We start from the raw sequence: 118,022 nt of genomic DNA, 5'->3' as shown, positions 1-118,022 counted from the left end.
CTTTATTTAATTTGATCATAAAACCTCCACTTTATTTTCACCACCACTGCTTTTTATTGTCTTTTTTTTTTTTAATGAATAAACTTAAACCTCCTCGATCAAGTCATATCTTCATTTATATATTACTATCTTATTTCATCCTTTGTCATTTCTCCTCGAGTTTCAAAGGGTTGTTTTACTTGTGTGCACAAATAACAAAGGTTTGTAGAAAATCACTTCTATCCAACTTATGGATATCTTTTTGTTTATGAAACATAAACTCTATTACAGAGTAACTTTTTTTTTATTTTTTAGGTACCAAACCGTATACATACAAATTATGAACGAGACAATCATGCACTTTTAAACCAAAAAAAAAAAAATAGTCAATTATGTTTAAAAATTGTTTAAGAGGATTTATTTTTTGTTGATGAAAAAACACTTAGTGAGGATATCTTTAAACGACTATTGACGAATAAAGAAGTCTCTAAATTCAACTCAACTCAACTCAACTTAATTCAATCTTATCCTAATTAAATAGGGTCAGTTACACAGATCATTTTTCATTGTTCAATTCTATTCAAATTTCAAAATTTTTGTTATGCATATCTTGACCCACTTCTTCTAGAGTCATTTTAGGTTATCTTGTTCTTTTAGCTCCTTCAATTTGAATCAAATTATTCCTCTATAAAGAAGTCATGGTAAAGCGATCGATATTTGATATGATATATATCGGTCTCAAATAATATGGATTTGCCCATGGTATTCTTTTAAAAATTGGATTTTTTTTTTAACCTTTTTACCCTTGGTCTGTATGGATCCACCAATATGGGATTGGCCAGCTAGGAATCGGTATTGGCTCCTACCAATACAGATTGGCCAATCCAACCGACCTAATAGAATCAATTAATTCATGACTAGAGCATTCGAAAGCCTTCGTTCACAAGTTTATGTCACCTCAAACGACTTTCTCGATCTCTACTTGATGGTGTTTCCTATGCCCTCTCACAGGGCACAGTGAGATGTCGTTTCCCCCCCCCCCCCCAGTTAGATACCCAGACGTGCTCACCCATTGGCCCAGACGCTTGTGTAGAGATCATGTATCCAAGTAAAGATCTCTTGCCTTTTAATATATATCAACATTATTCCTAAATTAGCTATAATTTATTCATTCCTTTATTTTATATTTTCTAATTTTACCATTCATGCAATTCAGCATCCCCATTTCAACCACACTAAATTTGTTTATATGTTGTTTTTCACTCCCCAATGCTCAGCTTTTATGACCAATGTCATGCCACATCTCATTCATATTAGGCATAGTGGTTTCGGAATAAAATTTGACGTCGAGTGGGGAAGGATGTGAGGCCTATTTTCCAAGTGCCATATATGCATGCATGCATACATGCTTGCCACATGGATCATACTTCATAGGATGGACCTGTCACCAAAGCTTAACCCATGCCAGCATGCAATGTAATCTCATTAATTTTGTAACATAAAAACTAAGAATGACCACTTTGATGATTAATGATTTACATATTTGACTTAATTCTTCATAGTCATATAATTAATGCATGGATAATGACTCATTAAGGTACTAAGACAATTTAATAATAGCTACAAACATAATAAACCTTTCAATTCACATTAGATAGATGCTTTTACCATTTAAAAAAAAAAATAATAATAACATCTACCCTCCAAGTTCAGCTCTTCGATCATACAAATCAATAGTATCGGTGTTATCAGAGGATTAAATGATCCAAAAATCAGTGGTATTAGGGCTGCAACAGGATCGGGTTGGATCGGGCTTTATAAAACCCTAGCTCAACCCTGAGTCCTCTTAGCTGGGCCCAGTCCCAACCCAACCCTAACTCAGGGCCTGAAAAATCCAACTCTGACCCACCCTTAAGGTCGGGCCGGGTTGACCCTGATTGGCCCTAATCATGGGGAGGGGGAAAGGAGATGCATGTGCTGAAATGGACCGAGAAGAAAAGTATCAATTTTATGTAAAAATTTTATTTTTTTTTTTGGTAAAATTTTTTTTATGTAAAATAACACTATAATAAAATGTATTATATCACTTATTTTTTATATTATATAACAAAATGTGGGTGACATTTAAAGTTTAGAATATATAAATTATAATAATATAACTTAAAACAAGATCGAACCGAGCCGAACCAGACTCAGGCTGAGACCTCAACTTAGGCGAACAGGGCCTGGGCAGCCCTGACCCACCCTTGCCCGCAGCAAAAAAGAAAGTCACCATCACACATGAATGGCACACAGCAAAAAAATAGTCACCACCACACATGAACAAAAAAATAAAAAGTAGGTCTTGTTGATGTACGTAATCATAAAATAGAAAACCTAACCAGTTATGATGTAGCCCAACGAGTTCAGATCTGCTACCCACATGGGGACAGGTGGGGACAGATTTGAACCCTCTATGGGCTATGGGACCTGCCTCTAGGGTGTGGGACCCATGCCTCATGGAAGGGTCAAATCAATCCCCACCCGTCCCCATGTGGGTCTGATCCAGATTCGTAGCTACCCAACATAGTAGTTAGGCCTTGAATGTGATGTGGTTCAAAGTTCAAACTGACCTAAGCAGGTTCCATATGATGTCTTAGGTGACAAAGGTATCAAAACATAATTCTTGTTGTTTTGTGGAAAGACATAATTCTTGCTGTTTTTCTGGAAGGCATGTAGTTCATCTTAATTGCTGTTCTATCTCCTCGAATTTTCCAGATTTAATTCAAGGTTTGCCTTAAAAACAAATTGAAAATCGAAGTGGCAATCTGCATGTCTTTGTTTTCCCTTTTCTTTTTCTTTTTCTCGAATTCATTTATAAAGAAACCACGAGAAAGGCCATGCTAGTACATTAGGGGTTTAAAAACTCAATATCAAGATTTAGATCTGTTTCAAATCGGATTGGAACAGGATCGTCTTGGATGAGTCCAGATCAGTCCAAAAACAATATATTTCGGGTGTCTAGGGTTTTCCGTGCAAAATCAACTTGAATTGGATGGGGGATCGGGATCGGGATCGACCAGATCTGCTCCGATTTTTAAAACCCTAAGTATTTCTACATTTGAATTGATACCTCTTTTGTTCTTCTTAAGGATCTTTCTAAATCTTTTATTTTTCTGATAAAGAGATGACTATTCATTAGCACTTGACGGGTACACGTACAACTGAAGGATTACAAATGTCCAACTAAAGTGAAATTTGATTAAACTGTCGTACACTGCATTGACAGGACCTTTTTGACTAAAAATCCACTACAACATTGAATTCCCTCGAAATAAAATCAAACTTTAAAGAGAACAGGTGGGCTAGGTGTTCAAACAAAACCATTCACCACCTTTACCCATTAGGGGTGGTTTGCCTTTGGCCCACTCGGTTGCCAACCCTTCTTCTAGAACCTCAAGTTTGATTCTTCTTTGTATCATGGATCGAAAGTCTTGAGACTCCTGACATAAAGGAGGTAGATCACAAGGGTTCCAATCATATCATCTTTATTTACCAAGAAAAAAAATCATCTCATCTTTGAATAACTTTTGGGGACCTCTAAAATTCTAATGGAACTTTTTCTAACTGTTTAAATTGGCGTGAGTCTTTCCTTATGATGGCCATCAATGATAGGGATTTTTATTTTTTTTGGGGATTATAAATCTTTCTTTACTGATTCTTCAGTAATTTTGACCATCAATGATATATAGGGGTTTATTTTTATTGAATTTTAAGTCTTTCTTATTGATTCTTTTATAATTTTTTTCCATGTAGGTTTTTTTTTTGTTATTGAATTATGAGTGTCTTTATTGATTATTCAACATTTTTTTTTTTTTCGGTTGAGAAGCAAATTCATTAAAAAAATAATAATAATAAACAAGCCATCATCCAAGTTAACGACTAACGTAGGATGCATAGACCAAATATCTTTATGTGGCAGATAGAATCGAAGGGATCCTATTCAAATATCAAATTTGGGTCAGAATAGAGTTCATCAATTGGCAAAAATTAAGCATTGAAAATTGAGGACTACAGAAGATTCATAGACTACAAAAAATGTATGTACAAAGACAATAAGGTAAATAATTGAATTTGAAACTGATATTTAACACATATTCAATTTACATAAGATTTTAGTATATCCAGTGATCAGAATTTGCCACATCATCCTTTTATGTGACATGTGGGTGGGTCTTGGTGCAATGGTTAAGGTTGCTCCATTGTGACCAAGTGATCACGGGTTCGAGTCTGAAAACAGTCTTTTAGCGAAAGTAGGGATAAGGTTGCATGCATTATGATCCTCCCCAGACTTCTCAGTGGCAGGAGCCTCATGCACTGGGTACACCTTTTTTCTATCCTTTCATGTGACACAATTAGGTATGCAGACTAGATTAGATAATTATTTTCCTTCTCTCCCATTCCTTCACCTTATTAATAAGAGAAGGCATGGATTATGATGTCAGTCATTAGAAAAGATGATTATCAAGCACAGACATCATTACAATAAATTAATCTTATATGGTCTCAACTCTGTTTTTCAATATATTTATATATAAATATATGGTCTCTACTCTTAAACCCTATGACATCACCTCTAACATGAAAAAATAAAGAGTTTCCATCCAATGAAATAGTATCTTAACCGTCTGGTTCCACATGTCAATGCCTTATAGGCTTGCTATTTGAATTATGGATGATGATGTCGTAGAGTAAGACCAAATCTACAAATACTTTTTGGTCGTTTTAATTAGTTTAATCAGTTCATAGGATCACAATGTCTTTCTTGTTGAATCCTTTGGGTGTATTATTGGTGGTTGTGTGATCACATTTCTGCTTATATTAGATGACTTATTTGTGTTGAAGAGGTGTTTTTTTCCCTCCCGAAGGCTCAGCGTTGGCTCAATTGTTGTCGGGGGTAAAAAGGAAAGGGAGGTGAAATCAGTTCAAAAAAAGAAATAAGAAAATTTTCTTCCATCAAATTGGAACATTCGTCGCATCATCCTAGGGTTCATAAACTCCTATAAGGTTTCAGTATATTCCCGAAACACCTTCCTGATACCCCGTGTGCATCTGAACCCGTCGTGATGAATGGATTCCCCCTCAGTCCAAAAAGAAATTGAAACTTTTGTGATCTTAGTTGTGTAACTACTCTGAACTCTTATTAAATATAATAAGAGAAAAAGATCCTCAAATGCCAATTTGAAGATTCCTTCTCATGCTCTTTTCACATTTTGACAAGCATACCGACCTCTCTCTCTCTCTCTCTCCTTCCTCTCTCTCTTCTAGTATCAAATGGGTCCCCTGTATACAAAACCATCTTCTACGGCCTATTGGTGTCATGTCCCATGTTGGCGTATGTACCGGGAAACCTTGGACATATAGTTAAGCTTTGCATATCTTTATTTTCCATCTTAACTCCAAGAAACTTGATTGCAATACATAATAAAAGGAAAATGATGGCCATGCCGCCGGTGCCATGTGCCCTCTCATACTCTCTCCCTCCTCTATTATCTATGAGCCCCTTATATACGAACCATGAGGCACCCCATGCTCTCATTTGCTTAGCATGGGAGATTTTATTCCATGCAGGCAGCATAACGATGCCAATGTATGATTCTAGCATATGGATCCTTCTCCCTACTAGGGTTGTAAACGGATCAAATTCGGCTCTAATAGTACTATATCCGCATCTGCATCCGATTAGCTATCGGACGGATTCAGATAGTACATGCTAAACGGATACGGACACGGATACACATCGGATATTTTATCCATATACATGTAAATATAGCTTTTCGGATAGCTATAGCCTATCCATATCCGTATCCGTTTAGCTTTTGGACGATTTCAGATAGTGCTAAACGAATACAGACACGAATACGAAAACGGATTTTGACTATTCATTTACACCCCTACTCCTTATACTTTAATAATGAGATTTAGAATGTTTTGAAATCAATTATACAGTCATGTTAGACAATGGTTACAAAACTTTTCATTTTATTCTTTATTTAATTTCACTTCATTTCTCTTCCCTTTATTTCCCTTGCACGCAGCCATATGGAGCTATCATATTTACCTTAGAAAATAAATTTAGATTTGATTGAATTACAATTTTTTTTTGGGTACAGGTCTGACTTATTTTTTATGGTAAACATACAAGGCTGACTTGATGGTCACAAAATCTCTCATCACACATACTATTTTTAACATAAGATCAGGTGACTTCACAAAAAAAAATGATGCATAGTCACATATTTTTATCAATTTATTATCAAAAGGAATAAATAGTGATGGATCCGATTTTTTGTCAAGTGATTTGTAATTTATCAATATTTTGGGGATTAAATTTTACATAATTTTAAAATTTTACTTATAAAGTTCGATCAGACTGAAACTGGACATGTAAGTAGGAGACTGTAAGGCTAAATAGTTTAACCTATCCAAATGGACTGATAAGAACAAAGGCTCAATGGAAAGATGTATCATTGGCAAAGAATCTTCTATTAGGTCTCCAAAAATCACATGGCTACAAACCTATGGTTAATGATGAAATTTGACCTAACACCATATAGCCTTACCACTTGCTCTTCAAGGTGTTAAGATAATTTGGTCAAAGTATTAGATTTCATAAAATCCAAATTTGCCTAGTTTTTGAGTCGGTACAAGCAAAAATATTGTTGTAGGACCCTAAATGTTCTGCCAAAGATCAATTTCTTAAAGGGGTTGTGAGTTCTCTGCCACTGCTTTTAAAGGTATCAAACTCAACTTTTATTGGTCAAAGTATGAGATTCATCTATAATATAATCACCGGCCTAATTTTAGTAGGAACTTGATTGAATATGATAGGACTAGCTCTGTAATGCTTTTAACAAAAGGAGGGTGTAACCAATGCTTTGATGGTCTCAAACAAATTTGTGGTCAAATTATGAGGTTTAACATTCATTATAGATTAAGGTTGAAATAAAATAATCTTTCAACCCTTGAGCAGACATCAGTGAGTTTTTTTTTTTTTTTTTTTTTTTTTAATATGGGTTTAGGGAGTATAAGGCTGTATTCTTGGAATGCATTCTAGTTCGATTTTGCATTGTTGGACGATAAAAACAATTATGTTTATTGGATCCAGATCCTCTACTGCGGAGTTGTCCGGTAGGTTCGTGCTGCCAAGACACGATGAGGCACACAATGACCTCCTTACCCCTGCCCGAGCGCCTTGCCTGAGTGGGGGTAAGGTGATCCTTGCATGCCTCACCGTGTCTTGACAGCACAGTCTTGCCGGGCAGCTCGGCAAAAGCGGATCCAAATTGATGTTTATCATCCAAGAATGAGAAATCGACATAGAATGCATTCCAAGAATGCATACCAAACACTGCCTAAGATAGGATTGTTGAATGCTTTATCAAAATTTTGCTTGAATTGTAGAAATGATATAAAAATTAAAATTAAGTAGTAATGAATTTTGGAATCATTTTAAACAATTTTATAATTATTTTAGAAATAATATCCCTTGCATGGAGAATGAATCCAAGCAAAATTTTTTATATATTAGGGATAATATAAAATTTTTTGGAATAATATAAAAATATAGAAAAAGGATTATATCAACATCAACCCATTGAACCACATTAGAAGTAGTATACTTATTTTTTTCCTTCACCAAAAAAAAATCCTTAGAGTTAATTTGTAATGTTAAAACATAAAATATTAAAATGAAAATAAATCAAAAAATGATTTTACTTCTCCTATTTTATTTCTACAATATTTGGGCATACAAACAGTGGACCTTGCTATAAATTTTATATACTTTCTTTTTACTTCAAATGAAATAAATTCTATAATTAAAAATTTAATGTTGTATTTTATCATTTCTATGCATCTTATGCCAAAAGAAATAAGTTTCTATTAGTTTTACTTCTGCAAATAATCTCTAGTCTCGACACATGTCTTTTTTAGACTTTAAAACATTATTTGGGTTATAGAAGATAACAATAACTCACATTTTTCATATCAGAACTTTGAACTCAAATCTTGTTGGCATTTCCCCAGGGATTACCTAACAATTCTTATATAAGAAAGAGAGAGAGAGAGACAAATGTTACTAGCAATGAGGGAGTGCCTAACAAATTAATGGATATCGCCCATTATATATTGGCATGTCTCATGCCAAGTCAATAGGCACACGAGAGGGAATGCCTAACAATTCTTATATGAGGTTATATATGGACAAGAAAGAGGAAAATTGTCAAACAATATCAGGAAGAGAGAGAAAGAGGACGCAAAGAAGACCCACGAGGGAGCCGAGGGACCTATCTACTTATTAGTACTATTATATATCCAGAAGTGTTGGGGGTAGAAAACTAGAAATCGACCCTCGTCCCTCTATACGTGTATAGCACTCCTATTGGGTGGTGGCCGACCATTGAGCTGAAAACTCATTCCGAAAAAACCCACGTGGTCAAAGAAGGGATAAGATTGTCAAATAATGTCAAGGACAGAACAAAGGATGAAAAGACGTGTATTACTTGGATTATGTATATCAATTTGGCCCACATTAATTTAATGGACTTTTCTTCAGCTTCAAAATACAATTCCAGCCTTCTCATTGGTTAAAAAATTGAGAAGCCTACAAGAAATGAGAGTCCTAAAGTTAATAAACAAATATGACAAAACTAATTGAATAACCGAAAATAAAGGGAGAGAAGAGGTTCATGAATGGAAGATTCGTTACTATCAAATTCCAAATATCACTGTTGGGGGTCGATACAATACATTCGAGACTCTATTGTTAGATCATACATGTTATGCCCTAGACACATAAGATACTGATCCAATGATCCTTCATGCAGAACATTGCCTTCCATCTCTCCCCATTGTAAAGATTCCAATGTAGTGGTTTTTAGTGGAGACTCAAATTATAATCTATAAACATCGGATACAGTGAGGAGAATCTGATCCATTTAATTAGAATATTTCAGTAGCGGTGAAAACAACCTCGAGATACTAAAAATCCAATGGTCCTTATAGCAGGGTGTACGGATTTGACTCTACACCATAGGTTCCAACTGAAAAAACGGAGATAAAATAGTGACCGCTATTCCCCTCGTATATAGCTGAAAACGCGTCTATTTGAAAGGTGAGGATCAAAATCACTTCGACGGAAACAGATTTCATAAGAAAGAGAGACAGAGACGTTAGCAACGAAGCAAATAAGGAGAGAGGCTGAAACACCGAGATCTCGCGAAGCATCTCTCCGTCTTTAACCGAATGTAGAACAGACATTCAAATTTACATATTGTCATTTAGTGATCGAGAGATTTTAAGAAATCTTCGGTCTCGTGTTTCAGTCTGAACTGTTCAAATGTCCACTTTTTGGTTGATTTTCTGTACGTGAGAAAAATTCTGATTTTTTAACGCTTTCGGATGATATTCATATTGATTCCATAATGGAGTATCTCTCATCTTTAATTCTTTCATTTATGAAATTTCCTTCCTTCAGGAAAAAGAAAAGCATGCAAATCTTTTTTTCGGCTTCTCGTTAGATCAAACCTCTGTTTCGAGTTGAGAAAGAGAGAGAAGCGTAGAGGTAGTATTTGAGGATGGCATTAAAGATGTTGGTTTGTATGCATAGAGGGTCACGGAACATGAGCGTGGAGAAGTCTCAGGTGTGGCAACCCTGTAATAAGAAGAGATCGTGAAGTCTGTCAGGGAGGGGGAGGGGTTGGAACTAAGAATTTTGAGGAAGGAAGGAAGAAAGGGAGAGTGGGGTGGGGAAGTGGAAGGTTTTGAGAGAGAGAGAGTAAAAGATTTGAAGATGACTTCTCGCGCTAGTGGTGGCGCCACCAGCGGCAGCCGAACGCGTGTTGGGAGGTATGAATTGGGTCGGACACTCGGAGAGGGCACGTTTGCGAAGGTGAAGTTCGCTAGAAATGTGGAGACCGGAAAGAATGTTGCCATTAAGATCCTCGACAAAGAGAAGGTTCTCATGCATAAGATGATCGGTCAGGTAATCATCTTCGTCGTCTTCTCTGTTTCGTTCGTATTTTCTTTATATAGGAGGATTTTGATCTTTCTTCATTCTTGTATTTTTATTTTACATTTGATAAGCATGAGGACCTAGTTCGTTTGATTTGATTGATTTTTTTCTAATTTACGTTCTTAATTTTTTACATTAATTTATGGTATGGTTTATTCTTGCAGTTTTCAATTGCTAGAAACTGAAGCTTTTTTTAATCTTTCTTGTCGTCGCTACTTATTCTTATTATTTATGTATATTAGATCAACTGCCTTCTATTTCTTTTAGATTTGGCTCATATAGAACAGTGATGCAGTATGTAGGGGGAAAAACCATGTTTTTAGTGCACTATTGATCAGAACCTTGCCGGTTTTGGGTTCAATATAGCATCTGAATCCCTTTTGATAAAGAATTGTTTTTGTGAAACGAAAGGAAAATAAGTGCACATTTGCGTTTTCCGAAAGGGGTTTCCCCCGTTCGATTTTTCTTATTTATTTGGGTTACTTCGTTAAAAAGTCCACTAATTTGAGATTGCTTGTCCAGATATTTTTATTTTCAGAGATTAATATAATTTGGTGTGCTGTAGTGTAACGTCTGTAGAATTTCATCGTTCTTCTGTATTTGATATCCTTTATCAATTATCAGATATGGACCTTAAATCTGCAGATTAAACATAACCAGTACTAATGGTTGTCCTTTGCAGATCAAACGTGAAATCTCAACCATGAAATTGATCAGACATCCAAATGTCATTCGCATGTATGAGGTAGATTTTCTACAACCCTTAAGCCTTAATTCGAGATTAGTTCCACTGGACATACATGTTGTACTCAACAGGGCTATGGCTTTTCTGTTGTTATACTTTCACCTCGCCCTTGCTTCGCAATTCATATTTTTAGTAAGTTTCTGAATAAACAAGTTTGGTTTATGTGCAGTTACTCAAAGTGGCTACTTTTGTTGTAGGTGATGGCTAGCAAGACCAAGATATACATTGTACTGGAATTTGTGAATGGTGGTGAACTGTTTGACAAAATTGTAAGATGTTTTCTGCATTAATTTTGTTTGTCTTCTTAACAATCAACTAAATTCATGATATGAGATCAGGAATAAAGTGTATAATTAAATTCTTTTTCTCCTGTTCCCCTCCAACTGTCCTTTGTGCCAGGCTAGCAGTGAGAGGATGAAGGAAGATGATGCAAGAAAGTACTTTCAGCATCTTATCAATGCTGTGGATTATTGTCATAGCAGAGGTGTTTTTCACAGGGACTTGAAGGTTAGAAAATTTTGGCCTTTAGGCATTAGTTTGCATCTATTCCCCACCCCCCTCCGTGCCTCCAACGCTATCTGTAAAACCCACATGACAAACGATTGGGTTGTGGCATATTTAATTGGACAAAATTAAAAACCTTCTGAGATGGGTTTTCTTCTTTAGCCGGAGAATCTGTTGCTGGATGCAAGTGGAAATCTCAAAGTATCAGATTTTGGATTAAGTGCATTACCTCAGCAAGTTCGGGTGAGTATGATTATACCCTCTCTCGTGGTTTGGATATTAATTACTATGTTCGTTGATTTTGTGAGATAATAAAACGATAGCGAATATATCTAAAATGTTTGTTGTCTAGCCCCCTCTATCTGATCTCCTTCCCATATTTAAAAATAACAGAATAAAATAGTGAACACATAACACATAATTATTTGTAGAAAACATCAACATTAAACTTCTTAAGCCTTTTTCATTTCAGGAAGATGGGTTACTTCACACAACATGTGGGACACCAAATTATGTTGCTCCAGAGGTATATTAGTTCTGACTACTTTCTGGATCCCTGATGACAAACCACTTGTTTACTTTTTTAAACCCCTCCCCCCCCCCCCCCCCACCCCTTTTTTTGTCTCAGTTTGGGTTCTCCTTTTCTCTAGGTGATCAACAATAAAGGATATGATGGAGCAAAGGCAGATCTCTGGTCATGTGGGGTCATTCTTTTTGTCCTTATGGCGGGTTATTTGCCATTTGAAGATTCCAATCTTGTAACACTGTATAAAAAGGTGAGTTTTCCAACCTATCAATGTTATGTTTTATCCACTAAATTCTAGATATCTGCTATTTATTTAAAACCGTGATTTATTAATTGCAGCTTTAGAGTAGGGTGGAAATAACATTAAAATGAAAAGGAAGAAGAACGAAGGGGAAATTGATGAATTTTTTATGTAAATTAATCCCGTACCATAAAAATCCAGGAAGAGACTAATTTTTAATAGGATCATAGAACAGGGGAACAAACCAAAATTGGGAGAAATTTGATAACTGAAAACAGACAGCTCAGAATGGTCCCAAACTTCAATTGATTACCTTGTTCTATCAGCAGATTCAGCCTGCAAAGTTTGAACTAAATTTGATAATAGAATGATGTGTTTCAGAGGAATCCTAGTGTTACTGGGATTCCTGGTAGCATGTCTAGATTTCTAAGAAGCAATCAGAATTTTTCAGAACTAAAAACAGAACTTCAGAAAGTTTAATAATTATAAGTAGAAATAGCAGAAAATTGATGTTAATCTTGAAACAGAATGATAGATAGATAGAAGAGATAAACAGGCCACGAATCCACCTAAGCCCCCACTTGGAATCCACCAAGCATATTACTGAATCCACAACAGCAACTACTAAATCCATGGCAGCCAGCCATAGGCCACTATATCTATATATAGAATTCATAAACCGACTCTCTAGCAGTCTTTAGGAATCTTAAAGCGACTTGAAATTCAAACTACTACTTGCAATAGTCAAAACAGACTAGTATTTGGCACTCTTACTCAAACTAGAACTATAAAAACAGAACATAGACCTAGAATGTAATCTGGAATCAAATTCCTAATGGCGTTAGGGCTTGACTTAGCTAACTTCTAACATAAAAAAATACTTTAAGCTATTCCTGGTTTTGACTAATCTCGTAGTCCTAGCTTCTACCTATATAATAGGCCCATTAAAGTAACCGATTATAATGAAAACCCATTGGACCAAAGGCCCAGCACATATGTAACCCACCCAAGGCTTATTTCCATTTAACTAAGCCCCTTCCTATGATTTTCCTTCATCAATATGATTCTCAAAATGGAAGGAAAAAGAAATAGTATGCTGACATGAAATTTTAGGTTAAATGAATAACATATACAAGTTAAAATAAAATATGTAGTTTAAGTACATGTTATCATGCCACTTTAACATGGATTGGGTACAAATGTTTGTATTATATTATGTCACCTGCTTTGGCTCCAAATAGCCAACCAGGTTGCAATAGTTTCATTGATATTCAGTATTCCTTTGAGCATTAACTAGATTGATAAAGATTACATTTTTTAGTCAATACGAAATAATGTTTATCTTGAACCTGATCGATAAATATTGCATTTTCTTAATCAATAAGACATAATGTCCCTCTTGAACTTGCAGGCAAACCTTCAAATGCATTATGTTGTGTGTTTTTCATATATGTAACTGGATAGATATCGAAGTGTGTGTTTTATAACTGAATAAAGATAAGTTTTATTTATGAGGAACCTTCATGGTTGCAGATCTATAAGGCTGAATTTACTTGTCCTTCATGGTTCTCCACAAGTGCAAAAAAACTTATCAAAAGGATCCTCGACCCAAATCCTGTAACGGTATGCCTTTTTTCATCCCAATTCATTTGACATTACTATCCGTTCAGCTTGTTCATGAATAATAATTAGGGCAAGTTTACTTTTCTTGAGTTACTGCCATATTAATTTCATCTCTTATTGCTTTCTAAAACTATTTCAATTTTTTTATGGCTTACAACAGAGAATAACAATTTCTGAGGTGATAGAGAGCCAATGGTTTAAGAAAGGATACAAGCCACCTGTTTTTGAATCACCAGATGTTAGCCTTGATGATGTGGATGCTGCTTTCAATGAACAGGTAATTAACGTATATATTTTTGCCTATTATTTTGAGGAGATATATGTCGGCAAGACTCTAAAACAACAGTTTCAGTGAAAATATTTTTACACTTTGTTCTTTTGGGGTTCAGGATTCTGGGAATCTTGTTGTGGAGAGGCGAGAAGAAAAGCCAGTCACAATGAACGCTTTTGAGCTCATTTCAACATCTCAGGGTCTCAATCTCGGTACTCTATTTGAAAAGCAGATGGTATGATATTGCAACTACTCCATGCTTCCTTCGAGTTAAACATGAGAAATGTTTTTTTTCTTTAGATAAGTAATTAAAGTTGAGAAATTTACAATCCCTTATTGGATATATTTCAATAAAATCTCAACCATTTGAATAACCTTAATATATGTGTCATGGATTTTGTGATTTCCATCATCCTATGCTCTGTAAAAAAAATTTACAAGATAAAACATTTAAGTTTTGAGGAGTTCCAAATGGAAATTTCTTGAATAATTTTATTTATTAACACAAGTAATTGCACGTGTTTCTTTGTTGCACAAGTAATTGCAGGTGTTTTAGATTTTAGATTTTAAATTCTAAAATCTAGTATTCAAGTTGGCAGCATATTTACATAGAGTAGGAGAGGTTTCATTGATGACTATTTGGGTCGAAATTGGGTCTCACTGATCAACAGATTAATCTTCTTGGTCAACATTCACAGGGCGATGTGCTACAGAACCTTTGAAGATGTAATGGGGTGCTTTTTAAAATCGGATCTTCCTATTTTTGTATGGAAGTTTCGACTCAATCTCCATCCCACTATAGTTTTGTGTCCTACATACCTACCCAAACTATGTAGCATAGTGTACAATTAAAGAAATAGAAGCATCCAGTAGTATTAAGAAGCTTATAGTGACTGAGTCTAACAATGTTGACATGGCTACCTCACATGTTTGTCAGCATCGATGCAACATTATTTTAATATACTTAAAAGTACATCATTCTATCCTCTTTGGGTCTTACATGGTTTCTGGTTTTTTCTTAGCTACTGCCTGAAAGCAGCTAATTTTTTCTGTGGTTATCAGCAGCTTGTTAAAAGGGAAACGCGATTTACATCTAAATGCCCTGCCAATGAGATTATATCAAAAATTGAGGAAGCTGCCACACCCTTGGGTTTTGAAGTGAAGAAGAAAAACTACAAGGTGCAATACTCTCTCTCTCTCTCTCTCTCTCTCTCTGTGTGTGTGTGTGTTTGTGCACACATGTATGCAAATGCATTCATGTTTTTACTGTTGCTCTTCACTACCTCTCCGTCCGAAGTTGTGAAGATTTTACCCACATGGAAGAAACAGCTGAATTAGATTCTTTTGGTAGTGTTTCTTTTAACCATAAAAAAAAAAAAAGCCCTTGTTTCAGTTGCTACTGGATACTGTAAGTTATTGCAAAGATTGGACTCTGGTAATGAATATCTACCAGGATTCACTAGTGTCATGTGCTTGAGTCAATTATGGGGATGAGTAGAAATAGTGTGGAGGTTGATTTGAACATTTTTCCAGTTTTAGAGTTCACTTTACCATTCTGGCTCTCATGATGGAACTCTTTTTGTTCTTTATTTCAGATGAAGCTTCAGGGATCAAAAACTGGACGGAAAGGCCAGTTGTCCATTGCAACAGAGGTACTTCTCTTTCCATTTAATCATCATGTACCTAGAATCATTCCCTGATTGGAAATAAATGGTGCAGTTGAGTGACCCTTTGAAACCTGGTTTCTGGATCTAAAATTTTCATTTCCTTTCATTTCTGTTCCTTCAGATTTTTGAGGTTGCCCCCTCCTTACATATGGTTGAACTTCGCAAGTCTGGAGGAGATACCCTGGAGTTTCACAATGTATGTATCACAATCTCACATGGTGGAAAAAGTAACACCAGTTGATATGCTTCAACATGATCCTATTAAATATGCAAGTTATTTGTCACTTGAGATTTGCTTGAAATAGTACTCAAGAAAGTGGTGGAAGGGGGAAGAAAGCGTCGTGCTGTATTTGAAAGCTAGCAGTACAATAGTGCGTACAGGGGCCAGGCCTAAGCCTAAGATTTGTTAAATTTTAGAAAGGCCAAATCATAAGCCTGGACAAATGTAATCAAATGCTGGCCCTTATGACTTCATGTAGTGGCCATGCACACCCTACTTGGCACTATGAAGTTTGCTAATGTGGCAATTTCTTTTACCCCCTCTATCACTGTAGTGTTATGACATCATTTCTATACTAGGAATACTATTTATTGGTTTTCACTATAAATATTAAGTTGAATTTGTAATTCTAATAATTGTTTCACTTTTTTGCAGTTTTACAATAACATAACAACTGGTTTGAAAGATATCGTGTGGAAAGCAGGAGAGGAAGTGAAGTCATAATTTTGATGGTCAGTAAGCAGGAACAATTGGAAGTATAGAACAAGAAAACATGTATATTTTATTTTGGGCAAATGGTGGATGTAGAAGAGTCCTTTTTCCCAAGAGGATTGTGGGTATGGACTATTGCAAATGTGCAGATGTCTGGCCCCATCCTAGGAACATGAATGATGAACCTAATGGGTTCACTATGACTGTATCTTCTTATTAGGCTTATTTCCATTGATGTCTACTGTAGGAGATGATATATAACCTAAGCTGAATGAACACTCAAGGCCTATCTTGGAGAGCAACTTTAAACAAGACCATGAACCCAATGATCATAACCTTCTTAGCAGTCAGATGATTTCAACAGTCCAGATGATTTGCATCTCGATGTTGAATCAGCTTTCAGCATGACTCAGCATGGCAAGTCTCCTTGATGGGAGAAGTCATAGGTACTAGGAAGATTGAGAATTTGAAAATCAGATGGCCAGCATTGCCAAATTGAGTCAGCTTTCAGCCTAAAACATCTCCTTGGTTGGAAAAGAGGTGGGTCTTGCATTAACATGCATGTTTGCAGTAGGTACTGCTGTATTAGATTGAGAAGATGCAGCATGTTCTTCTGTATAACTATTTGCATTTATTTTTTCCCCCTAGTTATTTTCTATCCAGTTTTTCCCACAGCAATTATTCAAAAGCCAGTGATTCACTTTGCAACTCAGCCAATGACCTGGTATCTGTTGAACATGAATGTTTGGCTTCGAAGATTTCAAAAGGACAACTCCTGGATCAACTCAAATTTGGGTTCACTTAGAATTGCCCCCTTCGAACCTCTTGACCGTTTTCCCCTCAATATAATTCCTCTAGCTTACTAGGTTTCTCATTTGTGATGTTATCCATCCCCTAAAATATTTCTTCTTCTGTGCAGGTGTCACTAAGTGTTCGATATAGGTCATTGTAAATTAATCAAACAGTACTAGGGTGTATCCCATGGTAATTTTCTGTAAACTAATGCAAAGTCAACTGACACAGTTGATTAATGAGATCAATCTCTTGTTATTAATCAATAGCTTCCAATAATAGATGAAGGAATACTTGTGAGAGTGAAACAATACCAGATGACTCAATTCAACCAATTCCATCTGATTCTCGCAGATTCAAATGGGAATCAAGGGAGACTGATTCTGTACCGATTCCGAGTTAATGAATCCTTCCTTGCTTGTGAGGTACACAGCATTAATATTGAAACCAGTTTGATTTTGCAAAATGAGATGTGAAAACCAAATATCAGCAGTAATGCAATCTTCAAGTCAAAACAGGGAGAGCTGGGATTTTTGTGTGACTCATTTTGCCTATATTTCTCCTGATATGAAGCCGGAAGAACATTCCCTGGAAATCGGTTAGAAATAATGATCTGAGGAAACCAGCTGCTTACTTCGTAAGGTATGACAGTGTATGTGGTTTGCTTAACCATGAGTGTCTTAGTTAATTTTGGGATGAAAAGAATGTAGTTTTAGAAAAAGACTATTTTCCAAACATCCGCTACAGCCCCACGCTGAGTTGTAGGCAAAACCTGAAACTTATGCGTAAAAGGCCTTGTTAAAAAGATCAGATCCTTGCTATTTTAAGTTGGATGAAAACTATACATGGTAAGAGGTAGTAAACCCAAGAAGCTTTTGCAGTTTCATGGTCCTCTTGAGGAATTTGAAAGAACTGTGACAATAAATCTCAAGCGGAATGGTTACAGGGTCCTCTACAACTAGGTGGTCTCATTATAGGATAAATTGAGTCTTTCAATGTAGCACCCAAATCTGATGGAGGAACTATGACTGCAGATGGAGAATAAGCTCGGGTTGCACAACTTGAAGAAACAAATAACTAAGATCCAGTAAATCTAGAGTTTTATGTATATGCCAAAACCCAGATTAGATATGTGTTACATTATGTCTTTATCAAAAAAAAATGTGTTACATCATGTAGCTCAACTAGTAGTGCTTAATAATCACATCAATCATGGAGACTTCATACGAGCAGTAGTTGTAACTCATGATACTTATCCATCATGGGATTGGAGGAGTATTGTAAAAGGTAGAAGTAGGACTCTGCTCCAACGGGGAATTGTTATGGGTGATTGGCAATGGCAGAATGGTTAAAATTTGGAAAGACTGGGCACCTTCATCGGAGGGATATCGCCGGCCAATATCTACAGTCTCAAAACCCAGTTAATAGTATAGAGATTTGGGACTGCTATTTACATTCCATGAAGTGGAGGCGATTCTTAAGTCCCAACTAAATACTGAAGAATGCTAAGATTCACCTGTGCCACTCTAGTCACCCTTATTCCAAAGTTGGCTTGGAAGATCTTGTAGTACTCAAAATTTCCATAAAAAATCTAGTCCTTTCTATGGAATTCATGCTTAAACGCCATTGCAATCCAGGTAAATCTGAAGCAGAGAAACATTATAGCTTCTGACTTTTACCCTAAAGCGCAGCAAGCATATATTAACTCATGTATCACTATGAGATCAACATCAAATCTGGGGGGTTCATTTTTATGAGAGTCATTAAATGGGAATGCTTGGCCAAACAAAGCGAGAACAGCATCAGTTTCACCGTTTAGCATATGGATCGCAATAGTTAATAGAAATGTGGAGGAGGTGTTGTCTTTCATATCGAATCAATCTGCTGCCCAATGCAAGGTTTAAAGTATTGGTATCGGGTATCGTATCGGTTAGACGATTTTAAGAGACATATCATATCGTATTAGAGATACCTATCAATTGGTATAGAAACGTATGGAAATGATCAAAATACACATAAAAATACATTTTTGGACACAAAACAATATAAACAAGCAATATATATCATATATTATGCATATACACTAAGAATTGTGAATAATGTATAACCAGACAAATACAGCATTTTGAAATTATTATAAAAGATGAGATTTCTTACATGTTGTAATCGTCTATAGCTATGAAGAGTATTGGATGATGCAAAGGATGATGTTGTAGCACTCCTGGATTCATTTTTTAGTCCAAAAGTGTGAAAATCAATATTAAATGCAAGATTTTAGTCTCTTGGTTGAGGGTTTTCCTTCATTTTTCTATTATAATAGGAGTTGTTTCGAGTCTGTGAATGAAAATGGTTTTTTTATAGAATGTATCGATACGTATCAGTATGTATCGAGCCGTATCGGCCAATACGAATCGATACGAATTAAATCACCTATAGAACCTTTTACTGGACGTATCGATATATATCGTTACATATCGATCATAACGACCCGTATCGATCGATACATTTCAATACAATCCAAGACAGTTCATTTAACCAAAAAAAAAAAGAGACACATCAATATGTATCGTATCAGCTGATACATACCCATACTTTAAACCATGGCCCAATGTTCAAAGCCATTAAGCACTCCCACTGTCCCACTAATACTCCAATTAAGAGTACTACATCTATCCTCTCAGATGTTGTGTTCTTAGATAAACAGGAGATAATGGGGCTAGGATGCATCATTCTAAATGATCAAAGACAGCTTGTGTATGGTGACAAACCATCTCTTGTCCATTTCAGTAATAGTTGGTAAGGCCTTAGCAATTAGGCTAGAACTCAAGATAGCTCGGAAGAAAGGATTTCATCGATTAATGATAAAATCTGATTACTAGACTCTAAATCACTTTTTAAATGATGAAAACATTCAACCACAAATAGAAATCTCAATCATTCTCAAGGACATGAGCAAATCGTCTAAACTACCCTCCCTTTCTATTTTGCCCCTGAATCTCCATGGTCCGCCAACCAGCGAACCCCTCTCCTAAATAAATAACCACATCAGTAATGAATTGACAAGTTAACATAAACAGCAATTTGTTGTTATGGATGATAATAAAAAGTTATTCATGGTCATAGACTGTTTTCTTTTCCTGCGTTTTGATAAGTAGACATGAGAATAGTGAAAGACAACATGGAAAAGAATGGACGATTGCTATTCTATTGTGTTCGAGCTGTTACAGGTATATTTTGACATTGAATCATTACAGAAATTATGAATAAATATCCCTCATTTACAATAATACACCACCATCTGAAATGTAACAATATATACAGCATAGCATACAAGAATGAATCATCAGCAGGAGGTCAAATCCCCAGTCGGGTATCTAAGTGCACCAACACAAGAATCTCCACATACCAGATAAGCTTTGCTGATCCTAGCAGCGAGGTAGCACCCATACTTAGGTAAAACATATTTGGATGCCACCAAGAAGCACATTACATGATTGAGGCATCGTCAGTTTGCCTGGTTCATAGTTCAACTCCTGCTCCAGCCAATGCAGCTGCCATTGACGCAGATGCCTCCTCAAGAGTTCGCTTCTTCTGCACTGTTTTGAAGGCCTCAATTAAATCTCCAACTTCCCAATCAATAAAATCCTCCGCACCAATACCACACTCTAGTCTCACATTAACCTGGCCAAACAAGAGAATTGAGAAGGTATCAACATACCTCATTAGGATGGCAAAGGGACAGAAATACCAAACAAACCTCCTATTAATTGATGAAACCATTAGTAAAACCCCAGACCAAAAATTATGTCACCTCCACTACTTATTCGATTTGGTCATGTCCAACAAGGACAATAACTGAACCAGTTGGGAGGAAGGTAGAACTTTGAGGGGAAGGCAGAAGAGAACATGGCCCAAGGTAGAGAAAATCTTTGTTAGTCATGGTAGAAGACATGGGGTGGAGGCATCCATAGAGCCAGACAGACCAACTAGGTTTAGACAAGGGTAAGGCATCTTGAGGGGATTTTTTTTCCCCCTCTTTATTTTTAATGAAGTCGTGGTTATGTAGACCATAATAGGAATCCTTCCTATCATGGGTCTCTCTCTGCCTCTCGGCTCTCTCTCTTTCTCCCGATGTCTATCTCTCCCTTATCTCATCTACTTCTATTTTATTTTTCTATTTTGGTCTCCTAGTTGAGTTGTAATTCTAGGACTCTTTTTCTTTTGTATTTTCCTAGTCTGAATAGGAAAAGCCTATTGTACTGATATCTACAATATAAATAAGAGTTGAGAGGGGGAGCCAGCCATCAGTTATCATTCTCTCTGGCTGTCTCCCCACTCCGTTTTCTCTGCTGGTGTTCTCCTCTGATTTTGTTACACTAACAATACGTTCTAGTCATTAAAGTATGAAAACAAAAGCAAGCCTTCCAACTGGCCAAAGGGCAGGCAGCCAGCCAACCAAGAACAATGTGTTAGCTTTGGCAAATGGTTGGACAGCTATGTTAATGGAAGGGGACTTTGTTAAGCTTTTCATTGGCTTCAGACTCATGTTAGGGGGCCATGGTGTTATGTGTATCTCATTAGGATTAGGAAGGTTAGGGCACTCACAGTGCAAGGTCATTTTTCCTTCTCTTGGAGGATGAGTACTGCCAATTCAATTGTAGATGAATTGCTTAGATGACGACCTTTGAAATGATACCAAGAATATCCAAAAAATTGGGAAAGACAGTGGACTCAGAAAATCCTTTGTATCAGTGTATCACACGTATCACATCAACCCAGCAGCTAAAGATGTCTTTTCCTTCCCATAGGATTTAATGTTTAAAACAAACACAAAAGAATAAGTCATTGTAAAGTGTACAAACCGGGGCATAGCTTTTGAATGTTACTTGGGGTATTCAAGTACTTAATTAGGTTTTAAATGTCCAAAATGGGCAGGATGATTAAGTAGAAAATCAGTGTTTGCAAAAACTATGATCCCCCAACTTTTAGTTCAAACTGTAGGATCCAACAAAAGCATGACATTGAAACTGTGAATAGTAAAATTCTATCTTCAGAAAATCTGGAGTACAATTCAAATGTTACGTTATAGACACAGCATCATCTAGGAAAATGAGATAATTTTAATGTCAATGGAACACTCCTACAAATTTTATGCTTTCACAGAAAATTATTTTTTGGAATGATAGAAAAATAATAATCCAGGATTGTAAGGGGGAGAGTGGGGGGGGTGGAGGAGAGGAAGGAAAAGAGACCCAAAGAAAAGGTAATCAGTAAACTGCCCAGAATCTCTACCAAAAACTACCCATAGGCAATAATTATTTGGCCCATTATTAGTTTATTACTATACTCAACTTCTACAATATTAATGTGGATGCATTCCCATTGTTCCTGGTATTCTAAGTAATGAGATCCTACATTGCTGGGAACAACCGGAAAACAGAGTGCATCCAGGGAGCATTCACAAACTGCCCCTTTACACCCACTAGTGTTCTAAAACTTGAGTCATCCACTGACCTGTTATCAAGACTGATGGTGGGTTAACAGGTCAACTGTATATTCTAAGCTTTAAACACAATGTGCTAATAAGTTCATACATACTAAAACGAAGGAAGAATTTAAAACAAGATTAGCTATACTGCAATGGTAAAACATGGATTTATAAAAATCCTTCAGTAGAGGATAGGTGTTTGAGTCTTGAATAATTGCATATTAGTCATGTCATTTATTGGCAATAGGAATATACATAATTACATACAATAGAAGAATGACTGGGTGGTCGGTGGATAACAGTTCAAGCACTCATGTTAAACAATAATTTGACTTGAAACTGGCTTGTCTTGAATCAAAAGTAGATTTTAAGTGTTGATTCACCATTTTTTTTATTTTGGGAGGCGGGGTGACAACTCCACGGTGTTGGATTTTATGACATAAGATGTGTGTCCATGAAACCCAATTTGATTTGATTAAATTAATTATTTGCAATTAATGATTAAAGCTTGTTATGATTATCATTTTATGTGCAACAGCCCAAATGTTACCGTTTACTAGTTCACAACTATCGACAGATTGGGCAGTCTGTTCTACGGTTACCACATTATATATTTCCCCAATGGGGATGGGCATGGAAATATAGATGGGAACACACATGTGTGTTGAACGTTGATCTGTTGAGATTCCTGAATGGTTCACTTCAAGTTGAGTTTGGCAACAGGAATATCTGGTAGTTATTTTTCCCTTACCTAAGAGGCACTTACCATTGCATTTGTGCGTTGTGCGTTTGTAGTGTACCAAAGGTTGATGCCTACCGACAGGTCTAGCTATATATCGGTTTGCTCAGCGTATAGAGTGTAGATGTGAATGGGGGTGACGCTCAATATGATTTCCACTGCCTTTTTAGGGAGAACATCCAAATGAGTAAGTCGTCTGACAGTGATTAGTCAAAATCCAAGGCCCGGTACATGTTTTGTTAATTGTTTGCAAATGGATTTTATTTTATTATTATATTGATAAATATTATTTGAAAAATGTTTGAATAACCTCTATAGTGGTGATTTAATTCCATGCTTGCAAGGTCCATCGTGGATGTTGGTTGTGGGGGGGGGGGGAACCATAATAAAAGTTTTCTATCATTGGGGGTTTCAAGTTACATTATTGTATGATTGTCCTTTTGTGCAATTAAGGATAATTTAATGACTACCCTTTAGGATTACAGCACTTGGGATGATTGTGTGCATTAGATTGTAATCTCCTAACATTGGCTTTTGTTTAAGAAGGCTAATGCAGAAACCCTAATTGCACAACATAATAGAACATTGTATTTGCATTTGGAGAGTAGAGAGAGTCTCTTCATCCTCAAGCTTGGGTTACGGCCATGGGAGAAGGAGCAATCGACGGGGATCATCTCCAAGTGCTGTATTCTTTTGGAGGAGTGATGAGTTCTAGATAACCTTCTCTCTCTTTTGTTTGATTTCATTGGTTGTGTTCATCGATATTCTTCGCTGGAAATTTTTTATTGGATATGTTAATGGCAAATCGCTTCCGCCACCACCATCACACTGGTTCAATGAACCAAGGACCCAGGTCATCAACATTGATGGCAACTTAGTATCTCGAAAGATGGGAAAAATAAGAGAGACATTGTCTTAAAAAATAAAAATGTAAAAAAGATGGAAGAAGAAAGATTAAAAAAAAAAAAAACTCATTACTGCAAGGAAAAGGGGGCAACAAGAGCACACCTGCACAGCTATAGATGGCCCAGCATCACCAACATGATTTCCACTATCATCAACTAAAGCCCGCACCTGACAAGCCATAGTCAAATTAGTGAACTAAAAGGTAGACAGTAAAATCAAAGCAAAGAACAAACTGCCGCATCTCCTTCATCTGAGGAACAGTTGCAATGGATTTTGTCTTAATAGAAGAGAACAGATATACAACAATGTCACGGACAAACCATTCCAAAAGCTTCACCACAAACTACCACATCCCCCCTTTTGAGGGTGCCATTCTGCACAACAAATGTTGCTACAGGTCCCTTTGATTTGTGAAGGCCTGCTTCAATGACAGTTCCCTTGGCATTTCTATGAGGATTGGCCTTCAATTCTTGCAACTTTAGAAAACAAAACCACAGAAAGAGTTAGACAGCATAGGACTCAGAAAATGGGAAAGAGACAATGCATCAAGTTCTTAAAAATATTCACACAACAAAAATCTTATGAGGCTTTGAAGTTTGAACCTGTTTTATGCTTACAGATTCTGAGAAAAATGCTTTTTAGTTGGTCACCCACTGCCACATGGAGGGGATGATGTGATGACAGACATCCATTAAAAAGGGAACACTCATTCCTTTTAGCTCAATACTGAACCTTTTCAGAATTTGGTAAATTTAAATTGTTTAGTATGGCAATAAAAATGGAAAAGAAGGCTTTGCAGTGCCACTATCACGCTTTAGAGCTAAATAAAAAATTTACCATGCGAGTAAGGGGCAATGCAGCCAAAACATGGAGGATATCCAGGCTGCTAGACAGAGGATTCCTTAGTCACCCAGATTTCAACGATAGCTTGTAGGTGACTCACCTAGTAAAACTGCAAAACCTGCCCCGTAACATTTCTGTCTAAATTCTTTGCTAAGTGACTGACCTACTGAATCCATCCAACAAGCGTCTGTATATAAAAATGAACAGCAAAAGTGATATCATGTTCATCCATTGTCAGAAAATTCATGACAGTCATGAAAAATTAAAAGGATGAGCAGATTGCAATAGAGAGACCAAATTCATACCACCGAAGAGACAGGCAAGGCGGCATGTCCAAAAATATAAACCCAACATTGTTCACAACCTAAAAAATGGATAATCAAAAAAGACAAAAGGTTGTCCGCACCTCTGCAAGAAGCATGACAGTTTCCAGTAAGTCATCTACATTCTCCCCTTTTAGAGCACTGATCTGATTGAGAAGACGAATTCAGGATCAACACTCCACAGAAGTTACAATTGTGTCTGAAAAATGCTTATCATTAGCCAAATAAGAACCTGAACCATTGGGATATCACCACCCCAATCTTCTGGCATTAGACAAATTGCAAAAAGTTCTTGCATAACTTTTTCTGGATTTGCTCCATCCCTATCTATCTGAAACAAAAGAACAACTAAGATAAGATATTTGAGTCAGCAGGTTTGGAAGGAGATATAAACAAACATCACTAAATATATGAATGTACCTTATTTATGGCTATCACAATTGGCACTCCAGCTGCTTTTGCATGAGCTATCGCCTCATTTGTTTGAGGATGGACCCCATCATCAGCAGCCACCATAATGATGGCAATGTCTGTTACCCTTGCCCCACGTGCTCTCATTGCACCAAATGCCTACATGGGTGGATGTAATACAGTCAGCATCTCAATTCAGGACAAGAAGAACTCTAGAAAATATATCCCTGTGCAAAACTACTTTGATGATTGGAAGTTCAGGAAGTATCAAGAAAAGGGGGAAAGCAGCAATGCAACAACAAAGAACCCTTAAGCCCACAAAAGGAAAAGGCAATACAAAGGATTACCTCATGCCCAGGTGTATCAAGGAAAACACATGGCTGAAGCTTGCCATCAACAGGAACAAGCACCTTATATGCACCAATTCCTTGTGTTATTCCACCTGCTTCAGAGCCTACTATAATTAATCAAAGCAGTTCCTCATCATGCTGGGAAATAGAGCATGTTTTCAGAAAAATGGTCAATCTACAGAACTACTACACCAAAGTACAATCGTATTCTAGCAAAGAAATAGACTTGGGTCATATGTCAGCAACAAAATCTACCATTTTCTTTTAAGTGAGGTTTTAGAGAAGAAAAAATGGTTGCTGATAATCTTATATTCCAAAGAAAAGTTGATAGATAAAAAAGATTCCATCAACTGATGAGATTGGTTGTTGTTCTAGCTCATAGCAACAAATAAGGACTTCATTTCCAGAGGTTTGACCATGTCAAAACACCTCATCATATTCACTTGTCAAACAAATACTGAAAAATTACCAAGACAATACCTTAAGTTTTCTTACATATATTGTTTAAATCACTAATGTTTGCTGTTCTATACCATTTTAGATAAATTTCAAAAACATAAGCATATCATTATTCGCACAGTTACATGAACAATATTTTCAAAGAAACAACGTCCATTATTATATTAATAAACATTAAAACCATGTTTCCATTTCACTTTGTTTTTCACTGTAAGTGCATAGGAATACAAATGTATATCCATTACTGAAATTGAATACAAGTGCAAATATGATTAAGTTTCAAAATACCTTGCTCTTTCGAATATAATCCAAAAGGATCGTCTGCCAAGTGAAAAGCATAAGCACATATTAGCAACCAGCCTTGATGTCAAGAAATGTAATATTCTCTGTTCAAATCAGAGTTTGGATATGAATAAAATTCTCATCAAATCAAAATGAGGAAATTTTTCTAAGTTTTACCTTTCCATGATCTAAATGACCCATGATAGTAAGAACTGGCGGGCTATCTTCTAGCTTGTCCAAGTCTTCCTCATCAAGAATTTCGTTCTTTTTTGCCCTTTCTTCTACTCTAATAGGGGCAGCATCTATAACATCTACATCATACTCTCTACAAATCATCTTAACTATGTCATTGTCCAGAGTCTGAACCCCATCAGGCTTAATGCCTTTTGAGTATAGATATCCAAAAATCTCACCTTCACTTATGGCCAAGTTGTACGCTAGGTCCTCCGTCAACATGCCTTCCTCTTCCACCTCTAAAATTTCTACTCTTACAGGAGCTGCTTCCTTAGGTGCCTGAAGCCTAGCTGCCTTTCGACTTGCTTTACTCCATTTCCTTCCTTTCCTTGCTGTGGGAGCACCAGAAATAAGTCCATTAAGCTCCAAAGTCTCCTCATCATGAATCCCTTCATCATCAACCAAACATCTTCGTATTCCTCCAGCTGCACCAGTTTTCCCTGATGCAGGCTTCTTTGCCGGTTTTGGAGGAGCTAGAACTGCTTGAGCAATCAGTGGATCAACCACTGGTTTCTTGGATGCAAATTTGTCAATTAAGATTGTCATTCATTCCCTAGGTTTTGATCCAGTCTCAGCAACATCAGTAGTCGGAGGCTTTGGTGTTACACCCCCATTCCTGAACCACGGGGAATGCAATCGGAACGTACCAATACGCTCCCAAACCGCCAAGATCGCAGATGCAGTAAATAGGATTAACTCATACACACGACCATAGAAGATTAAAACAGATTAAAATAATAATATCGTAGTCTCGAATCTACGTGATAACTTATATAATGTTGTTTAAGCAATCCTCCCAAGACAAATCATTCCAATCAGACTTATGTAATACCTACTATATAAATAATACATCTATCATGAAAGGAATCAAAAGAATACACCTATAATTCAAAATGAATAATCAAGTGCATCAAAAGATGGCCACCGGCCATAAGTCACTGTCCCGCCAAGGAACACACATCGCAAGAACACTGGTCCATGCTCCACGATCTCCGGAGCCCACCAATCAACGTAACCAGCCTCGGGAGTCTCGTACTGGCCACTCTGCTCGAATGTACCGCATCAACTAAAAATATGTTTCCTCGAGGAGTGAGCTCCAATCGAGCCCAATGAGTGGCTAAGCCACACAAACATACACAATAATAATAATGAATGGGGTTGATCGCAAACCGTACATGATGGACGGATACCAAGGTGTCCCATACCACCAAGGTAGACCGTACATCACATACAATTTACAATCATGCTACATGAATGAATGATGATGTATAGTTTTATTGTTATCCACCTAACACACAACTAAGTCGTATAGTACTATAGCAACACCTTAGGTAGCATCCCCGACATCGGTACCATAAACGGATGGTATACCGGCGATGACAAACCCGAGTCGCGCCGAAGCCTCGCCAGATCGGTCTCCACCAAGAGATATACGCAAACCCCCAAGTCAAATCCCGTCCGGCGTTCGCCCAAAATACGGTTGGCGCCCAAACTTCCCGGGTGGGTATACCCGAATAACGGTCGGAACCCACGGATTTGACCGACACCTAACCCCCTGTCGGTAAGGGTCATAGTACTGGGTAAACATTTATCCTAGCCAGCATTCACCTATTGTATGAGTGAGGTACGCATGTGCATAAGCCAGAGGCCGAGTCCATAGATACCGAAATACGGTCGGCCGGCTATCCTCTCGCCCCTCTAGCCCATACGCGTATACAAGTACGAGATGTGAATACCGAAGGTAGTCGGTCGGTCACCATCCCGTTTCCACCTAATGCAATGGACAACTCTAATGCAATTTCAAGTACGGTAATCTCAAGCCCAGCACCCACCGGCACTTGATCCCGCTCCGAGCCCTAGATCTACATGCCATGAGTGAGTCCATATTATGGAATCCCGTGTCCAAGACCAACCGGCACCCGAGTCCCATAACTAAATCCAATACCATTCGCACCATAGTGCAATAAAATAAATAATATCGCAAGACAAGAATGTAAAGTCCTATCAACATCTAAACATTTATATCGTCCTATATCTTACTAATAATTATATATTATAGCACACATGCATGAATGACATTCGCAAGACACGACACACAAACATTCCATAAATTAAGACGTTTGCTTAACTCACTCACCTTGATTCTCGTCAATCGTCGACGGAGCTCTTCAAATCGGCGTTCGATGCCAAGTACACTGTCCCACGTGACTAATATGCCCCCGAGCCGGGTCAGTCAACCTAAAGAGAGTGTACAACGTGGGGAGAGATTAGTGCCTTAGGGCTAGAAGAGTTGGGCCCCATAAGTTATCAAACAAGGCTAAAATAGGGGACCGGCACATACAAGAAGGCTATATCATGTGCTGTCCATGTGCTCCTGTCCCCTCTCGGACTTTCCCACCGGCAGATCTAGGTTCTCGGGACTGGCACTTGCATGTGCTGTCCATGTGCCTGTCCCTCTCGGACCTCCCACCGGCAGATCTTTCTCAGGGACTGGCACTTGCATGTGCCTGTCCATGTGCCTGTCCATGGGCTGTCCCTCTCGGACTTCCCACCTAAGATCTACTTTCTCGTGGACGAGCACTTGCATGTGCCTGTCCATGTGCCGATCTTCTTGCTCATGCCATTCCGAGAATGGTTTTGCAGCCCCAAAGTCTTGGGCTAAAATGGGGTATTCTTAGGGGTTTTTAGGGGTCTCTTTGGCCATGAGAACAACTCCAACCAAGGTGCCATAGCATACACCCAACATGGGTTTGTAAACCCCATGATCGATTAGGTTTTCTTCCATTAAAATACATATGGAAAGAAAACCCATAGGTTTGGGTATTGGGGTTTTGAAAGGGTCTTTAATCAATGTTATTTAACACCCCTCAAACCCACACATCTACGGTCTTCCATGAGGGTTGGTAAAACCCATAAATGGAGGTAAATCCCCAACTTAGGGTTCATAAATGGAGAAGGGTGAATGGGTTTAAGGTAGGGTTAGGTGCTTCATAGTTAAGCATCAAGGATTTGCCATTAATGGCTCTTCTAATTGAGTAGATGGAGCACTCAAGGTGTGCTCAACCGATTCAAACCTTAGGTAATAGAATTAGGGAAAGAGAGAGAGAGAGAGAGAGATAGAGAATGCTCACCAATGTAGGAGAGCAAGCTTGGGTTCCACCTCTCTCCTTTCTTCTTCTTCTTTCTTCTCCTTCTTCCTTCTTCTTCTTCTTCTTTCTTTCCTTCTCTCCTTTCCTCTCCACGATTTAGGTTTTCTATTGTGAGGTGAATAGTGGATTGACCCCTATTTACCTCACTTTAGTCTTAAGTCATGTTTGGTTGTCTTAGGTCTTTAGGTCCATTTTAAGTTATTGGGCCCATTATACTACTAGGCCCATAATATGATTAGAAGGGACATCAGGTCCTAAGCCCATTCTAGTATTTATACTCATGAGTTATTAGGATATTAACTTACTCCCAATCATCTGTAAGTGGGAACGGGTACACCGGGCGAGGGCCGGGCGGATCCTCGGAATGAGGAAATTCTAAGAATGCACCCTCGAAGACAAACTTTCCCCTGTCTCTGTCGATGTACCTATCCTCAACGACTTCTCCAGAGTCACGGTCAACAATCTTGTGGGATGGCTTGAGTATCATGGCCCACAGTTCACGAGAGTACTCCGTTCCCGGTTCTACATAAAAGGTTCAAACCAGATCGGTGGTCAGACCGGGTTTTAAACCGGGTTTTGGGCACGGATTTAACATTTGGAGCCACACCCACATCTCTCAAGATTACAGGTTTCTCAGTTGCATCAGGAGTTACTGAAGGCTTTGCCTGTAACCTTGGTTGAACTTTAGCAGGTGGCTGACAAGCTGAGTAGATCTCAAAGGAGCAAGTGAATTAGCTTCCTCTTTCTCTCCTGACTTGTACCTTAGATCAATTGTAGGAAACTCAGTGGTCATAGGAGATTCCTTAACCACCTTCTGTACAGTTGCAACTGGGTTTCCTTTCCGCCACACACTCTTCGACATCTTAGACTTTTGAGTTGCTGTTAAATTTACTGGCTTACTCACTCTTGAGTTTGTGTTCGTCCTGGATGTTGGTTTCCCATCAAACCCATTTTCTTTGCCATTATCAGATTTTTTTGGTGGACTAATGGTTTCAAGTTTCTCTGTCTTCTCCAACACCTCTCCAAGAAACTCAATTACACTATTTCTCTCATCATCTAAATCTCTACTGGGTTTTGCCGGTGCCCGGGGTATTGAATTATCTAAATTAATACCTAGAAGGGATTCAGCCTTGGGCAGAGCTTTTAAACCAGGCTTGGGAGCAGGCTTGAGGATGAGATCAGCATCCTCATCTTTACTCCCTCTATAATGGATTCCATGTAAACCGAATTCCCCAAATCTGCAACTAAATCAGTAGCGACCATACATTTGCATATAGAAACACAAGTCCATCCCTGCCCACCAGCAGAATTAACAATATTAGATCTCTTAACTACCGAAATTCTCCTTATCAACAAGGGAGAAACTTCAAAATGAGTGTATGAACTCACTCTCACGCCTCCCAAACTTGTCAGGGAAACCAGAGATGTCATGGTTTCTATAGAGAACCCAGGAGGAGCACCAACCCAAGCAAACAATGTCCTCTAAAATATACTCCAATGCAGTCTCCCACACATCTAATCTCAAAAGAAGACTAATTCGGCTAAGTAAATGTTTCAATCAACAGGTCTTCTCCCACCCAATTTGATAGATAATGCTGTTAAGCTTCCTAGAAACCCTAGCTTTTGATTCTCCGCCGGGAGCAACAGAAAGATCAAAATTGAGGCGTAAATAAAATGTAATGATACCGAGAGAGAGAGAGAAGGAAACTTTTTCTCGATATACAGGTCTTACCTACATAGATTTTTTGGTTTTGGTTTTCTTCAATCTATGGATAATTAATGAAAAAAATGGAGAGATCACCGATTAGTGAGCAGGGAGAGAGAAAGATGATGGGCGGATCGGTGAATCGCTTTGAATTTGACAGACATCGGCAATGATCGATCTCAATTGAAAGGTTTGATATGATTGATTCGCGCCTAAAAGGCTAAAACCCTAGAATCATTGTGCCTTTTTATCTGACGGCCGTTTCTAAGGTTCTTATGATCGATTTTGGCCATTTTTATCACCGATTCCGTCTTTTAAATGGGCTTGACAGCCCAAGAATTTAACTTGTCCTTTCCGGTCATAATTTTTGGCCAAACAAATCTTCACATGCGGTACTTACCAGAAGAAAATAAAAAAAATCTTCACATGCGGTGAACGGTTTTAGCAATCAGTATCGATCTTGACCAATACAATCTGGATCGGCTCATATCGGTATAATTTGATGATTTTATCCCTAAATTTCAATAAAAATTGATTTTATTTATATTTTTACCTTGGTCAGTACTTTTAGATCGATATTTTATCGATCTCTACCGTTATTGATAGGAATCAACTGATACAGTCAATCTATCGATATTGATACGAATCAACTGATACAGTCAATCTTATTCTGATTCCTTGAACCATGGAGGTGATCATTGAAGATGTCACCTTTTTTTTTTTTTTTGTGAAATGAAAATAGTATTAAACTAGACAAAAAAAATATCTAAAGATTGTTTGTTTATGAACCAAGTTTTCCTTCAGTCACAGTGAATAAGAATCCATTCGTCGCAACTAAAGGATGGATGTGAGTGGTTACTGAGGGAATATTTTGAGAACATACTAAAACCTTATATGAGTTTTGTGAACTATAGCAAAGTGGTTGAACCTTCACCCAACAGTGAAGGAAAACTATCATTTATAAAAGGGGGAGGAAAAAAAACTCCCATGAGTTTCTCTCACCTCTCCATATGTAAAAGCACCTCTACGACTCTACCCCCAGTTTTGAGGAGAAGAGAGATAAACACATGGGAGTACTGGGTAGGCGGTAAGCCACACTCCAAGGCAGAAAATTGCTTCCCTGTATAAAAACATCATGAGATTTCTCATAAAAGCACCATGAAGAGATCATCTTTATTATAGGTAAGGGTTACAAAAAATGAGACAAAATATATTGAATAGATTGAAATTGACAAGACTTTTGTTGAAACTTGAATGTGTCTCACAACCCAAGGGATCTGGGAGAGTGGTGATCATCAATGATCTTTTTATAGGTTTGATATTGGTTTAGGTTTTTAAAAATGGTTAGAAGATCCAAACCAATCAATAAAATCAATCGTTTAGATCAAATTGGAAGAATCAATAAATAGTCCAATATGTTTGTACTTTATTTTTTTAAACAAAAAAATTAAATTGCACGCCTCCTTATATATCACTATTCACATGAGGATGTGATATGTCATAAATGTCTCTCCTTGTATTGTGAGATTCTAAAATGGGTTCTTTCATTTTCCTCAAATATTGGGGGAGGTGGTCATTTCACATGTGGGGCTCAGGTGGGACTCACCTGTGAAATGAATACCTTACCCCTGTCTTTGTTGTCGTTTAGCGGTGCTGCACAGGGGCAGCCTCCGCCACGGCTGGATAAGATCTTCTTCCATTCAATAGGACAACACCACTGAATCACAAAACCTCTCCCAAGATTGCTCCCTAGTCGTCCATTTTATCCACCAAGACTAAAAACTCCTCCTGGTTCTGAACTTCTGGTGACGCGCGCTGCGCACCACGCGCTACGCGTATTTTAGGAGCTAGTAGAATCTAATTCGTTCACCGGTATAGAGAGCAAAGGGGCGGAGAGCGAAAGAAATTGATTTCTCGTTTCGAGGAGGGAGAGAGACAGCGAGAGAGAGAGGAGAAATGAAGGAGGAAGTAATAAGCTCAGGGGGAACGGTGGATCCCTTACCTTTCGCTAGATCTTCTTCGCCTCCACCGACGCGTGCGGCGAGGTACTGTTTCTAATCATCTCCGTTCGACATTTTATTGTTATGTTTTGATTTATGTACTCTTGAGTTTACAGTTGTTTGGGTAGGCTCAATAGTGTAAGATATTAATCTGTTTTATTATGTTTTCTGCAATAAACCATGCAATTTGATCAATTAGGTGCTAAATTTCAAAATTTGTCTGCTATTTTGATGGCTTCTGTGAGCATTTCTAGAGTCTTTGTTTTTGCAGTTCGAATTGTTCAGTTAGATGGAGGTTTTCCGAATTTAGCTTTCAAAGTTACTTCTTTTTTAGGTCGATTAGGAAGGAATCACGTGATTGTTATTGGTTTTATCTGAACATTAAGTTCGAATCAATAATTTTTTTGTGAGTGATCGAGCTTATGATTGTAATGAACGTTTGAATGTGTTGATTTTTTCTCTAATTTTTTTTTTTTGCTCCTACTGACTAACCAGTTGGTGGGAAGTGGTTAAGGTAGCCTCTTTTCCTCTTTCTACTTCCATCTCTTCAAATTGTTGAGGCTGTGGATTAAGATTAAGACAAGGAGGGGGACACAGTCCCTTGAATCTTGCGGTAGACCTCATTCATAGAGGGAATCTTTTCACTAGCTAATATTTGACTCTTGACAAACTGAAGGTCTGAGTCTAATCCAGTTAAAAATTTTGCAACCAAGAATTCTGCATGTTGAGATTTAAGAACTTCAATATCTGTAGAAAGAGGTTGGTACACATTGAGTTTAATAGATGTAATATGAACATTGAAGTTATCCGTAAGAGGCTTAGAATCAGCCATAATGCTGTAGATAGTAGAATTATTTCACGAAGAATAAACTAGATGCAAATAGTCACCAGAGGCACCATCAATAACAACAACGAGCAATAGGAGCAGTAACCAGAGGCATGGGGCTCAAACACAGCAGCCAAAGTGATGTAGTCCTAGGTAGGAGAAATCCCACTAGGAACCAGGGGACTAGGGTTACCGAACAAGGCTGGCCGAATGGGACAGATTAGGCTAATTAGGGCAGAATTAGGGTTAGGATTAGGGTTTCGAGCTAGGGTTTTATTTGGTAATGATGTGCAGGTTTTTAGGAGTCCATTGGTGTAGGTTTGGATTGATTTTGATGAAGTTGGAAATCTAGGATTTCAGGTTAGAGGCCTTGTGAAAATGGAGTGTTTTCAGGATCTAGGGTTTAGGGGTGGATTTTGGGAAAGGGGTTTTAGGGTTTTAATATGCAGGTTTAGGAGGCCTTAATGACATAAAAAGGTTAGGGTTTGGAGGTGTTTTAAAATTCTGCAGTTGGGCAGAATTGGGTTGCAGGTTTAATGGAGAATTAGGGTTGATGGGAGAAGGGACTGTAGATCAGGTCTATGTAAAAGAAAACTAAAGTAAAGTAGGTTCAACTCACTGTAATGGCAGCAGCTTGAATGATTTGAAAGGACCTCCCGATCTTCACAATACAAGGAGTCGCAGGAGTCCACCTACCCTTCACCACCTTGAGATCCACAAGGATGTAAGAGCTCGCAGAGGAGCAGAGGCAGCAGCACGAGGGCAGCAAACACAGCTTGAAAGCAGGAACTTTTTATTGCAGAAAATAGTGGGGGAGCCTGCCCACGATCACTAGTATTTATAGTTTTAAAAAAGGGCCAAAAGGCCTTACAGATATTCAGATCTGGATTAGGAATCCCAGATCTGAGTCCTAGTTACAATCCTAGTCACAATATAACTCTACCCTCTTAAAATCGTGGAGGGGAGACTAAAACAAAGTTTAAACAAAAAGATATAAAAGATGCTCTAAGAGCCAATAGAAATAAAACAAAAAACAGCCAATAGGAAAGAGTCACTTAAATTGGACCAGTGGTTGGACCCATAGTTGTCACGGCGTCACGGCGATCCAAGTCTGTGGAGGGGTGTCACGTTGATATATCGACATGTCGCCCACCATGGCGTTGCCATGGCGAGCATGTCGACCATGTTTTATTTTTTATTTTCTCTATTTTTAATGTGTTAATAGATGTATACTCAAGCCATGTTTTATTTTTTCTCTATTGTTTCTCAAGTTTTAAGAAGAAAATTCAGAAATCGAAGAGGGAAAGAAGAAATCGAAAGAAATCGAAGAGGGAAAGAAGAAATCTAAAGAAATTGAAGAGGGAAAGAAGAAATCGAAGAGGGAAGAAGAAATCGAAGACAAGAAGAAGAAATCGAAGAGGGAAAGAGAGATAGGAAGAAGAAATCAAAGAGGGTCGCCATGGCGTAGGTCGCCATGCAGCCCTCTCCAGCACCAGGACGCCATGGCAATGCCATGACAACTATGGTTGGACCGGTTCAATCTAAGAGCTAAAAAAAAAACTAAGCATAGAAAAAAAGAGAAAGGCTCTAACACAAAACAGCCAAGTCAAGGCTTCTTCTTCTTTCTAATGCTTGGACCTGCATCAGCTCTCCCCGGCTTAGAAACATTCAATGAATGGGTGAATGCCATATAGCGATCATACAATTCCGGATCAAGCTTCTTGAAGTCATCGGCATGGATCCAAGTACTGTCCTGGCGTGGGCGACCTTTCCATTTGACAAGGAAAGAGTGGTAACCGGCGCCTTGTCGAGTTGTCTTGTGCATGTCGTCCAGAACCTCCTCAATTACATCTTCATTAGGTGGCTTCAATTGGGGCAGCCGCAACATGTGCTCCGAATCACCATCATCTGAATGATGCCCCGTGTACAAGTGTAGATCAGCCACGTTGAAAACATTGCTGATGCCCATATCAGCAGGCAACTTTAGAACATAAGCATTGGGCCCAATACGTTTCAGCACCTTGTATGGACCCATCTTCTTTGGATGGAGTTTACTGTTGACACCCGGTTGGTGTCTCTCTGGATTCACCCGTACCATGACCATGTCTCCAGGCTTGAACTCGACGAACCGGCGATGCTTGTCAGCAGTGGACTTGTAGTGATCAATACTGAGTGCTATCTTGTGGCGAACAACAGCGTGCACTTCGGTGATATGGTGGAGGAATTCATCCGCTTCTACACTTACCTGAGCTTGAGGGGGTAAGGGAATGAGATCAATAGGGCGGCGGGGTCGTATCCCAAGGAGAATCTCGAAAAGGGTACGACCGGTGGTCCTGTTCACGGAACTGTTGTATGCGAACTTAGCAATGTCAAGGATAGAGAGCCATGTCTTCTCATAGTCTCGGACCAAACACCGCAGCAAATTACCAAGGCTCCTGTTTACTACTTCTGTTTGCCCATCAGTCTGGGGGTGGAATGCGGTAGAGAACAAAAGCTTGGTGTTTGTCTTTAGCCATAGAGTCTTCCAAAAGTAACTCATAAACTTCACGTCACGATCAGAAACGATGGTACTGGGTAACCCATGGATGCGAACAATCCCCTTGAAAAACAGCTTGGCAATGTGGGAAGCATCAAGTGTTCTTTGACAGGGGATAAAGTGAGTCATCTTGGTGAATCTGTCAACCACCACCATGATGGAGTCAAATCTTTCTTTGGTAGGGGGTAGTCCAAGTACGAAATCCATACTGAGATCAACCCAGGGCTGGTGAGGGATCGACAGTGGTGAATAGAGACCCGTATTTTGTTTGGTACCTTTAGCTAGTTGGCAAACTCGACATCTCCGGATTACATGCTCTACATCTTTGGCCAAGTGAGGCCAATAGTTCCGATCAGTCACCTGCAAGATGGTTTTATCTTTCCCGAAGTGTCCTCCTAAGCCTCCTCCATGTAACTCCCTGATAATATGGTGTCGTAAGGACGAGTCGGAAATACAAAGCCGGGTACCTAAGAACAGGTAACCATCATGTAATGAATACTTAGGGTGCTGTCCACCCTGCTTCAAATCAGCATATAGGACTTGAAAGTCCTTGTCACTAGCATACTCTTCTTTGATTTGCTCGATGCTAAGTGCATGGGCTGAAAAAGTGTTCAAAGTTAGGACTTTTCTACTCAGTGCATCAGCCACTGTGTTCTCCTTTCCTGACTTGTATTGGAGGGCAAAATTGAAATCCTGTAGATATGCAACCCATTTAGCATGCCTGGTGCTAATGGACTTCTGTGAGTGGAGGTGCTTGAGTGCCTCATGATCAGTGTACAGGACGAATTCTTTGCCAATAAGATAGTGTCTCCAATGTCGCAAGACCTAAACAACAACATAAAGCTCTATGTCATAGGTAGAGTACCGAGTCTTGGCATCATTAAGTTTTTCGCTGTAGAAGGCAATGGGATGCCCATTCTGCATGAGAACTCCGCCTAGACCAACATGGGAAGCATCAGTAGCAACTTCGAAAATATGGTCAAAATTGGGCAGGCGTAGCACTGGAGCTTCAGTCATCTTCTTCTTAATCACCTGGAAGGCTTTGTGAGCTGCTGCTGTCCATTCGAACTGGCCCTTGTTCTGCTTGGTGCATTTGGTTATGTGTGCCTAACCCACTTGATGTAGTCCTAGGTAGGAGAAATCCCACTAGGAACCAGGGGAACAGGGTTACCTAACAAGGCTGGCCGAATGGGACAGATTAGGCTAATTAGGGCAGAATTAGGGTTAGGATTAGGGTTTCGAGCTAGGGTTTTATTTGGTAATGATGTGCAGGTTTTTAGGAGTCTATTGGTGTAGGTTAGGCTAATTAGGGCAGAATTAGGGTTAGGATTAGGGTTTCGAGCTAGGGTTTTATTTGGTAATGATTTGCAGGTTTTTAGGAGTCTATTGGTGTAGGTTTGGATTGATTTTGATGAAGTTGGAAATCTAGGGTTTCAGGTTAGAGGCCTTGTGAAAATGGAGTGTTTTCAGGATCTAGGGTTTAGGGGTGGATTTTGGGAAAGGGGTTTATAGGGTTTTAATATGCAGGTTTAGGAGGCCTTAATGACATAAAAAGGTTAGGGTTCGGAGGTGTTTTAAAATTCTGCAATTGGGCAGAATCGGGTTGCAGGTTTAATGGCGAATTAGGGTTGATGGGAGAAGGGACTGTAGATCAGGTCTATGTAAAAGAAAACTGAAGTAAAGCAGGTTCAACTCACTGTAATGGCAGCAGCTTGAATGATTTGAAAGGACCTCCCGATCTTCACAATACAAGGAGTCGCAGGAGTCCACCTACCCTTCATCACCTTGAGATCCACAAGGATGTAAGAGCTCGCAGAGGAGCACGAGGGCAGCATTAGCAAACACAGCTTGAAAGCAGGAGATTTTTATTGCAGAAAATAGTGGGGGAGCCTGCCCACGATCACTAGTATTTATAGTTTTAAAAAAGGGCCAAAAGGCCTTACAGATATTCAGATCTGGATTAGGAATCCCAGATCTGAGTCCTAGTTACAATCCTAGTCACAATATAACTCTACCCTCTTAAAATCGTGGAGGGGAGACTAAAACAAAGTTTAAACAAAAAAATATAAAAGATGCTCTAAGAACCAATAGAAATAAAACAAAAAACAGCCAATAGGAAAGAGTCACTTAAATTGGACTAGTGGTTGGACCGTTCAATCTAAGAGCTCAAAAAAAACTAAGTATAGAAAAAAAGAGAACGGCTCCAACACAAAACAGCCAAGTCAAGGCTTCTTCTTCTTTCTAATGCTTGGACCTGCATCACAAAGATCCCAACAACAGAAAATCGCAGAGGGGGTTGAAACCCTTAAACCGCAGATGCCAAACCATTGAAACCTTTTAAGGGAGAAGACCGCCGTGTAAGGCCCTCCAATCTTGAATTGGAAGGAGGTCCGTCCCATCTTCTCTTGCTGCGGTTGTTAGCGGATAGTAATCCTAACTGGGGGCAAGTTAGCCTGGAGTTCTCGCCCTTTCGTTCGACAATCCCTGGGATTGTAGTTCAATCGGTTAGAGCATCACCCTGTCAAGGCGGAAGCTGCAGGTTCGAGTCCCGTCAGTCTCATCAGTCCCGACCTAGTATCCGAGACCTTGTTGATCCTATCTTTCTGAGGCAACTAGTCTCGGAAGAAGGCATAGCATATCTTAGGTCATCACAGAATCAGCAAATGGCCAGGCCAGCTTGACTTCATGATTCAAACCAGATAAAAATTTAAACCACTTGAAATTCTGCACATTTAATCTTCAACTACTCCAAATCAATAGTAAGGGGCTGCTAGACATTTAGTTCCTCCCACATGCCTTTAAATGTACTATAGTATTCACCAACCGATTTCTGATTTGTCTTATTACTTGATATTAAAGATCTTCACTCAGAGTTCATAAACTGGGCACATTTTTCATCTTGAGAGAAGCTCCCCTTCAAATCATCCTGAACACCTTCAGTTGTGGTATGAAACATAACGTTACAACAGTGGATGGATTCATGTTATTGCATAACTAGACTAATAATGTATCATTCTCACATTTCTAATCATCATTGTCATTAGAGTCATGAGATGAAGGTGTTGAAGTTAAGTACTTCAATTGCCCTTGGTATTAATATAAACTTTCACAACTTGAGCCCACAATAAAATTAAAAGCACCAATTAGCTTGATAGCAGTAATTTGGACATTAACAGAGTCCACAGAGGGTTATGAATTACCCAATAGATCAGAATAGAGATAGTTGCAGCACCACAACAAATCACAATAACGGAAAAAGAGCACAACCACAGATCAAGGATATAATTGAGAGAATAACCAGATCTCAATCGCAGGCCACAGAGAAAACAAAAGGTACAGATTGAGAATGTTCGAACAGTAGCACTATTAATTATCAATATCAATTAAAAATAAGAAGAATCAACACTAGAAACCACTGCTCAGAATTAGTCCAGATCGCAGAAGATCTCCAAATCGTAGGGACTCAACATCTTAAAAAACTTCTTAAGTAAACCGCCAGGCTGGAGTGCTATGATGATGCTGAAATTTGCTCACATATACTGCTTGATATAGAGAACAAGTGTGTAAAATATCAAGGAGATCTGAGAAGGGAAAGTAGGGTTCTTGAAATAACCTTCTCGGACAAGGATTCTTGACAATTAAACCAAGAAATAGCATGAATTCATCAGATCATAACAGAGGCTTGATTGAACATTGATAATCATCCACACATGTTCACAGCAAAGAGGGCTCCTCCACACCAGTGTTTAAAAATTTGGAATAGGTAGAAATCGGCTAAAAAGCACACTAACCCTAGTTTACGTACGGGATCAGTCTGATCCGGATCGGTCGGAATTGGGATCAGCCTGAATCGGCTGATCCAATCTGATTTTTCGAACCCTGCTCCACGCACAGAAAATCTTTTGTTTTAGTATTTCATTGAACAAAATAAAACATCACAAACAAAAATAAGCAGCAGAAATTGCTGCAGACTGCCAGAATCACTTTAAGGACTCTCAAAACAGAAAGAATGGTATGCAATCAGTCAATCACTGATTAACCTGCTCTGATACCATATGACAAGTTCAGAACAAGAAAACCAGATCCTGCATAGAGAAGCAGAAGAAGAGAGAATATAGGAGAGAAGGAAAAACAGATTGATTTGGGTGTAATATGCCCTCTCTCTCTTTCTCACAGACACGTACCCCCCAATCCCACACCCACACATATGCATGCGCTCTCAGGGGCTCGTCTCCATACTCACATACTTCTGCTCACGTGGCCGCCCACCATTATGCATAAAAGGCAAGTCTGCGTTGTTGTGTCTAACCCTGAAAACAATTTTTTGTCATTACATCATATAGCTCCCCTGTAAAAATGTGGAAATCCACCATCTTTTTTTGATACTTGGTATCCACCATTTGATGAACCTCACCTCAGACAGATTATGATTGGATTTGATTACCATGGCAATCCAATCTTTCATATTCTCTCAAATAGCCTGGAAAATGATGATTACTAGTTTCTCATTTCATTTTTGGGTTTTTGTGTGTGTGTGTGTGTGTGGGGGGGGGGGGAGGTGTGTGTGGTTTGGCGCCTAACATGATGGATAGTTCCTTTGTTGAATCAGGTTGGTATTTTGGCTGATCTGATCAGTTGAGCTTCCTTTTAGGTCCAAGTTGTTCAGCTTCAATATGGGCTGAGGCCATCCATGATAAGTGGAAATTATATTGAAAATATCACCTTCTAGTCTGTTGGTGTCATTTGTCGTGGTATATTGGCAGAACTTCTGACTTTCAATCTCTAAGCAATTACTGAAGGTCACCACCGTGTACGTATTTCAAAAGGCAAAGCTGGTACAAATGGGAAAAAAAAACAATGTTGGCATTTTGTTGTATGAATATTTCATGAGTCCTTGCAATGGAATGCTGGATATAGCTTAATTTAGTAGTCATGATGTAGGGAACTGAAGGGTCCATTTAATGAATGAGTTGACTTGTTATTGTGATAAGAAGAGGGGGAAAATCCAGAGGAAGGTTCTGAAAAGGAGAAATTTCTGATATCTGTTTTAGTATAATTGGTGAGGAAAAGTTGAATAAGATAATGAAGTGGATATGCATGAATTTCATAACTTTTACTATGACAGATGGTTTAGACCAGGGATATTCTACTGTTTTTCCGGATAAATAGGGATTTCCTAATTTTTTTTTGTTGGTAAATTGGGACGTTCTTGGTAATTTGGCTTTAAACTTAAGATTGGAGAAGTGGTTTTGGGAAATCACCATGTCTATTCACACTTTCTTTTCCCCGAAAATATTTGAAAGAGGTTCAATTCGGAAAGTATTTGATCCACAGAATATTCCTGTTATTTGAAATTTCTTAAATGATTTGGATGTTGATAATGTTTTCTGTGTCTTACCTGCTTCTTTTACCAGTTCTGCAGGAGCATCCTCACCTGCTGTTCCGGTAAATATTGGCAGTATTGATTGGTTGGGCAATGGCCCGGGTTCAAAAGCGGGTTCTCTATCTTGTGTTGGTTCACATCCTCCATGGAATTCCCTGAGCACAAGTGCTGGTGGTTCTAATCTTGGGTCCTCACAACCTTCATGCCGACCATGGGAAAGGGGGGATTTGCTAAGGCGTCTATCTACATTCAAGCCTTCAAATTGGTTTGGAAAACCAAAGGTTTGGACTTTGTTGGTTTTCCATCAATACTTTAAGTTCAGAATTATATGCTGGTATTACATGCTTCACTTCTGCCTTTCTGTAATTCCTTGCAGTTTGTTTTTCTGTTCCCTGTAACTCTTTGCAGGTTGCGAGTTCATTGGCCTGTGCCAGTAGAGGCTGGATAAATGTGGATGCCAATAAGATTGAATGTGAGTCATGTGGAGCAAGCTTGAATTTTGCTTTGTCGGCATCCTGGACACCCTCTGAAGGTATGTATCCAAAGTGAGTTTGTGATATTTTCTGGCTATTCACTCTTTGAAGGCTTTTTCTGTGTCCGTTTTATTCCAAAGATCTCTTGTTTCATTTCCAGTTCAGTGCCATGGGATGAAATCTAATTATTGTAATGGCAGTACTGTTTTTGCAGTTAATTGTTTTTCAGCAACACACATAGAGTTACATAGGTAATCTAGATTGTTATCTTGGACACAAAAACTTGTTCTGCAAGTGTCTAAAATGTGAGGAGAGGTTTCAGAACTTTTCCTCGGGTAATGTCTTGGGGTCTCACACTTTAATTGTTCCTGGTTAATGCTTCAATACTCTGGCAAGGAGGCTAGGGTCTACAGCAACAGCATCTCTGTGATGAGAGGTATTGAGTAAACTGAATGACCTAAAAGAAAAAAAAAATCATGTTTAGGCTTTGTAGATCTGGGAAACACTACTGCTGCAGGACTTCTTCATTTTTATCCTCTTCTTTGTTCTGTATTTTGTTGTAGTCTTCAATATTCTTTACAGAAAAAAAATTCGTTAAATAATTTAAATGGTTATAATGGTGGTGCAGCTTTACTTATATTGACTGTTTTTCAACAACTTCTTCTGCTGAGGGTTAGTCGGATTGGCATGAGACTGAAACTCCTGCCTAGTTTAGCCACTAGGGCTCTGTATTTGTCTCATGGAAGCTTCGGTGGCACCCCGTAAAGGGCCCAACCTCCTCTAGTCAGGGAAAATTTGCTTCAGTGATTCAAAAGCAACTCTCTCTCTCTCTCTCTCTTGCTATTTTATCTAGAAACTCCTCATTGTGGAGGTTGAAAATTCACGGTTTGAGTTGAACTACTCTCTCTTAATCTTGTTAAATCATTAGTCAAATATATTATGGACATATATTTGAGGTAGGGCCTGCAATTTGATATGTGATTGTTTTAGAGTTTGCCGATCAGATTCCCAAAACAAGCAAGAGGATGAAAGTATGAAACAACACACAATTTGATCCATAAGTTGACTGAGTGTGGCCAAAGCAAGACGGTCATCTTATAAAGATAGCCGTCTAACTTTTTATTAGAATAGTATATGTATTATTATTCAAATTAAAATAATTAACTATCACTAAGATAATAGTGAAAAATAATAAAATAATGGCGCTTCTATACCGGCAATGATAGTTGACAATGGCATCAGCTTTCCAGCATTATTTGCAGGCTAAATATTTGAACTCTCTCTCTCCTGCCTTGGAGACTATTATGTAATTTTGTTTTTTGGGATACTTTACGGTTATGTAATTGGAAATGTTTAATAATAGCTGCTCTAGAAAACCTTAGAAAAAAATTTGGAATTGGCAGTAAATGTTTGATATCTTTATTTCCTGAAATAGTGTTACTTTCCATGGTACTTCAACTGATTAATGTTTACGATGCTAATAAATAAATTAACTTGTGACCCCTTTGGTGTTACCTGCCTGCATGAACCCCTTTGTCTTAGACTGAACTGATTTTCAGAATTTTTGATGAATAAATGAACAAAACTAGAAAGAAGATAGCAGAGGGTACTAAGAGAATGTTGATAACAAAATACTCTGTTTGTTGTTTGAGAAACATAATGAATGCTTTAGGTAGTGATTGACAGTAGGAAGTTTTTCATTTTGATAATTTTGGCATGCTAAATGATTTATCCTGAATGCCTTGTTGATTTTTGTAAGCCATGTGGTGCCTTTGTTTTAATGATCTAATAGATTCTATTAAGCAAAAATCACCTTGAGATCTCATTTCCTTTCCTCTTTGTTGTGGAGTATTAATTTTGATATTAGTGGCACCAGGTTGTTGAACACTAACATTTGTCAGTTCTCATTTGTTTTGCTTGAAGTTGATGCTGCTGGTGAAACCTTTGCCAAGCAGCTTGATACTGGGCACAAGCTCAGTTGTCCTTGGAGAGGAAATAGCTGTGCAGAATGTTTGGCGCAGTTCCCTCCAACTCCTGCAACAGCGCTAGTTGGTGGTTATAAGGACCGATGTGATGGACTCCTGCAGTTTCTCTCTCTTCCTGTTGTAACTTCATCCGTAATTGATCAGATGCGGGTATCACGAGGCCCCGAGATTGATCGTTTTCTTTCCCAGTTGCAATCTTTTACAGCTGGAGAATTGGGTTTTAAAGCGGAGAGCATTATAGGAGCGGAATCCTCACGAGAAGAGGCCTTGTGGGAATATTCTCATGTAAGATAATTATAAACAATTACTTTTGCCGTGAAGCGCTGAATTAACTCATTGTGTTGAGGTGTGCAGGCTTTGTGGCTGTTGGTGGCTTGGCTTGCCATGCCTGCTTGCCCTAACCTTGCCACCTAATTTTTGGTGTCTGTGTGGGTTCTATATGCCATCCATTTATGATTTGACTGCGCTTGGCATAGAATACTGGAGCTAAGATTCTTGTACTGTCTAGTAGGCTGCGGGATTCTCCAGTTTAAACTTGACATTTTGGTTGGATGGAATGTGTTTATAAAATTTATTTACATGTTACATCTTATTAAACAGGTTTACCACATATCAACAAACGAAGCGATTATTTTCTTGACCAACCTTTGTTCTAGGTTTATTCAAATAGTTTACAGCATGCTAGACAAATTTTTATCTTCACAAGTCTTCTAATTTTATTATTTTATGTTATTGAATATGATTATTACATGTAAGTCATGTTGAAAATTAAAGAAGAGGCCTTTTACTATAGGCTGATGTTTGTAGGCAATTTTGTATGTCATGTTTACAGAACCTCCTGATAATAATTGGATGGTTTGGTCATGCCTGTCGTGCATATTTAGTAATAGGGCGATATGCGGCCTATGGTCTGGGCATGTAGCTGTTGCTTGAATCAGCTTATTCAGAATCTGTGGAATATATGCTTATTGCCTTCCTTGATTGTGTTGATGCTCAGTTGTGTTCTTGTCAACTAACTGTACTTCCATCTAATCTTTCTGACAGGCACAGAAGTTGATTAGTCTCTGTGGATGGGAGCCTAGATGGCTTCCAAATGTGCAAGACTGTGAAGAACATTCTGCTCAATCAACTAGAAATGGATGTTCTTTTGGCCCCACCAGGGACCAAACTTATCCTTCACAGGATCCTGGACCAAGCAAGAATGGGGTTTCTGCTTCGGCTAAAAAAGACACTAGAAAGAAAAATTTGTCTGTGCCGGAGTCTCAATGTGAATCTAGGTCACCTTTGTTAGACTGTAGCTTATGTGGTGCTACTGTCAGAATCTTGGATTTCATAACTCTATCTCGCCCTGCCCGTTTTTCTCCAGGCAATATTGAAATTCCTGAAACAAGCAAAAAAATGGCATTGACACGAGGAGTAAGTGCAGCCAGTGGAATTAACGGATGGTTTGCTGCTGATAGTGTGGAGAAAGAACAGACTGAGGGCCGAGATGAAGCAGCTACAACAGATGAAGGAAAATCACTGTCAAATGCTGGTGTGGATTTGAATCTTACCATGGCTGGAGGATTGCCATCTACGCAGTTGGTCTTTGCATCAATGCCTGAACGATTTCAAGTAGCAGATATAGGAAGGGATCTAATGATTGGACAACCTTCAGGTAGTGAAGTTGGTGATCGTGCAGCTTCGTATGAATCACGTGGCCCAAGTACTCGGAAACGGAGCTTGGAGGAAGGTGGGAGCACAGTTGACAGGCCACATTTAAGGGTGCAACGGGCTGATAGTATAGAGGGAACTGTCATAGACCGCGACGGTGATGAAGTTAATGATAGCATACAGTATTCAGCTGGGCCTTCAAAGCGTGCACGGGACTTGGACATCTTTGATATGTACCATTCATCATATGGGAAGCGTTCATCTGGTGCTGGTCCTAGTCATTCAATGGGGTTTGACATAGATGCTGATGCCAACAGAATTGATGCACTGCAACGATTTAATGATTACGTTATTGGTCGCACGTCTACTAAAGACTCAGCACGTGCATCCTCTGTTGTTGCAATGGATACAATTTGTCATAGTGCAGATGAAGATTCTATGGAAAGTGTTGAAAATTATCCTGGTGATGTTGATGATGTTCCATCCCCTACTATATACAAGAATCTAGACATGAATGATGCATCAGAGTTGAACTATAGCAATCAAGCGCAACAAAGCGCTTGTTTCCAACCAGCTGCTGAAAGAGTTGCTGGAGAAATGGGTGGAAGTAGCACAAACGATGGTGAAGAGATATTGAACACAGAAACTGTGACTGCTCATGCTAGGGATGGGTTTAGCTTTGGTATAAGTGGAGGAAGTGTTGGTATGGGTGCTAGTCATGAAGCTGAAATTCATGGGACTGATGTTTCTGTGCATAGATCAGACAGCATTGTTGGTGATGCTGAACCAATAGCTGAAGTCACTGAAAATCAGGGCCAATCAGGTGAATCTGCTCCAGATCCTGGGCTAATGGATGAGTTTTTTCCTAGAGAAATGGAGAGGGAGGATCCTCGCGGGGACAGTCAAGAGATGATGTCTCGGTCTTTGGGAAGGGCAGATAGCAGCTCAAAAATTGATGGTTCAGCCAAGGCTGAATCTGTTGAAAGTGGTGAGAAGATTAGTCAAAGTCACGTGTTGGCGCAAGAGACCAGTGCTCATCCTTCTCTTTCTTGCAATGCTGTTGTATATTCTGGTTTTGATGCATCTAAGGGAGAAGTGACTCGGGCTGGGAAGGCATCGCTAGTGGATGAGTGCACATACCTTGAATCGGAATATGTTGCTGCAAATGGGATAGGTGAGTGAAGTAATGATAACCTCTCTTTTCTTTAGATTTTTAGCTTTTGTGCTTTCGTTTAATTTTAAGTAGTTAATTTTCGTATTCTTGAGGCCTTCTCTCAACTTTATTAATTAATTATAAAGGGTGACATTTGTGGACCTAATAACATCTTTGGGACTTCCTCAATTGGTGGAAATTTGTATCTTGTTTAATTTCCTACAACTGTGATAGGATAGACATTTATAGCAGAGCTCTTTGAAGGAATACTCTTTCAAAGTTATGTATCGATAAATGCTTCTCCTTCAAAATGTTATCAAATCTCGAAGTCCAATGCTCCTGATGGGTTTCTAGAATCCTAAGGATGTGTTTGGTTGCGTAAACCAAGTGGTGGTTGCGTTGATATTGGTGAGGAATCCATTAGTGGTGCACCAGTTGATCCATTGTCCTGACAGGTTAACTGTTTGGTTACCCTGAGTCTGTTAACTGAATCTTCCTGAAAAACTGTTTGGTTACTCTGAGTCTGTCAATTGGATTCAACTTGAATCCGTGTGAACAACTGTTTGGTTTCCCTGAGTCTGTCAATTGGATTCAGCTTCAATCCGTATGAAAAACTGTTTGGTTCAGATAGATCATGTTAACACATTGGCTACTATATGGCTAGAACATGAAACAATTATGAAGAAATTTGCATGCAACTAATGTTTAAACTTGAATTAAAATGGCAGTTAATAGAGTTCCTATCCAATAACTATCATTGTCATCCATTACGTTAATAAGATATAATTAGTTCATATATACTATAAGAAATGGTCACAATCTTTTGGAGCTAAAGGAGTTTGGGCCTTGGTGGATTCGAACCACCATCCCCTTGGAACATGCTCATGTTCCAAGTGCTCTACCAATTTGAGCTAAAGACCCATCAAGTAGACAAGAATAACCAGTTTTTTCCCACATTCAATTAGTATAAAAAACCTTAGTTTGTAGATCATATTAGTTTTCACTCCTTACAGCTGCAAAAGACAAAGGCCTAATCTTAATTGAATGATCATTGCTGAAAAACAAACCTTTGACTAATCAATAAACATGATAATAGTGAACGCCTGCACTGTATACAACTCACAAAGTTATTAAAATCCTAATGATAAAAGGTTCTCATCCAGTGTTCTGAGAGCTTTAGGTAGGCTCAATGAAACATCATGTTGGGAGAGAAGGTTTTCCAATTATATTAAGTAGTTGTCCACTAAAAACAAGGAAAACTATCAACATCCTCTGCTTTTTAAAATTTTTTGTCTTCAGACTTCAAACGTAACAATCATACCATTATCTAGTCTTCTACAAACAGCAAAATTTCATTAGTTTCTCAAGAAAATTAAACATATTCTCGGTGCTAGATTGTGACTGGAATGGAACCATTAAATGTTGGGTTTTCCAAAGCATCTGAGTGCACAAATACTCACCTCACAGCCATCATTGGAAAGAGAATATGTAAGATCATTAAGTGAAAGCCTACATTGATCCCATTCAGTTTTCTTGTTGAAAAGCTTTACACCAACATCTGCACATCCTTTCTAAGGGCTTTTCATAGAAGTCAGAATCTTGATGATGTTTGCATAATGAAGCAACAACATTCTAAAAAAGAAGCAACTCTTTTAAGTCTTCAACATGAGTAGTGTAAGTAGGTCAGTAGCTAAAACATGAATATAGAACAGAACCTTGTATTTAGAATCATGGCAACTATACAGTAGCCCCATGGTAAGAAGAAGATAAGCTTCTAAAAAGCTTGAATTAAAGTAGGGGACAGTAACAAATGCAGTAAGTTCATTGGGGCAATCAAGTTAGTCATCAAGAAGGAGGTCATATGCCACTTGGCATATCTTTACAGTTGGGTTCTTCTACACTACATAATGAGAAACAATAGAGACGTAAATGAGGGAACATGTATAAGACAGTCACGTATGGATTTATCCTAGAAAGATCACTCAAAAATTATAAACTAAAATGATCCAAATATCACCCAAAAGCAAATAATTATATTTTCTAACACTCTACCCCTCCATTACCTAACAAGTTCCCTATATTTATGCAATCCAAACTCCATTTTGAACTATGGAGAGGAACAAACTTACACATTTCTCCACAAAGAAAAGGTAAATTTTGAAGGTTTTGAGAAGATACAGTAGCTCTAAAGTTATACCCAAGAAGCCTTAGAAACAAAGACCCAACAAAATTGCTTGGAGAACAACACATTCTTCTCCCAGCCTACAAAGTTATTCCCTTAACTAACATTCCCTTGCAAATCAAATATGGTTTTACACACCCAAAACCAAGAAATTGGGAAGGCCAGCCTTCTACCCTCTTATTAATACCTAATTTGTAGTGAAGTGATCCAAAGAATCAAAAGCAAGAAGCTTAACCACTTCTCTTGTCTCTCTACCCTTCCTTCCTAGTCCCTCTAGATTTGGCCCACAACTTGGTGTTTTATCCAATTTAGGCCTCCTATCCTATCTTTTCTGCTACTCTCTCTCTCTCTCCACCTGGTACTATTCCATTTTCCAATTCACCTTACCAGCTAGAAAATCAAGCTCACCACTCTACTATTTTCCTTTCATCATCAACCTTCCTATTCATTACCAACGTGCTCTCAAGAAAACCATTTTAAGCCTAACCAAGAACTGAATGCAAAGAAAGTATGGAGCTATTCTCTATCCTGTCTCTCCAAATTTCTCTCACATTCTTTTCTTACTAGGAAGAAAAAAAAAGGAACTCACTGTAAGGTGGCAGAGGATGAAATAAATAAGTTAATTTGCTGATCTTGGTACTGTAGAGAGGGGAATTTGAAATAGAGGGGGTGGAATTATTTGTAGCAGTATCAGAACATGAGTCTGGCGTACTTCATGGGAGCATTGGAGTAAAAATTATACTTCTTGGCTGCATTAGGTGGAGCAGAGAGAATCAGAGACAGAGATTATGCAGTGGTCAAGTATCGAACTTGAGAATTTCTTCCCAAGAATACCTCAGGCATTGCTACCTCATTAAAAAAGATCTCATAGATTGCACAGCTACCTCATTAGAGATTGGATAAAATCTTCATCATAGATTGCACATATCAGATCAGATGTACCACTAGAAGAAGGAAAAAAATTTGAGAACAATCAGAACCAAACACGTACAATCCAAATTTAAAAAAAAAAAAAAGAACCCCTAACCTGCAATTTGCAATAACCCACAAGAATGGTCGGCGACTTTGCAATAACCCATTAGCAATGGCTTCCATTTGTCATTTGGGTAGCTCAGCAACGCTTCCGAAAGCAACATAAACCACAGAAGAATTTGGCTTTGAGTTCAACCATTCGATATAATCCTTTGAGCCCTTAAATAGCTCCAAAGGATTTAAAAGCGCAAGGGTTTGATGGGAGGAAGAAGGAAGGAAGATCTTGACAGGAGAGAGATGGAAGCCTAGTCAGCTCAATAGAATAAGAGGGATCACTTCTGTTGGCAATTAGATCACTATAGCCATTGAAATAGTAGTAGTAGATGTCAAGCAAAGTTGCTGGTTGAATCCATAGAAGAGCTGAAGGGACATGTAGGTTGCGTGCAATCTTCATCATAGATTGCACATATCAGATGTACCAATAAAAGAAGGAAAAAAAATTGAGAACAATCAGAACCAAACACGTACAATCCAAATTTTAAAAAAAAAATAAAAAATCCTAACCTGCAATTTCCACATTCAAAACTCAGAACCTGCTAGGGTTAAACCCTAGGTTTACAAAACCAAAGATAGAGAAGGCGAGAGAGAGAGATAGATAGATAGCGAGCAATAGATAGACAGAGAGAGATACAGAGATGGAGGTAGATAATGAGAGAGACAGAGAGCGATAACAAGAGTGAGAGAGAGAGAGAGATAGATAGCGAGCAATAGATAGACAGATAGAGATACAGAGATGGAGGTAGATAATGAGAGAGACAGAGAGCGATAACAAGAGTGAGAGAGAGATAGAGAGAGAGTGATCTTACCTTCGCAGGAGACGAACCAGTCGAGGGTTGAGAGGTCTTCCCTTCGAAGGAGACAAACCAGTTGAGGGTTGGAGAGGTCTTCCCTTCGCAGGAGACGAACCAATCGAGGGTTGAGAGGTCTTCCCTTCGAAGGAGACAAACTAGACGAGGGTTGGAGAGGTCTTCCCTTTGCACGAGGCGAACCAGTCGAGGGTTGAGAGGTAGTGCCTGATAGTTTGTTGAATCATTGTAGATTCACAAACAAAAAAGGTATTTATAGTAGGATTAGATTTTCGTGAATCAAATATGGTGGACCCAAAATAGATGCACATTTACGTAGAAAAAGGGGAATCACCCAGATTTATGAATCGGAATCCGTTCACCAAAAATTTAAACCAAACAGTTTTTTAAATTCAGATTCATGTATCCACTGATACACCACCAGTTGGTTCGCCGAACCAAACACGTCCTAAGGGATTAGATTCGGAAACTCCTTTGGCCCTAAACCGTTCAATTTTTTTGACATGTAGTCCTCTCATCCAGAATTCCTCTCATTGTTTGGGATGCCTGGGATAAGCCTGTGGGTGCTCACTGCTCCCCTCTTATTGCCTTCTCTACAAAGCTTTGGAATGTCAACATTGTCCTCAAACATTGGAACTCTTCTTCCTTTAGGAATATCTCCTCCCTTGTTTCAGATTGTCGTGCCAAGCTTTCTGATATCCAGTCCCATCTCCAATCTGACTTCCTCAATGCTTCTTTGACCACTGAGGAACATTCTGTTTCTTCCGAGCTTCTTATTTTGATTGCCCAAGAAGAGAGTTTCTTCCGTCAGACATCCAGTGTCGAAGAGGTTGAATCTTTGAGACTTTAATACTGCCTACTTCCACAGGTCCTTGAAAGGTAGAACCAATAGTAACTCCATTTTTAAACTCTTGGCTAGTGATGGTTCTTCCATCTCCTCAGTTGAGGAAATCAAATCTAAATCTGTCAACTTCTTCAACATCTTCACTCTCTCCTCTTCCATCCCCTTTGTCATCCCTGATGCTCTTCTTAACAAAACCATTCCTCCCTCCATTCTATCCCCTATGAGGAGTTCTCTCTGCTGTCTTCTCTCACAAAGCTAACCGGCCGGATGATTTTAGAATCGGTTTCTTCATCTCTTGTTGGGACATTATCAAACCGGATCTTGTCAAGGCCATCCGGAGTTTCTTCTTTAATCACTGTCAGGTTAAAGGGACCAATCAGACCTTTCTTTCCTTCATTCCCAAGAAGGAAGGTGCCTCCTCTTTGACTAACTTTCACCCATTTCCCTTTGCAACATTCTGTACAAGTTTATTGCAAAATCCTTCCTAATTGTCTCAAGTTGATGCTTGGTTCCCTTGTTAGTGCCAATCAATCGGCTTTCATTTCTGGTAGAAGTATTTTTGATATTTTTCTTCTCTACAATGAGCTTGTCAGAGGATTTGACAGAAAATCTCATCCACCTACAGCCCTTATGAAGATTGATATCCTCAAAGCTTTTGACTCCTTGTCCTCGGATTTCATTGTCGGTGTTTAATATAAAATGTCTTTCCTCTTGCCTTTGTCATTTGGATCTACCATTGCATCTCCTCCCCCCGTTTCTCGGTTCTTATCAATGGTAGTCCCGCTGTTTCTTTGCCTCCTCTAGTGGTATTCACCAAGGTTGCCCCCTCTCCCCTTACATCTTCACCTTGGCCCTTGAAGTCCTTTCCAGAAGTCTCTGATCTAATATGGACCTCCATCTCATTTCTCCTATGCCCAAATGCAAGGCCCTTAAGATCTCCCATCTTGCCTTTGCTGATGACCTCATGATCTTCTCTAGAGCCGATATCCCCTCCATAGAGAGTAGCCTGCTTGTTCCTCTTTCAAAGCATGTTTGGTCTCCGTGTTAACCCCTCCAAGTCCCTCCTATATCTTGCAGGGGTTTTTGAGACTATTATGTCTTGTCTGAAAGAGAAGACTGGGTTCTTTTTGGGTAGTCTTCCAGTTTAGTATTTGGGCTTACCTTTGATCCCTTCCAGATTGACTGCTCACGATTGTTCCCCTATTCTGGATCTCTTGCGCAAGAGGCTCCAGGTTTGGATGGGTAAGTTGCTTTTCTACGCCGGCTGTCTTGAGTTGATCTGATCTGGGCTTCAGTAATCTTATATTTACTGGTCCAACATTTTTGGTCTTCCGAAGTCTATCATTTTGAAACTAGAGTCCCTTTTGTGTGCTTTTCTCTGGAAGAGGTGTCAATCTTCCTGGTTCTTTTGCTTGATCAGTTGGTCCTCAGTTTGCCTTCCCAAGGATGAAGGGGGGGGGGGGCACTTGGCTTGAGAAAAATCAAAGATGTCAACATTGCTTGCATCCTTAAGCTTTTTTGGAAGATTGCAGCTAAGAGGAAGAGTATTTGGGTTGATTGGGTCTATCCCAGCCTCCTCTGTAATGACTCCATTTGGACTGTCATCCCCCCACCATGGATGCATCCTGGGTTTGGAGAAAGATCTTGCAGCTCAATCCTCTTATGCTAGGAGTTATTGCTTTCCAGATTGATGGTGCCTCCACAAGGTTCTTGTTAGACCTTTGGCACCAGCTCGGGGTCCTTCACATGGCTGGGGATAGAGCTATCTACAGCTACGGTTTCAACAGGTTGAACATGATTTCTGATATCATTCAGCATGATGAGTGGCCCCCTCCACCCTCCCCTCCATGCCTGGCGTTTGGGATGTTCGTCCGAGTATCCCCAGGAGGCCTCCTGGCGGTGGTGATATGGTTATGGGTACTGCATCCTCTTCGGGTCTGTTTAGTGCCGAGTTTGGTTGGGATCTTATCAAAGTTTGTGGCTCTTTTGAAGTCTTGCGCAATCTGGTTTGGTTCAAGAGGCACATCCCTCGCCACAGCTTCACTGTTTGGAGGGTCTTCTCCCGCTGCCTCCCGACCTAAGCCTTTCTGATACAGCGTCGGATCCCTGCCTCTCCAAGTTGTTGCCTTTGTTGGAATGCTACCAAAGATGTGGATCACCTCTTCTTCGACTGCAGATTCTCTTCCTCTGTTTGGAAAGGTATCCTCTCCAAGTGCTGGCCTCTAGAAGAAGAATCCTCTCCTTTGGAAGAGAATTAATGTAGACCAGTCACAAGAGGATTGCAAACTTCAGGTCCAGCAACAGTAAATACTTTGATTGGTTCTTAGATTTGTAGAAAATTTCAGAACAATAAAATAAAAAACAAGAAATCAAAGGAGGGAAGAGGAAGATAGGATAATCTCTCTCAGACTCGGGTCTCTCATCCGTGGCTTCTCACCAATGGCATCTCAGCATACTCTCTCAAAAAGCAAAGCATAAAGCTATATATATTTTTTTCTGAGTCTCATTAATCAAATTCGCATACAAGGCTGTAACCCCTTACAGACTTATATAGCAGACTGAAAAATAAACTCAAAACACTGAAAATGAAACGCCTAACCCAATTCTTAATTAATAAGGTAACATAAACCAACTAGGAAACCAAAATAATGAAAGAAACTGACACAATACAGGACTCTAACTAGACTAAGTGAATCCCGTTTTCCTACTTTCTACTCATATTTTAGGCCCATTAAAGTGGCCTATTAGATCAAAGGCCCAACATATACATAACCCAACCCAAAGCTTATTTCCAATAAAATAAGCCCTTTAGGTGACTTATCTGCATCAAGAATGGATTTGGATGGATATGTCCTTTACAGGCAAATCTTGTTGTGATGTAGTAGTTGAGCTTGCTTTTAGAGTCGCAATCTACCACATCTGGTTTCATCGCAACCTCCACAGATGGTCTCCCAAGTCTAGATCCTTTCAGCAGATTTGGGAATCCATTATTTTTTAGTCAAGCCAAGATTGGTGCTGCCCTCTCCCGGTGTGCAGACACCCGTAGAAATAGGTGTGTTATTAATTCTTGGGGCCTTTCCCCTCTATTCTACATGCTAATGCCTCCACCCTTGTGAAGGCAGAGCTTTGTGATTGTACTTCCCTTGTTTTCTCCTCCCCCTCTCTTGGGGAGTCCCTGTTGTATTCTTTCTCTTTGGTAAATTCTTTTTTTTACCTCCCCCGCAAAAAGGTTTCAGTAACTCCGTTGAAAACCAGAATCTCAGTGGAGAAAAAAAAAACAGATTCTAGAAAATGTAATAACTTGAAATAAGAAACACCGATGGATGCAGAACTCTGGTCAAAGGTCTGATTTATAGAGGGAAACAAAGTTTGGTTCTGATTCAATGGTCTGATCTGAAGTTATGATAATATCCTACTAGAGATAGGATACTAAAATAGGGTTCCAGAACAGAATATCGACCTCAGCTTATGATAGAATCAAAACAGTACTAACGGGATGTTCAAACAGCAATGAAATCAAGTATTAACAGTAAAATATTAAGCTGAAACAGAAATAAAAATAAATAAAAAACTAAAACTGAAAATAAGAATCAGATATTCAGATCTAAGAATTCCAGCAAGTCATTTAACAGTAGGACTCTATCACAACAGCAGCAAGATCAGATTTTGCAACCACAGGATTGTTTAGAATGAAGTCCAATGACTAAATCTGAAGTTTGATTAAAAAAACTTGAGTTTTAAACAATGAGAAACAGAATTTTCCAGCAACTAGAACATGAAGAATAGCTGAACAGAAAAACCAAACATTACTAACCTAAATCAGTGATAAAGAATGGAGGAATAAAAGAGAGATATGAACCAAGCATCCCACCTGGAACTAAGCTAACATCCCATTAGCCAACCTTAGCGTCTCTCCAAGGGTTGTTGCATGCCACAATAGAGCAATCTGAATCCCACAGAACATAGAGGCAGCAAAAGCCAATTATATTCAATAGCAAAATCGTATGGAGCTCTATGGTTTTTACATCAATATATTGAAACTAAATGTGTACTTACAATAGAAAAGGAAAGTGTACTTGAATACGAAAGAAAGCAATAGGAAACTCTATCCATAAAAGGAATAGATGTCCCTGATAACTAAAAGTCTAAAACTTTATCTGAACTAATAATAATAGGGTCCCACATAATTAAAACTCTATCCAAAGCTCTGTCCTATCCTTAACAACCAAGTAAATAACAAGTACATAATTAAATAAAACAACTCAAACTATACTAATAAAGTAGTTCCTGTATTCCTACCTTCTACCTATATTTTAGGCCCATTAAAGTGGCCTATTACAAGAAAACCCATTGGACTAAAAACCCAACTCAAGGCTTGTTTCCACTAAAATAAGAGTCATTCTATTTTTTATCTGCATCAGCTTCACTAGCTGAATTAACAAATGATGGTAACAGAATCTGATAAGTTGAAGAATTTAGATGCAGGATAGATTACGATAATCTCAAACTGTGTGAGCTGCCTAATGAAACAACCAGATTCTTGTGTATGTCATTGAGATAAGGTGGTATCAACAAATGTGGGAGGATATTAATCTTGATTACTGTACAAAGAGACAGGTTTTCATGGAGCCTGGTCCTGCAATCCACCAAGAACATTTCTTCCCTCGGGCGTAAAACTGCAGATTGTGTGAACACAGAAATCCAGTCTATTGATGTCCAAACTCAACCATACTGATAACTGAAGATCAAGCTCAGTTGGGTCCAATACACCAAGCAACTTGGATGGGAAAGTTGTGTTAAGAAAATTTGAGTATTTGCTAAAGTTGTAGTCATGATCTACCAAAAAGTTTATCAAAACTTATTAAGTAGTTGATGTAGGACGATAGGGCTTGAAGAGGAGGAAGATCCAGCCACAAATGGCCAGGCCTGCCCCTATCGAGCCAGCCCCTTTTTGGCCTTCATATGGGCCAGCAATGGGGGCAAGCGTGGCCTGCATTATAGGTCTGATGGATGGACTTTTAGGCCCAACTAATGGGCCTTGATTGGGGCCATTGAGTGACCCTTTAATGACTTGTGTGGGAAGGCCTCCTTAAGAAGATTTTATTTTGATCTTTGTTTCCATTTTAAGAGTTATTTAGTTTCTATTTGATGTAATCAGAATTAGGAAGCAATCTAGGTTAGTTTCCATTCTTATTTGAATTGTATTTGGTATGAGAGATTTTTCTCCACGCAATGCAGGGTTTGCTTTCAGTTTTATCAATAAAAGAGGGGCTGTCCACTCAAGACACCCACGATTTGAGTTTTGAGAACGCTTGGCTTTGCCTTGTGTGCTGTGGGATACAGATGGTGTGAGACCAAGGTCAGTGAGAGACTGACCAAGGCCATAGGAGAGAGGCTTTGGTCGTAGCATATCCCTATTCTTCCTTCCCCTTTCTCTTATATCCTTTCTTCTTTTTCCCTTCTATTTTATTGTTCTTCTTCTCCTACATTCCCTGCAATTCCAGTAAGGATCGATTCAGACCTGTTCTTGGAGATTAAGTTGCTGCCCACTTGTGCAACTGAAGAGGAGTATTGATACAAAAAAGGGGAGATCGATTGGGGGACTCAATCTTGTTCTCCAAACTCTGCAGCTGCAGAAATTGGGAGTTTCTCTTGCTGTTATTTTTTCTCCTTCAGAGCTACTGTTCAGACCAGCAGATCATGGTGAATTTTTGATAAGTTGCAACATTTTCTCAAAGTCTTCCTTCGACCTGAGTTGCATCTCCATCCAAAGTCCAGGTCGGCATTAGCATATTTACTCCCAATTATTTGTTGAGAGGTGGTAGCTGTTGGTGAAGTCTTCTTATCAACTTAAGAGTCCCTATTGGCTCTACTTTCTGACTTGCAGTCTTTGTGAAAGAGGGTTATCAATTAAAGAATCCAAGGAGGGTTTTACTTCATATTTTCGTGGACTATCACTATTGGTTTCTGTTGGATCACTCCCTCTATCGAGACAAGTGTCCTGCCTTCCCTAATCTCTTTCTTTCCTGGACATAATCAGTTACTATGTTAGATGTTCAGAGTTCAGACAGGACACTTAGTTGTCTGAAGTTAGTCACTCTTTAAATCAAGGTTAAGCTCCATACGATACTCTGTTTTAGGATGTTATTCATTATATTTAGACACTGCCAGATCACAGCATCCAGTCATTGGATCTCTGTGATATTTATAGGTCGGATTCATCTTTCTACTTGCCACCTTCGAGCATAAATTCTGTTGGATTTAACCCACAGATCTTGGGATCTGTAAAATCTCCTAAAAAATAGTATCTAGACTTGCTATTCACCGATTTAACTCATAAGTCCAGATCCCACTGTTGGATGTCCTAGAAATTTTGAGCTTTTGTTCCTCCACTTGAGTATTACTCTTGACCAGAATTTTGTTTAAATTTGACTAGTGGATTTTGAGTTCCAAATCTGTTATTAAATCTGGAATACATGTTCCCTTCGATCCTTCTTGCTATTTGGGAACCTGTAACCTGTTAAAAGGGTAAATCCTGCTCCACCAATTAAGCAAAATTAATTATTAAAATTTTAGGAAGAAATTATTCAAAACTTGGAAGCAGCCTCTCCTGCATGACAGGGGGTAAGGCTGCGTACATTTGCCCCTCCCAGACCCTGCAGTAGCAGGAGCCTCGTGCACTGGGTTGCTCTTTTAATTATTAGAATTGTTAGGAAAAAATTTGCTGAAATAGTAACTCAACAGAAAGGACTGATAACTCATATGCGTAACGGTAGTACTCCCACATCTACATGACAACTTGTATTGAGAATAGAATATCACAGCTTGGAGTGGGACATCAGTTGGCTTCGATGGGTTGATCTGCCATGGATTTGAAACTGGTAATTTCCAAACCTTGGTACAATGGTACGGGTAGATATGGTTCTGTCATGCTGGCTTCTCTGGTCAATAAGACCACTATGACCTCTAAGAATATTGTTTATAGCTTATTTAGTTCTAATTTTTTTCCCTTTCCTTTCCTTCGTTTCTCTTGCTTACAAATTGTGAAAATTGTGACTTGTTTAGGGCCTCCAAATGGGGAAAGCAACTATGAAGAAGCAGTAGTGTTTGATCCAATTAAGCATCATAATCGTTTCTGCCCTTGGGTGAATGGAAATGTAGCTGCTGCCGGCTGTTCTAGTGATGATTCCAGTTCTATTGTTGGTGCTATTGCCCTTTGTGGGTGGCAGCTGACTTTAGATGCCATGGATGCCTTTCAATCGCTCGGCCATGTCCCAATCCAAACAGTGCAGTCAGAATCTGCAGCATCTTTGTACAAGGTTGTTGGACTTTCTCCTCAAATATATGTTGTTGATTTCTTGATATTCTTCCTTCTTTTTTGGGTAAATTACACTTGAGGTACCTCACTTTCTGGGTATATAAGTTCAAGGTTCCTAAAGTCTAAAAGTTTACATTTGGGGTGCCCTAAGAACAATCGGTGTTGGTATATGTTAACAGATAATAAAGAAATTATCAAAATTCCCTACGTTTCTTAATCATAAAAAATCCAATTGGAAAGATATGGTTCAACAACACTTTTTTTTTCATATTTTTTTAACTTTTGGTTTGGATCACTGAAATAATATTTTAAATCATGGCAAACATTATGGTATACTCTGATACTCTGATTTAAGATCATGCCATCAGTAGCTTAAAATATTCCAATTGGAATGGTAAGGTTCAGGCATAATGTTTTAACATTTTTAAATGTTTGCTTTGGATCATGATTGTTCAATTTGCATTTTAAATCATGGCAAACATGATCATACAATTTGATCTAAAGATCTTACCAACAGAAAATTCTATTATTTTTCAAATGGTAGGATACAATGCAACCATTATATTTTGGCATTTTTAAACTTTTGATTTGCATCATGACCATTCATCTAGCATTTTAAATCATTGTAAACACAATTGTAATGTCCGATCTATGATTGGATCATTAAAAGCATTATTGAACATTATCCTTCCAATCGGAATCTTTTTCATGCTATAGATGGTATGATCTTTAATCAGACTGTACCATGATGTTTGCCATGATTTAAAATGTTATAAGAATTGGCCATGATCCAAATCAAAGGTTAAAAAATGTAAAAATTTGATGTTGAACCATATCTTTCCAATTAGATTTTTTATGACATTAGAGCTGATTGAAGGCAAGGATCCATGTAGCCGACCCCATTTAGTTAGGATAAGGCTGAGTTGTTGTATGCATTGTATCGTATAGAATCTTAGGGCAACGTTAGGAACCTTAAATGTAGATACCTAGAACATGATTTACCTCAGGTGTAATTTACCTTTCTTATTTTTTTCCCTCAGCAGAAACAAAATGTATAATACATTTAATAAGTTGAATGCAATTCCAAATGATATGACATTAGACGTATATTCATTTCTTAATATTCTTTCTTTCTTTTCATATCTTTGAATTTCTTATTCTTGTAATTTTCTCTGTTTCTCTTTCTTAAGGAATTTATGCCATTATTTATTTTTCTGAACCTCGCATCTATGGAAGCAGCCGTAGAAAGTTGGCTTGTGATGTGCAATGTGCTTCTGTTTCTGCAAATCTGTTGGTTTTGGAAATAAGTCAGACATATATGATATATTGTTTCAGAAACCAGAACTTGGCTAAGTTAGATACAATTTGAACCCCATGCAAAAGTCCCATGTATGTTGAACTATCCAATTTCTCTTGGGCTTAGCTATGTTTATTAGGTTGGGGGCTGGAGAACGTTTCACCTAAAAGGTTCCTATCTACCTTTAAAAAACAACAGATCAAATTCCTCTAAAGCCCATTGTCCGAATGATGGTTTCTGGTTGCAGCTAGGATGTTTACCCATGCTTGGCTGTTAACTTCCATTCAAGAGATAGATCTGCATTAGTTGGATTACTTGAGGAATCTGGATACGAAAGATCAGATCAGTAAGTTCACCTGCTTTGTTTGCATTTGATGCTTCCTGCCCTGCTTCTTCTCTTTCCGAAGCCCCTCTTCCAAACGAAATAAGTCATAATGAGCATAGTTGTCATGGCGTCTAGGCAACCCAAGGCGTTGGAGGGGTTCCAGAAGCAAGGCGACCAAGGTGTCCAACTCGAGCCTTGACAACTATGATAATGAGATTAAAAAACGATGCTTCTTTGGCCATGTGGAACATGGATTAGCATCGTCATTCCTACATAAGTGATCCGCCATCCATGATTGGAAGAAGTGCTATATGAGTACTGCTTTCCACGTCAACACAGACACACACACACAACCTTTCAAAATTTGTACTGCCGTTTAATTGAATGTCATGAACTCATGATATTTCAACTTTTTTCGTTTAAATTTTAGCTGCTATTACATTGACCTTTTGAAGTAAATAGAAGCAAAATAGAGGGTTTTATTTTTTGTTATGTGGCAAAATCCTTTTGAACCAAAACTTGATGCATGAATAGAGGGTGTGAATTAACTTGTGGTTTTTGACTTTTCGTGGTTGCTACCTAAACAGCCTCATGGAAGATTTTGGACCCATCTGATCAATCTTTGCTGGACAATCAATCTACTTTGCTGCTCTATTATTATTATTTATGGGCACTGTACCTTGTTCTAGTTATGTAGGACCACTTAAGTTCTGTATATCATATTCCTTTTGTGGCTTCTAGCTAGGCAGCGATATGGTTGCTTTGTGAACTTGTCCAGTCAGGGTTGGAGCAATGATTTTTTCTTTTCCTTTTTATTTATTTATTTTTTGGGGTGGGGGTTGGTAGGGGGGGGGGGGGGAGGGTGTGGAGCAGTCTCTCAAGTCTCAACAGCTTAATTGGTGTTCTATATGCACTCTGGTTCATGGGTTAGCCGTTGACCCATGTAATCTGTTTGTGGGAGACTGACCTAGCAAAGCTTGGGTAGGTTACCTATTTCTGTATAAAATTCTTGACATGTTATACATGCTGTCTTCTACCCATATGATAGTCATATGTATTTTGTTTGTCAGAAATAGAGCTTTGACAAATGGTCGCAAATAAAATATTTTGATGACATTTTTGAACAGTATTTGGTGGCTGATAATACAAGGGGATAAGTCTACATGGACTGCTATGTGATTGATGTGGTTTACAAAATTTTGATATCTAGCTAATCAAAATGGTCTTCTGCACATGCATGCACACACATAGTTATGCAAACACATATGTAGAGCCTCAATGGAGTGCTATGCAGCTGAGGTCAAAGAGAGAGTATAACAGTTTGATAACTGCTGTCATACTTTCGTACAGGGAACTGATCCTTTATGTATTTGTATACATGGATCACCTATTTAAGCCACATGAGGCTTCTGTGTCCAGTACTTCAATTCAACCATTGGATGGATACCCTGTGGATTTTAACCCTATATGTGAAATTTCATGGCCCACTATGTTATTGACTATCTGTCTTTCCTCAAATTTTGGGCCACTAAGTCAATTGGCATTGTTGGCTTTCCAGCTGTTTCTTGCCATTCTCGACGCTAAAATAGCTATGTGGAGAAATGTCAGCCACATGCATAGATGTCATGACAAATACTAGGGTCCCTGCTTTGTTGGGATTTATAAATAATTTGGATGCTTACCATATCACTGTATTTTCCTCCATACACCTTTGTTCTAGTCTTCGTAAATGTCTCATGTTAGATAACATCTCCCGATGTTATTTCCAAGTTCATTAACAAAAGTTTCCTCTTACAGGATGATCACCAAACTACTGGTCAAAAGCTCGTGGCATGCCGCTCAGTAAGCAAGGGCCACGGACATCACTAAGATTGGATCTCCAGAAAAAAGGTATTCCAGCTTTCAGTTGGTCAAAATTGATTGGTTCATTATTTAATGAATCAACAGTTTGAACTTTGAAATAAGATTTACTTCCTACTTAACATATATTTCCTAAAAAAATTGTCAAAGATGGACCATATTACAGAACATTCACCTAGAGCATGGCACTTACAGATAAATGGATAATTCCTCTATTTACCATGCACATATATCGTAGTGTTTTCTCTGATACCACTTCTGCTGAGAGAACGAGAGTTTCTGGATGGTGTGTTAGACAAAAAAGGTTTGAATGGAGAAATTAAATAGAAGTTGGTACTCATATCTGTGTTCTTGATAGTATTTATCAGTAGTGCCAGAAGGTGATGGTTCTAAAAGTCTGTTCAAACCTACTTTAAGTCAGAGCCGACTTGCTTCAACTTCCACTTATGTCAGGATCAACATAATATTCACTTAAGGACAAAAAGATAGAAAATTCAGACTTTGGTCAACTGCAGTACACTTCTGTGATTCTGTCCATTGTATAAAGCCTCGATACGTATCGACCTTAACGGGAAGATACATGTCGAGATTGAGCCTTTTGACAAGGTGCCATGCGATATGGTTTGAAAATAAAAAAAAGGGGTCTCAGGTCATATTGAGCTGTATTGACTGCGACATGTTGAGACTGGTCGATACACCCTGAGATGCCTAAGCAGCAGCTGCCACTGCTACCGGCCAGCAGCAGCAGCATATAGTGTTGGAAGGGATTGCCAACATAAGTTGCATGTTGGCAGGGCCCTCCAACCCTACAGAAGTAAGCTCTCAATCCTACTTAGCTAACACCAATAAAGAAATAATTAAATAAACTTCAAATTACAAAGTATCCTAGACAGCCCTACTGAACCATAAATCCAGGTTTGGACTTGGTCCGCCTTGTACCGGGTGTCCAAACTGAGCCAAGATGGTGCAACCATGGATGTGTACCTGCATCATGCCTTATGATTTGGTAGACATGTCTACATCATCATCTAATCATGGTTGAAATTTCTGACCAATTTGACATTCCCTTGTATCATTACAGAGGTTGGGAAGATGAGCTTAATGGTTAAATAGGAATTCTTGAAAAATCAAGTTGGAATGCCTTTCTTTTTTTTTTTTTTTTGGGTGGGGGGGTCCCAATCTATCAGACAATGTGAGCCTGCCTATATTTTGAGGGCTAAATGGTCGAAAAGTGGGAGGTGTGATGCCCAGCTTTTAGGATAATGGTGTGATTGCAGATTTTTTCCGTTGTCTTATTAGATATTAAACTTTTTAAATATATCATCTGGCTTTATGAGATGAATTTCACTTGCTATTTAGTCTTTTGCAGCTGTTTCTGTTATCTTGCTATGATCCATGATTCACAACCAGGATCCTAATTCATTTTTTCCCCCTTTCAAATGTTAACAGGAATTGAAATTCATATTTTGTGGTGCAAGCGAAGTAGTCAGGTTCCGCAGTGGGATGGCATTTGCTATTGCAGATTCCTCCAGCAGCGAAAAATAGAAGCCTGTTATATTAAATTTAGAAGCTACAAAAATTTTGGATGCTTTTCAACCAACCTTTAATTTAGAATGGAATGCAGAGTTCTTTTGGTTTCTCTATTTTCCCCCTATCTTTTAAGGTTGGTGATCGTACTGCATTTTTTGCAGCCAATAATAATGTAGAGCTGTTGTGATTATAATTAGTGGTTGGCAACAGGTGGTGGTGGTGGTTAAAGCTTCATAAATTTTTACTTTGCCATATATGATGTATGACAAAAGAATAAAAAAACATTGCAAGTCATCCATCCACTGCCAGAATCTAATTTTGGTGCTTGGATACGTAGAGCAGCTTCACCCTTTTGAAGAGGTACTCAGGTCGTTCTTTTGAGAAGACAATGTATTGGTGATGGGTTTGCTGACTACAGTGACTTACTGTTTCCTCTGATCTGGGCATACTATTTAATCTTGACCCTGCATTCTTCTGGTGTTGATTTCACTGGTCTATCATAAGTTGTTGCCTGAAGAGCTTTAGCTGTAAATAAACTATAACTTTGTTTTGATATTTTCTAGATAAGTCTAGTGGAGTTTGTTTTCATTACCAGATCCTTCCCTTGGCCAAGGATGTACTGTAATTCCATATTTATACTTCATAGGTTTTATTGGTAGTTCTCTTTTCTTGACTTTCTCTTTTTTTCTTTTTCTTTTTTTTTCTTTTTTTTTTTTTTTTTTTTGGGTTGGTGGTCTTTGTTGGGTTGTGTGGTAGCCTAACTACGCTCTCCCAGCTTCTGTAGTTGATCTTTAGAAGCTATGCCTTTAGTCTTGTGTACTTGGCAATTTAAGCTTAAGGTTGAAATAGCAAGGCGTGTGAATGGCAAAAATAACAGTGGTGAATAGTCGTCCTCAATATAGTGGGTGTATTCTATTCAATAAAAAATGCTTTAGAAAGTAGAGTAGCTTTAGCCTTTAGAAGAGTTACGCAGGTCATACATGATTCTCATCTTAGGTTTCGAATTATAATCATAAGCTGAACCAAACATGACCTGAGTTAGACAACAACAACAATGGAAACAAATTAAGAAATCAGGAAGAAAAATGATGCCAAAGAGGAGTTAACTTCCAATCAGAAAGTGAGAATGGACACTGTCAAAATACCTAGCACAGGATTAAATGAATTCAAACACATTGTTAGAGAGAAGAAAAGGTGCAGAGAAAGAACGAAGTTATATTGTCACTACATTCTGTCTGGGGCGTATCAGAATTACACCTCTATGGGCGTATTTAGAACTTGATTTCTTTTAATTTTTTCATTGTCTTATTCTCAAGAGTTCTTTAAGTAAGGGGTATAAATGAAATTTACAATAATTTGAAAGTTACATGTCATTATTTTATTATCAAAAAAATGTTGTTGTTATGTACATTTTTCGAGTATACATGTGAAACAACAATATTTACCCTCATTAGTAAAATTGTATGTTGTATTAAAAGGGTAAAAAAATATGGTTACAAATTATTTGACACCTTGAGGGGTGTCACTAAGAAAATCCTTTCTATAAAGGCCAATGTAGTTGTTCAAAATAACTACAATGTGGCAATGGTGATGGGGCCAAAATTTTAGGGACAAGTAGACCCCACATCTTCCTACATGCACAACTATTGATATATGGACTATAGAAAGGGCATATGTCGAAACACGACAGCCGGTATATAATTGATTTGGAGAAAAATTCTCTGTGGGAGAGTGTACCGCCCATGCCAAACACAGAGAGAGCGCAAAATGACCTCCCCATGAAATAAAAAATCTTCACATGTGCTCTAGTGCTCTCATTGGCCCCTTTGCTAGTGAAGGAGCCACGTAGCTTGGCATCGATTCCCCTCCCTTGTATCTTATTTAAGAGAAGGGATTTGCTACCAAGTTGTGTGGCCCTAATGCCAGCTAGGGGCCAATGGGAGCACATGCACGGGTATCCAAGGGTAGGGGTAAGGTGATGATCATTTCATTGTGTCATTTGAGAGGGTGCCGAGCAATGTTCTTTTTCCCTTCTTATAAATGGGTGGGGTATTTCTACCAAGTCATGTGGCCCCTCCACCAGCGAGAGGCCCAATGAAAGCATGGATTGGGAATCAATGGAAAATAATCTTCTCCAATTCCCTAAGAGTGTGCAATACGGTAGTGCCAAGTGGAGATGTTGATACTTGGTAGCTCGGACATCCAACGATGTTGAGCTTGAGAAGAAGAAAAAAATTGGACCGTTGGATGTCCAAGCTGCCAAGTGTCGACATCTCCACCTAGCATTACTACACTGCGCACCGTTGGATGTCTGAGCTGCCAAGTATCGACATTTTCACCTAGCATTGTCACATTGCACAGTCTTAAGAATTGGAGAGGATTAACATCCTAAAATCCGAAATCAATAGGGATAGGTTTTTCCTATTTCATTGGAGGTGTGGGGTGTCATTTCACCACCCCTCAGTGTCTGGATGCAGGCACCACGCAACCTACCTGATAGAGCACCTGGCAGAGATTTTTTCGAAAAATTTCACCTCTCAAAAAAGTATTTCATTCCGAGAGATTCTCTGTATTTTTGCCTTTCAACCAAACAGAGCAGAAAATATTCCAACTACAAAACCCCCGCCGCCGCGTTGTTACCCAATTCTGCCAAAAATTAATTAAAAGCGAGGTAAAATTGGAATACTCAATGGTCGACCGAGTCAGTAATCGATGAGCGAGCTCAGTCAACAAAATCAACATAGCTAAGCCTACGATGGGCATACACTAGGTGGGTCTTCTAATACCACTCGTTCAACGACCGGTACTTTCTCCTCTCTCTCTCTCTCTGTATCGTCTCTACCAGTAGCTGCCATTCTGGTTGGGTTGCCAATAACGCTGCTTGTTCAAATTTCCTCACTACTTTCGTGTACTTGTTTGATTTAACAGTACTACATCAGAGATGCTGGTTTCTAGGTTCATTTCTCGGTTTTCGAGAAACAGCTTGAAACGCTGCCGAAGCCTCGTCTGTGGTCAACCAGGGCAGTTGCCGTTTCTCTCCAATTGTAGTTATTCTATTCCTTCTACTGATAGGGTAAGTGTCCAACACGCCCCAATCTTATGGAATTTTGTGTATTTGCGATTGAAATTGGATTCGCATTGGTTAATTATTTTGTCTTGGATGTGGATGAAGAATGGCTAGGGTTGACGATTTTTGGGGGGTCTCTGATGCTGCCGAGTTTAGTTTTTTAACTCGTACATTATGGTATATCGCTGATATGATTTTTTTAAAAAAAAATATACATTTAAGATTGGATTTTTATTCAAATTTTGATGTTTTGATGGGCTAAACGGTGGATGGATTTGGAATGGACGTGTTTTTGAATTTTTTCTCCTAATCTTTTTGCTAACCTTTTCGGATTTTTGTACTAAAGGTTGTAATTTGTCTTGTAGTTGGTAAAGTCAAGTTTTCATTTTGTAGGTTACAAAGAACCGGCATTTTCTTATCAGGGAATATTTTCATCTCTAGCCATGAAAGTCTTCGTGTGTTTTGCTTGGTTGGAGTATTCTTTATTGTATCATGGTGACGACCTATATAAAAAACGTGTTAGATCGCTTTGTGTTGCGGCTGTTGCCTACAAAGATAATTACTCATTCATGGATAGTGAAGGGTGATTTGGGTGCGGAAAGGGGGTAATTTTTTTAATCAAAACTAAACACTTGAAGTGAATTGGGAGGGGGGGGGGGTGTAGATAGGATGAACCTCTAGGTTCAGAATTTACACCCTCTATAGGATCTCAAGAAAAACCTTAACATAATTTAGGTCAACAATATGTTAATAGATTATCAAAATAGATAAACCCCATAATACAACAATGTTTTAATGGCCAGATTTGAGTAACCTGTCAAAACAGTACAAATTTGAAATCCTTAATCCAAAAGTGAGCGATTTCTTGTATCCACAGATCAAGGGATCAGATCAGCATAAAAGGCTGGTCGAAGGACCCTTCTAGCAGGCCCTTTAACATCCCAAAAGATGAGGGCAATCTACTAGCCAGTTTCCCTTATATCTCAAATATCTATTTCAGCAAATAGAGCCCAAAAACAGGGGTCCCGCCAATTCCTAGTTGGTGGTCCTTTTTGTGATTTAAACCTCAATGTTCACAGCACATAACCAGCAATAACAGTAGAATAAAACCCCTTCCAAATCTCCGTATCTAACAACTTCCAACCAGCTTGAAGAGATAACAACAGAAACTAGTACTTACTGGTTGAGAAAACAGAATATGGAGAAGGGGATATAACTTTTGAATTTCCACCAACAGGTCTAGATCACAATATCTCTAATCCTTGAGTTTCTCATTCTTCACTGAGTCTCACAGCAGCAAAAAGCAACAACCAATTCTTCAGACATAAAAAAAATAGCCAAATAGCCTTACAAGATGTTTATTTAAAATAGGGAGTTCCTATCTAAGTAAGAGACTTTTCTAACCCAACTTACTTAGCCAATAGGAAACATAAAAAAAAGAACAATTAAACGTAAATCCTCTACACTATGTAAAGGAGTTAGACTTAAATAAAACCCAAAAAGCCGTACCCAGTGCACAAGGCTCCCGCGTTTAGCAGGGTCTGGGGAGTTAGACTTAAATAAAACCAATTAAAAAGAAAGCCTTATAAAGTAAATCCTGTATAGCTATCTCCTACACATAAATTTAAGCCTATTAAAGTGGCCCATTACAAAGAAAACCCATTGGACTAAAGGCTCAACACATATACAACTCAATTCAATGCTTATTTCTATTAAAATTAACCCATTTAGGTGATTTTTTTGCAGCAGTGAATTTTGCTAAAACAGAAAATTGATACTAAAGAATTATTGGTTAAGTGGCGTGGCTCTACCTAGTTGCTGTATTTTTGGGATACAGCCTTTGCAGGGGGGGGGGGAGCGGGGGGCTGATATGGTATGGGTGACTGGGGAATAAAAGTACATGTGGTTGGAGTATATCCTCAAACATATATGTTGGAAGGGGGGTGTTGATATGTATCTAAGGGAAAAATCAGGTTAAAAGCTTAAAAGGCAAGTTGTGGGTACTGGGTAGTTTGTTTAAATTTGAGAAGTAGTTGAGGCTTTGAGGCTGTTTGAGAAGTCTTAAGTTAGAATTTTATAGTAGGGTACATAATTTGTTGAGGGATCAAGATTTTAAGTTGGGAAAACATGGGTTTTAACTGTTGAGTTGCAGTTGAGAAATGAGAATAAGTGAGAACAATAGAGTAGGCTTCATGTATGAGGAAGGATTTTGAACAGCTGAGATGTTGAGGCAGAATCTGGAAGCAAAATCAGAGAAGCCAGTGGAGTAAATCTAATGAATGGGGTTGAAAATAAATGAAAGTTATAGATAAGGGTTGACGACTAATCAGCATGCAGTGTCAAATGTCAGATCTTGTGGCGGAATTTAGAAGTAAAAATCATAAAATTTAGTTGGATGATTATAATCACTAGTGTTTGAATTGATAATCCTTGAGAATTTCAAGGTTCTCTTCTGAATTTCTTGTCCTTCTGTATTGAAGTTCATCGATGGAAATTCCTTTTCTCATAATGAAACTAATTTTTTCTTGTTTTGGGTAGCACTAACAGAACCTATTATTAAAAAAAGAGCATCCCAGAGCACGAGGCTCTCGCTACTGCAGGGTCTGGGAGGGGAAAATCTACGCAACCTTACCCCTGCTTCGCTGAGAGGCTCACCCACTTTTCCTATTAATAATGGAGGAAATCATATAAGCACGGTCATCCTTTTCCTCCAGTATTGAGAATCTTATTAGAAACCAATTGGAAAAATCAAACTAGTTAATCGAATTATTAACTCAAAGATTCTTGGTTGCATCAATGTCCCAGCCCCTATTAAAAACAAAGATAATTAAAATAACCCTACTAAACCAATTGAGGACTGACCTGTAAAAATTACAAAATTCCACTGCTGGATATATCAAGAAATTACTAAACAATAATTCTAAAGCAGCTGCTTCTCATGAAAACAACCCCTAGATGATTTCTTGTGGTTTTCTGAACCCATAAACAATCCCAAATGAGCCCCACCTAAGAGTCAACTGGGACAAGATTTGCGTGGTTGTATCCTGCGTTAACTGTTTCATTGATACTGAATTGTCCCACTTCATAGATGGTATAATGAATCTCATCAAATCTTCTCTTAATTGAGTACTGATTGTGTGGCACTCATGAACCCTATCCAAGTAGAAAAAGGATTGTCAGAACTCAGAACAGCTAAGGACTTGGTATTCCAGGATTTGTTCCTCGGTTATCTTTTCGTGCCAAAACATGATATTGATTTTATTTCGGCTTCTGGGTTCAGCATTGTAATTATTGGGTTTTATATTAAATTATGTTTTTCTCGTATTACCATTTACGAATTTAATCATCTTGTGCTATTATTAATAGGATGTTCAGTTAGTAGTAAGTCCAATTTTGTAAATTTTCAGTTTTGAGTGAAATGAATTGTTTTAGTTCACTTGGGAATTAATTTTTTGAGTCCTGGTTTAATTTTGGGTTGGTGCTATGTTTCGAGTCTGTCATAGGGTTTTGGGTGAGGAGAGAAGGTGAAGGGTATCTCACTTCCTATTTGTGGAGCACCATTGCCTTTTCGAACTTGGAAGCCAATGCAGATATGGTTTGAAATTTGATCATGTATGTTTTGTCAGCAACATAGAGAGTCTTCAACAACAGTGGATCATGTATTTTGGTTAGGCATGGGTTTCAATGTTGCTTGTTGGATTCATGCTGGAATGTTTTACTGTTGGAGGAGTGTTGGGCCATTGTATTATGAATAGAATTTCCTTTTGTTACAACTGGCGGGTGTGTTGGCTTCAAAGTGTTGTATTAATGTATCGAGTTGAAAGATCTCTTAATCTCTGAAGTGTTTGACCAGATGAATATTTTAGTTGCTTACCAATGGGAAGCATTGCTGTCCGGAGAAAAAGTTTCATTTTCAGAACAGTTCCATTATTGGGTTAAAGTTTTGCCTTGTAGAGGTGCACACTTTTTAGATGGCAAAAGTTTTCTACATCTGCCACTAGCTATAACACTGCTGCATCATTACTTATGTTTCAGCATTTCTACTCACATGTTGATGACGCATATGCAATTGTTCCTGTGGATAGTAGGTTTGGGGTTACGGAGAAACTAATCGTTTGGATTCGCATGCCATCCATGGCGTCGGGTATCAAGTTCATAATGAGAGGAGCTCCATTATTGAGGTCAGTCTTGTTTCTTAGATCCCCCCCAATTGGTTGTTGATGTATTGTTCCAGTGCTGTATACTTCATCTTGTCAATGAAGAGTGTGTTAATGGCAGTCGCTTTTGCAGCCATTGCAGGTCACTCTATGTAGTGTAACATGTGGCTGCTATGTGGTGTGTTGGTATTGTTGATGCACTATGCAAGTTACAAAGCACCCTTAACTGAACATGTGTAAACACCACATGTTGAGTGGTGCTATGGCTACTACAGAACTATCGCTAGCACTTGTTAGTAACAAGTTTGTACTGTCTTATGCTTTACCGCACTTATTCTTGTGTGTTTGTTTGTGCATATGCTTGTATTCTTGGGTGTGTATGAGTTCATGTGCAAAAAACAGTATTGAATTTTCAGTATTGAATGTGAAATTAAAGAATCCTAACAGATTAACAATAGTAGAAAGGAAGCATGCAGAGTCTGGGAGTCAAGAAACCCTCATCTGTCTTTCTTGTTCCTATTTAGTTTCTCGTTGTTGCCCCAACCCTTATTTTTCAATGGAATACAAATGTATTTATTGTACTGTAACTGCATTCTATAAAGTCATATCCCAGAGCGTGTTGTGTTTACAGTGGGGAAGTACTTACCATTGATGAATTCTATAAGATAGTAATCAACCAGATTGGCTATTTTAATCACCTAATATAAATATATATATATATCTTAGGAGGAACAGAAACTTGCATCGAGAAACCTACAAAGCCATCCATCTGGCTCTCATTTATGCTCTTGCCATAACATATATTATGCAAAAATTTTCCCAATGTTTAATTTCTAGTTCCATCATAGTTCGGATTATGAAAATAGGATGGTTGGAGCATGAAACTGCTGGGCCCAAATCGTTTGGCCTCTTCTCCAGTTTTAATAATAAAGATGTGGGAATATACCTAAGATGCTATTGCCCATAACAATGATTTATGTAATTTGCTTGAATAATCTGTATGTCCAAAGTTAATGTTCAGTAACTTATCTATCTAATATCACCATGGATGGAAGCACGCTGTTCCAAGGTCAGGCCCCTTATTGATTGTTGGTCACAAGCTGAATAGAGTGACTTCAGCCCTGGGGTTACCGTTGAGTACTTGTCTATTTGAGTCGCAATTATAATTGAATTATGAGATTTCAACTGTTTGCTACTATTGGTTCACTGGGATTTTATAAAGATGTATAACTTTTATTCTCACATCTTTCCTTTATACATGTTAGTGAGATACATGATTTGGTTTATGTCAGGAACAGGTGGATCCATTTTCCCTTGTTGCAGAAGAACTGTCGATTCTTGCAAATAGGTTGCGGGCGATGGTCATTGCAGAGGTATTGGGTCTATCCTTTGCAAACTGCAAAATTATTGATCTTATTTTGGACATATCTCTTGGATTGGAAAAAAGAAAAATGTAATTAAAAATTAGACTTGATTTCTTGCAGGTTCCTAAGCTTGCTTCGGCTACCGAGTACTTCTTTAAAATGGGGGTGGAAGGAAAGAGATTCCGTCCCACGGTAAGAGCAAATAATGCTGATAAATTAACTTGGTGAACCATTTCCTGTCCTGGAGGTGGTTTGGATTAGCTTGTTTCTTGTGCTCTTTTCTCTCTTTTTTTTTTTTTTTTTTAAAGTTAGATTCACTGATTGTGTTATAGGGGCTACTCTGCCTTATCTCCTAACCAAGTATCCCAGTAATTTCTTAAGCAAATAGTTTCTTCAGTTATTTCTCTCTCTCTCTCTCTCTCTCTTTCTGAAGAGAGATGAAAAGATCTCTCCCCATGCCAACCCTCCAAAAAAAAAAAAAAAAAAATCTTGAAGGTTCTAACATTCTTATGTATAAAGAAAGAGTTTCCCAATAGAAAAAAAAAAAGCAAAGTTGGGGGAGGGGGAGGCTTCAAGTTTATAAAGCTAACAGAAGGTCAATGGAAAAAGAGGTCTGGAGAAAGATGTTGGCCAATTTGATCACAGAGGATATCTAATCTGTTTCTAAACCCTTTTCCTTTTTGGTCTGAAGTCTGTTTCCTTGTGGTGTGTGTGTATCTAATTGGGTAGTAGAAGAAAGCCATTCAACTTTAAGTGATCTATTTTGCACGTACACCTAATGAGTGCACGGATGAGGCATCATTTACCCTTCTAAAGCTATTGGTGCATAAAACGATTGATGATTGTTACCTTAATACCTTTTGTTTTCACTTAAATTGTTTGAGAATGTAGTATACTTGGGATGAACAGATCACTGTTAGGTTCCTGGGCTAGTGCAGAATTGATTGGATAATGTGATGCTTAACACAGATGTCTTGGGTACATAATTTGTGAGAGTAAACTTTATTGACAGAATAAGTAGAGTATTGGCAGCAAGTGTTATTTTTGGGTGCTGGAATGAATTGTAGGTTTCTTTGAGAAAGGTGTTTTTCACACATTTTCGTGGTGTATGTGGCCTTGATGTTGAGTTATTACCTAACACAAATCTCATTTGGGCAAATTTTTTGCTATGAACTCATAACCGCTATAACATAAAAGGGTTTCTTGATGACATCGTGGATGGTGTTGCTTAGATTGGCTAAAACCATTCATCCAACCCTTCTTCATCCTTCCATCCAATGAAACCTTCCTGTTATTAACTTGCTATGCTAGTTCTATAAAGGAAGGTTAGGCCATGGGTGGCTCAGTGCTGAACTATCAGTAGTGCCTTTTCCACTGATGGCATTCTGTTTTGATTGTTGTACTTTTTATTGTTTTTCTTGTGTATTCTCTCCTACCTGGCAAGCCCATGCTTTTGATTGAATAAATTTGTTACGCAATGCAAAAAGGTTCCTTGTACTCCACTTAAAGAGTCTTCTTTGCTGTAATAGTGGTTCAGATATGTGATTGAATGGCTAGTGTAAGAGCTAAGTTCCATTAATCAAGCGTAGAATTGAAGAGTTGTTGTCAACAATTTTGATCTATCAAAAAGAAAAATTGTTTTCAATTTTTTCCCTCCAGAACTTGGAAACAAGGATAACATTGCTTACAGCATCACACATTTTCAGCTATGTATTTTAGTTAATATATGATTATCTTGTCCTTTTTCTTGTATGGAATTAATGACTTGATTTCTGCAGGTTCTATTATTGATGGCAACAGCATTGAATATGCCCATACCAAAACCAGCTTCAGATGGTGTTATTGACACATTATCAGATGAGCTTCGTAAACGACAGCAGTGTATTGCGGAGATCACTGAGATGATACATGTAAGTGCTTTAGAATTATTCTATGTCTGTCACATACTTTCTTGGATATTCACAAGTGTGAGTGTGTATACAAAATTTAATAGCATCAATTGTTGCATCATTGTTAGGTTCATTATTATTATTTTTATTATCATTATCATTATCATTATTATATTTTATTGATTTTCTTTTTTATTTTTACTGTCATTAGTCCTATTATTTTCTAACTGTAGCATGATGTTTGTGTTCGCAAGAGTCTAATGAACTTGTTTCATCCCTTATTATAGGCAGCTAGCCTTCTCCATGATGATGTCTTGGATGATGCAGAGACAAGGCGTGGTATTGGTTCATTGAATGTTGTGATGGGAAATAAGGTATTTTCCCCTCTTTTCCCTGTCTCTCTCCCTCTCACTCTCCTATGCTATAGCATGCTTGCTTGCTAGTGGTTAATTTCTGCATAGACATGCTAAATATATTATATGTTCATTCTTTTCCAATAAGTAATCTCTAAGGGTGAGTAAGAGATTATTCATCAGCCATCATTGTGTTTCTTTTCACTTATTACATCTGTTTCCGAATCTAATTTCCAGTTTTCTACTTCTTTTCTTCAAATCAATTGTAGTGGGCATTTTATCTTTGATTTTGTTTTAGGTTCCAAAAACCTTACTTTGTATGTTGAAACTGGTTCCCCCCCCCCCCCTACAAGTGTTTTGTAACTTTGAGTTGTTTCTATCTATCTCATACAGATAGCAGTATTAGCTGGTGATTTCCTACTTTCCAGAGCTTGTGTTGCACTTGCTTCACTGAAAAACACTGAGGTATATATATTTTGTTAGAAGTTTCATCCTTTAATTCAATAATTGACTTTATTTGTAGATCTAATAGTGTTCCTTTCTCCTTGTTAATTTGGACCGCATCCCAAAATTTGCATCTATTATGTGATGCTAACCGTCTAAAATGTATATTTTCAGCTTCTTGTTTTGGTTATCAACCACAAAATATGAAAAAACATTTGGATGGAGGACATCATTACTTTCAATAGTTTTGAGGTACTATGGATGTCATTGGGATGGGCCCGAAAACATTGCAAGTTTTCAGTCTCAGACTTGGCTTGTGCCCATTAGAGCATCATGGGACTTGGGCTGGCCTGTAAAATTATATGTGCTATTAATTTGAGATGGCATGGTGAGCCTATATCTAAATAAGCTAGGCATAAGTTGTAATTTCTGTGTATAATGCGTATATAATTATATAAGTATATTGTGTTCTAGATGTGCAAATAGTCTGGGTTGAAGTTATTCAAAGAGCACCTTGTTGGTTTAGAAGGTCAATGGGACCGCCTTGAAGCTGGGCTGGTTCAACCTCGGTCCAACCTAGCCCAACCCAACCCAACTCAAGTTTTTTTAATGTATAAATATATTTTCTAGATATACAAGTAGTCTGGGTTAAAGTTATTCAAACCCAAATCCCACCTTGTTGGTTTTGAAGGTCAATGGGACAAACGTCAGGCTGGGCTCTTGTTAAACCTTGGCCCAGCCCAACCCAACTCAAGTTTTTCTTTTTGGATAGGTAGACCCCAAGGATAGTTGAACTCACAACTTCTTAATTATGAGGTTTTTGGTCTTTGCCGACTAAGCTACCCCCTTGGGACTAAACCCAACTCAAGTTAGATCCGTAATATGGATCTATCCTGCATTTCACCCCAAGGTTCCAGGTTTCGGTTTCTGTTTCGGCCAAAACCAAAAATTTGGTCAAAACTTAACTAAGGTGTCTAGGAGACGCCTTGACAACTATGGTAAATACAGCAACAATACTTTTTCATCAATTTTAAAGAATTTGCAAACTAAAACAGAAAATTTCCCCTCTGTTTCTATGAATTTTCTGTAATTTAAAAAAAAATTGAAATCCATAAAATAAAATTATTAATTTTCAGATAGGGAAAAACTGACTTGGTGGGGCAGTAGATCGGCCAACAGTGTCCAACATATGTAAAATTGACCTCCAAACACTAAGTATTAACCCTATTTTTTTTTACAATTTTGTTGCAAAAATACTTTTTTTTTTCCCAAAAACATTTAAAAATATTTTAAAAACAGAACATGAATTTTGTCTCCATAAAGTCATATATCGGGCTACAGTGTATAACATATAAAAAATTGAATGTCAACAACCTAATAGTTATCCTTTATTTTCGCGAAAATTAGTATTTGGGAAAAGTTATATACTTGCAACTTTGAATCTTGCACAAATCTTGCAACAACACAGTAAATCGTCGCTTCCACTGCGTTCCTTTACTGCCCAAGCACTGGTCCCTACCTTGTACAACAGTGATTTGGCCAAGAAAGCAAGAAAACAGAGTTTTCCAAGGAGCTGTGGTGAAACCAGGTGAAAGTCACGAACTGGGTCGAAATTTCAACCAATTTCGTACGAAACCTGGTATTTATAGTGAAGGTGTTGAATAGTTTGACCGAAATAGCGGTATAACTGTTCATAAGACTGAGATTTCGGCATTTGAAATCTGTAGGTATCGCAGGCTGTTTCGTTTTGACAGCCTGGGAGACCAAAATGTTTCGGAAATTTTGCAAAACTGTGTACCATGCTTCCCCTCATATGGGTCTATCCTGCACATTCTCCATCCCACTGCCCTTGCAGAAAGAAATATATCCATTCAAGTGGTGGCAGATTCGTTAGAGGATCTCTGGTTCATTGGATCAGTTTATTAATGGTTTCTGAAGCTATTAGATACCATTATCATTTTCGCTGAGTATCATACTTACCAAGTTTTGTGATTATGTAATTGCTCGAAGCTTCAACCCTTTCCTCAGACGTTTTTTTGGTTTGCTCTAGCTGGTTATTATTCTCGTTGTCTTCTACTTACAGGTAGTGTCATTACTAGCAACAGTTGTTGAACATCTTGTTACAGGGGAAACCATGCAAATGTCTACTACCCGTGAGCAACGTTGTAGGTAGGGAATTTCATGGCATCAAGCATCTATTATTTGTAACATGTACTATGCTCTCCACTATTGAAAGGATTTGTTTTCAATCTTTTATTGTTTTTTGCCTTTTTTCTTTTAAACACTAATGGATAGCACATGCACATGAATTCGTTAGTGCTGTATCAGCTCACGTGGCTGGCAAAGATTTTAGTACCACTATCACATGTAAACATTCTGTTTCTGCCACCTACTATCATGTCTGACACAACAAAAATATACATTTGAATGGGATATCGAAAGAACAAAGGAGCTGTAAATTGGAGATTGGAGATTGGAGATTGGAGATTGGTGAGTTTAGGGTTGCCATATATTAACAGTAGATTGGTTCAACAGTTTTCAAAGATGGAGGTGATACTTAAACCAAGTGATGCATGTCAGGGAGGACTTCTGTGAATCTAAATGGTGGACCATCGGTATCAAGTTCAGAATTTTGTAGTGTATGATGAATTATTTCTGATGCTAATGTTTTGTAATAGCAAAAGGATGGGAATGTGGGGCCCTGTGCAGGTACCACAGACAAGCATCAGGATGATTAGTAGAACTTAATGGTTTAAGGATGTAAATTTTGATCTTTGAATTTGCAGAGCTGGTTATATTGGTTTAGTGGTTCTTCTTATTTCCTGTTTTCAGAAGACTATTTACCTGTTGATACATAATTGAGGCTCAGGTTTGCAGTTTTCATTTTTGAATTTGTAGGACCAATTATTGCCAGTTTTGAACCGGACCCACCGATTAGAACTGTTAACTGAAACTGAATAAAAAACTAGGACCAACCGACCGATAATTTAATGGTCCTGGTCCGAAGGCATGGATCTGGTTAGTAATCAGTCGGTTCCGGTCTTGGTGATGTAGAATCCAGGAGGGGATTCTTGCAGGATCGATTCTGGAGGACAACCAGATTAAGATCAGGTTGTGTAGGACCTTTGGGACTTGTATGGACTATGGAGGTATGATTAAAGTTGGGATGGTGAGATAGGCTTAAGGGGCTGAGGGAAAAACAATTTTGAATTCAAAGAGGGGCTGCAAGGTAGGGAAGATGAACCGTCACCTAAGCCATGGTTTCGGTTAAGGCTGTATGAAGGGAGGTTGAAGATGATGGGGATGGATGAAGTTGAAGTTAAAAGATCGAGGATAAACAAAATAAATAAAGATAACTTTGGTTGCTAGAGATCCACTAGAGCCCGATCTTAGGAGTCCACCTAGATCACCACCAAGGAGATCCACCTTGGATGTAATGCTGAGATCCACAGCCACTTGAGTTGCAAGTGAGAATTCTCAAAGAGAACTTTTGATTTTTTAATTCATGGTTGCTAAGAAGCTCCCACGATTTTTTTAATAGCCAAGGCATGGAAGCTAATGTCTCTTGGAACTTACAAAATAATATAAAGAGACCTTTAGGATTCCAAGACAAGGAAATTCCCAACAAATCAAAATAATAAGACTTAAGCAAAAAACATAAAGACTAGCATAAACTCTAGACTAATATTTAGGAAATTGAAAAGACTAACCAATAACCTAGGAATAGGAAAAAGGCTCATAATTATGCCTTGGAATACAAAAGTCAAAATACTAGAAACTAAGAAAATTAAAGAGACATTCTAACGGTTTCCTAGCAAGGCCACTAGGTGTACTACAACAGAAATCGCAGGGCCAGAATTGCCCTGGCCAGCCTAGGCCGAAAATGATGGGCTGGGCTTGGAAGTCTTGAACTTTGGCTTGGGCCTGCGCAAGTAATTTTTTAAGACTAGGCATGCTGGCCTATTGGCTGGTTGATGCCCTGGATCACTTGGCCTCCAGAGGCTGGAATCAATTAACCGGAACTGGACCGATTTGTACCCAAGGTTTAAAGTATTGGTATCGGGCATCATATCGGAAGGGTGATTTTAAGACACGTATCATATCATATTGGAGAGACGCAATATACGCTAGATACATATGGAAATGCTCAAGAAACATATGAAAATGCTTGGGATATATACAAAATACAGTTTTGAAGAATAAAACACTATAAATAAGTAATATGTAAAATAATTTCATCTATAAAAAAGAGAACAAAGTAAGACGAGAGAAGTGCATTCAATTGATTATATATAAAGGATGAGGGTTCATACATGTACTAATACCAAATTCTTTTAGGTATCGTATCGGTACCATATCGTATACGTATCGGCAGATACAGAAGGATACTTAAAACCTTGTTTACGCCCTTATCTGAAGTCCTATTCTACACTTATAAAAACCTATAAGCACTCTTGAAAGTTGGAAAGTTGATCAAATTATTGGTCTTCATAATCTGCTATAATTTTTATCTTTCTTACTTAGACTCATACTCCTCTTGAAATATAACCCAAATCATTCCTAAACTTGTCTTTGATCCCTGACCTAATATGATAGTTAGGGATGCTGCTTGTGTACATTCCATATTTTCATCAGGATGAAGACTTGAATTCTTTTGAAAATGCAAGGGTTGGAAGAGCTCCGATTATGGTCAAAGAAATGGACGCTTAGCATGCAAGTACCGTTGTTGGTGCAAAGCATGCCATTAGAGGTATGGAGCCTCCATTCCATATTTTCATCAGGATGAAGACTTGAATTCTTTTGAAAATGCAAGGGTTGGAAGAGCTCCGATTCTAGTCAAAGAAATGGACGCTTAGCATGCAAGTACCGTTGTTGGTGCAAAGCATGCCATTAGAGGTATGGAGCCTCCACCTCCAGCATCTAATAGAATGGAAGAGATGGAGGTGGTTAAAGATGTGAAGCTTCAAGAACCAAAAATTGACAAAGCTACTGTGAAGGCATCGGATGACAACCAGAAATTGTGAATTTTTGTCTTGGAGGGGATGAATTTACCCTCAATTAACTTAAAACACCAAGGGTATAGCTCAGTTGGTAAGCGAGCGTGCCCAAATCGACATGCGTCCTGAGTTTGACTCCCCTTAACCCCTTGGGCATAGCCCCACAGCTTCTATGGTTCTCATAGGATCCGGTGCTGACCCAGAGCACTTGGGTAGTGGCTTATGCGTGCGCCCAGAAGACTAGTTGGGCCAAAGGTCTGGAAACCCTCGTTTGCAAAAAAAAAAAAAAAAGAAGAAAAAAAAAACCTTCAATTAACTTGAGAAGTTGGAGCTGGAATTTTGGGGCGGTGGGTCCTGGGGATAGTCTCTGAGTGACTTATCCTCTTAAGGTGTAGAAAGAGTGGAAGGGTTTGGTAGTGGAGGTTTTTGGAATTTGGAGGATGAGATGACTAATGGTTCAGTCACCTGAAGCGGGAATCCAAATTCTGAACAGGCTTTAGCAACAAGTAGTGGAAGAGCTGACTAAAGATTTCCATCCTTGTCTTCTTTGGATTGTGCCCTAGTGACGAGAGTTCTTTTTGGGTATTGTGCAGTTGGTGTTGCTGATGGGATTTTGTCTTATTGTGGTGTTGAGTTTTATGCTGTGAGATTGCTTTGTGGGCGCATTCTCTTGTGTACTTTTTTCTTTTATATGGAGCTCTGTTCTTCATCATGTATATTTGGAAAATGTTTCTGTTATACCTGTTTTTGTATCCAATTCTATCATGCCTGCCACTTTCAACTGCATGAATTGCTGATTTGGCAGGCTGACTGTTGGATGGACTAAGGACCCCTTGGTCGTACCAGTGGATCGGTATCGGATCGGCCATGAATCGGGATTGCCCTCAACCGATACCGATTCGATCTGGGCGATTCTGCCGATCCGAGACAAATACTTTGAACCATGGTCCCAACCAAACAGCCACATTGGAGTAGTATTGGGCACGATGGAGTGAGTCTGTGTGTAAGCACGACAGGACTCCACTCCCAAGTCCCAATTTTTTAATGGCCAATAGATCATGATGTACCAATAAGATCAGAAGCCACTTAATTCCATATCCCATTTAGTGTCTACTGCTACACAGTAGTGCCGTTTGCACTCAAGAACAAAGGTGCACCTGATGTGATAGGACCAGAGGACCATGATCAAGATCTTCAATCAAGGACCTGTTGGAATTAGATGTCATTGTCTTTGCACATTTTTCAAGTACACTTGAAAGGACATGATTTTTCCTTGTTAAAAAAAAGTGTGCTATACTTAAAGGGCAACAGAGTAATGTTACAAATTATTTGACACGTTAAGTGGTGTCAATACACACACACACACACACATCATACGGTCTGAGACTGATGCTAAGGATGTTTGCTTTTTAGTTCGGAGATACTTTACATGACTTATGCAAAAGTCGTTTTACGTATACTTTTGATGCTCTTTTAGAATATGAGTGGTTCTTAGCCAGAAGGTCTGCCTATCAGTTTCAAACAGCTTTAATGTGTGGTTGATCCTGTGACCAGACAATGACTTCTGGAAAAGAGCAGTCTTCACCTGGAATTGGAATATTGGATTGCTTGGATTCAGTAGTTGACAATCTGAAATCCACATTAAGAAAACTACATAACAACGCTTACTAAAAACAAAATTACTCAGTAATGTAGACCACTTTCATTTTTCTATTTCCTATGTCTAAACAGCCAAATTATGTTGCAGTCGCTGTAGGTTCATGTAGAAGAGGGGACAGCAGGACCGCGGAGGGGGGAGGTTGCAATATCCGACGGAGAAATCATTATCTTATTTAGTTCAATAAATGCACTTTGTTTTTAATTTGGACTTTCATAGGACTTTCATAATATTTGCTAAATAGGTTAATTCGATATATGTGTTTATACTTGCACTTTCTATGGAATCTTGTTCGTATGTCATTTTGTCCTGGTCTTTAGGTCTCTCCTGAACATATCAACAACTAGAAGAAAACTGATCTGCTAATTTTCATTAGAATACAGGCAATAGTTTTTACAACATGGTACTTAATTATTCCTCCCATTAGTATTGATGGTGGTGCATGCTGAAGGATTATGAGGATGGCAGGAGAAGGGGAATTGTTAAACAATTCTGTCTGTTTCTGATTTTAAAATTTTCTTCGTGGTTGCAGCATAGAATATTATTTACAAAAGACATACTACAAGACAGCATCATTGATTTCGAACAGCTGCAAGGCGATTGCTCTTCTTGCTGGGCAAACTGCGGAAGTCTCATTGTTGGCTTACGACTATGGCCGAAATCTGGTTTGTTATCATCTATGTTGTCTTATATAAAGTGATGGACCTCATAAAAATCAACTGAGACATTTAATAATGGTAATTTTGGTGAGCGATTACCGCTATGCATTGTGTACCCCGAGCATTTGTCCTTAATGGGTTCAGGTGTGCAGCGTGTGCCTCAGGGGGGTGGGACATAGGAACAACCTGGAATCTTAAAAAATATATATATATGAATGCTGTATTATACAATTGAAATTAAAAAAAAATGGGGAAATTGAGGACGAAATTAAGTTTACTTTCAGAAAAGATTGAAAGTTAGGATATTGGAAGAAATGAAAGAGGGGAAGTGAACATTTTTCTCGTACAATTCCAACAAAAAAATCTGCATAAAATTGGTGTGTTTGGAATTCTACTCTTTGAAGGAGAAGAAATAAATAGGGGGGGGGGGAATAATAACAAACCTGTGATATACCATACATATATGGCTGCAAAGAAGTGATCATTTTTCTCCTACAATTCCAACAAAATATATATATCTGCATAAAAATTGGATCAGTTTGGAATTCTACTCCTTAAAGGCAAGCCATAAACTAATGTTTTGTTCCAGTCTGACAGTCCTTTCTGTCCCAAATTTTATTCTGCCTTTAATTATTATACTCAAACCATTCGTAGAACTCTATAGATATTTATAACTTGAAGAAAAACCTTTAATAATTAAAAATAAATACTCTTAACAGCTATGCATAGTTGTCACGGCGTCTGCGTTGGAGAGGGTTCAAAACCAAGGCGACATTTACTAGGCAACCAAAGCACACAAAGAGATCAAGTCGACCAAGGTGTGCTCATGTAAAAAGGCGTGTGTATGTTGGGGGGGTTGGAAACAAATGGATGGCTGAAAATATGTGGGAAATGGTAATGCGGGGTGGGGGGTTGGGTCAATCATTGAACTTCACGCTGAAATGTGACACTTGCATGCTACTGATAACTGTGCCACCCTTGAGATATTGTGTGTAAGTCTTCAAATCCAGTAGACGCTAAAAGAAAATCACAGTAATTTTTCTGTCCATGAAGAACCTGAATATTGTTGTATTGGAGTGGTTGAATTATGCACATTTCAGTATAGGGCCAATCTAGAGGATAGTGTGTGCTTTGGTACCACTCAAACACCCCTTCCCCCCACCCCAACCCCATCCCAAAAAAATAATAATAAAAAAATAAATAAAAACTACTACTAGAGGCTGGTCTTGAATTGTCAACTGACATTACTGTTTTGCATACAGTCAATATTTCACAAATAGGAAATCCTCTGCCATTATATTCTAATACTTAACTCAACTCAGCCTTATCCCAACTAAATAGGCCAGCTACATGAATCCTCTTTGCTTTTATATTCTAATAAATATCAGAAATGTTAGATTGCTCCAATTTCTTTGAACAAGAGTCTTCCTTTTCCCCTTTGCAGTAATGCTAGTTTTACAATTTTGTGTTTGGTATTATATTTCTGACTTAACCAGAGCAAAAAAGACGAGGTTCCTTGGTTTATGGTTTTCGCTTATGATAATGTGTTGGTAGATGAGACTAAAGCAGGAATTAACGCCAAGTTGGAGTTATGGGGAACAATCTTGGAATCAAAAGGTTTTAGGTTAAGCAGAACAAAGTGGAGTATATGGTGTGTAACTTTAGTTGCATGATAACGGTAAAGGAGGTGGTCAATATTGAAGAGAGGGAAATTCTTCAAAGTGACTATTTTAGAAATCTGGGCTCTATTGTGAATAAAGAAGGCGATGTAGAAGATAATGTTGCTCAGAGAATTAAAATAGGATGGTTGAAGTGGAGAGGTGCGACCGGAGTGTTGTGTGCATGGCATATTACTTTAAAGCTTAAAGGACAATTCTATAGGACGGTCATTTGGCCAGCTATGATGTATGGGACGGAATGTTGGGTAGTTAAGATGTGCCATATAGATAAACTAAGTGTAGCAGAGATGAGGTTGTTGAGATGGATGTGCGGCAAAACTAGGAAGAATAAAGTAAGGAATGGGCAGATTAGAGCTGACTTGGGAGTTGCCCCGATTCAGGATAAGCTCCGTGAAATTCATTTGAGGTGGCATGGCCATGTTCAATAGAGGCCTTGGGATGCACCAGTACGGAAGTGTGAATTTGTTTTGATTGAAGAAGCTGAAAGAGTTAGGGCAGGCCTAAAATGACCCTAGGAGAAGTAGTTAGGAAAGATATGTATAGTTTAAGCCTTGTCCCTAGTATGACTTCGAATAGAGCTGATTGGAGGGCTAAGATCCATGTAGCCGACCCCATTTAAGTAGGTTTGTTGAGTTGTGCTCTTTTCTTTTTCCTTTTTCTATTATTCTTTTCTTTGCAAGGATCCATGTAGCCAACCCCATTTAGTTGGGATAAGGCTCAGTTGTTGTTATTATATTTCTGACTTTATGTATTTCATTAAATTCTCAGGGATTGGCATATCAATTGGTGGACGATGTTCTTGATTTCACAGGCACATCAGCTTCACTTGGAAAAGGTTCCCTATCTGATATTCGCCATGTAATCTTTCCATCCCCACCACTTTAAATCAATTGAAGGTTGGAGTTGTCGGGAGTCTTAGCTACCTGTATAAATTGTAGAGTTCAATGAGTTTATGAATGTAGAATACTATCATAAGACCCAGTTCCTTTGAAGTCCCTCCCACAGTCATGTTGGCTCATTCAACTGTATGTCAAGTTTTTGAGAACTTGTACTTGACATAGGCAGGCATCTAATTGTTTTGGGACCTTCTGACTTCCATACCAACTCTTTTTTGAATAAATTTTATCCCTTCCCCAGGCATTTTGGATTTACTGGTCAGGTCCATGCGGTTCTTTTTAAATACAAATCTTTTGTAGTCAAAGGCCTTTGCTTTGATGATTATCACGATCAGACACTGAATGAGTACGTACACTGGATTGGTTTTGTCAAATGCCAGTATGATCAGATGTTTCTTATCTATTTGATCTGTATATTAGCTTTCGAGCTTTCAGAAGATTCCAATCATTCCATCCCCCCCCCCCCCCCTCCAAAAAAAAGAAAAATCCAACTCAGTGCAATGACAGTGCACCCACCCGCCCCTTGCCCCCTATTGTTCTTTTCATATGACTTTGGTTTAGACACTTAATTTGTCAGGACCAATCAGTGATGGGTACTGGTCTTCTGTAGTCAGTAGCATGTGGCAGGAGCTAGGATCCAGTAAAATTTTTTACTTAAGCCTGGATTGTATGTTTCTTCTATGTGTACATTGTACTTTTGTTTGTTCTTGTGCATGCTTGTACATACTTGCTGATGCTTACTTCAGTTTTTTGCCTTCTCATTACCAGTTAATGCAGCTGCAGACTTCTTGACCGTCTTTAAGCATTACCTAGCTATTTATAAATTTTGGTCACAACATGTTCCTATGGTAGTAAAATTTGTTGTCAGTTTTTCATAATACAGTCCACTGAGGAAGTCTTACCTAAACAGTCCAAATTTTGTAAACAGGTAGACCCATGGGTCCCTGTTCACATTTCAATTCATCCCAATTGGAGTTTGCCAAGTGGCAAATCCAGGACTATGGAGAGTACACATTAGTGGTCGGAGTACTGTAGGTGTGCATAGATATGCACAAATACACAAGAGGGTAGTTGATTGAATTAGACTTTGAAATTTGACATGTGGCTAATCTAGATCATGTCCTCTCTATCCAATGGTCAGAATTCCCTCGTCATCTGTCCGTATTATGGCTTGAATGATTTGACTGTTTATGAAGCCCTTCCAAAACGGGGCCATGTAAAGACAATTTTCCCTTCTATAAGATGACCTATACAGACATTTGCACAAATATTATTTCTGCATTAGCTAAGGAAGAATTTTCTAAAGCAGAGAACTTATAAATTGCTTCTGCTGTAAATTTCTTCATTTTCCAGGGAATTGTAACTGCTCCAATATTATTTGCGATTGAAGAGTTCCCTCAATTGCGGGTGGTCGTTGATCGGGGTTTTGAAGACCCTGCAGATGTTGACCTTGTAAGTTACCTTATACTATCTATTGGGATGCATGGCACACTAGTTCTTACACTGGAATGCATATATTGGCCCATTTATTGCTGTGGGATTGAGTGGAACTGTGTGTTTTCTTTTATATACTGTAAGCCTAGCCTTAGGTTTATTCACGCATGTATAGTTTGTATGTAGCTGTGTGTGAATGTTTATATATGTAAAGATGTGCATCAGCATCTACACATATACATGTCATCAGCTCATATGGGAGATCCGTTTGTCAAAGGCAGAACAACTTATCTGTTGTTGATTGGGTTGTAATTCTAATCATTTACCAATGTGGCATTTGGATTCCCCACTCTGAGGCATTACCATGGGAATGAGAAATCGTTGCAAGCTCAGAGCAGGTTGATTGAAGAATGCAAGGACCTAAGTATCTTATTCTCTTTTGAGCATGCAAAGTCCTCGTATAGTCTTCCTAGTCTGCTTGCCTCATAGTGGGTTATGCTTTGTTGAAGCATAATATGACACGTAAATTTTTTAAATAATGGAAGAACTTAATTTAGTGATTGGGTGTTCCAAGTGTGAAGGGATCTGATTTAGAGTTTTCTCATAGTAAACATTCCTTCAATTTGGTATTCTATCCAATTAATTAATTAAAAATGATATTCTTGTGCAAGCCTTAACCTAACTAGCCTGGGCCGCCTGGCAAAAACCTAGCTTGTGTCGGGATTATAAATTGTACTTAGGGTTGGGCTCAGGCTTCCTGATCTTATCGACTTTATTTGTACTCTTAATTATGTGATTGATTGTGTTTTATGTTTGCATTTGAAATTCTTAGGCACTTGACTACCTTGGGAAGAGTCATGGAATACAGAGAACGAGAGAACTAGCAAGTGAGCATGCTAACCGTGCTGCGGCAGCCATTGATTCGCTTCCTGAGAGTGATGATGAGGATGTAAAAAGATCCAGGCAGGCGCTTGTTGATCTGACACAAATGGTCCTAACTAGAACAAAGTGAAGACACCATTCTTCCTTGGCAACTTTAAGTATATAAGAATCTCAAGTCATTTTTTCGCCATTAATTTTGTGTGAGGGCCATCTCATTCTGTTCTGTTGATGTCTTAGCCATTTATTAGTTTTATGTTCTTTTTTTTTTCATAATATTATGATAGAAATTTTTTTCTTCCATGTATAGCCAAATGCGTGCAGCAAGTCAGCTGAACTTATGTTACATCTCACTAACCTCCTAACATCCTCCACTTAACAAGAAATGTGGGCTATCTTGTTCAAACAAATTCAAGAGATGAGAAGGGAAATTCTTTACATGTGCATTTTCTGGTATCCAGATTCACCAAGTTAGGCAGAAGGTGTTGAGATTTAGAGGGGTACATTTTGTTGTTGTCATTGTTCTTAGGCCTTGCCTTATTTTCTCTTATTCCCTCCTTTAAATCTTGGGTGGAAGATGCTTCAGCTATACACTCTCCGTGGTAAGGCTTTGATCTTGAGACAGCCCTAAAATGAGCAGTACCTTGGAATGCATTATGTTGTATATACTTGGGTTGACCAAAAGTTGCTTCTTTTCTTGGTCAAAATTGCCTGTGAAATATGAATAACTGAGTGGTAGAACAAGGAAAAATGGTATCCAAATTTGTACTGGTTGTTAATAGTAAACAATACTGTGGTTTTCAGTTCAACAGCATCCCCATAATTGTCATCCTATTATTTTTTACGTTGTCATTGTAATTGTTGCTGATTTTTCATTTCCCCTCCAAATAAAGTTATGAGAGGGAACATATCGAACTATGCTTTTAATGGTTTAGAACTTCATATTTTAAGCACTACTGTCTCTTGCTTCATGCTTTTAGATACTCTTTTGTAGCAAAAAGAACAAGCTAGAGGACACTGGAATGCTCTGCTAACAAAGCAAGATGCCCTGGGAGATAAAAGTGGTCCAAGCATCCTGGAACACATCAGTTAAAGCAACTGAGGAGACATGATTTCAAACTAAAACCTTTACTGAAAAGACAACCGCATGCCATGAAATGATTTTCTCCAAATAAATTGTTTTGGAAGAAATAGTAGTACCTGGAGGATGGCAAAGGCTTTTTCAGGTAAGCATTTTTGAGGGGTGTTTCCTCTGGTGCAGTTTGTTTGAGTGGAGATACAAACTTATTCTCTGATAAGCCTCTATTTACTTGTGAGGATTCCACTAGATCTGTTAAGGGGGTAGGTTACCACCCGCTATTCGACCATTAACGGATCTGAATTTGAAGTTGGACGACTTGTTAATGTGATGCAACCATGCTCCTTTAAACCAAAATTTGGAGAGAGGGAGAGATTTTTGGAAGGGGTAGTAACTGCTGCAATATTGTATCTTCGACAAAATGATTTTAAGGGTGGTACATGGTGTAATGTTGATAGCAAGAGCCGAATATCTCCCTTTCCTGCTGACCATGACCTAATCTCTTGCTCTAACTGCTCCATTTCCCTCTACAGAGTAAAAAAGTGATCAAACTCATTTTAAGATCTGAGAACCAATACAGGAAGAAACATTATGTAGCATATGGGGTATGCAACGATAAGGAACTCGCTTGCCTTGTCAGTGTTGTTCCTCGAACTTTAGGGAGGTGATAATATTGGGGGGATTGGGTCCAAGGAGTCGAAATCGGTATATGGATGATTTGGTATTGGCTTTAATCCCAATATGCATTGGATTGACCGATAGACACGATACAATTTCGATACTTGGAACCATGTTTCATTCAGGAAAAATATAATCTATTTCATAACCATGCCCTTTAAACCAAAATTTCGGTCATTTCAGTAAGCATATCGCCGATACTTGGAACCATGATTTCATAACCATTTTTTTCCTTTGAATAAATATAACCTTTTAGAATTTTATGAATAATGGGAAAAATAGGAGAAAGAAGAAGGAAAGAATAAGATTTTATAGAAGCCATAGAAGGGATAAATAGGTTACTTCACTCGTTCGTAGAAAAAACGATGTACAAGAAATATACAAACTCTGAAAAACGCATTAATCTTACATATAAATTCCCAAAAAACGCACTTGTTCCCGCATATCCAAACATACACATGTTGACACTCAGATATGTTTACTGCCCCTTAAAATCCAACAAATACACACACACACACACCACACACATATACAAGTATCAAGGGAAGCAGCTTACATCTTTTTCTGAAGGCAGTTTTCCCTTGCCCATTGTCCACTCCTTCGGTCCTTCAAGAGCCTGTAGAGTAGGACCAAAAGTAAATATATAACAACATCTATATAATAGATAAAAAGAGCAACCCAATACACGAGGCTCCTCCCACTGCAAGGTCTGGGAGGGACAAATGTACACATCAATTTACTAGATCTTTAGTAATATTTCCTAATTAGAGGGTGGGGTTTGGTGTGTAAAAAAACAAAAGAAGTGATAACACAAGGCTGCTTTTGAAAGAAAAGTACTAGAAAGAAGAAGACCATTTCCACGAAAGGAGGGTTGATTGAGAATAGAAGCTCACAGTAGATTCAATAGCAGAGGAGAATAATAATTCTAGAACCAAAGCGATAGGTGGGGCGGTCTGAGCCAGCCCACCTACCCTTTTAGTGAGGCCCTCATAGAAGCTCTGTAACAATACAAGGGAACTCTCCATATACAGGATAATGTATAAGAACACCCCCCCCCTCCCATCTCCAAAGGGCCGCCCTCTGCTCTTAGTTGTTTTTCTTCGTAGGATCGGAATCGGCTTGAATAGGTCTGAAAAAGTCCTAAAACCAGTAAATTCAAGGAATTTTTCAACGATTCTGGTGATTTTATCCAAGAATCGGATATATTAGATTCATCAGAAACCGGGATCGATGCAATCTGAATCAGGCCCCCAATCTGATTCGCCAATTCTTGAAACCCTGATTGGGATATCTTATGCCTGGTCTCCAAGGAGTCTATTAATTGGCTAGAACGTTTTGGAAGGTGGAAGTGGGACTGGTGGGAGTGTTCAGATTTATGACTAAAAAGTTAACCCTTACCGTAAGGAATTGCATTCTTTCAGCTGGATCCATTCGTTGGTCCAATTTGATACGCCTTTCTGCAAAATTTTTGAGAAAAAAGAACAGAAAAAAAAGTTCATATTTAGATCCTCTGAGAACTCTAAGTATAAGATCATAGAAATTCGTTCTTCTTCAGGCAATAGTGGTTGCATTACCTTCTTTTTCTGAATAGTGGTCTCTGTTATTCCGATCACCTCGTTCCAACCCCTCTAAGCTTTGAGTCAAAAACTTCTCTTTGGCCCATGCAATTGCTTCATCCACTACTCCATCTGTTACTTCCATCTTGTTAGATGTGATCTCAATAACATAAGAGCTCATAACTTCATCTTCTTCTTGGTCATCCAATTCTTTGCCTTGAATGGTGGGTTTCGCCTCTGGTTCTCGATAGAGTGAAGAGATTGCAGAACGAGGAGAATCAGTGTCTTCTACATTATCCACTGACATCTTAGTTCTTTGGTACGGAATGGGTTCGGGAATAATCGATTCTGGCGATGGAACCCGTCTTGAAAATCCGAAGTGGTTGCTTCTGAAGCTCTCGTGGGAGATGCTGTCTGTAAAATGGAAGTCCATATAAGAAGCTGGGTTGCATGGAATGGCTGAAATCCCATTTCTCTTCTGCTGTTCTTCAGGTGTCACTGACGATGAATTCCATCGACATGGAATGTTGATCGGCCTGAAACAAAATTTATCATTGAAGCTCATTTTTATCAAATTGATTCAGTAATTTTCACTATTAAAAAGACATTTTTATGACTTGTGAAGCTTCCTCATTATTCAGTTCAGGTTCCTAACAAAATTTAATGTGGGCTTTACTATCATCTGCACAGAGAATACAGAACCAGTTCGAGAACAGAACAATTTGTTAAAATAAAAGGTTCTACCAATTACAGATTCTTGAACTCATTCACCCATGCAGAGGTTCTGCAGTTATACACATTTGGTGTTAAAAGAAGCAATAGAGGGCCCATAAGTTTTAAACGCAATGGCCATCAATGCCTTGTGGCCCCAAAAAAATTTGATATGTTAAGTTGTCAAAACTAAGGAAATGATTAGTCTTACATAGCTTAGATTGAAAGGAAATATTTATCAAAATCATTGGATTGGAATGCTTTTCCTTTTTGATTTATATGGTAGAAGATGGAAATATGGAAAATGCTTTCAAGTTTGTATGGACCCTTTTGTGTTCTTGGCTCGGTTGTAAATTTTGTTTCAATTCCCAAATTTGGATAAGATTTTGTTTTCAATGCTTTCATTAAAATATTAACCTCATTGTGACTTTGATGTTGTTTCAGCTCTATTTTTTTTCTTCAGTAATGTTTCAGTTTGGAGGACTCAGATTTCAGTTGTTTCAACCAAAAATATTTCACAGGGACCATCTTAAAAGCATAAGGAAAATTGTATGTATAGACATAACATGACAAACAATTTATAAGGCATCTTGCTACCTTCTTTGTTACCTGTAATTTGTTTACATTTCTAGGAAAGCTAACGTTGTAGCAGATTCCTTAACCAAGAAGGTCATATCTATGCAATGTACGACAGTGTGGCCAAATTCCACTCTGTGGTTGAGGGAAGATTGTAATTCTCCGGCCACGAGACCTTCACTTGCAAATGAATAAATTTGATCTTTACCCAAAAACAAAAAAAAAAAATACAAACAATTTTAGTACCAAAGGTTTGAAAACTTCTTCCAACAAAAATTTTTGGATGTTCCTTTCAAAAAACCCAAAAAAAATGTATCTTACTTAATGATACAAATACAATTATCAATTCCATCGAATTCCATTTTTTTTCTTCAATCAAGCAAGCCTAAACGTAATATACAGGTCATGTAAATCCAATAAATAAATACAAAATAAACTGATTTTTTAATATATTTTTCAATTGAAAGAAATCTGAACTGAATTTCATTTAGAAATCACCTAAACACAGAAAACACTAATTCTATGGGGGTGACCAGAAAATATTTGAGAAAATCGAAATGGAATTTACGGAGGGAGGCTCAAAGCCTAGATTCCGATCTAAGGGTCCTATTAATGGGTCTGCAGTCTTATCTGTAGACCCATTGCTATGGTTGACAGTTCCTGTACAACAAACTAGCTCCAGCGGTATACGTGTCAGTTTGGCTCTGGGATCGCATTTACGACTGGTGGGAATACAATTAAATGACTATTTTACCCTCCATTTCCGGATCGTACACACCACAAAAGGTTAACAAGAAGGGGTAAAATGAGTGATTTTAACTGAGAGAAGAAAGAAACTGAACAAACCGCACTGTACACAGTTACCTGAGCTTGGATGCAAAGGAAGAGAAGCCAACGTCCTCTGCAATGGGGGGACCAAGAGGACTCAAGTCCTCCGAACTCAATACCGACGAAGAATTCGATTTCGACTTCGACTTCGATTTTGACTCCGACTTTGATCGTGATCTCGTCCTCCGATCATCGTCCGATCCGAATATATCATCATAAAATCCATCGCTTCTCCTGAAACCTCCAACTCCCCCTCCTCCTCCTCCTCCTCCTCCTCCTCTCCACGAGCCGACGGAATTCTGAACACTGGAAGGTTCCTACCGGACCTATCAGGAACAAAGGATTCCGGTGACCGGAAAATCTCTTCGTAGAAAGACTCCGATGTCGCCGACCTGTTCGCTGCAGCCGTCAATTCACCGGAGAATTGACGGAAAAGAATGCTGCGAGGTGGACCTCCGAAGACATCTTGGAAGTCTTCAGGCTTTAAGGTTAGTGAAGAATCAGAGGCTTCAAGACCGAAAATAGTTCGTCTCATGCGATCTGATGAGGTTTCTTCGGTGGATCTTCGACGAGGGATGTTCATTCCCATTCTCATCCTCCATGATTCGTCCATGTTCGCCGCCTTCGGCGAGATTTCGTCGGAAAGATGGGATTCAGAAACGGTGAAGTTGAAGTAAGGAGGACAGCAGCAATGGAAGGGTGAAGTAAAGGATTATTATATACATAGACGACGAGAATTATTTTAAAAAAAAAAGGGGTTTCTTTTTGGAAAAAGCGATTTTTGTTCCCTCCTTTTTCTTTCTTTTGCTAGACAGCTCGAGTCCAAATTTTATTTTAGTTATTTTTCTTTTTAGTAAGGTAATGATGAGTTTTATCCTCAGAAGAGTAAATGTCCGTTGTCAAATCAGCAACCATTTTGACGTCTGGATTTTGTCGCTTCAGGTCTGGATGAGCCGAGGGTTATACAGCATTTAAAAGGTGTTTTGGTAAATTCTTATATATAATAACATAATAGAAAAAACTTCTTGTGACTAAATTGGTTATTTTATCAAATTATAACATTTTTTTAATTTTACTTTGTCTTATTTTTTAAAGTTATTTACGCAAAGTGAAGGAAGGAATATAATAAAAAAAAATTTGTGTAGAATCGTACGTGTGCACGATCGATATTAAATGTTGTTAGATTGGCATAAATGCCTAATCAAATTGATATTAGGACCCTTACTCCTTCCTCCTTGTTTGATGAAATCAATGGGAGGGATGCAGATCCTCTCCAGCATGCATCGAATGGAGAGTGAGTTAGTACACAACCCAAGGACAATATCAATCGTCCGATGTGCATTGGATGCATTGGCGTGCTAGAGAGGATTCAATTTCCAATGGGAGAATCCCCCGTGTACAAATACCCTCCTCAATCAATATTTAATGTATAAATACCCTCCCCAATCAATATTTAATGTATAGTTTTCAAAAAATTGAAAATCATTTAATATTATTTTATATGAAATGACATATTTACACTCATTGAAAAATATATAGAGGGGATACTAGTGCAAGGGCCAATGAGAATGCATGCAAGGGCATCCAATTAAGAGGCAAAGTGGTCATTTCATGAGAATTTGTATCTAGGGGTAGGTGCTTCTAGACAACATTCTCTTCCCGAAACTGTATTAAAAAAGAAAATAATAATCATAAGGTTACAATCATGTTATAATGAACCTTGATTACAATAAAATTTTCCATAGATATTAACGTTAATATACTCTTAGGGGAAAACGGTTGTTACAACCCACTTGTATGCAAATGATCTTGGTTATTTTAGCTGTTTTGATATTGGATAGAGAGACTATGGTCATGCTGGATGTTGCGTCAAGAAATCGTCGAGCGGTCCTGCGAGTGCCGTCACCTGCAAGTGGACCAAAGGGGTCGATCAGAGAGAACCGGTGTGGTCCCGGCCTAGGGCTCTCCGATGCCAAAGTTAGATCTCCTGGCGCAAACAGATGAATAGTGATTATTCAGTAAGAGTTTCCTCTCTTTGATGGGTTGCGTACCTTGTCTTTTATAGTAGCATATGGCGGTGTATGGCGAGTGGAGAGTCCCGCTTGATGGCGAGTGTGCCGTTGAGTGGATAGAGGCCCCGGGTAATCGGGCTCTATCCCGATTGGCCATCTCCCCGCGGAGGGAGTGTCCTGGTGGCATCAGGATCCTTGGTGGATAGATATCCGCGTGTGGTGATAACGCCCTTGGTGCTTGAATCCGTCCTGATGACGTGACCTCTAAGGTCCAGAGTCTTGGTAGTGACATGAGTCTTAGTGATACGATCGGTCAGATGGGTGGCCCCCACAAAGCCTCGATGCCGCGGCTAGGTGAGGCCGCGTGGGTTAGGCGTGAGGAGGCCGCGCCCGAGGCCGCACCGAGGCCACGCCTCGGTGAGGCCGCGCCGAGGCCGCGCTGGTGAGGCCGCGCCGGTGAGGCCGCGCTGAGGCCGCGCCGAGGCCGCGCCGGTGAGGCCGCGCCGAGGCCGCGCCGTGAGGCCGCGCCGATGAGGCCGCGCCCGAGGCCGCGCCCGGTGAGGCCGCGCTGAGGCCGCGCCCGGTGAGGCCGCGCCGTGAGGAGGCCGCGCCCGAGGCCGCGCTCGTGAGGAGGCCGCGCCCGGTGAGGCCGCGCCCGACCGCGCCGGGTGGTCCTTGGACCCCGTCGTTCCCCTGGCTATGAGGCGGGTCGCCTGCGTGACACGTGGCGATCGTTGATTGACCGGTGAATATTGATGTATCATTTGCCCCCACTCTCTTGGGATAGGATGTCCCAGGAGAGTAGGTGTCTTTGCATAGTGAGGGGTCCGTCGCGAATAAACTTTCCCGTGGGGTTTGCCCGTAAATCCACTAATGAGGTAGGAGAGGTTAGGGGTTCAAACCTTACCTCCTACACTTTTTCTTTTGTTTTTTGTGGGTATATGTTCCTTCCTCTCCCTTCTTCTTTCACTTCTCATTTCTCTTTCTTACTTTTTGTCTCCCTTCTCCTTTAATTCCCCTTTTTGCCTTTTGTCCTCTCTTTGGTGCCCACCATGTGTTTGTTTTGGGTCACCTCCACTAAGTATACACTTTGTTGCTTTTGGGCCCTTGTGTTTGGGTTGTGCTCTCTTGGTGCCCTTGGTGCCTTGGCTTGCTTGGGAAGCTTGAGTGGTGCGGCTTGAGTGTCTTGGCTCTTGTGACCTCTATCCCTTGATTGTGCCTCTTGGTGTGGCTGCCGTCATCGCCGTGTGCTTGTCCTTTCGCGCGGTCACCTTTTTCCCGAGGTAAATCGATCCCCACCCTCTTTTTTTTTTTTTTTTTTTTTTTTTTTGTAGGGTGTCTCCTCGAGGCGCGCTTGGGGTGTGGCCGCGGTGAGGCCGCGCTGCCGGCGTGGCCGCGGTGAGGCCGCGCCCGGCGGTGTGGCCGCGTGAGGCGCGCCCTGCAGCGTGGCCCGCGGTGAGCGGCGCTGCGCGGCGTGGCCGCGGTGAGGCCGCGCTGGGCGTGGCCGCGGTGAAGCCGCACTGGGCGTGGCCGCGGTGAGGCTGCGCCTGGCCGCCGCGGCCGCGCCTGTGTCCCGCGCCTTGCCGGTGATGCGCGCCTATGGTGGCCGCGGTGTGGGTGTGATGGACCTTCGCTCTTCTTCCTCCTTCTTCTTCTTGTATGTGATGGATCTGCTGTTTATATCTTGCAGTGACATTCCTTTCCTTTTTCTTGCCGGGGAGATCGCTTTCTTGAGTAAGTAGTTCGTTCCCCTCTTGTCCTTCATGTCGCTCCCGGTGACCTTGGCCTGCTTGGGGGCTGGATCTTCAGAGGAGTGTTCCCGGATCGCCTTCTTCGTGGGTACTCCTCCTCTATACCCTCCCTAGTGATACATGGACGAGTGGGACCCTCTAGTGTCTCCGGTCCCCTAGGGATCGTCGACCCTCGGGCGCCATCCCCACTGCTGGTCGTGCTTGATAGGTTAGGCCCTGTTGCTAGCATCTTGTCATCCTCGACTTGGTTTCCCTCCGTGAGGAGTTTCATATTCTCCGAGGTCATGTTGCGTGCTCCTGGGCCTAGCGAGTATGCTTTCTCTCATCGCGCGGGGAGATCCGCCTACTGTTCATTTTTCCTCCAGGGCCTTCGCCTTCCTATCCCTCGCTTTGTCGAGTTGGTGTTAGAGCATTGGCACCTCACCCCGGGCAAGTGTTGCCCAACTCTTGGAGGGTGATCTTGGGTTTTATGTCTTCTTCGCCCTCATGCGTAGCCACGTTCCCCTGTTCTCCCACTTTTATCTGTTGAAGAAGGGGAACCATGAATGTTATCACTTTGCCCGCCGTGCTCAAGGGGCCCTATGCCTCGTGGAGCTTCTTACGGGGATCACTAGCAACGTGAAGTATTGGAGGGATCGCTTCTTTTTGCCACGGTCCCCGATGCTCACTACGGTCGTTAGGGAAGTTATTGACCTCAAGAGGGTCAATCAGGGCTTGAGCCGAGTGATTTTGAGGTGACTCCCTGCCGTGCCTGGGTCGCGATCCGTTCCACGCCCAGGAGTTGGACTCGGAGGCCTTCCTGTCTCTCCTGAAGTCGAGTCCTGGTAAGAGCATTGTCTTTTGTACTTGATTGGCATGTTGGTATTTGAATGTATGTGTCATCCGATTGGTTGGTCGATCTATGCAAGTGGATACGCGTCCGGATTTCGCTTTGCTCCGTGGCAATCTGCGGAGGAAGGCGACTTCCCGGGGTGGTCCATCTCCTGGAGTGACCGATGTTAGTGGTGCTTCGCGCCGTGGTTGTTGGAGCGGCTAAGGGTGGACCGAGACATGCCCGCGTGATTTGAGCTCGGCGTGCGGGTCCTCCTTCCCGCATTTCTCCTGGTGACGATGGCGTCCCGGCTGCGTGCCTCTGTCCCCTCTGCATTGTTCCTTCGGATCTTCTGTATTGCCCCTTTCCAAGGGGAAAGGTGTGGGTTCCTCCGGCGGCATCGCCACCGATCTTCCCAAGCCGGGTGAGTCCCCGGTGATCACCTTGGGCGTGCTTGAGGGCTCGACCTTGGCCGAGGCCGGCGTGTCGCGGAGTGGGTGGACAGGCGGCGCTCCCTACCGCGAGGATGGCCTTGCAGAGGCTTAGTGATGCTTGTCCGCTCTGCACCTCTACCATGACATGGCTTCGGTGAGTTATTCCTTTATCGTCTCCTCATGTCCATTGCTCCATTTATTTTTACCTCATTTTATCGCTTGCCATGTTGATTGTAGGTCCATCACCGTGTCCGAGGCGGTGCTTGATCGAGGGGTCACGCTTCTCGTGACGCGCGATGCAGCGCACTTGCGTGACATGGAGAGGAGCTCCAGGGTCGTCGATGCCCGTGAGAGGGCCGAGGCCGACGCGCAGAGGGTGTCGGGAACTTGTCAGTGGCGTCCGGAAGCTCCTAGAGGTGTCCGAGGAGCTGCGTGTGACTTCTGGTGCGGCCGAGAGCTCGGCTAGGGTTCGGCTTTGGAGGAGGAGCTTCATTCATTGAGGGAAGGCATGAGGTGGAGTCAGGTCTGCAGTGAGCGAGCCGTGGTGAGTTCCGTGCATCCTCTGCGTTCTGACGCCAGATCGCGCAGCCTTCAGCCCGCCTATGAGGGAGGGGTCCGGACTTAGCCGCTTGTGTCTCGGAGGTGACCCCCGACTATGACTTCTCTGTCTTGGGGTTCTCTCGAGTTTGCCGCGCGCTTCCGGTGTAGCTGTGGTGGAGAGCGCTCCGGTGTCGAGGTGGAGGCTGCCCGCATGAGGGGGTGCTCTGCTGCGTCCTCCCGAGGCGGACATGATGTCTCCACTGGCCTGAGGTGACCCATCACTGTGATCCCTTGACCTTACGGCCGTCCCCGATCCTGTAGACGTCTCAACCTTTTTCCTTTTTGAACTTGAGTTGTAACTACTATGACTTTTCTATGTGATCGCTTTTGCTTTTCTTTGATTGCCTTGTCTCTTGGTGATTATTTGCACGTTGATAGTTAGCGGCTTAGGCGTAGAGCCTCAATGGTGGCATGGCGCCTTAGGCTTGGAGCCTCGGTGTTGGCATGTCGCCTTAGGCATGAAGCCTCGGTGTTGGCATGTTGCCTTAGGCTTGGAGCCTCGGCGTTGGCATGTTGCCTTAGGCACGAAGCCTCGATGTTGGCATACCGCCTTAGGCACGAAGCCTCGATGTTGGCATACCGCCTTAGGCACGAAGCCTCGATGTTGGCATACCGCCTTAGGCACGAAGCCTCGCGTTGGCATACCGCCTTAGGCACGAAGCCTCGATGTTGGCATACCGCCTTAGGCACGAAGCCTCGATGTTGGCATACCGCCTTAGGCACGAAGCCTCGGTGTTGGCATACCGCCTTAGGCACGAAGCCTCGTGTTGGCATACCGCCTTAGGCACGAAGCCTCGTGTTGGCATACCGCCTTAGGCACGAAGCCTCGATGTTGGCATACCGCCTTAGGCACGAAGCCTCGGTGTTGGCATACCGCCTTAGGCACGAAGCCTCGATGTTGGCATACCGCCTAGGCACGAAGCCTCGGCCTGTTGGCATACCGCCTTAGGCACGAAGCCTCGATGTTGGCATACCGCCTTAGGCACGAAGCCTCGATGTTGGCATACCGCCTTAGGCACGGCTCCGTGTTGGCATACCGCCTTAGCACGAAGCCTCGTGTTGGCATACCGCCTTAGGCACGAAGCCTCGCTGTTGGCATACCGCCTTAGGCACGAAGCCTCGTGTTGGCATACCGCCTTAGGCACGAAGCCTCGATGTTGGCATACCGCCTTAGTGTAGTGGCCGTGATTCGATTGAGTGGTAGGAGAAGACAAGTATTCTTGCAACATTTCTTTATTTTGACTGAAATTCACATTGCCCTTGATGTCGCTTCATCGCTACTCCTATCAAGCATCGATTCTCTTATCACTACCCCTACTCGCTTATGCCTCTACTCGGTAGTACTTCTTCGATGTTCGAGTTCCGTGCGGTCTACCTTCTTGCCCCACGAGTCTTCAAGCGGTAAGTCCCCAGGCGTATCCGCTGGAGACTATGTAGGGTCCTTCCGGGTGGTGACTTCCCGCCTTCGTGGGTCGCGATGCACTTGCCCTCCGTAGTACTAAATCGCCCGGTGGAATAGCCTTTCCTTGACCCTGGCGTTATAGTACCCGGCATTGTTGCTCGGTAGGCGACGTTCCTTAGTAGTGCTCTCTCTCGGACCTCATCTATAAAGTCCAGGTTCGCCGCATCCGTCGACATAGGTGCGTTCATTGAAGTGCGTAACCCTATGGGACATGGCGCCGACCTCTACCGGCGCCAATGCTTATGCCATATGCTAGGCGGAATGGGCTTTCTCCGTGGGCGTCCGTTCGTAGTTCGGTATGCCCACAGGACGCTTGGTAGCTCTTCTACCCATTTGCCTTTGGCTCCTTCTAGCCTTTTCTTGACTCCTTCCAATAGCGTTCACAGTGACCTCCACTCGACCATTGGCCTGGGTATGCTACCGACACAGCCGATAGTCGATGTTGTAGCGGTGACGAATGCTTGGAATTTGGGGTTGTTGAATTGTTTTCCATTGTCTGCGAGACGAGGATCCGTGGTACCGAACTCAGATGACGCCGTCGCGGACGAACTTCTCCATCTCTGTCTCTTATCTTGGCCAAGGGTTTAGCTTCAACCCACTTGGTGAAGTAGTCGATCGCGACGACCAGGTACTTTCTGCTTCCTGGTGCCGGTGAAGTTGCCTAAGATGTCTAGTCCCCACATGGCAAAAGGTATGGGGTTGAGGATTGATGTCACTTGGTGGCGGGTAGATGGGTATCGCGGCGAACAACCGACATTGCTCGCACTTCTTGGCATATTGATGGCCTCCTCTTGCATTCGAGGCCGTATAGTCCCCGGCGGAGGATTTTGTAGGCTAGGGCTCGTCCCCCATGTGGCTTCCACATATCCCCTCATGGACTTCTGGCTAGGGCGTACTCGCCCCCTTGGGTCCTAGGCACCGGAGTAGTGGTGCAGTGCCCCGCTTGTATAGTACCCCGTCTAGGACGGTGTACTTTGCAGCCTCTCATCCCGATCTTCCTTGCTTCGGCCTTGTCTTCTGGTAAGACATCGCTCGAGGTAGTTGAGTAGAGGGTCCATCCAGCCTAGGTCCCTCCGTGATCTCATTAACTCGCTTTCCTTATGCGTTGGCTCATGCAGATCTCAACATAGATCGCGCTAGCCAAATTTCTGAGTTCCTCATTGGCTAGCCTGGATAGGGCGTCGCGGCGTTTCTCCTCCCCTGGGAACTCAACCATCTCAAACTTCTCGAAACCTCGATCAACGCTTGAGCGCTGCTAGGTATGATGCCATCCTCTCATCTTTTGCCTCATACTTCCATTCACCTCGATTCACCACGAGCCGAGTCGCTCCGGTGGATAAGTGTGTGACTTGGATGGCTTTGGCCACCCGGAGTCCAAAGTAATGCCTCGACTCGCTTCATTATTGGATGCTTGGAAGGTGAACCCGAGAGCATATTGGATACGAAATCCCTGGCTGGTTAATATGAGCCCGGCCGCTTCCTGTCGCATTGCTCGACCCGTCCCACGAACATGTCCCACGATCCGTGATCTTTCTCTTCGGGCTCCCTGTTTGTGACTCGATCTCGATTGGGTACACTCGCAATGAAATCTGCAAGAGTCCGCCTTTGATGGCTGTTCTTGGTTGGAACTCGATGTCATGCTCACTTAACTCCACCGCCCATGCTATCAATCGTCCGAGACGTCCGGCCAGTGCAATATCTTCTTCAAGGGTAGGTCGTGAGGACTGTGATGGTATGGGCTTGGAAGTATGGTCGTAGCTTCCTAGCCGCCATTACCAATGCATAGGCTACCTTCTCGATCCTAGTGTACCTGGTCTCTCGCATCGATCGGGACATGGCCGACGTAGTAGATCGGCCTCTGGACTTTGTCTTCTTCCTTCAAAAGATCTGGCCGACCGCGATGTGGTGGCGGCCGTAGAGCCGCAACTCCTCGTTAGGTTCCGGCCGCCCAAGCAAGGGTGGGCTCTCTAGGTACTCCTTCAATTCTCCGAACGCCTTTGGCACTCTTCCGTCCATGTGAAGTCCTTAGGGCTTCTGGAGGTTCTTCAATGTTTTGAAGAATGGTAAGCACTTATCACCCGATCGTGACACGAACCTGGAAAGGGCGGCGACCCTTCCATTCAACCTCTGCACCTCTCCGACTGCTTCGAGGAGGTGCCATCTCTTGGATGGCCTTGATCTTGGATGGGTTGGCTTCTATTCCACTGACCGAGACCATGAACCCAGGAATTTTCCCGACGTTACGCCAAGGCGCACTTGCAGGGTTTAGCTTCATCTGGTTCCTCCTCGCATCGTGAATGCTTCCTCTAGGTCGGCCAGTGTTGGTGCGTGGACGCTTTTCACGAGCATGTCATCCACATATACCTCCATGTTGCGCCCGACCGCTCCTCGAACATCTTGTTGACCATCCTCCGATAGGTGGCCCCCGCATTCTTTTAACCCGAACGGCATGACGTGGTAATGAGTTCTCTTTGTCATCCGGAATGCGGTAAGACTCATCATCCTCACACATGAGGATCTGGTTGTATCCGGAGTAGGCGTCCATGAAACTCGCATCTCATGGCCGGCGGTGGCGGCGATCGAGGTCGATCCTGGGCAAGGGTATTCATCTTTTGGGCATGCCTTGTTCAGCGGTGTAGTCGACACACATCCTCCACTTCCCATTTGGCTTTGGTACCATGACCACGTTGGCGAGCCAGTTGGGAACTTCTCCTTCGATGAACCCCGATCGGCTTAACTTCTCGACCTCCTCCTTGATTGCCGCTTGTCGGCCGAGGGCGGTTACGCCGCTCGCTGAACGGGCTTCCTGGTTGGGTCGACGTGTAGTCGGTGTTCCGCTATGGAACGTGGTATTCCCGGCATGTCGGAGGTTGACCATGCGAAGACATCTATGTTTGCTTGGAGGAGGTGTCCAAGTTCGTCTTTCTGTTCCTTGCTTAGCAGGTGAGCCGACCAACGACCTTGGAGGGGTCATCCTGGCCGAGTGGCCATGGGATGAGGTCTTCCACCGGCCTTCCCTTCTCTCTCGGCTCATCTCTCCGGTCACCGATCATGCTCTCTAGGCAGAGTGCCACTCCACGGGTGTTGCCATTATTCTTTTTCATGAAGGTGGCGTAGCACTCCCTTTGCCTTCTTCGATCTCCTCGACTTCGCCTACCCCGTTCTCGGTGGGGAACTTCATCTTCGTGAAGTGGTGATATGACTCTCCGAGGGTCGTCGTGATGGTCGCCCTAAGAGGCCGTTGAAGGACACCACGGACTTGACTACCATAAAATTTACCATGATGGTTACTTGTCGAGGGTGTACCCCGAAGGTGACGGGTAGCTCTATGGTACTGATGGAGGCGGTGGCACCGAGAATCCATGGAGATAAGTGGGCTCGGTTTGAGCTGGTCGTCCCCGAACCCGAACGCCGATAAGGCCCAAGGAGAGTACGTCAACAGACGCCCGTGTCTATCAAGACCACGTGTGCAGTCGATTGGCTATCTCCACCTGTACTACCAGGGCATCTTCATGCGGGAAGTTTAGTCCTTCCGTGTCTTCATCCGAGAAGGAGATCACCGCCTCGGTCCTCGGCTATCTTGTGGGCTTCTCGCCACTCCCACGAACCTCGGCATGAGCTTTAGCTTTTCTGTGGACTCTTGCCCGGTCCTCCAAATATGGTGAGGATAGGAGGTCCCTTGGTGCCACTAGGTTCGGTGGCATCTCTCCGCCCTTCTCGGGCGGTCTCTCTCTCGATCTGTTCTTCTTTCTTCTCGTCTCGGTTCCACTCGCTCCGTCGCGACCTCTATCTCCTTGGCCCGAGCGGTTGTCACGTCTCCCCTTCACATACTTGTTCAAGCTTCCGCTTTTACCAGTTGTTCTATCTCTCTCTTCAATTGATAGCACTCCTCCGTGTCGTGCCCATTCTCTTTGTGGAAGAGACAATATTTGTTAGGGTTTCGCTTCTCTCGGCGCGCTAGCATGGGTCGTGGCCACCGGAGTAGGTCACGGTCTTGGATCTGCATGAGTATCTGGGACCGGTGGTGTTCGTGGTGTGAACTCGGGGTGCTTGCCCTCTCACTTCTCTCTGGCGGCGGTCTGTCCTCCTAGATGGGCGGTCGCTCTTCTCTTGTCGGCGCCTGTCCTCGACCTCTTACCCTCTTTGCGGTCATCAGTGCGACCTCTTGTTGTCCCGTGGCTTGGCCTCGATTATTTTTGTTCTAGCTTGTAATACCTCGGCCATATTTGCAAACTCGTTGCATCGCTCCGTAAGCTCTTTCATAGTCCTCGGTCTCATGACGTGCCAGTCCTTGATCAAGTCCAGGTCCCTAATACCTCCTGCTAGGGCTGCATGTCGTGTCCGGTCATCCAAGTCTCGTACCTCCAGGGACTCCTTGGTGAACCCGGTAACGTACTCCCCGAGAGATTCCCAGTGGTTCGTACCACGCTCGTGAGATTGACGGTGGTCTTCTTCCGCTTGACGCCGCTTTGGAAGCGGGTGACGAATCGTCGCATAGCTCGCGAACGAGCCTATAGATCTCGGTCGTAGCCTGGAGAACCATGATGTGGCTGCTCCCTTGAGGGATGCAGGGAATGCCCGACAGATACCACGTCCGACCCCCATACAGCGTCATCATGCCATTAAAGTAGTTGATGTGGTCATTAGGGTCGTGGTACCACCGTAGAGTTCAAAGGTGGGTAGTCGAAACTCGGAAGGTAGTGTCGCTGACATGATCTCTCCGAGAAGGGGTGTTGTCCCGATGGAGTGTGTCTCGCCTTTGGTCCGCTTCTTCAACCCTTCCAGACTTCTCATCTAGGTCGCGGAGTCTTTGATCGAGCTCCTCGTCCCGTGCCGCCCCCACGCCTAGCCGGACGTTCGCCGCGACCCCGCTTCACGTTCTCTCCTCGGATGTCCCCTCCCGCCTTGAGTGTTGGCGGATGGTGAATGGTCATGCTGGGATGAACCCGTCGTGAAGGTGAGGGGCTTTCTTCTCTCGTGGGTCCGCTTCGTCGTGGTATGTGACCTTCTTCCGGGCGTCCGTCGAACACGGACCTCCGGATCGATCCCGCGGGCTAGACACCCTCGCCCGGGTGTTGGCGTCCTCCCACGTTCGACCGTGGCGAGAGGTCTCTTGTTCTCCTGGGATGCGGAAGGCCTCCCCCAAGCGCGAGTGGGGGTTGCCTCGTCGCGCAAGTCTCTCTCGATCTCGCGCCCCGGGAGATGATCTCCTAGGGTTTGGCTCTTGTTGAGGTATGGACTCCACCCTTGCCGAGGGTGAAGTCCTCCGACGGTGAGATGTCGCACGCCGCGTCGTATTCTCGCAAGAGTCGTTGTTCATCGAGGATCTGTCGTTGCGGTCGTTGATCGACCCACGTGGCGGAGCATTGGGGTCGATGTCACCTCCACCACCACATGGTCGGCCTCGTCATTGTGGGGCTCGCGATCACGAATCGGTCATTAAGGGGGATCTCCTCCTCCGCAGGGACATGGTCCTGGTTGTTGGCTCGCGGCGAGAGCCCTCCGGGGTGGTGATCCATTCCTTACTCCGTTGTTGGTGGTGGTAGTCTTCTTTCGTGCCATTGAATGAGTATGGAAGCGAGCTAGTAGATGTAATGGCTAGCGTCGCCCACGACGCACGGCGCCAATCAGGCGTCAAGAAATCGCCGAGCGGTCTCGCGAGTGCCGTCACCGCAAGTGGACCAAAGGGGTCGATCGTAGAGAAACCGGTGTGGTCCCGCCTAGGGCTCTCCGATGCCAAAGTTAGATCTCCCGGCGCAAACAGATGAATAGTGATTATTCAAGAAGAGTTTCCTCTCTTTGATGGGTTGCGTACCTTGTCTTTTATAGTAGCATATGGCGGTGTATGGCAGAGTGGAGAGTCCCAGCTTTGATGGCGAGTGTGCCGTTGAGTGGATAGAGGCCCTGGGTAACGGGCTCTATCTCGATTGGCCATCTCCCAGCGGAGGGAGTGTCCTGGTGGCATCGATCCTTGGTGGATAGATATCCGCGTGTGGTGATAACGCCCTTGGTGCTTGAATCCGTCCTGGATGACGTGACCTCTAAGGTCCGAGTCTTGGTAGTGACATGAGTCTTAGTGATACGATCGGTCGTAGATGGGTGGCCCCCACAGTGCCCGATGCTGCGGCTAGGTGAGGCCGCGTGGGTTAGGGCGTGAGGAGGCCGCGCCCGAGGCCGCACCGAGGCCACGCCGGTGAGGCGCGCCGAGGCCGCGCTGGTGAGGCCGCGCCTGGTGAGGCCGCGCTGAGGCCGCGCCGAGGCCGCGCTGGTGAGGCCGCGCCGAGGCCGCGCTGGTGAGGCCGCGCCCGAGGCCGCGCCTGGTGAGGCCGCGCTTGATGAGGCCGCGCCGAGGCCGCGCTGGTGAGGCCGCGCCCGAGGCCGCGCCGGTGAGGCCGCGCCTGTGAGGAGGCCGCGCTGTGAGGCCGCGCCCGACCGCGCCCGGGTGGTCCTTGGACCCGGTTCGTTCCCCTTGGCTATGAGGCGGGTCGCCTGCGTGACACGTGGCGATCGTTGATTGACCGGTGAATATTGGATGTATCACTGGATTTGTCACATGTTAAAATTTAGAGTCCAATTCAAGTCAATTCAATTCCCTTTCGTGTGCTTCATCATGTAAGTACTTGCATCACTGTTCCATAATTTCAGATTTTCAAAACTCTATTTTACAATATGGCAAAGTTAAGTCTACAACTTGACATGTGAGTAAAATACCTAGGGAACTATCGACAGGTCCTAGTTCTATAATTTCTGTTATCACTTGTTGAGACTCGGGTAAAACTCATCCTTAAAACTAACATTTAAAGAAATTTTGTCCAAGTCCTTATAGGTCTTCACATCGAATTATTCATATTTGATCCGAGATAGATTGCTTTCACATAAAATTCAACAAGTTTGGTGGAGACTAAATGTAACGGATATGTTCACATTATCGTTCATCGGTGTGCAAAACTTTGAAGCCAATCCGCCATCACAAATGTCGTAATAGAGGTTGACGAAGAAAACTCATCATGAACTCGATAGGAACAATTGAAAGACCAATGGAGAGTGCCCCGTATCAAATTAAATAGGTTATTGAATTTGATAAGTGACATCCATCAACAGTGGTCCTAAATATGTCATTTGTATTTTATATATTAATAATTTTTGTTGGATGTCATTTTGGTAATTTTATGAAAATTTTGAATCAGAGTTTGAACAATTTCCTTTGATTACTTTGGACTAAAATTTAGTCATTGAGATGTACATGGGTGACAAATAGCGAAGTGTTATACTTCACTACGCATAGTGACGCCTAAAATGACTTGTAAGTTATTATGTACTATTTCCAAATCTTAGACTTAATTATTACCTTTTAAAGATGTATTATTACCTCTTATGTATGAACCATACTTGGATATACCCAACACAAGATTAAGGTTGACAACAAGTTTTGCTTTGAATAGAATTGAATGACAAAACATGATCCATGTAGTCCATGAATTTAGTTCACAATATTTACCAAAAAAGAAAAGAATTTAGTTCACAGTACTGGTGATGATGTTGGGTGTCATCAAAAAGATAATTAAAATAAACCTATGCTTGTTGAAGATGAAGTTTCGAAATAGAATAATTCCTTCTATCATGTATGCCTGATTGATCTCTTGAATCTAATGAGTTAAAGTAGAGGGTGTTATTAGCACTCCAAGGAATGTGGAAATAATACCAAATTAGGGGTAGTGAGATTGATCGGTAAGAAACTCAACGACATCTCTACTTGCCCTATAACTAGACCTGACCTGCCTATCTTATCAATACACAAATGTATAAATCTCTGAGAGTTTCAATTGCGCTTATGTTCATCACTGTAAGAATTGGGGCTCTTTTTAGAAGATGGATAAGTCTTCATGCTCATTCCAAGTTTGAAGTAACATTTGTACCAATACTGATACCAATACTAATATGTATCAACCATATCGAGCCATATCAATACCGATTTCAAATCAAGACAACATTTTGTATCAAAAAATAGCAAATCCATATTGTATTAGTTGATCCATATCGGTCAAGTATCGATTTCGTTGACGGCCGATACCAATACAAATCGGCCAGTGTGTTCTTCATTAAGCTAGACCTAATGAGATTAAAATTATTGGAAGCCTAACCGTCAGGTAAAAAGAACCTGGAAACCTTGCTATTAGAGCTCTCAACTGTTATATTGGATATCAATTTTCAACACAGAGCCATCCTATGTGAATGGAAATGAAGACCCTCTGAAAGATATCCGGTTAGTTAAAGGGTCAAACAGCCGACCTAAAATGCATAAGGGGAAAGTTTTCATACACGACTGTGTAAGCCATGCATGTGAGAGGGTGAGATTATCAAGGCATTAATTAATTGGAGGGGGGTGTATGATTTTTCCAATTCTTTGTGAGAGGGAACATAACCGTACATACTTACACAGCTGTGTATGAAAACTTCCCCCAAACCATAATGCACAATTAACCCTCTGCATTGCACAATCATGGTGGAGGGGAAAACATAAACTTAATGACAAAGATGTTTGTTGGGCCAATTTTATTTATCAAAATATACGCTTAAAAAATGTCTTTTTCCTTTGTTGTGATAAGATTTGTGGGTTGTAATAGAATAGATCGATGGACCCTTAGAAAGAACCACTAGCAGTGCTTTGGAATCTTTAAAGTGAAACTCCAATGCAGCCATTGATGGTGGTTGTACTACCCTCATGGTTTGGGGAGTTGGAATCGGATCTACGATTTGAATGAATCAGATCAGAATTGGCCGATTTTGATTCTACTTCCAGCCGCTTTGATTCGGCCTATCCTTACTTGCTTTTTAGTGTTCATGCTGATTCCAACTGAATCGGAACCAAAATCAGGGTTTAAAAGAAGGAATCATTATCTGAATCGGTCCATCTGATTCAGATATGATTCTATTGTGAATCATCTGGAATCGATCAAGAATTGGTCGGAATTGGGAAGATTCTATATGAACCTTAGAAACATGTATGGATCACCCACTCCGGAATGTCATGAATCAAGATTGGCTCGGTCAAGTTCGATCAAATGGGATGACTCACTCGATCCAGTGATCGAAATCCATGGATTTTCTTCTTCTTTTTTTTTAACGTCCATGGACATATTGCATATGTGGTCCTGTCATTAACTCTCAATCTATCAATCACAATCCATGACTTTTTTTCTTCTCTAAGACCAAAGACTCCAAAGCAGTGGTTCAAATCGATTCGGGTCCTCTGTCGTAATCCGGATCGGGATGGGTGGGGACAAATCTGACCCCTCCATGAGGCATGGGTCCCACACCTTAAAGGTGGGCCCCACACCCTCATAGAGGGTTCAGATCTGTCCCCACCCGTTCCCATGTGGGTAGTAGATCTGAACTCTAAGTAGCGCACCATTCGACGGCCCTGTGTGCTCAGACAGGGTGTTGGACTGCGTGTTCGAGCACACATGGTCGTTGGATGTATGCTACACATTATATCACGCTACAGAGGAGCTCAACGCAATTCAAATGGGGAAATATTCTTTCGATTGTGAACCCTTTAGGGTGCATTTGATTATGATCTTTAGATTTATTGGGATCCGTAGCTTTGGCTTTGAACCCCATTGTTTCGTTTGGTTGCAAGTAAATTGGATTTTATTTTTTTTTAAGGGAAGTAGTTTTCTATCCGGGAGTATGGCTTACGCCAGCACTCTCATGACTCATGTGTCTACCTCTCTCCTCTTCAAAACAAGGGGACAAATGTGTCTTTTCATATGGGGCGGAGAGATAGACTCATGGGAGTTCGCTGGCATAGGCCACACTCCCGTACAGAATTCTTCTCCATTTTTTTGGGGGAAGGTATTGGTACATGGTAGATTCCGTGCATCAATGCATTCAATAGGGGGTGGGGGGTTTTATGGTCATCTCAGATGAGCATAAATTCCCATCTGGCGGTACTTCATACAGGCCGTGTACATGCACGGTCGTGTATCAAAATTCTGCCTTTTTTTTTTTTTTTATATCAAGTAAAATTTATTTTTCAAGAAAAACAATTTTAAGTGTTTGATTGCTAAGGAGATACATGTTACTTATAAAAGAAATTTCACTCCTAAGGTCACTCCTTTTTTATTTTCTGACTAAAAAGTAAAAAGTAAAGTAAAACCAAAACCCGTCTCAACAAGGTGTTGGTTATCTTTCTCTAGAAAAGTTTGAAAGCAAAACCCGACAGAGAAGACCAATTGGAAGGAAAACAGAAATGACAATGGAAAAAGATGAGCAGCTGATGAATTCCATGTTGCTCTCTTGAATTACACCTCTTTTTAACTTTTGATTAACATTAATGATGTGAGAATGGATAATCAGTTTTGGAAGAGACAAAACTTGTTAAATTGATGATTCGTTATTGACTAGGAGGAGAGTTTGATAACAGTAGAAATTGAATTTTTTTTTTTTTTTAAATTAGAAAATTTCCTAGGATTTATTTGATATTAGCTGGTGCTCAATGAATGCAAATGATTTCTACTTTTTTGAGAATAAAGTCAATTAATTAACTAATGAATTATGTTTTCTTATATGCTTAGAAATCACGTACAAGTCATTTCAAATGATAATCATAGAAAGCAAATTGAGGTAATCTCTTTTGATATGAAGAAATGATTTGGTTTAGTTATGGAACTTCCTTGGTCTTTTGTCTTGAAGTGAACAAAATTTTTGTTGAAGTAAACTTACTTGGGAGGCTTTTGATGCAAGCATAATTGGGTATTGGGTTGAAGGACTATGAAAGCAAAAGGGAATGGTTAGGGACTTTAGGTTAGACATTTCTTACCTCTTAGTTAATTTGGTAGGGTAAAAGTAAAACTAAAGGGACATTTTCTCTTCACCCATGGTGAAGAGATTCTCGTCTCTCTACCGCCACCAAATAGAAATGGGGGAGGGGAGTGGTGGTCAGTTTGTACAATTGAAGATGAAGAGAAACTTTCGGTAAGGCCAAAATTTTCTTCACCTTGGGTGAAAAGAGTGTCGTTATTTCCTCTACTCTGCCTCTTTATTGTACAAAGTCTAAAACTCCCTTGATACTATTTCAGGTAAAGTTCAAGTAAATGGAATTGCCAACAGCAACGGCCTCAGACAATTCCGATTCTGTTGGAATTGATTGAAATCAGCTTGAATGCTAGAATCTAGTCGATTTGATATGCAAGAATCAAGATCGGGCTTGGCCGATTTGACCGATCGAGCTCTAATTTTTAAAATTCTGATTTTAGAGTTCCATCCAACCACCAAAATCCATGGATTTAAAAATTATATTTCCACCATGAGTGAAGAAAAACTTGATCCTAAAACTAATACCAGTCCAATTTACCTGTGCAAACTATCAGATTAGGTTTATATGTAAAATTCTTATTTGATGTATTAATATATGGGATATGGTGTAGCCCATTCCTGTCCCTAACATCTATAAACCATTGATTGATATGCCTAGCCCATGGCCCATTCGAATTCCATTTTCCAGACTTTCGTCAATGTCTAACAATAAACCACCGATGTCATGAGAAAATAATTTGTAGTTGGAAAAACCCTATCTAATGTCGGGAAAAGGAAAATCGGATTCAAGTCTGGTCCAGAGTAAAAAGGAACCATACACATCAAGGCGTCGCCTCGTCACAATCTGACCTGACTTGGCTTCGTTTGACACGCATGTATGATAACAAACTTCAAACCCTTCCCCCCAAAGACAAGAGGAGCAAAGTGAGTCTTTCTTTCAAGGAACCCTACCTTTTATACTTCCCGTTATAAAATATATAATTCACTCTACTCTTTTTCATACTCAATATAAGACTAAACACATTTGTTTTACAAAAAGCAGCAGCAAAGAGATCAAAGGTTCAAACATTATGGGAAACCGAAAACAAAAAAAAAACATGAAAAGCTAAAAGAGGTATTTTGACACTTCTTTTCTCTTTTGTAAATTTATTTAATACAACACAATTTGATCACAATCTCCTTTGCTTCATATAACAAGTTTTATCAAAATGTCAAACTTGGGTCAAGATATGGAGGAATGATATGATACAATGGCAAATATATATATATATATATATACAGTGTCATGTAAAGTTTGGCTTATATATATGTATATACAGTGTCATGTAAAGTTTGGCTTCAAATTTTGACATTTTGACATATAACAACTCCACATGGTCTCCTATATATTCGTTGACTTAATAACTAGAAATAGAAGGGAAAAATTTTCAATAGCTAATGACCATTAAATTTGACATGTAGTATTGCAGATAGTTCAAGTGAAAGCTCTATCTCTTAGTGTTCAAATTTGCCACATAAGCCCTCTACGTACATATTAGGAATATGGTATAAATGAACTACTCATCAAGAGATACATAGTTCTAGACTCAAGGATATATAAACTTCAAGGATGTTCTTGAGTAATTGGGTCTTATTATATATGGGAAACGCCAAGTTGTTCTTATTTCAAGGTTGGTCTATGTTCCCCGTCTATATAAAGGTAGGGATGTCCATAATTAGTTGCTATCATTGACGAGTTATATAGATAAAAGGAATAGATAAGACCGACAAAAGAGAGACAAGTGTCAGACGAGTTCTTCCACAAGTGATATGGATCTAGGTACCAAGTCATATCTCTTATTATTAGCATTGTGTCCATTGATTCATCATATTGATCCTACAAAATAAGTCCATCAAATAGTCACTTGTCAAGGAAACTTTTATCACCGTCACACTGACTAAGTACTACATCTAGATTATCGTTCTCCTTGGGCTAGATATAATGGATTTAATGTTTCTTCACCGTAGCATGGTCATTTGACGTTACGACTTACGATTGAACTCTTGGAAGATTGAATGTATCATTAACTTCCGTTTCCTATTGTTAAAGGTCTAAAATACCCTTCTTCAATCCAATCAGAGGGTCAAATCCGTGGATGAAGAGACTCTCTTTTCACCAATAGATTTAAGAGAAAATGGATCTGGATATTACTACTTCCCCTCCCCCACCCCCAACCACAATTAAGTGTTAACTTCCAAAACACTATGAATTATGAATCCACCAAATAAGGCTAAACAATAACATTTTTTCCCCCTAACTCGCAAGAATAAAAAGAAAGAAATTGCTTTTGGCATGTGGTCTAGGGTCTTAACCATGTACCCTGGGTCCAATTCCATCAATGCCCACATATTAGAAATAAGTGGAAAAATCTGCCTTATAGCTGTATGAGGGTTAAATGACATAGCAAGCAAGTGAGGGAAAGGATAGTTGCTGCGTAATAGGAGACCATGCATGCTTTGAGCTGGATACACTTCTCCCTTTATGAGCCCTCTCTTTGCTCACTTGTTCTTTTTGAAAATAAAAAACTAAGTAAGCTTTGAGGTGTATATCAAGTGGGCTTGGTTTAAAAGGCCTAAAGGGGTCCCCAAGACCTTTTATTTAAAGAAGGAAAAGAGATGTGTGTGTGGTTCTCTTTTCTTTTTCTTTTGCAATGAAGAATAGAGAAAGCAAAGGTATCCCATAAGAAAGAAAAAAGAATCCATTCCCAATACAACAGAGATAGGGGGTCAACCCATAGACTTTGATCTGTTGCATGTCTTTTGCTTTGAGTGTGTATTGTGGTCCAAAACACACAATTGATATATGGGCTCTCTCTACCACTGAAGGCTATAGAATCTAAACCCCACCCAACAACAACCCACCTCCCAATGGTGATGAAATCAATAATTATTTCTATTCTAGCTTCAAATAATCCATGGATGGAAAGGCTATCATGAACAAAGATAGTCACAAGGGTAGAAAGCAACTAGTCCACTGGATTCACTCTATAATAAACATGGATTTCAAATCAGGCCACCAACGTACAGTGTTAAGAAAACAATACCCAGAATGATGATTTGCAACAAAAAATGAGAAACAGAGAAAGCATACAATACATATATAACATCAAAGATTTACGTGGTTTACTCCCAAGATGGGAAATTACGTCCATAGTCGAGCAATAGATCAGATTTCACTATCTTTTGGAAATGTTACAAAACCTCTCATTACAGCCCTCTCAAAGATAAGAACATTATATAGAGAAGTCATAATCTGAGAAAGTACAAAAATACCCCTGGACCCAGAAATTACCAAATCAGACAAAGTCGGATCAAAACATAACGTATATCCCAAAATATATATTTTCGAAGATCTCGACGAACCCAACACAACCTCGGCCTCCGGCGAAGACGTATGCCATTTTTCGACAATTCAAGATCGTTTCGAGGCCAAAATGACCCTTCGAAGGTCCCAATAGCACATCTGGATTGAAAATCAAGCTTCACCAATAACATTCAGTAAGAATATAGAGAGACTACTTTGAATCTGTTTCTTATTATTTTAGTATACCAAAAGAACAGGGAAAAAAATAAAAAAAAAAAAAAAGGGAAATTCAGAAGTAACTTGAAGTAATTATAAGCTGAAGTTGAAACTGAGTATTGGTCTTCAATGGAAGTAGCATCTTTTGCAGTAATTGCAGTGGATTGGCCGGCTTGGAACCAGACATATTAGAAATAGAACTGTAGAAGGTACCCTATGGTGTCTTCCCAGCATGAGTATTACCCCTTTTTAGCCCTTCAATGTACAAAGAGTGTTCTTCTGTATGACCTCACACTCCCCTTTTACCCGTTCTATGCAATGTGGAGAGAGAGAGAGAGAGAGAGCTTTTTGTCTAACCATCACTAGAGAGAGCCTTTTGCAGAAGGAACTGAATGGGTCTCTTTTTCAGTGTGGAGTTCTTTGTAATGAGTAAACAGAAAAACAATCGGTAATCTTTACTTTTGTGTTTAGCACGAGTGTGTTAAGTTTATTGTTAATTAAGAGGAAACTATTTGTTAAACTGTCTTAATCATTGTCTATTGGGTTGAGTGATCCATTCACGTAGTTGGTTAGAGAGGGGTTGGAAGCCCAATGCCTTGGATGGATGGTTAGAAAGGAGTTTGATGCCCAAGTAGTTGGAGAGGATTCAAATCCTTCAGTTCCTTGTATGTATGTGAGAGGCAATCACCTGTACCATTATTGCCATTTACAAGGTGGGGAGGGATATTTATGAAAATAAAAGGGACAGGTGGTTGCTTAGAACAGATGGTCCCATCTCGAAAGAGGGAGAAAGCATGGTTGGTAGGGGTGTCAATTAATCGATTCGGGCGGTTTCAGTGCCTTAAGGGTGAGTTTGAAACCAAATCAATTAAAAACAAAAAAGGTTTTAATTTTGGTGAATTTTGGTTTCGGGATTTTATTGATTTCTCTTATCAATGTATTATCGGGAGGGGGAGGTGAGAGGCATCACAATGCCATCAAATTTTAGAAAGAGGGCACGGTTGGAGGGGTGTCAATCCATCGGAGCGATAAGAAATCAAATCAATAACGAAAGTTTTAGTTTTAATCGGTTTCGGTTTTGGATTGATTTGGTTTCGAGGTTTTATTGGTTTATCTAATAGGTTTGTTATTAGGTTGTTTCCAGTCTGATAAGGGTTCTATTTGACATAAATATATATGTGTGCAAACTTAGGGGGGAAAAAAAAACCAAAACATTTTTAAATGAGTTTTGGGCTGGTGTCGAGTTATATCGATTTGGTTTTGCTTTTAGTCCGATTTTCCACCCGGTTTTGGTTAGTCAGTTTCGTTTGATTAGGTTTGGTTTCAGGTACCCCAGCCCAAAACTGAAGGATAGGCTGGTTCAGGCTAGATTTTGGACACCCATAATTAGAGGATTGCTGATTTAGATTCAATTCAGTTCAGTTGAATCGGATCAGAATCGGATTGGAATGGATCGATTCTGATTACAATTTGGGTTAATTCAAATCAAATTCAGACTGGATTTTTAGGTTTTAATGAGTTGAATATTTTTGGACCAGGCTTAGTGCAGCTTGTAAGGTTTTATGCCAGGCCGAAGCCCAGGCCCGTCCTAAACTTTGGGCTTAATACTTGAACCATGAGAAGGAACGTGAATTCAGTGACTTACGTCGCAATTTGTCGGGCCAGGGTTAGTGCAGCTTGAAAGGGTAAATGCGAGGGAGTAATTATCACCTCCAATTCCTCCAATTCCTCTAATAGGGGGGAGTGGACCCCACCTTAGGTAGTGTTTTTAGGCAGGGGGTAGGGTGATCATATTTGCCCCATGTGAGGAATTGGAGGAATTGGAGGGGGGCAGCGAATTGGAGGGGATAACGATTCAATGCCAGGCCCTTCCTAAACTTTGGGTTATATATTCAAACCCGGCGAGGCCCATCAGTAGCAGGACTCGTTTTTTTTTGGTAAAAAGGGATAGCAGGACTGGTTTTTTAATGAGTAAAAAAAGGAGAAGCAGCTCGACTGACGCCGGCAGTTCGGCATGATATTTAGAAAGATGGAAAAGATCAGGGGTTCGTCTGTCATTTTGCACACGGCTGTGCCTGGGCACAGGTACACACACCAAGGCCCAGCACTGATTAGCGTTCCTTTGCCCTTCCTTTGCCCTTTTGCCATATAGCAGGTCCATTAGGCTCTGCTGCCCATACACGAGTATACAAATCAGGCCGAATCCAGCTGATTAAGGACCATTAATTAAGGAGTAATTAACTTGACTTAGTTTCGTTGCCAAAATATAGATACAAATGATTGGACATACTAATTGAAGACTTAGTCAAAACTGATTGAAGACCAATAATCGACCAATCCATTATTAACCAATCTTGTTCTTGGCTTTAAAGACCAATTATTTAATTTGTCAATTTTAATTAGACCATTTAATCTAATCGAATTGATCGGGCCAATTGGTTTGATACCTTTAGAACCGGCTTTTGTA

At 40.2% G+C, this 118,022-nt stretch overlaps 4 protein-coding genes and 1 pseudogene across 15 annotated transcripts; 3 read left to right on the top strand and 2 right to left on the bottom strand.

The window, feature by feature from the left end:
- The first annotated feature begins 9,513 nt into the window (after positions 1 to 9,513).
- LOC122652071 (CBL-interacting serine/threonine-protein kinase 23-like) lies at positions 9,514 to 17,407 on the top strand. Of its 4 annotated transcripts, XM_043845743.1 has the most exons (15): positions 9,516 to 10,003; positions 10,716 to 10,778; positions 10,976 to 11,047; positions 11,178 to 11,285; positions 11,445 to 11,525; positions 11,755 to 11,808; positions 11,933 to 12,058; positions 13,583 to 13,672; positions 13,833 to 13,946; positions 14,050 to 14,178; positions 15,006 to 15,122; positions 15,539 to 15,595; positions 15,732 to 15,806; positions 16,266 to 16,342; positions 17,242 to 17,407. In XM_043845743.1, the coding sequence occupies exons 1-14, from the start codon at positions 9,812 to 9,814 to the stop codon at positions 16,332 to 16,334; spliced, it is 1,347 nt and encodes a 448-aa protein (XP_043701678.1). In that variant the 5' UTR covers positions 9,516 to 9,811; the 3' UTR covers positions 16,335 to 16,342; positions 17,242 to 17,407. The 4 variants fall into 4 exon arrangements, 2 of the variants coding, with proteins under 2 accessions (XP_043701678.1, XP_043701677.1); XM_043845742.1 differs by lacking the exon at positions 17,242 to 17,407 and having other exon boundaries at positions 16,266 to 16,634; XR_006331552.1 differs by lacking the exons at positions 15,539 to 15,595; positions 15,732 to 15,806; positions 16,266 to 16,342; positions 17,242 to 17,407 and having other exon boundaries at positions 9,514 to 10,003; positions 14,052 to 14,178.
- Positions 17,408 to 20,628: 3,221 nt separating this feature from the next.
- Positions 20,629 to 31,962, bottom strand: LOC122652072 (annotated as a pseudogene).
- Positions 31,963 to 33,892: 1,930 nt separating this feature from the next.
- Positions 33,893 to 65,427, top strand: LOC122652070. Of its 4 annotated transcripts, none has more exons than XM_043845740.1 (8): positions 33,893 to 34,048; positions 42,780 to 43,029; positions 43,157 to 43,280; positions 45,145 to 45,491; positions 46,251 to 48,033; positions 59,942 to 60,195; positions 63,614 to 63,706; positions 65,417 to 65,427. In XM_043845740.1, exons 1-7 carry the CDS (start codon positions 33,960 to 33,962, stop codon positions 63,683 to 63,685), a joined length of 2,919 nt encoding a protein of 972 aa, XP_043701675.1. In that variant the 5' UTR covers positions 33,893 to 33,959; the 3' UTR covers positions 63,686 to 63,706; positions 65,417 to 65,427. The 4 variants fall into 4 exon arrangements, with proteins under 4 accessions (XP_043701675.1, XP_043701673.1, XP_043701674.1 ...); XM_043845738.1 differs by lacking the exon at positions 65,417 to 65,427 and adding an exon at positions 65,126 to 65,319; XM_043845739.1 differs by lacking the exon at positions 65,417 to 65,427 and adding an exon at positions 65,137 to 65,319 and having other exon boundaries at positions 63,614 to 63,707.
- A 2,630-nt stretch (positions 65,428 to 68,057) lies between these two features.
- LOC122653194 (solanesyl-diphosphate synthase 1, mitochondrial-like) lies at positions 68,058 to 88,894 on the top strand. Of its 6 annotated transcripts, XM_043847140.1 has the most exons (13): positions 68,162 to 68,279; positions 72,359 to 72,454; positions 72,564 to 72,679; positions 73,723 to 73,803; positions 73,899 to 73,986; positions 75,573 to 75,704; positions 75,971 to 76,057; positions 76,430 to 76,501; positions 78,564 to 78,649; positions 83,667 to 83,799; positions 86,241 to 86,330; positions 87,722 to 87,820; positions 88,635 to 88,894. In XM_043847140.1, the coding sequence occupies exons 3-13, from the start codon at positions 72,663 to 72,665 to the stop codon at positions 88,812 to 88,814; spliced, it is 1,065 nt and encodes a 354-aa protein (XP_043703075.1). In that variant the 5' UTR covers positions 68,162 to 68,279; positions 72,359 to 72,454; positions 72,564 to 72,662; the 3' UTR covers positions 88,815 to 88,894. The 6 variants fall into 6 exon arrangements, with proteins under 6 accessions (XP_043703073.1, XP_043703070.1, XP_043703072.1 ...); XM_043847138.1 differs by lacking the exon at positions 72,564 to 72,679 and having other exon boundaries at positions 68,058 to 68,279; positions 72,362 to 72,454; positions 73,729 to 73,803; positions 73,915 to 73,986; XM_043847135.1 differs by lacking the exon at positions 72,564 to 72,679 and having other exon boundaries at positions 68,058 to 68,279; positions 72,362 to 72,454; positions 73,915 to 73,986.
- Positions 88,895 to 90,722: 1,828 nt separating this feature from the next.
- Positions 90,723 to 94,721, bottom strand: LOC122651113. The gene is made up of 5 exons (XM_043844441.1): positions 94,515 to 94,721; positions 94,145 to 94,425; positions 92,012 to 92,529; positions 91,836 to 91,894; positions 90,723 to 91,053 (listed from the first exon to the last, which is right to left on the bottom strand). The coding sequence occupies exons 1-5, from the start codon at positions 94,719 to 94,721 to the stop codon at positions 90,976 to 90,978; spliced, it is 1,143 nt and encodes a 380-aa protein (XP_043700376.1). The 3' UTR covers positions 90,723 to 90,975.
- Between the last annotated feature and the right edge of the window lie 23,301 nt (positions 94,722 to 118,022).

The sequence above is a fragment of the Telopea speciosissima genome, chromosome 2, assembly GCF_018873765.1.
Source record: "Telopea speciosissima isolate NSW1024214 ecotype Mountain lineage chromosome 2, Tspe_v1, whole genome shotgun sequence".
Taxonomy (NCBI): domain Eukaryota; kingdom Viridiplantae; phylum Streptophyta; class Magnoliopsida; order Proteales; family Proteaceae; genus Telopea; species Telopea speciosissima.
The sequence above is the reverse complement of the archived record's forward strand: the minus strand, read 5'-3'. Positions and strand labels throughout refer to the sequence as shown.

Bases quoted from the DNA above. Each gene is read 5' to 3' on its own strand.
- LOC122653194 (XM_043847135.1), top strand. From the start codon at position 68,148: ATGCTGGTTTCTAGGTTCATTTCTCGGTTTTCGAGAAACAGCTTGAAA. The intron at 73,987-75,572 runs GTAAGAGCAAAT...TGATTTCTGCAG, and splicing joins GAAAGAGATTCCGTCCCACG to GTTCTATTATTGATGGCAAC. The intron at 76,502-78,563 runs GTATATATATTT...TTCTACTTACAG, and splicing joins CTTCACTGAAAAACACTGAG to GTAGTGTCATTACTAGCAAC.
- LOC122652071 (XM_043845743.1), top strand. From the start codon at position 9,812: ATGACTTCTCGCGCTAGTGGTGGCGCCACCAGCGGCAGCCGAACGCGT. The intron at 11,809-11,932 runs GTATATTAGTTC...CCTTTTCTCTAG, and splicing joins CAAATTATGTTGCTCCAGAG to GTGATCAACAATAAAGGATA. The intron at 15,807-16,265 runs GTATGTATCACA...ACTTTTTTGCAG, and splicing joins ATACCCTGGAGTTTCACAAT to TTTTACAATAACATAACAAC.
- LOC122652070 (XM_043845740.1), top strand. From the start codon at position 33,960: ATGAAGGAGGAAGTAATAAGCTCAGGGGGAACGGTGGATCCCTTACCT. The intron at 45,492-46,250 runs GTAAGATAATTA...TCTTTCTGACAG, and splicing joins CCTTGTGGGAATATTCTCAT to GCACAGAAGTTGATTAGTCT. The intron at 60,196-63,613 runs GTTGTTGGACTT...TTCCTCTTACAG, and splicing joins CTGCAGCATCTTTGTACAAG to GATGATCACCAAACTACTGG.
- LOC122651113 (XM_043844441.1), bottom strand. From the start codon at position 94,721: ATGGACGAATCATGGAGGATGAGAATGGGAATGAACATCCCTCGTCGA. The intron at 94,426-94,514 runs GCTGCAGCGAAC...TAGGTCCGGTAG, and splicing joins AATTCTCCGGTGAATTGACG to GAACCTTCCAGTGTTCAGAA. The intron at 92,530-94,144 runs GTAACTGTGTAC...ATTTTGTTTCAG, and splicing joins TCCTTTGCATCCAAGCTCAG to GCCGATCAACATTCCATGTC.